This window comes from Macrosteles quadrilineatus, unplaced genomic scaffold, assembly GCF_028750875.1.
Source record: "Macrosteles quadrilineatus isolate MER2022 unplaced genomic scaffold, UCM_ALF_1.0 Scaffold_5__1_contigs__length_97177068, whole genome shotgun sequence".
In the NCBI taxonomy this organism is placed as follows: Eukaryota; Metazoa; Arthropoda; class Insecta; order Hemiptera; family Cicadellidae; genus Macrosteles; species Macrosteles quadrilineatus.
In genome coordinates, this window is record NW_026542598.1 from 55,212,245 (window position 1) to 55,356,423 (window position 144,179).

General features: G+C 34.8%; 3 protein-coding genes across 5 annotated transcripts in view; 1 reads left to right on the forward strand and 2 right to left on the reverse strand.

Annotated features, from left to right (window-relative positions):
• LOC128995326 (uncharacterized) overlaps nt 1-1,263 on the reverse strand; it is a 7,361-nt gene extending 6,098 nt beyond the window's left edge. Inside the window, exons 1-2 of the mRNA XM_054420312.1 lie at nt 1,119-1,263; nt 198-222 (exon numbers count right to left, since the gene is read on the reverse strand). Coding sequence (XP_054276287.1) covers nt 198-222; nt 1,119-1,142 — 49 coding nt within the window. The 5' untranslated portion in view covers nt 1,143-1,263. The remainder of the gene's footprint in view (nt 1-197; nt 223-1,118) is intronic.
• Nucleotides 1,264-3,020: 1,757 nt separating this feature from the next.
• LOC128995618 (uncharacterized) lies at nt 3,021-8,240 on the reverse strand. The gene is made up of 4 exons (XM_054420636.1): nt 7,854-8,240; nt 7,280-7,394; nt 4,147-6,958; nt 3,021-3,996 (listed from the first exon to the last, which is right to left on the reverse strand). The coding sequence occupies exons 1-4, from the start codon at nt 8,238-8,240 to the stop codon at nt 3,021-3,023; spliced, it is 4,290 nt and encodes a 1,429-aa protein (XP_054276611.1).
• A 17,753-nt stretch (nt 8,241-25,993) lies between these two features.
• On the forward strand, nt 25,994-109,068 carry LOC128994371 (inhibitory POU protein). Of its 3 annotated transcripts, XM_054418902.1 has the most exons (8): nt 25,994-26,283; nt 36,886-36,969; nt 83,977-84,033; nt 84,482-84,538; nt 101,891-102,064; nt 106,664-106,974; nt 107,550-107,840; nt 108,698-109,068. In XM_054418902.1, the coding sequence occupies exons 1-8, from the start codon at nt 26,137-26,139 to the stop codon at nt 108,852-108,854; spliced, it is 1,278 nt and encodes a 425-aa protein (XP_054274877.1). In that variant the 5' UTR covers nt 25,994-26,136; the 3' UTR covers nt 108,855-109,068. The 3 variants fall into 3 exon arrangements, with proteins under 3 accessions (XP_054274877.1, XP_054274878.1, XP_054274879.1); XM_054418903.1 differs by lacking the exons at nt 36,886-36,969; nt 83,977-84,033; XM_054418904.1 differs by lacking the exons at nt 36,886-36,969; nt 83,977-84,033; nt 84,482-84,538.
• Nucleotides 109,069-144,179: the final 35,111 nt, after the last annotated feature.

Below are 144,179 nucleotides of genomic sequence, written 5' to 3' on the forward strand. Positions count from 1 at the left end.
TATTCCAAAAAGTATGGTTAATAACTGTCTGACGGTCACATTATAACCATTTTATCAATCTTGGAGGTAAAAATAAGCAAGTTGTTTTTCTAGCTATTTTTCCACTGACTAAAATTACAGAAAACATTTGTTTGTGTTGTAACCAATGTTAGCCCATAAAATTCACAGTCAATGTCTGTACGAGTAGTACTACTCACCATAAGCATCAGCTAGTGCGAACGTCTGTAAAAGAATATAATAACCATTATAGTTACATATTTAAATTGTTATAGTTTTTTGTTATTTAATTGCATAAAGAATTTAACCTTTAAAACATGTAACAATATGAAAATTTTTTAGTTTGGAAATTAATGCTGATATGGAATCTTTTTACATTATTAGGTGGTTTATAATCTTAAATACATTTAATAAATATTCAACTACTTTAAAATCAGCATACAATCAAAATTACTTTGTTAAAAAGTCATATACTGTAATCATGTAATCAATTGAAAAAATTAAATCGTCAAAATAACAACTCTAAACTGAAAACCTATTATTCTGATAACAATTTTAGTTTTGTTTGATCAAATGGGGTTTAATTCATACCAACTTAATCATATATTTTTTTTATTTCCCTGTAAAAACTATTTGTTAACAATAAAATTATTACTTTCCCATAAATAAATAATTTGAACTGTTTCGTATATGGTAAGAAAAATTTTGACCTTTTCCAAAATCCATCTCATTCTATCTCCTATGGTTTAAGAAGACATCCCAAAACACAAAATTGCTTTTTAGAAAATTTTATTTATTTTGCAATGGCATTCTTCTGTTTAATGCACAGCCCTCTACTCAGAAGATGGAAACCAATGTGGACAAATTAGGTAATGAAGTTGACCACTCTTTGTTACAGTGTCGAAGTAGTGATTTACATTATAATAATAAATATTTTTTTTAGATTTTTTCGATAAGAAGATGTTGTTTTGTTCAGTGTTAAGTGACATTTTTGATGACGCTATTATGCAGTTGTTAACTGTCAAAAATAAAGAGATTTGTGTTTGAGTTAAAAAAAATTCAGAGAGCTACATATTGTGCATTATTGATTAGTTAAAAATAAATATGTGATATGAACTTACGGAAAGAACAAGTAGTATAAGCATTTTCAAGCAAATTTCAACCCAAATTTGCGACTTCTACTACTAGGTACTAGGTAGAGAGATAGTAAAACTACTAAACAATTAAGGTAGGCCTGCTTCTAAAAGGCACACTATGTGATAATAACACATGTTACTCAATACCTGTAATTGCCATACTTTTATCTTGCGTAACCTTTTGCCATATGTTTCTCTGCGTCATGCTGAAGCAACAACAGTAGTTTTTTAGCGAATTTCCTTATTGGGAAGTAGCTATTGCCATAGATTATAGCCAAAGTGGGCGCAGGTAAGACCTGGGCCTAGGACCGATTTACTTTTTCATTTTAATGTCCCAAGAGACTAAAATACTATTCGTTCAAATTGTTATATATGTGTATATACATGATATAAAATTAGTAATTCAAGCACAACTGAGCACCCTGAAATAATTATTATACAGGGTGTCTCACTTATAGTGAACCAATAGCCAACTCTTTTATTGGATATGGAGTTACCTTCTTATGGGGCACACCCCTTCTTTGTTTAAGATGTGTCTTGGAATGGTATTGAATTTGTAAAGTATGTCCACCATTGTCCAATATGGCCGACAATTTTCTTATTTCTTTTGGAACACTCTGTATTTTATGATCGTTCTGGAATGTAAATGCAATTTAAAAACGTTTTATCCTGACATTTATTCTCTAAAGTCACTAGTTTATGAGTTACAGCGTGGTAAACCTAAGAAAAAAGGCTTGTGGTGTACATTTTGCATCATGTAGCTCCTAAATGAGTAAGTTTACAGAGGAAATGCCGAAAATAAAGAAGTCTTAAAATTGCATCTACATTTAAAGTAAGTCATAAAATATGTTAAGAATATCGATTCTGTTGTTTCAAAAATGGCCACCATTTTCAAAAATGACAGCTAACTGTAATATTGGACCACTCGGTATGTTAGGGTCTTTTTACAATGTAGATGCGATTTTAAGACTTATTTATTCCTTGCATTTTCTCTGTAAAATTACTCGTTTATTAGTTTTAAATCGCATATCTACATTCAAAAACAATCATTAACAGTGTGTTCTAAAAGAAATAACAAAGTTGTCGGCCATATTGTTAATTGGTGGTTGTTAAATATGGTATTAAGAGGTAAAATTGTGAGAAATACCTTTAGATCCTAAAACTGAAGATCCATTAGGGTTTTGGTAGAACAGGAACAAGATGAGCAGAGAAGCGATGGCTCTGGCCAGAGTGACGAGAATCGAAGGACCACAGATGAAAGATGATGTTGAGAAATGACTATTGTTGTGTAGTATGTAATTCTTCACTGATTTAAATTAAAACTCTTCTTCATTAATAAAAAGAAAGCAATTCACTACTCATGAATATTCTGGACTGTACACGAAAATTTACAACACATCTACTTTAAATAAAAATATCTTCTTGGATCCTAGCTTGACACTTGGTACTATAAATTTTGGAATCCATATTTAACATGAGAAATTATGAAATAATGCACTTGGAGCGGTAAGAGAGAAAGAGAGATTAAAATATTTAATATGAACTAAACCAAAAGGTAAGCACTGTGTACTGTGAGAGAGGTGAGTCTAAACTGCACTGACTAGTACGAAGTGCTGTAGTGAACTTTGGACAGTGATGTCATCATATCAGCTGTTGTATCCTTTCAATAACTGAACTAAAAACTTGACTTGAATGTTAATACTACTTGATTAATTGTTTATATTTGACTGTATATAGTTCATATGTTATTAAATAAATATTTTATTAAATGTCCTTAGTTGAATTACTAAATATTTAACATACCGGCCCCCCCTGAACCCCTGGGTTCTGAAAACAACACAAAAAATGAGAAAATCAATAAAAAAGGGGGGTGGTAACTCCTCTTCACTATTCCATAGGAAGGACAGACACCTTTGTCACAGGACGAGAGAGGTGTCCACTTGCGGTCTTCAGGTGCACGACCCGTACTATTCCATCAGTACCAGGTGAAACGGAGAGAACTCGTCCAAGCTTCCAGGAGAGTGGAGGCAAGTTGTCTTCATGAATGACAACCAAGTCATTGACTTCAATATTCTTCTTGGGGTTGACCCATTTATTTCTCTCTTGAAGAGTGTACAGATACTCTTTCTGCCAGCGAGCCCAGATATGTTGACTGAACTGTTGGACTAACTGCCAGCGTTTTAATCGGTTGATAGGAATGCTACGCAAGTCAGGTTCAAGAGGTGTCATAAGAGGACCACCTACTAAAAAATGACCTGGCGTCAAAGCTTCTAGGTCCGAGGGATCAGAAGAAAGAGGAGTTATAGGCCTAGAGTTCATCATTCCTTCAATACGGGTGATTAAAGTCGAAAACTCTTCCAGTGACAGGGTCTGTTGTCCAATGACTCTTATTAGGTGAAATTTCACACTTTTGACGGCCCTCTCCCAAAGGCCTCCCTGATGAGGTGCATGTGGAGGTAAGAAGTGAAATTTAATATTGAAATTCTCAGCGTAGCATTGTACTGTGGAATCCTTGATTAAATTTTCAAAGTTGCGTCTGAGTTTTTCGGATGCACCTGTGAAATTTGTAGCATTGTCACAGTGAATATCTGAAACGATTCCTCGTCTGGAGACAAATCTGGTAAGAGCGGCTAAATAGGCATCCGCTGTTAGGTCGGTTACTACTTCTATGTGTACCGCCTTAGTAGAGAAGCAAATAAATATACAAATATAAACCTTGATAGGTTGAACTCGTCTTAGTAGATGTTGCTTCACAAAGAAGTGTCCTGCATAATCTACACCAGATATGGAAAATGGCCTTGAAGGTGTAACTCGATTCATAGGTAATTCCCCCATGAGTGGAGAAGAATGAGGAGGTTTACATCTGAAACATTTTATGCATTTAAAGATCCTAGATCTTATTAAGCTTCTAGCACTGAGAATCCAGTACTTGTTTGCCAGCATAGCCTGAGTTAGAGTTGGACCAGAGTGCAAATATAAGACATGATGGTGGTCAATCAAAATATCAACTAACCTATGACCTTTAGGTAGCAAGACGGGGTGTTTGTGATCTTCAGAGATATCAGCCTTGTTTATTCTTCCCCCTACTCGAATGAGGCCATCTTTATCCAGATAAGGAGCTAGGCGTCTAATGCGTACAGAGCAAGGTTTATTGGATTTCAAACATGAGATTTCTTCAGAAAAATATTCTCGTTGAACCAATTTACAAATCAGGTTATGAGCCTCTTTTATCTCCTGAGAAGTTAAATTCCCAATTTGTTTAACTTTATTTCTGGTGTTATGAATGAAGCGCAGCAGGTATGCGGAAACATGAAGTAGTGTTGTCCAAGATGAGAAGCGAGTGAGGAGAGAAAATGGTTCATCCGGAACAGCAGAGAGAGTGTTAACTGTGAGAATCTTAGTTTCAGGGATAGACTCTTCAGGTAAAGATTTACAGACAGACTTTGGCCAATTTTCTTCAGAGTTACACAACCAGACAGGTCCATTCCACCAAAGTGTGTGGTTAATCAAATCTTGTGGGGCGGTACCCCTTGACCCAACATCCGCTGGATTTTCTAGTGATGAAATATGTTGCCAAAATGAAGGTGGGATATTTTCCTGTATTTCTGCAACTCGATTTGACACATAAACCTTGAGTCGATAAGAGGGCATGCCAATCCATGAAAGCACGATTGTGGAATCGCACCAAGCTGTGTATGAACTAATCTTGCAGTGAGGTGAGAGAAGTTGTATACAGTAATTTAGGAGCTTAGACATCAGGTGTGCTCCGCAGAGCTCCAAGCGAGGTATGGAAATACGCTTCAGAGGTGCGACTCTTGACTTCGCTATCAGAAGATAAGTCGATATAATTCCTTGTGAATTTACAACTCTCAGGTAAACACAACTACAATATCCTGCTTCACTTGCATCAGAAAAAGCATGTAGCTGAATATCTTTAGCTGAAGAAAGTCCCACGTAGCGAGGTATCTTGAGCATTTCAATATATGGAAGTTCATTGGCGAACTTGTTCCAAACTGATATAACGCTGTCGTCTAGGGGTTCATCCCAATCGAGACCAAGTGTCCATAAGTATTGCATGAAGGATTTGGACCAGAAGGTTACAGGAGTTAACCATCCTGATGGGTCATAGATCTGTGATATCACACTTAAAACAATTCTTTTTGTAGGAGTTTCCTTAATATTTTGAGTTCCTACAGAATAAGAAAAAACATCTTCATTAGGAATCCATTTGAGTCCTAAAACACTATGAACTGGTTGTTCGGGAGCTCGAAAACCAATAGGTTTTTCTTTGTGATCTTCAGGGATCGACTGTAAGAGTAATGGATTATTCGAAGACCATTTTCTTAACTCGAAACCTCCTTTTTTGAGTAACTGAACCACATCATTTTTCAACAAAAGAGCGTTTTCTACGCAATTACTACCCAATAGGGCGTCATCGACATAAATCTGATCCTTTAGAGCAGTTGCGGCTAGAGGATGATTTTTTCCTTCATCAATAATGAGTTGTTGAATGACACGATTTGCCAAGTAGGGCGATGATGTGAGCCCATAAGTGACAGTCGCTAGCTGATAGATTTGAAGAGGCATTTTATCATTCTCTCTCCAGAAAATAAGTTGAAATATCTGATCAGATTCCTTTACAAGGACTTGTCGAAACATCTGCTTGATGTCGCATGAAAAAACAACCGCATGTCGGCGAAAGTTGAGAATGATGTCACATATGTTGTTGTGGAGTTTTGGTCCTTGATGAAGAATACTGTTGAGAGACAGAGATGTTGATGTAGGTGCTGATGCGTTGAATACTACCCTTAATTTTCCATCTTTAAAAATTCCATGATGTGGAAGGTAGTAATGAGGATTATTTTTAAGACGTGGTGACTGACAGAGTGTCATATGTCCCGAAGACAAGTAATCTCTCATAAAATCAACATAAGTTTCCTTGAAATCAGGATTAGAACGAAATTTATTCTCCAGAGACCAGAATAGGGATTTTGCCATTTTGCTCGAGTTGCCTAATGTTGACGGATCGTCTGAGAAAGGCAAAGAGACAATAAATCTTCCTTCAGGAGTGCGAGAGTGCGTAGATACAAAATGTTTTTCACATTTTTCTTCGGCTAAGGATTGCTTGCTTGTAAGAGGGGGTTCCTCTACAGCCCAAAACTGTTGGATAGAGGTGTGAAGATCCAAACTATTGGTGGTTAAGAGTGTGACTAATCCATGAAATGAATTTTTGCAAGTTGAGGCGACAGGGGTCGATCCTAAGAGCGCATATCCAAAAATGGTGTCAATTGCTACAGGCATATTCTCACCAAGTGACAAAAACTGGCCTTTCACAGAGGAGGCAAAAAGGTCAGCTCCAATTAGAACATCAATAGGAGCGGGTTTATCAAAAGTAGGATCGGCTAACATTAAATGTTGCATCTGTGAGCGAACTTCAGGAGTGATCTTAGCTCGAGGTAAATCTGGAGTGATATTATCCAAAATGAAGACAGGGTGAGAGCTTGCCAATACATATCCACTAAGGGACTGGAGAGTGACATGAGTTAACCCTTTTGTTTTCACCTGAGCAGACGAGATGCCATTAATAAGCGTTTTATTAGCATGAGAGCGCTTAATCCCTAAAGACTGAGCACATCTTTGAGTAATGAAGGTAGACTGAGCAGCAGAATCTAAAACTCCCCTACAAACTAGGGTCTTACCTTCGCTTGATTTTACCACAATTAAAGCAGTGGCAAGAAGAACTGTGTTCTCTGTATTTGTCAAACCAACAAAACCAGATTCATTTTTATTTGAGTCAGAACTTGGAGCTCGTTTGTCTGTGTTACCTTTAGACACATTAGGAGAGAGATTATTTTCAGAATCCATAAAATGCAAAAGAGAGTGATGTTTTCTTTTACACGTAGAACATGTACGCCATGAATTGCATTCCTTTACCTTATGCTTATCGCCAAGACAGTTGGTGCACAAATTTTTGCCTTTAACAAAATTATACATTTCTTGTGAAGTCAATTTAAGAAAACCTTTGCATTGATAGATTTTGTGATCTGCACCTGCGCAAAATGTACAAACAGTGCGAGGAGTTGCAATAAGCGCCGATTTATTTGAGCGCTGAGGGGGTTTTACTTGAGTGTGGTGGCCTAAGGTACCCTTAAGAGATGATCCCACATTAGTAAGATTAGCTGCTTCAAGATTTACACAGTGAGACTCAATGTACTTGGTTAACTCATCTAACTTAGGAGTTACAGAGTTATCACTTCGACTCTGTTCAAAATGATGGCGAAAATCAGAATCAAATTTTCTTAACAAGTGAGAGGTCAAAATTAAATTTTCCTGAGAAATTTCTTCATCTAGAGCTTTAAGTGCTTCAATGTTTTCATTTAAAACAGACAAAAACCTTCTAAGTTGCTTCACTGAGGGATTGTGAAGAACTGGTAAGTCTAACACATTGTTGACATGAAGAGAGATTAGTAATCTTGTATTCTGATACCTTTTAAGTAGAGATTCCCATGCAATAAAATAATTAGCATTAGTCATAGGGATGTTTTTAACAACTGAAAGTGCCTCTCCCTCAAGACAGCTTAACAAATAACTCATTTTTTCAACACCAGAAATACTATCATTTTTATGAATAGTATTTTCAAACAAATTTTTGAACGCCATCCACTTTTCATGTTGACCTGAGAAGGTACCAAGTTGAAGTTTAGGAAGCTGTACACTAACCTTAGTTGTAGCTACTTGGCTGATAGCTGCATTGGAATCATCCAGGTTTGGCTGGCTCGACTGGTTAGAGCTTGGGGAAGGTATCAAGTTCACACACAAAGAGTGAATAGACACATAGAGATCACTTATTTCATCTTGTAATGTTGAAATTGTAGTGATATTTTCACTTTCATCTAATTCCTCAGGTAAAGGCACAGTGCCGAACAACTTATTCACTAATTTGTCAAAATCATTATTTTTGGCTGTAGCGGTGGAATCCAAAAGAGTGAGCTTTGTTATAAGTTGAGGAGTGATAGGTTCCTTTTCGATAGCAAGCACTTTTGCTTCAATTGACTTAAGCCTGGCTAGCACAAGCTCAGATTGCTTCACAAAAGTTGAGAACCTCATTTTGAATAAGTCTTAAATTCAATAAAATTCCAAAATAAAAATAAATGCAGATTAAAATAAGTTTATAATGAGCAAAACTTATTTAAAGACAGCCAGGATTCATTGTATTAAATATTAATATTAGTCAACTTGAAATCAGAGAGAAATATTCAGCCATAGTATAGGCCTATAAAAAGTTTAAGTCCCAGAAAATATCTACCTGCAATTATTTCCAGATAATAAATTTGAAATTCAATAAAACATGTTATTTCAAACACAAACTGTAATTAAATGTTCAATCCGTATTAATAAACATTCTTCTGTCACTTTAATTTAAAAGTGTAAGCAAACAATTGAGGTTATGAAAACATAAACAAAGTCTTGCATAATGACATTTAAGTTTTCATTTCTATCCATCAGCAGCGCTAGTGTTGATCAGCTGTGAAGTTGGTATGACTTCCATGATTTTCTGAATATTCAGCAACAAGAGAGAAACTTGTTTCACATTACAGGGGGGAGAGAGGGGGGCAGACAGGATGCAGCCCGATAATGCACAATAGAGAATAGACAAACTATGCATGAAAATACAGGAGTTGTAGACAGTACAGTCTGAGAACAAAATTTTCTGTCTGGGACAACAAAACTTTATGTGTTATTTCACAAATTACTGCAACAATTTAATAAATTGATAATAATGTGATCAAAAATATTTAATCCTCTTGTTAATGATACTTAATGTTGATGACAGATTTATTCAATTAATTTATTCAGTTCAAATAAATACAAAACTTAATAGTCACAGTAGATTATTTTCCATAGGCTGGGAAACTTCCGGCTCGAAGGACCATGTTAAATATGGTATTAAGAGGTAAAATTGTGAGAAATACCTTTAGATCCTAAAACTGAAGATCCATTAGGGTTTTGGTAGAACAGGAACAAGATGAGCAGAGAAGCGATGGCTCTGGCCAGAGTGACGAGAATCGAAGGACCACAGATGAAAGATGATGTTGAGAAATGACTATTGTTGTGTAGTATGTAATTCTTCACTGATTTAAATTAAAACTCTTCTTCATTAATAAAAAGAAAGCAATTCACTACTCATGAATATTCTGGACTGTACACGAAAATTTACAACACATCTACTTTAAATAAAAATATCTTCTTGGATCCTAGCTTGACACTTGGTACTATAAATTTTGGAATCCATATTTAACATGAGAAATTATGAAATAATGCACTTGGAGCGGTAAGAGAGAAAGAGAGATTAAAATATTTAATATGAACTAAACCAAAAGGTAAGCACTGTGTACTGTGAGAGAGGCGAGTCTAAACTGCACTGACTAGTACGAAGTGCTGTAGTGAACTTTGGACAGTGATGTCATCATATCAGCTGTTGTATCCTTTCAATAACTGAACTAAAAACTTGACTTGAATGTTAATACTACTTGATTAATTGTTTATATTTGACTGTATATAGTTCATATGTTATTAAATAAATATTTTATTAAATGTCCTTAGTTGAATTACTAAATATTTAACAGTGGTCATATTTTAAAACTCTAAACAATAAAAAAAAAACACTTTAAAAATAAAGAAGAGCAACCCATAAGAAGGTCTCTATATTTCATACCACAATAAAAAATTACCTATTGTTTCTCTTTAGGGGCCCTATTTTTTTTTAATTATTGAAAGTTGAGTCAATCTTCAACACTTAACTCAACCAACAACAGGATTTGGTATTTTTGAAATCCAACATATGAGAAGTGATTTGGGAATCACTAGTTGAGTGACTCGTTTTGGAAATGAAGGCATAAGACCGCACAACATTCAGATGACATCATTTTGAACCAATCACAATGCAGAGTTCTTGCGTTGCGATCTTCGATCTAACTCTTACTCTAAAATCTGGATCAGCTAATTTCAATCTGCCATATTTCGAGACACTGAGCACTGAGGTAAACTGTCAACTCCTTTTCGTGAGAGATTGAGGTTATGTCTTGCTTAATGCTTAATCTTAGAGATTGCAAAAGTACCTTGTAGGCCTATAAGTATTCAAAATAAAATTTACTATAGATGCTTGTTTTAGGCTGTAGCTCATTATAAATATACCCGAAATAAATTGATTGCTTTCTTGGTCTCTATTTCAGAACACATCACCTTATTTTAGTTCCCTTCATCGTTTTGTTTCATGTTATTTTTAATTGTGTTTTTATTTAGGTTACAGCTTAAATGGATATTTGCCATTGCACTGAAAGCATATAGTAACTTAAATTAATTTGATCCCTTTATTAGGTGAATTATGGTATTGAAATAAACTATGATATTGTTTCTCTTTACCACAATTTTTGATAAATAAATCATAATTATCTTTCAATAAATTCAATTAGTAGGCCTAGTCTATTTCAAAATATAAACATACCAACAAGGATAAAACCCTTGATTTTAGCGAATTTCCCTATAGGGAAGTAGCTATTACCGTAGGTCTCATGGTAAGACTTAGGCCCGGGACCGATTTACTTTTTCATTTTGATGTCCCCAGAGGCCAAAAACACCACTCGTTCAAATTTTTATATATGTATATATATATATATATATATATATATATGTGTGTGTGTGTGTCCGTGAACACGATAACTTGAGTAATTTTTATCCGATTTTGATGAAATTTGGTTTGAAGGTGTAAGGCGGGATAAACTTGAATGAGTTCGCGATCCAGCATGATCGGACCATGGGAACAGGGTTTTATGGGCGGTTTTATGGGGTAAAAATTGGTTTTTCTCACTTTTGACCCTCACAACACAAAATTTCCCAAATTTTCTCTAAACCTTCTTAAAGAGCTTAAAAAAACAAACAATTCAGTACATCAAAGTGTTTTTGTACGGTTATTGGTTACGGAGAAAACTAAAAAAATGGTAAATCTAAAATTCCCATGTTATTCTTATGGAGAATATTGTAAAATGTTGTAGTTTGCTTGTTTATGGATATCTTTTGATCAAACTTGGCAAATATATTCATTTTATACTAAGCAATAATTATTTTACTTAAAACACACACTTTATTAGTTTCCTTGTAGCAGCAAACCTAGGTACTCGTTAAACCTAATGTTATTTAAATAGATCAATTGAAAATCAATTCAGCCAAATGGAAATTCGCTTAGACGTCAGGTTTGCTGCGGCGGGGGTATTATTGTCTAGTATTGACACAGTAAATAAAATGAAAATACAATTTATTCTACAGAAAGAAAACAATCCCACAATGTATTGGGTTCTAAGACATTGACAACAAATACATAAGTTACAATCTAAATAGCAATTAGTAAATTAAAGCAATAAGAGTATGGCGTCGACTCAAAAAGAGCAATTTTTCCCTAAAGAGAAAGAAGACAGTGCAGTCAACCCGTCCACTCAACAGTTCGATAGGTGGTGAGTAGTTAGGTAGTAGGTGGTTGGTTGGAAAACATTGTAAAAAACATTAGTACCCTTTTAAATTAATTTTAATAAACAAACGACATGTTTCAACACTTAGGTTATAGTCATGTTTACATATTATACAAATACAATAACAAAAATAATGAAAGGAATAAATATAGTCATTAGCTAAGCTAACTTATAATTTAGAGGATCTTGATTTATTCTTTGTTTAATTTTGCGTATGTTATATAATAAATATTTGTGTTTTATTGCGTTTGTAGGATTTTTTTAAATATTGGATTTTTTAGGCTCGTATCTACGCCAGTAGCATTTTTGTAATGAAGTCAAACACTTTTTTAAGGAAAGCGGTCCAAACCCATTAAAGTTAGATTAGAAGGTAGTTTTGTGGATGTGCCGGGGATTGAACCCGTCCCTTCCGCACCGAAGTCCGAGACGCTAACCACTATTTGTTTTGTTGATGTTCATGGTATATTCAGTAATACAGTATATATACAGTATAAATATACATATACATATATATATGTATATATATTTGTGTGTGTGTGTCCGTGAACACAATTTATTGAGTAATTTTGTTCCGATTTTGATAACATTTGGTTTGGATGTGTGGCGAGGGATAAAATTGAACTAGTTCGCGAGATCGGGTCATGGGACCGGGGTTTTAAGGGGTAAAAATTAGGTTTTCTAATGATTGAAAATTAATATATAAAATTTCTCAATTCATCTCTAAACCCTTTTAGTTTAAAAAATATTGTATAGGTATTGAAGTGTTTTTGACATTTATTGGTTACGGTATAGTTCAAGGATGAATTAATTGTATTTAATGCGATGTGCTTATCAGAACGAGAGACGTATCCATGACGTTATTTCTGTCTGGGATGTGAGCAGTATTGGTGTCGTCACTATCGCCTTGCTTGAAAAATAAATAAATAAAATCGTGTAGCACTGATAAAAGGTTTTTTAAGGTGAAGGCTAACATTGATGGAAAACCAAGTATTGTATTGAGACATAAAGATAGTTTAACAAACAATTTTCCTATTTATATCATAAAATGTTCTGAAACAATAAGGGAATCCGGTACAGCCCCAAACTACCACAGGGATGTTTTCCCTCCGTAAAAACAATTCCGGGCCGGCGGTAAAGTTGTAAAACGTATTAAAAAGGAGGAACGTAAAAACAACGAAAAGTTACCAGGGCCGGAGTTAAACGCTGGGCTTGTAATAAAATACAGTTTAGTGGGGAAGAAGAGTAATCAGAAAATTAAACTAATTGGAGGGAGAGGTAGAGAAAGAAAGTCATAAAGTGGAGAGCGAGGAGCCAGGGATCTTTGGGGTGGAAGAGAGGGGGAGGGGAGCGAGGAAATCCTAATTGACTCAGTCCAAGTAGCTTGACTGTGCTATTTATTGGGGAGGTCCGAAGGGAAGTCCTGCGGGAAAATATATCTACATTTGGTAGACAGAGGGACAAACTGCCCCGGCCCGACGTACTGGCCTACATACTAGGAGTGTGAGTTCGACGGAAAAGCCACTATAGAACTATTCTGAGGTATTAATGGTAAGTTTCTGCAATTTGATGGAGATATGAAACTTACCATCATGATTAGTTTTAGTAGTTGGTAATAAGTGTTCACAAAGTTTTGAGTTATGAAATGTCATGTCTTCATGTGAAAGAGTACATAAAAAGTAACCAGAATAGTATACAAGCTCAGTTGAAGTTATAAAACCGCAAAACTAAGAGAACTCAAAACGTTGAAAAGTAACCAAAAGAAAAAAATCAATAATGAAAACAACAATTGGTACGAATACAAGGTAGGTTATATGGTTATTTGCAATAAATATGACATAGGTACATCTGATACTAATTCTTTCTCTAGAGATTAAATTTTTATTTGAAAGTAGTAAACCAATTTACTTTGTTCTGCTGGAATAGAAAATTGGCTGTGGGTAGTCCAATATAGATGGGGTTTACTTATAGTAGAATCTAAAATTCAAAGATATCCCCTTTCTCAATCAGGAGAACCTGAAAACCTACCTCTAACGAACGATATAAAATGTCACCTATTTTCACAAAATACCAGTAGAACCCTGATTTCACCGCTGTCTTTGCTAATTATAAACCAATTATGATGTTTATGGGTCACCGCATTATTCATTATTGCATGTTTACATCAAGTAATAAATCACCCATTATCAACCCATGATTTCATTAGTTTGACAATCAGGGAGTTAATAACCCAAATTAAATTATGCAATACGTTTGCGAATTATAAGTGACTTGCTTGTAACGATGAAGGGTGGCAATTTAGCGTAGTTAAAAGAATTGAATGAAACTAGGGCCAATCGTGCCCAACTAAGGAAAAACAAAAAAAATCCAATATACCTTTACCTTTCAAAAGATTATGTTCATTTCACACAGTTATTAGGAGGAAAAATCACAATATTTTAAATATAATTATTTTAGGAATTTGTCAAGTAGATCAACTAGGTGAAGCCACATACCAAGTTTTATTAAGATACGTAAAAAAACAACAGAAATATAGAGTTTTATTTTTTCATTAGGATAACTTGGGGACAGTGTTCTGTGTTTTTCACGTTCAATATCTTGGTAAACAATGTACATTGAATGATGATTCAAAATACTAAATTGTGCATTTGTTACAGTACAACCTCTGGAGTACTGTAACTCATAAAGCTTATTATAAAGTTATTGATGTGCATAACAATACATTTATTTTATTAGGTTTACAACAGGGTTTCGATTGAGATGGCTGTATTGATTTTTAGGGTCTTTACTGAAAATATTCTGAACGCAATTTCTCTCGCACAAAGAAAATACTTATAAACAAACAACATTCATTCAGAGTTTACCCAGGGACCAATCGAGTATCTTAGTGTTGTAGTGTATTAATAGCATTAACTGCTATAATGTCTGTAAGTATGACAAATTTAGCATAGCAATTCAAATAACTGGAACAGTAAAGAATGTTATTCCCATAGGAGACACATGCTAGAAATACCATTATACTGTTTTGAAATACATTTTACTAGCACTAAACAACGACTGCCCTACTCACATAGGACATTCAAAAACACACCACACACCTCACACTTTGTTGAAAGATTAAACTATGAAACGTCCAGGTACAAAAACTTGCCTTGATTATACCCTGCACAAACAAGCGCATAAACAAACAGTCGACAAAACGTACAAAAGAACACAGAAGAATAGGCGCAGGAACGTTCTGTTTGGGGGTATGTATGGGGGGGGGGTTGGGGGGGGGTACATGCATACACGATATTACCTGGCGACACAAAGAGACGTCAAAAATTTGGAAATCGTCAGATGTCGCAGGGTCACACGGAATGAGCGATGAGCCATCAATGGTGCGGTGTATTTACATATAGAGTTGCCATATGCTTTCCGCTTACCCCTCTACAGCACCCCCACGTCTCTCCCTCACTACAGTGTTTTGATTTGCACCAATTGATACTTGGGCGCGGGGGTGGAGTAGGGGTGGTAAGTGATACAGTGTCTTAGGGGCAAGTTGTTGCCCATTCCGCTAAGCTTATTGCCTTGTGAGTTGCTTCCGGGGCATTATGTGTTAGGAAACTTGGGAAGGGTGCTTCTAACATTGTTGAATGACGTTGAAACTGTAATGTGTTAAAGGGGAATTGCGATTGATTGCCTATGACAGAGAGAGAATACCGAGAGTTGACTATAGTTTAAAAATAAGGGGAGAGGGGGGAAACCTAACTATTGGAATTATTACCGAATGTTAAATTAGATCGTAGCTTTAAAAAGTCGTGCAAGACCCAATGAATTCCTTTAGTTACGTAAGCTACCGGGTGAGCTTTTAAAAAAATGATCGATTACAACAAATGAGTTGGTAAAAAATAATTGTTGGATACAAGGAATTAGGATATTATATTCCAAAAATTGTTAATAAGTGAAAATATTTTGGCAACTGCTGGGTATTTTTTGGGAAAACCCTAGTGTAATAATTATGCGATTATTTTCTTAAAACTCCCGGTTTAATCAATTGTTCGAATCGGGTTCACAGGCGCATTTAAATAGGTGATAGGAAAATTTGCTAAACATTCGATACTCATAAAAGTCTATTTGTTACTGTCCATTCCAGATACAAACTCTAAAGCGTGCTTCGGATAAAGAAAACAACTTATCTCAAACAGTAACCGAACTACACAAGGTATCTTACTAGTTCTCACTCATATTTGTATTTTAAGCACGCCTTAGTTACACTCCACTCCCATTACGGTGATACAGTGATGTTTTTAGTTGTTTTTATTTCGTTCTAATAACTTCGCATCAGTATCCCATTTAAAATAAACACCTACTAAAACCTACTATTTTAGATAATTTACTTGACCCTTAACTCATAACTCATAAATGATGCTTTGACGTCACCTTAGTCTCCTACGTTGATTAACACCTTCCCACACAACTAATTCCACATCTCCTATTCCCTTACACATCTTCTCTGCAGAAGCCTCTTGTCAGTCTTCAGTTGTGGATGCGGCGACTCTGCGGTGAAGCGCCTAAATTAAATCACCGCAGAACTTACGGGTGCACTTTAATGCATTCACCGTTGGCGGTGTTCCTAGTTAAATAAGAATCACACAATCATCCCTGTTATAATTAAGCTGACAATCAGCTGGTTGTATTATGCAGCAGCGGTCGGCCCCGCTCGGTCATTCTTCCCGCGCTAATTGGTGTATTCTATGATTCATCCGTTAATAGCTCGCCTTCCTCGTAATTCATGTCCCATTATTTACCCGACAAAACTCGGTTGTGACTTTTGACGGTGTGAGTTCGTTGGTTTGTGTGTTTTAGGCGATGAATTTTGTAGCTTCTACTACGAGTATCAATGGGGTAAAAGTTGTTTGCTGTGTTACTTACGAAGTTTTCATTTAGTTTTAGTTTCTTCCTATATTTATTATTCTTGTGTTTTTATATAATTCCTCCTTCGTGGTTTCTTTAAAGTATGAAGACTACATCTGCCTTATCGTTAGTAGTTTTTTTAGATACCAACCAAACACGATCACGTAAATAGTTAATCCATTAAATTTACCATTAATACTTTTCAATGAAATGGCGACCATACAAGGTAGGTATTTTAAACCAAATATGAATGGAGATGAGTGTAGGATGAGTAACGCGATCTTGTAGTTTTGTTAGTGACTAAGGCCGACTTATTCCTTAGACACAGCTGTTAATTAATAGCCCATACGGCAACTAAGGGACCTACAGTTTATACTGGAATCCGAACCACATTTTTGCCATGGTATATACGAATTGGTCTAATTTTCAGGATAGTACTGCGGATAGTCGTAGTACTCACTTGAGCGGACGTTAATCCACACCAGGGAGTATCGCATCCACAGTGTATGCTTATAAATATCCACAATTCATAACCTCCTAGAAGCAGGATTACAGGACGACGCCACCCGTCCAATTCAGCAAGGCTCTTCCAATAATCCACTTAGAAAAAGAATTATAATGTTAAGTCATCCTTATGTTTAACACTCAGAGGAAAAATGTGATATGTTTATTTTTCAATGTAAAGACCTGCGATACAAAGTTTGCAAGCGCGTTTCATTGATTGACAGGAGTATGTATAACTATATGACAAACGAATTTGGAAATGGACGTCCAGTATTCAACCCCAAATACGATGGACCCGCATTACTCCAGGCTTTGCTTACTCCAGATAGCAATTTTACGATTTGGAAATTATAAATTCACTACTGTAAAATACGGTAGTTTTGTGGCACCATTTACAGTTAGTATTTTGTTTATTTTCATTTAAAATACACCATCACAGTGTTTATCTATAAAAGTGTATCGTTAGATCCAAGTGGTACCCGGAACATCTATGTATATCTTTAAACAAATTCTATCAACTTAACCCGGATAACTAATATCCCTAATTACTCCGGTTTAGTGAGGATTGACTGTAAAAAAATAGAGTGTTGGGTTAGGCGAGTAGAGAGTCCATAACAATTCGTTTACGAAGTAGACCCCCCCCCCCACCCCCAAAAAATGTATTTAAAATAACAACACGTCATTGAGTTTTAGAATGTTAATTGTTTCCAAAACAAGTATGTGTCAATCATAATTTGTTGATGTGTAATCACAGTTTAAGTATCTAGCGTTATAGATAAACAAAAGTAAACAATATTAACAGTAACTAACGAAATACTAGTCTAGATATGTCGATTATGAAAACGTATAATAAGATCCCAACGACCTTATTGATAGTTGATGGAAACATAATATTGAACTGAACATAGTGATAATAATTTGAGAAAAATTGTTTACAGCAAAGCAAAGAGTGAGCCGGTACAGTACAAAGGTGACCTGTACTGATATAGTAGTTTACGCAACGATTGCGTAAAGATAGTGTTAACGACACGAGTAGAAAATTTAACTTAAAAACTTCTACGAGTGTCGTTAACACTATTTATGCGAGTTGCGTACACTACTTTACCTACGATATTGTTTTAATTACTAAAAATCACTATTCATAATTTCTAAAGGAGGTTATTTTTTCGTTTATAACCTCTCATTGCCACTGACAGTGATGCAACGAAACACACTAATTGCACCAATCAACAATTAAATTGGCCTGAACAGCTGATTACTCATACATATATCACTCATCATATTGCTCATAACAACACGGGTAACTGACCAATGAGATTCAAGGATTGAGAGAGGAGAAGTAAAATTGTAATGATTCAAAATTCAACTAATACTTGATACTTGATACTTGAAGTCTTCATCTTTGACCAGCGTTGCTGGATTGATTGCGTCAATGGTTTGTTCGTCTAGCCAAACAAACAAACCATTGACGCAATCAATCCAGCAACGCTGGTCAAAGATGAAGACTTCAAGTATCAAGTATCAAGTATTAGTTGAATTTTGAATCATTACAATTTTACTTCTCCTCTCTCAATCCTTGAACCTCATTGGTCAGTTACCCGTGTTGTTATGAGTAAAACTATGCTGTTATGAAAGTAAACAATGCTGTTATGAGATACTTTTCAATTCTAAGAACTGTACTGAAACGGCTACTTTAAAAAACAGTCGTAGGTAAAAATGTTTTCGGCAGTGACCAGGATCCGGACCCACGACATCAATGCCTTGGCCTGAAGTCAGCGACGCTGCCGACTGAGCCACCAACTTCCTTTCCTTTTAACATGAGTTGCATTTACCCCAGTATTAAATGTTTACGGCATTCCAATTAATTTGAAATCTCCATGAAGGTTTAAGTGACAAATAAGTATAATGATGTTGTATATATTTTGAATATGTAGAACCCCGGTTAACCGAAATAAAGGGGAGAGAGCCGTTTCGTATAACCAATTTTTCTATTAACCCTTCATATGCTAAAAATAGCCAATGTATAGCCACAGTGTGTAGGAAAAATTAATTTAAGAGAATGTCTATATAATTCAGTGTTTTATTTCAGCTACAAAATGTTACAATGGTATAGAAAATACTTTAAACCAGACAACTGAAGATATTAAAGCATTTTACAGCCCTATTCGGTTAACCCGAATTCAGTTAACAGGGGTTCTACTGTAAGATGTATACGGTATTTTAACTTGTTTGCGGATATGGGTCTTTTCCCAACATCTAAAACAATTCAACAGTTCGCACCTTTTCTGCTGTCGCCTTTGCTAAGATCAGCTGTTTCTATAGCCAGGGCAATTTTCTAATGCCCAATCATTGAGGGCAACTAGTTAATTATTTTATATAGGTTACACTAGTTACACTCGTTCTTCTATTTGTCAACAATCGCAACATTCTCCGGCGTCTTCTAACCCTCCACTGCCCCAGCCCTCGCCACTACACTTCACCCCCTTGTTTGCTCAGCTACCCCCGGTGACAACAAAGGGTAAAAACTCGTTGCTAAGCAGCGGGAAAACAATCAGAACTACTTCCGTCCAGTTCCGGTAGCGTTTCCGGTCAGCTGATGGTCGCAGGTGGGTAGTTTTGTGGTTGTGTCGCGTGCGTTCCCTCCCTCAAGGTAGTTTGCCACAAGTGGGATGGCCCTTGGTGCACGCTAATATCACTTATGTCGTTTCCGATTTCGATCGAGGGGAGACACGAAGAGACTTATGGAAACTTTCGCTAGTTAAGTAGTTTAGTGGACTCGGTTTACAGAACCTGTAGATTTAGCTTACAAACAACAATATAGATAACTATATAATATAGAACTAAATAGAAATATATAAATATGTGAAAAATATAATATGTATATTGTATTTGTGGGAGCATTGTAAATAGGAATGAAAAACTAGAAAGCGAAGCATATTTCAGGTTTGTAAATTTTAAAAACTTTTGGGTGATAAAATGTAATAGAACAGTATAATATGGATTTAAGTACTGTAAGGAAATACTTATTTAAATTATCCATCCGAAGGAAAAGTTATTATTGCTTACCTAATAATGTCCCGGTTTTCTAGGACTTTCAGCAGGTTTACTACAAATGTTTTTAAAGAGAACGTTCGGGACAGTACTGGTAAGACGTTAAAAAATGAAATAGTTTTATGAAATTGAATTAAATGTCGGAAATAAATCTACTATGAATATGATACTATAAATATGCGATGAATCATCAAATAACATTTAAATTATGAGGTTGCTTTGGTGAGAAGACATTACAAGGTATTTCACAATAATAATATGTTTTACAAAAAGTTTGCAATTACACGTGCTGGCTTTTAGTGCACACTGTAGTCACCAAAAACAAACATACATTACCACTTTGTAACTTACAATGGTGTGAGAAGTATACAAACAATTTTTAGCCAATGGATCTACCCAAGCCTTCATGTATTGCCCATCTCACGGGATATTTGTGCCAAATAACCATGGAAAGATAATTAAAAACGTTAAACATTTTAGTTTAATTTGTAGAAACTACGTTTGCTTTACCCAACTGTGGCAAGAAAGCATCCGCAGCCCCCCTGGCTACGGCCCAAGGTGGCCCCTGGGACCAACGGACCAGTAATAAAATAACAGATGATTGGATTTGGTAGAGTATGTACAGAGATTAAGTACTTCATCTATGGTATGTACAAATTTAGTTGTGACAAATAAATGATTCTTACTAAACCTTATACAGTTAATTTGTGAAAAAGTTTAATTACAAATGAAGGTCTCTGTCTAGTAAAAAACGTAATGCGAATAAATTTGCATGCCGTTTTTAGTAGTGTTGCTGTTTATGCCGTGTTATGAATAATGTAAATCTGAGCTACATAGACATTTCATTGTCATTATCAATTTAGATGAGGACGTTGTGAGTACGACTAAGTGAGTATGTTAACCTTATATGTGAGTGAAGGATGCGTGTAGAATGGAGTGAGATGATCTGTGTAGCTATGTTACTGAATAAGATTACCTGCTTCATTATCCAAGATCATTTGATATCCTACCTTTTAGTCAATTATCATACTAATATTATTAATGTGAAAGTATGGATGTTTGTGTATAACTCTGAGGTTCCATCACGTGAAAACTACTGGACCGATTTAGCTGACATATTGTAGAGAGGTACTTGATAGTCTTGAGAAGCACATAGGCATGTTGAAGTTGTGAAAACCCTATAGCCCCATGAGGCTACAAAGTTTCCATGTTCCATGTTCCAAGTATTCAAAAGTCTTACTTTTAGGATCGCACTCAGCTTAACCACTCAGCTACCCAGCCAGTCAAATCATTGCGTCATACATTGTCACATTTATATGACATGTGTCACCCAGTGACCGAGAAGAGATAAAGGGATGAAAGACCCTTTATCATTTATACTAACATAGTTATTTCAGAGACACGAAAGATTTTTGGCTACAGAACCTCCAAATTATTTGCATCACCAGTGGCCCAACCATTTTCTACACCCCAAGTCAAAGTACATTCCATACTCAAAATTCAGACAGCCCCTCGTAGCCCAAGTATCAACATACGGTAGGTACAGACACTAAACAGCGCAGATTGGGCTACATCGCTCACCATCTGGCCTGCCACTAGTGCCACTAGCTAACGAGCTGAGCGAGCGAGCCGCGTGCCCCACACACACACACGCGCGACACGCGTCACACGCGTGCGACACACGCCTTATCACAACTCGCCGATCGCAGCGCCGCCCGCGGCCACTTATACAATTATGACCCACTGAGATACTTGTGGAGGCCCCGGGTGGTCCCATGGCTTGCTTGATTGTGTTGTTTTGACAAATTACAGTATAATGCTAATGTTTGAGGTTGTAATTGGGTTGTCTGACTTCCCTAGTTTGGGTGGTTTTAGAAACTGGGTTGATAGGTTTAATGTTTCAATTACAGACATTATTATTTTTTCAGACACAGAGCGAACTTTCTTCTGAAATCGAAACATCTTTCGTGTTAAAAACTGGTAACAATTTTTTCCCTTACCAGGGAAAGTTAATTGTTATTTGAGTTGTGTCGTATATTCGAGTATTAATTTTTTTGTATATTTTTCTAAAAGCTATGTGCATACCAAGTGTAATATGAATGAAGAATGGGTGTAAAGGACGAAGAAGATCATCTATGTAGCTTTTGTACTGACAAAAATCAGCTGTGTATCTTTAGTCAGAACCCCTAATGATCACGGACGGATAGGACAAATTACACCGAATCAAAAGCTGTCATCATTTCTCCGGGTAAAAAACCGATGATGATGGTGGTAAGTTTGATTGTAAGAATAACTTTATAACACTCATTTACCCACATATTCATACGATTTCGATAAAATTAACTTATTCTAGAGGATTTAAAACTAATAACACTGGACATTTCAGAAAAATCAATACATAATCTACTAACAATAAATTATAGGCTAACATGGCAACACAAAATGGAAATGTTCCAATTCCATCCACGATTTTATCAACTCCAGTCCTCAAATCTTACAAGTTAATATTATTTCATAGTACATATTCCCATAAAAATCAATACCTTTAATATTTAGACTTTATTTTAATGCATAGTATATTTTTATGTTTGAACTAATATAAAGAAAAACAAAAAGCCTTCGCAACAAGAGTGTTGGGAGAGTGTTGGCCCACTACAGTGTCGGCTGCGGCGCGGGCAGTTTCCCGAGCAGGTGCCACGCTGTTGCACTCGGTGCATTATTTACCTACTGTGATGCGTTTACAGAAATCTGGGGCCCCAGGGGCGCTCGGCGGCTTTGCCTGCATTAGTAAAGGGCAGCGCTGGACTCAAAAATGGGAAATGGGGCTAATTGGGCCAGCGACCGATCGCAATAAGCGAAGCGTGGCCTAACTGGTGAAGGATGAAAAAATAGAGTGTGCTTTTAGTTTTTTTGTGATTTTTTCCTGCGGTTGGATTTTATTTATTCTTAAACTTTTATGTGGTTTGCCGAGGTAGAGGGTGAAAACATAGTGTGCTTTTATTTTTTGCGATTTTTACCTGTGGTTGGTTTTTATTCATTTTTTTATTGACGATGGGGGTATAGCCAAACGTAATTCATGTGAGGTGTGACCTAACTGGGGGAGGATAAAATAAAATGAAGTTGGGTTATGGCTTTTGCAATTCTATCTGTGGTTGGAATGTTTATTTATACCTCAATTTTTTGTGTATTGACGTTGGGACTTTAATGGTGTTTTCAGTTTCCATTTCAAAGTTGCAGAATATTTTTATATATTTTGTACTTTTTCTGTAATCTGTATACCAAATAGGTAGGAGATTTACAAATATTATTTTCTTGTATGAAGTTTTAATTACCATAACGATTAATTCAATTAGTTGTTGTTATAGATCGGGGTAACAGCGACCATTAACTGTTTATAACGGTTTATACCATTAACTGTAGCTTGAAAATTTGAGAAAAACATTAACGTTACAGTTTTTAACTTGAAGGGTGCTATTGTAGTCGTTTTCGGAAGAGGGGCAGTTTGAAACCCCAAAAGGTACATAACTGAATACTCAAGCAAAAAACGGCCCGTTAACTTTAATCAATCAGCTGATTTAGTCGACAATCGTTTGTGGCCAGACAACTAAACCTCTTGACAGACCAATTCTAAACCATTACAAAGCTACAGATTTTTTTTAAATTTTTATTTATAACTATAAACTATAAATATTTATAAACCATACAACTACTTACACCGTTAGACTATAAACTAATTAATAGAAAAGGAGTAAAAAATATGCGAAAATATTTCAAATGCAAGAGTATTCATCCCAGTTTTGTTTTATTTCCAACTAAATATAATCAGCAACTATTACTTATGCAACAACGGGAAGCTCCATGTCCCTAGGGTCACAGCGGCGCGGCTCTGCCACAAAACTCAGAGCGCTCACCGGTACACGCCGCGTCTGCAAAACTTGAAAATTATACTTCTCATTTGTATTGTTTATACTTTTATTCATGTTTTGTGTTCTTTACTTCTGCTATTATAAAGTAACTGACACTATCCTTTTATTGGATATCAAGTGAAGAAATAGGTATATTGGCTTCCCCCCGCATTGGACTACAATAAAATAGTGATTACTCATGTTGAACTTTTGTTTGTTTGAGAAGATATAAGAATTCGTTTTGCACAAGGATGTCATGCAGGCCTATTGAAATCCTATTTTATAGAATTGTCATTTTTTCAATTAGCTGAAGAAAATTTTATAGTTAGCTGTGTCCGGTTTTGTCTTGCTTTAGCCAACTGTTTAAATATGTAAAGTGAATTTAACACGTTCGCTACTGCAATAGTACGAAATTTTCCATTCACATGGACCAGCGACGCACATATGCGACGGCCGGTTTCCACCCATAGACTGCCGTCGCATATATGCGTCGGCTAGTCACATTAAAACAGACTGCCGACGCATATTTGCGTCGGGGTTCTAATGTTATTAAAATGCTTATATCTTTGTAGTGGTCTATTTGAAGGCACTGAATTCCCAGCAGTGGTCTACAGAGATGTCTGACGCACAACTGCGTCGCTTGGTCTGTGGATATGATGATTGGTGAAGTCATATAATAGTTGGAAAAACTGGTATTTACTTCTCTGCATCACTGTATGTATTTATGCAGTATGTATGCTGCATTATCCTGTGTAGCTTTTATATTTGTTCAGTTATAAACTGTTCTTGAATAATCTGTTTATTTTTTTACTTACTTTCACTTTAAAACACAAAAAATGAACTGTCGCATATTGCGACGTTTGGTCTATTTTAATAAAACTATGATAATTTTCACTATTGTCTTCGCTGTAGACCGGGCGTCGCAAATATGCGACATTACAAAAGGTTATAAAAAATACAAAAAAAATGAGAATAATTTATTTACAAACACGATTGTAGCGTATTACAATGTAAATTATCACTGTTTTACAGGTTTTCGCCCGTGGTCCGTGTGTACTGTTATCCAAGTGACAGCCGGTCTATGTGTAAGATTCAAATGTATACCTCGGTCTGTGGCAATGACCGCGGCGTCGCATATATGCGACGCTCAGTAGCGAACGTGATAATCTAATCGTGACTATTGGTTCGAGTGTGACTATTTTTTTTGTTTCAACTATCTTTTGGTATTTACCAAAGGAATACTTTGTGTTAAAACAAAAAAAAAACACACTTTTATATCCTTTAGTAAGAAATAAAAAAATCACACTACATCAGTGCACTCAATCGATACCAATACACAACGTCAAAACACACTAAAACTTGATTAAGTTTTACAATAGGAAGAGATTTATACTCAATTTTAAAGTCAATTGCTCAATGTAGTACGAGTACGGTATTTATACTATTTAGGTATTTACGAGTTGTGCATTTTACAAATTCTATGTAGTTTGAAATTGCTGGAAAAGCTTGTATTGGTAATAGGGACTAGCACATTACTACATTTTGCTTTATAGTTTGTCGTTTTAAGTGAATCGTTATATGAATTTCCAACACAGGTTATTAAGCTAAGGATTCGTAGAAGTATATAAATAAGAGGCTAGCATTTAAGTATTCGATGTGAGAGGGACGATTGCAATCCCCCATTTCCATAAATCATTTAATACCCCATAATCTTTTTTAAGAGTGACACACATTTTTGCCTCTTCTATATAAATTTCACTAATGTAGACGCTGGAAAAACTTAATATATAACTCATGCATTAAATAAGTTGCATCTTACAACCCAACAAACAAAACATCTACACACTCCAAAAACCCCTTAAATACACCCCAACGAAAGAACAAGGAACCGATACGCGTGGAAATAAATAGCAATTAAACGCTTGCAACAATAGTCCATATAATGGGCAAATCAAATGTTCAATTAAATTTTCAGGGTGGGGGTAGAGGGTGGTAGCATGGCGGGCGGGAGAGTCGGCACCGCGACGCGCAGACGCGGGGTAGCACCGCCTCCAACCCCGTCCGACGCGGCGACGAGAGGACGCGGCCCTCAGGTGGTATGTGTTGCCCGTGCTCGTCGGATCTACCATGGACCTCATGATGTACACCCCAGACAAGATGATGACGGGGAAGTCACCTCTGCCTATCTCGGCGCCGGGACCCTGCTTCCCAGGGAGGTACAGCCCTACGTACAGGAGTCCGGACCCTATGCGACGCTGTATGCCCAACCCTTCCGTAAGTAGTTGTGCAACGTTCTTGTGTTTACATTAAGTAATGTAGGTAGTTGCGTAGGTAAATTCTTTTCGTGAATTTTCGTTTAGGGGTGAAGCTATCGTTGATTATGGTTTGATAATAAAATTAGTAATAATGGTTTCTCCAGAGTTACTGGTTGTGCAGGGCTAAACAAATTCATTGTTAAAAATACCGAGGTTCAATGATTTTTAGGAGTTAATTATTTCATAATTTTAATCTCCCGGCTTTTGTTTTTTAAAAAATAAAATCATTTTTTACTGGCCGTGTGTTGTACTGAGAAAATAGGTAGTGACGAAAATCAAAATGTCCAAGATTTATGCAAGCTAAAAAATCTTGTTAGGTAAAATAACGAAAGCGATAAAAGCAGTATATTTTTATGGCAAGTCATTTTATTGTTACTTGCATACTTTAATTAATGCACAAAATAATGTAACAATCTGTACTAGAAAGCAAAATTACATTTGTACATTTTTAGTCCCATAAACACTAAATGTTACAAGGGTAATATTTACATTATTTTCATATATGGTTCCAAAATTACTTGTAGTAGGCCTTCAGCATATTTAGAACAATTTATTTTCTAATCTTCAGTTTTTACCTCTACAGTCCAAAGCAAACTATCAACCTTACTATCAAGCTTACAATTATTACAAAATCACAGTAGAGTACATTTGATAAAAATACATATATTTGAATAAACACCGCGAAAAGTGACATTTCCCTCCAAATAGTGGTATCTCCCTCCAAAACAAACGTGCGCCCCACGCTGTATCTCCAAGGCGGTAGACAGCTGTATTTTATTTACATCTGCATTATTGACTGGAAAGAGTAAATCCGTGCCGGGAAAGTCACATGACAGCGAAAAGAGGCAAAAACACGAGCGAGGGAGCATGCGCCGCCCGCCATTGCTGAACGTTCGGTGATCTTAACCGGGAAATATATCACTGAATACTGCAGCTACGGTACGGCATAATGCAGTACAGTAGCTTGGCTTTGGCTTGGCTAATTTGACATACACATAGTTCATTGTTATCGTTTTAAAACCAGTAAGATATTATATTACTCCTATTTTATCATACAGATCCAAGAGAAAATATGAAGAATGTTGTACCAGTGCAAATACAATAAATGTATGAAACAGTTGTAAAGCTTTCTGTAATAAAACCCTCTAAATATTAAGATGGATTACATTCCTCAGTTGAAATACAACCTGTAAAGAAACTAAGCATACTGTACTAAAGAGTTATAAAAATTAATATATGTATAAATAGTAAACATAAATAGTTCAAAATTGACACTTTTGAAAATTACTGTATTATTTTTAGAGTTTTTCATTTTATATAGAAAGGTTGATAATTTATAATTAGTCACTATTCGTAGAACAATAACATAATAGACTTAAGATGTATATCCCTTACTGAAAAACTTATTTTATCATAGACTTCTAGTTGTTGAGTAAAACCTTACAACGAAACCTTGTAAGTTTTTTTATCAAATACATAATAAATATTTAATATTTATTGTGAAAAAAAACTTCATAAGCTGATGATTGTTTGATTGAAATACCTGTAAAAAAACTAGGCATACCAGTAACTTATATAAATAATAGTACCGGCAATTCAAAGATTTGGCGAATGTAACCAATAGAAAATCTTACAAATGATTACTATCGATTAGGACGGTATTATGTATTTTTAGTGTCATTATTTATAATTAGTTGTCATTGATAACGTTATTAGTAAACGGACTTGACTTTCATATAAAGTATTTTGTTTAAAGAGTATTCAATTTAATAATATACTTAACCAATTTATTCATATACATTAATTAAAAAAATTTTATATAATACTAATGCAGATTTAATATTTATGAAATATTTCTAGTCAATGATTTTTGACGAAGTTTATTTAAACAGCATTTTATTATATATAGTCATTTAACAAATTAAATATACTAAATAGTAAACGTAGCAGAGGTCAAGATTGTAAAAATAAATAGTTGGACTTGGTTACATGGACAAACTAATAATTTTTATGCATCACAACTTTTTTGTTTTAACTAGCTTAAGTTCTGATTGCTTTGTTGGATCAAATAAAAAATACCCCCGCCGCAGCAAACCTGCAGACTAAGCGAATTTCCATTTCCCTGAATGGATTTACACTAAAATGTCTCCTTAAAAATATCACATTTATTCTCTATTTAAATAGAATCAGTTTCACACATACTTAGGTTTGCTGCAACAGGGAGGGTAAAAGTGTTTTTTAATGTAAAATGTTAATAGTTAGTAAGAAATAAAAACATTTTCCAAATTTGGGCAAAATATGTTTATAAACAAGCAAACTACAACAGTTTACTTATTCTCCATAAGAATAACATGGGAATTTTAAATTTACAATTTTTTGGAATTTTCTCCGTAACCATTAGGCACATTATAACGCTTCAATATACTAAATAATTTGTTTTTTTTAAGCTCTACAAAAGAGTTTAAAAAGAAATTGCAAAATTTTATTTTTTTTGGGTCAAAAATGGGAAAACCCCATTTTTACCCCATAAAAGCGTCCATAAACCCCCGTTCCCATGGTCCGATCATGCTGGTTCGCGAACTCGTTCGAATAAATGTAGGTTTACACGTTTGTACCAAATTTCATCAAAATCGGATTATTTTTGCTCGAGTTATCGCGCTAAAGGACACACACACACATATATATATATATATATATATATATATATATATATGAATTTGAACGGATGGTGTTTTTGGCCTCTAGGGACCTCAAACCGAAAAAAAATCGGTCCCGGGTCCAGGTCTTACCGTGAGTACTACGGTAATAGATTCCCTATATGGGAAATTCGCTAATAAACATAAAATTAAAAATAATATTTTAATGCAACGAGATTTAGGGATAAACGTTTTTGCTAATTAAATTTTTTACTAGGTCGCTTAAGATGATTGAACAATCAATATATTATTTGGTATGTACTGTAAATACATGTGCACTTTTAATTTTTGTTTTAGTTCCACAAAAATGTTTATCTTGATACATTTAGAACTTTTTCTATATCTAGGATTCTTACAGTCTTGTCAGTTAGGTTTTAATAACTTAACCTACACGTTTATCTTATTTATTAACACCGTACAATAAACCTTAAAATTGCTTCGTACTTTAGCAATTTTAGATATTGTTTTTATTGTTTTTTATATGGTAACGGGAAAAATGCTTGATGAAGTATTTTTTCGAAAAAAAAGCTTAAAAGAAGGATTTGATTCGATACTGATAATTGGTTTAAGCGATTTTAGTTTATAGTAAATGCTTAAGCTTACTACCACATTTAAGTATCGCTTTCGTTTTAGACGTATAGGTGGACAAACACATTTAGGTAACTTCCAAGATCATATTTGTAAGAACGAAACCTGAGTTCTAAGGATTTAAATAGAGAAATAATTTTGAACCCTACTTAAGCTATGTAACCATACCTTATCTAATTACATATGAATTAGGATCACTAAAATTGTATATGCTATTTACAGTTTTGGAGCATTAGATACTTGAAATGAGTATTAAATTTTCTACGTGCAATAGTCTTAACATTATAATATAACGACCGATTTCAAATATGTTTCAGTACATTGTATTGTCAAATTATAGATATTTTGCGAAATCAGTGATTGCAATATTTTTCTTGAGTTATTGTCACTATATTTTTGCAAATTTGAGATGTTGGATGAATATCAAAGCATTGATTTGATTTATTCAATTACTAACATTAGTAAGGGGAAAATGCTTTCAATCATTTAAAAGGTTGTTACGATTTTACGAATTTGCTTGGTAAATAGTTAAACCGAAAAAAATTAAATAATATCAAACGAAAACATTATTAGTCGTGGTTAAAATAAAATTTGTGAATGTTTCATTAACATAGTTATAGTTTCACCATAAAATGTAAACGCTATTATAGGGATAGTATATTGTGCGAAAACAAATAGTTTTCTGCAATGCGTTAATTTTTTTTTAAATACTCACTTATCATAAAATCATTCAATTACCAATCATAAATATTCATGGATTATTGTACAATGTAAAATATCCGTTCATACTATGACATTCAAATACACATTTTAAAGTGGCTTTACCCAAATATAAATGTTAATTTCAGTTCCAAATTCTAATCCAGTTAAAGTATTTTCTTGTAAACTTAGGTAGGCCTATTTTAAACATAAATAAATGTGTACTAGGAACAGTGAACGCCATCAAAGTGGGGTCACCGCTTATCGATTATTGTGGTCACATTGCAGCCTGTTTATGTTAAATTGTTTTGAAATTTGCTTTACAATTCAAAGCTTCACATTAACTTAACCATTTTTATGGTAAATTTGTATTGTTTTAAGTAATTCAGCTAAGTAAGTAACTAAATTTAGCAATACCATTGACAATTTTTGATTTCACTTTAGGATGAGTGAAAATAATTTGTTTTGCATCATATTCTCTTTAGAGCCTACAAGTTATAGTATGTAATTAATGTTTGGAAAAATTAAGCAGTTTACACAAAACCCTTAATTTAACAGAAGTTTGATTCGTTATTTATAGTTTTACATTAATCAAATGATTAAATCAATGAACAGTGAAATGACACATAGAGTAAAGTTATGAGTAATCTTTCTTTCTACCCTTTAGTGTTGTAGGTATAGTTTCAACCTAATACATACGTAATAAACTAATAAACCTTGCATTTTTGTTTGGACTTTAGATTACCTAACCTATAAAGCTCATTTAAAATAAATTACATATAATTGACCTATTTGATAAAATGATAAACTCATAATACATTCTAAAGTACGACCTTTAAAATTGAGGGTTGTCTACTCTATTGAAGTCCATTTTATTTTACTTAACGCGTAATAACCTCAATTAAATAAGCATATATTATCATAGAACTATCTTAGGAACATAGTCTATGCATAATATATCTTAAGATAATTTACGTACTACTTACACGTACATATTACCATGGATAAAACATACTCCACGTACGTATTACGTACGTATACGTAGTACTACTATACCGGAGTCCAGGAGTTTGGTCACTTTAGTCTACTAGTTTGTTGTCTACTTTAACATAATAATTTAAATATGGTTTTATAAATCAAAGATATAAGTATTTTATTTGTTTAAATAAACTGCGCCTAAACGTAATTTGAATAATTCCCACCTTCTCTCGGAAACACATCGTATTCAGTTTAAATATTGTACTATAAACAATATTTTTAGGGTAAGCAGTGAAATCTGAATAGAAAATTAATTAGCAGAATCACAGATATTACAAAGTAGTAACTGCTAGTAGTATGACAAATATTCTCATAGGCTAACATCAAGAAATTACCTAGTGGGCAAGCCAACCGGCAACCACCGCGTTATCATATCTTCAATATTGTTAACTACTTATTTTGTGCTGTTCAATTTAGACAAAATGTGAATGTTCCAAAAAATTCTAAGTGGATATACTTTATCTTATATAGATTACATTATATATAATATTTATCGATATTCTATCTTATTTTTGACCTAAGAACGGAATTAAGAAACAGGTTCATGAGAAATAATATTTTGTCGCACTGGAAAGAGCTTAAAAATTACATCCGTTTTAGACGAACTTCATAAACTATTCTACTGAAATGAAACTGTTATAAAATTATATTCCAAGCTAAGTTACCGGCGATGTAAGAAATTCAAAGCGTTCCGTGATGTCAATCATCAAATCGGCCAGATTGTGTTAGAGGAAAACTAAATAACAAATGTTCCTATATAATATTTGTAAACATGATCAGTTCATTGTTTATCATTGGGGGAGCAGCTTGGGGGAGCGAGCTGGTCTAGTGGTAAGAGCGTAGGACCGGTTCCAGAGGTCCCGGGTTCAAATTCCGCCCAATCACCAATGGATTTTATCTAAGTGATAATGCCGTAACCCTTAGGTCTACCCTGAAGTAATGTGAAAAACAATTCCGGGCTCGTGCCTAGTGTCCTAGGAAAAAAAATTGTTTATCATTGAAAATAAAGTTTCACTATTTATTTATTTCTGTTTTATATCTAAGCTTTATGTGTGAAAGATGATTTCACAGATTGGATTAGGGTAATTAGCAGAAACCCCTAGACTCAACCAATCTACTTCACAAATAATAAAAGTCCATAAGGAAAGATTCTCGACGATAAAAAGTATCGTAAATTTAAACAATAACTGAAACAATACAAAAATGTGTTATCCGTTTAATGCAATACAACGTTTTAAACAGCTTCGGCCAGCCGATAAGCATGATAGTGTTTCCAACTGTTGACAACTAGTTGAAATCAAATCCGGTGATGTTTAGGGAATGACGAATAGAAATCGCACCATCCGGTAATCCCCGGTAACCGGATATTGGCGGATCACATCCGGTTAATCAGCTGATCCTAATCGCGTTATGTTCGCTCTGCTCACTCTTTCATATCACTTTGCCGCCAAGCCGCGCCCCGCCATTTTACATTTGATTTTCATTCCGGAATGATAAGTAGCTTTTGGCTGTTAAGGACTTGAGGCTTGAGCTTATTAAGGGGTGAAATTCTGTTGTAAACTCATATTTGTTTGCTTTTTACTGTTAAAGACATGCAATTTGAACTGAATAGGGAAATACTTAGGTTTCGTAACCTAATGTAAACTCTGATGATATTTTAACATTGTTTTTGGCAGAGTACATTTTTTTGTATTTATTACAAAAGTGTTTTAGTAGAAATACTACATCGAAAAATGATGGCGAATTTTTGTAATCGCAAAATAGAAAAATTGTTATACGGACATTGTATACGTAAAAAAATGTAATACTTGTTGCTGACTTTTCTTTAACTTAACTATTGTAGTTTATCAGATTTAATCACTCTTAATTGTAATTTAAGGAGAAGTTATATTTAAAAGGATATACCTTTAATATATGATAGTTCAAATCACTAAAAAGTATTTCTGAGCTTAATTAATTCTAAATAGTTTTATTTTCAACAGCACCAAATTGTGTATTAGAAAAAAATTGAAATACACAAAATAATAGTCTATTTTGTAGTGATCAATATATTAGTAAACACAAGTATCGTAATAGTGGTATTGGGAATTTATTTTTATACTGTTCAAACATATTCAAGTGTACAGTATACAAGGTTTTGTGGTACCGTAGTAAGATAATGGTTACAGTTCTAAGAAATCTCGTACATTTCAACGTTAGAATGTCAATAGAAAATTGTCACTCAAGATGTATGTGGTGGAACATTCTTTTATTAGGGTTATGTGACATTGGTGTAATTACATTGATTATATGAGATTTAACAGCGCGGTTGCTAGTATACAAACTATTCTCCCTTTATTCCCCTTTATTCCCTTTATTAAGTTTTTAAGCAATCCAAACTTCTTAAATACATTTCATTATCATTACTTTAAGACAGCAACGCACACCTTGGTGCGTATTTTAGTCTAAATACGACAGCATGGTTAGCAGTAGTAGAAAACAATAGATGAATTGCGTAGCTTTGTTACTAATAATTTATTAAAGCCCAAAAAGCTGGTGATTTTTTCAGAATCAAACAGGCAACTTTTTGGTTGCCAGGCAAGCACTAAAACCACTCACCTACAGTTAATTATGGTCATATTTGAACTCGTAATGATTAGAATGGATTATTAAAGGATTACTACACACATTTTCTAAGCAAATGTTTAAGTATTCTTTATTTTCTCACACAAACGATTATGCCACATGACAAGGTCTTGGTAATTCGTATACTGAACGAATTGAGCTTAATGAATGAGTGCTTGGCCTACTGTAGGAATTAATTGCACTAAGATAAGGGGTGGATTGAATATTTTATGAATTAAAATAATTAAATGGTGCGAGTCTACGCGTGTTTCGGCGCCTGTGTTGGATTGTTTCGTGTGACTTGCACGCTATGGTCATTGGTCAACGTTAATTATGTTGGGCGTTATATTATACATCTCTATTGAAAGGTTTTAACACGATCAAAGCTAGCTTTCTTGATTGTGTTAAGAAATGTATTGATAAAATGAATAAAAAGCAATCATACAATTTAAAAAAAATTAAAATTAAACCAAAACTTTAATTAGACTTAAAATTATAGCTGCAATGAAAATTATTTTCTAATTAGAGATAGGCAAGGGGGAGTACAGAGGAGATTTATATAAAGTGTACAAGATGAAGGTCTTTTTCGTTAAAAGCCAATAACAATATTATTAAACCCCCTTTTTAGGGCTACATAGTGAATACAGTAAATAGTAACCACTTATTTTTACTAAAAGATAACTCTCCCATCTTTTGTGGATTCGCTAAAATTGGTAACAGTAAAATTATTGAAAACTACTGGAAATATTGTGAGTTAGTGAGTGGAAGGAACGCTATTTATATATGTTAGGTACTACGAGTTTGTGGTTTTCCTAAAAATAGAAACCTTGTAAAACCTCAAAACTCTACTGACAATTTTTCTGAAGTTAAAATAAACATTTCATTTCCAAATGTGATGTTCTTTTCAATCTAATATGTGGAGGTAATATTGGTATTATTTTCCATAAGCTACAAATTGTATACGGGTGTATGAAAGAGCTGAACATTACATGAACTTGCAATGAGAGTATGTCCAGAATATTTTTTTTTATATATTTTAAAATATTTTATGAATATTATTTGTATTTATTTCACTTAAGCCTACCTGCTTCCAAAAGTATGTTGGTCTGAAATTCTCCATCCTCCATCGGTATTTATAGCTTTACTTTATAGTTTTGTTGTTCTTAATATTAAGAACAAAATTAGTATATAACCACGGAAGAATGAAATAAAGGAAGTGGTACAAAATACATTTAAATTTTAGTTTAATTATCATAAAATGTTATGTGGTTACTGAATCTGTTTGTTTTAAAGCTTATTATAAAAATATCAAGCAAAACCCTTTTATATAAAAGATAAACTTTTTAAAATTTCATGGGTTTAACCCATCAAACCTTCTCAGTGACAAAATAATCACACATTCCATTTTCTAGGCGGTTTTCCAAAAGCCCTACTAATAAAATCTGACTGGCGCACTATAACTGTCTATTTTTGCCAATTACCTCGAGTTTATTTGATATTTAATGCATGGACGCCACAGTTGGCTTTGATAATATGATTGGTAATCGGGCAAACATTTCTAATCAAAGTCAAGCCTACGTGATTCGGTAAAAATTATAATTTTTAATAAAGTTAATTGTCAGTTTAAAAGGGATTTTCTGAATATCCAGTGTTAGTTTTAATTTCCTGGTCATTATGCAGCTTTGAAATAGATTCCATGTTTGTAATTCCACAGAAGAATTAAAGCTTAATCCGTATTTCCACAATTGGTCTGGTTTTACTACAAAAATTATGTTAAAAAGTGCAACACTCATTACTATTATATTTTTTTATCCAATAACTTGATTAGAACTCCTGTGGAGAAATATTAATTTTATTATTGACAAAAGTGTATTGTCAGTTTACTATGTAATATCATATTTTTTGTTATTTTCTGTAGTGGCAAATATTTTTTAAGAATGGTGTCCAACTAAACCTATTAATTAACATTAGGTTTTACAAAAATTTCAAATTCGTCTTCTAAGAATAGGTTTTCTAAAGTACTCAATCTTATGATGTAGAGCATGTAATATTTTACAAAATGATATAATAACTCAACTAAAAAAAGTTTGTTATGTTAAATTGCATTACTTCAAATCTTTTTATATGGTGCCTAACAAAATATAAGCAATTGTGAAGTTTTATTATTGTTAGCTAGGTATTTGAAGTAATAAAAACTCCTCCGAATATCAAAACTTACGGTCACTTTAAATCTTTTTTCAAACTGGGTGATAATTGACATAATAACTATAACATTTCCTACGACAGAACCGGGGAAATTGTGATCTTAGTGTTAACACATTTGCAAACACTGTCGTCATAAAAAATACACACGCTATTGATCTTTGAATGTCTGGATATGAGATAAACAAGATACGCTGAATACTTCCTCCGTCAATAATTTTACTTAACGCTTAGTAACCAAAATAAAAATAAGCACATATTAATAAAAGTGTATGTACTATATACATAATGTTATCTTTTAATGTATATTACTCAAATTAGTTGCATCAAAGACAATAAAACATTTTTAATTTTTTATTGTAAAAATCAACATTTATTAGGTATTGACGGTCTAGTATTAGGTCTAAAGCTTAATCTAGCAATGACACCTAAGGTAAATATGACAATTATTGTGGGTTTAGTTTCTTGCAGTAATTTGCATTGTAAAACAGTAAAGTTAATAAAAAGCCAGATATTATTTTTAGTAATGTAATAAACTATTCGTACTACAAATTACTAAATATTGTAACATTTACCTTTTTTCCGAATCAAACTCAATTATTGTACATTTCACATCCTGTATACGATGTCGGGACAAGCAAATAATTCGGATCTTATAATAAGGAGACACCTAGCATACTAAATTAATGTGTTTGAATCCTAAACAAAGAGTTTATGGACATTTTTGTCCGCAGGTGAAATTCGATTACGAGGCGGAAAGTTACGAGGACAAGGTGGACACAGGGCGCCACTTGCCCGTCTGGGACGGCAAATTTGCGGTAACCGGGCACCTTAGTATGATTAGATAAATATAACTATGACTAACATGTATGACAATCAGTGGGCTTGTGTCCTAGTAACCAGACACCTTAGTATGACTAGATAAATATAACTATGACTAACATATAACAATGCATAAAAGAGTATCATAAGGCTTGTGTCCAAGTATTTGGACTCCTTAGTATGATTAGATAAATATAACTATGAATAATATAAATGACAATCAGTAGGATTGTGTTCAAGTAACCGGTCACCTTAGTATGCTTAGATAAATATAACTATGAATAAAATATACAACAATCAGTAGGCTTGCGTCCAATTGACCGGGCACCTTAGTATGACTAGATAAATATAACTATGACTAACATATATAACAATCAGTTGGCTTGTGTCCAAGTAACCGGGCACCTTAGTATGACTAGATAAATATAACTATGATTAACATATATAACAATCAGTGGGCTTGTGTCCAATTGACCGGGCACCTTAGTATGATTAGATAAATATAACTATGACTAACATATATAACAATCAGTAGGCTTGTGTCCAAGTATCCGGGCACCTTAGTATGATTAGATAAATATAACTATGACTAACATATATAACAATCAGTAGGCTTGTGTCCAAGTATCCGGGCACCCTAGTATGACTAGAAAAATATAACTATGACTAACATATATAACAATCAGTAGGCTTGTGTCCAAGTATCCGGGCACCTTAGTATGACTAGATAAAAATAATATGACTAACATGTATGACAATATGTAGGCTTGTGTCCAAGTAACCGGGCACCTTAGTATGACTAGATAAATATAACTAACTATGACTAACATATATAACAATCAGTAGGCCTGTGTTCAAGTAATCGGGCACCTTAGTATGATTAGATAAATATAACTATGACTAACATGTATGACAATCAGTAGACTTGTGTCCAAGTAACCGGGCACCTTAGTATGATTAGATAAATATAACTATGACTAACATATATGACAATCAGTAGGCTTGTGTCCAAGTAACCGGTCGCCTTATGATTAGATAAATATAACTATGACAAACATATATAACAATCAGTTGGCTTGTGTCCAAGTAACCGGGCACCTTAGTATGATTAGATAAATATAACTATGACTAACATATATGACAATCAGTAGGCTTGTGTCCAAGTAACCGGTCGCCTTAGTATGATTAGATGAATATAACTATGACTAACACATATGACAATCAGTAGGCTTGTGTCCAAGTAACCAGGTACCTTAGTATGATTATTTAAATATAAATATGACTAATATATATGACAATCAGTAGGCTTGTGTTAAAGTAACCAGGCAATGATTAGATAAATATAACTATGAATATAATATGGTGAGGTAGCCTCTGGATCACCAAATTTAAGCTAAATGGTTTATGTTACCTGGCTTCGTGAAGCATGATCACTTGACAAAGCCAGGTAATATTAACCATTTAGAATAAAATATGCAATAATAACTAGGCGTGTGTCCAATTAACCGGGCACTTTAGTATGCTAAATATAATTATTAGCTAAATGTAACAATGGATAAGGAGGCTTGTGCCCAAGTAAGCGGGTATTTAAGTATGCAAAGATTATTATTCCAATTACTAGACTATCACTGAGTTGGGGTTATTTTCAAGTATCCATCTTATGTGTAAATAATTGTAATTTTTCTAACCCGAGCCAAATGACATAAAGAGTTTAATTCAAGATCCCTTTAATCCCTTAATTCAAGATGTAATTTACAAATTCAAGCCTCGTACAATTAAAACTCCCAACAAGCTTTGCAATAAGTTGCGATTTGTTTAAAAGTAAATATTTTGTAAAATGTGAAAGCTTGAGTAGGAGAGTGCTAGAAATAGGGAGGGAGAGCAGAAGGGTTAAAGATGTCAATAGTCAAGAGAGGCGCGCGAATTATGCATGCAGCTCTGTAGTCTTTTACACGCTCCTCGCAGCCATCATAATTATTACATTATTTATCCGTGGCCACTTGTGCTGTTTACTACACCCTCACACTAACATACACACGTACACTCACACACGCATACATGCCATGTCACGCAATCTGAGACTGATGCTTGCTTACAGGATTTGTGCATGTTAAATCAAGGTAAGGCTTAGGAGGATACAAACAACACACGTAATTATGTTTCTTAGCAGAGTTTAAGAACTAGGATAGCATTAAGATAGCACTAAGTTTCCACAGAACTATTTTTTTGTGTTTAATAAAAATAATACCGCCATATTTCGCATGATGATTCTGATATGTATTTTTATTGTTATAAAAATGTCATGCACAATTTATCAAAGTGTTTAATCATTGAATATTTAGTACCATGGGGACATACTATCCATGTTGATAACTTGTAGGGAATTATGTACTAAAAAAGAACATAGCTGAAAAAGCATGCAAAAATAAAAATTTCCCTTCTGTTTTGTTTTTATGCTATAATAGTTTATATTATTTGAATGATGCAATGATATTGAAACATAGATAAGCCTGTGTCAATGTTAGCTCCCGTTTATATCGAGTTTATGCGACCTGAAAGATGCTGTAGTTTACAATAAGTTGTCCTTTCAACGTGTTTTGTTAAAGAAGTTAATATATACAACAAAAAAATAGTTTTATCATCAGTAAACTCTGTCGGAGCCTAAACTTAACTACGATACTTTTAATTCTAAAACTAGTTTTAACTTTAACATAGAATTTTTTAGTTCTTTCCATGACTAAAGGTTTTATTCAAACAGATTGTTTAATCTGGCATCAATGTCAGTTTGTGTAAAAGTTAAACAGAGTTGAAACCCGATCAATCATTTAGTAAACTTGACGTCAATGATATATCGAGCAATCCAAGCACATTTTTCAATATGATATCGTAATTTTAAAGTTATGCCATGATTGTATTTTACATTAAACTTATTTCACATAAATATATTTATTTAGTAGTCATACATTGACTAGTCTGGCCATTAAGTTGTTATTGCAGTAAGGCTGAAAATAGTAGCTAATATACTAGGCCAATAGGATTGCAACTAGTCAAATGGTTACAATACGGGACTTAAGCCCTGGAGATTTCTGTTCGAATCCCGCCAGTCAATATTCTTTTTTACCGTCAAGAGCCCACCTTATACCTATTTATCTACAAAACAAATAAGGAAACCTCGCTTCATCAGGGAACTCCTTGCACTAAAAGTTAGAATAGTGAAAAATGATATATTCATTAATAAAAGTTTGTAATTAGACTAAAATCTCGTAGGCTTATAATAACCACCCTACAAATTATAATTTAAAGTAAACGAGGTATCATCCAAACCTGCAAAAGGAACATCTAGAGGATAAGAGCTTTAAATTGATACCCAATACTGTATGCCTATAAAAATAAATATTCACGGGTCAATTTACTGCAAACAAAAATTCAACAAATTATTGTAATAATATAGATACTATTATACTGCTTAATTCCTTGATGATATAAATTTTAATAATTGTTCTTAAATAAATTGTGTTTCTTACAATAAACTAATTTAATAATTGATTTCAGCTTAAAATACCCTACTGTATAATAAAAGCAACATTGGTATTCAATTTTAAGGATCGTGCCATTTATTGTGATGATAATAAACATGTTTGTTAAATTGTTGTACATCAAACCAGAAAAAAATGCACTCATAATTTTTTTCTCCTGCAACTATCGTATCACACCCCTTAACTCACAACCAAGATAACTGCAAAAGTTAGCATATTATGCCACCATTTATTTATTTATTTCCCAACGGTTTACACCAGTTTACAAGAATGGATACAATGTTGTGGATGGCAAAAATCATGCAGTGAAGTGGTATACAGTACAATGAAGTAGTAATAACCACTAAGATAGGTACTATATAGGGAGCACTCGCTGTGTCACGACAAACTTCTTCATAAATTATTATGCTACTTCACTTATAGAAACCTTAATTTACAATTGACTATCGTATCATTCGCCAAAATTATAGTATGAATATCACAGTCAAGGAAACTTTAGAAGTCTACAGATCATGCAGTTTGGGAGCGCTTTCAGCACTAGAAACACGTGTTTTAAAGTAAAGTAAATCACGTTAGTGGAGTGAAGTACTTATATTACTTACTCTATAACTATCGTATTATTCTCCACAATTATCGTATCCATCCTATTATTATCGTACTACAGTCAAGGTAACTTTTTAAGTATACAGATTATGCAGCTTAGGAGCGCTTTCTGCACTAGAAAAAAAGTAAAGTAAACCACATCAGTGGAGTGAAGTACTAATATTACCTACTCTATAACTATAGTATTATCCTCCACAATTATCGTATCCGCCCTATTATTATCGTAACACAGTCAAGGTAACTTTAGAAGTCTACAGATTATGCAGCTTAGGAGCGCTTTCTGTACTAGAAAAACGTGTTTTAAAGTATAGTAAATCACACCAGGAGAGTGAACAGTGAACTCATTATACTACCCATTCTATAACTATCGTATCATCCTCCACAATTATCGTATCCCTCCTATTATTATCGTACCACAGTCAAGGTAACTGCGGAAGTATGCAGTTGATGTCACTAGGGAGCGCTCACTGCGCCACCGCCGCCTTCCTTTTGTTATTCCTCTTGTTAATTTTACTCACCTGCAGATAATACGTCTCTTCCAAATGACGTATTTCCCTTGACAGACCTTTCTTACTGTCAGGCAAGCGTTCTAGTAATAATTCACAAATATTACAAAATGTCGATCTTTTTTAGTTTTACTGCGTTTATTCTTAAACAGCAACTATTTTAAGTGCCGAGTAAAATAATCGTAAACTTCAAACCAAACAATATTCGAATGTTGTATACAAGAATCTACACTACGTAGGCATACAAATGGTCCTGGCTGGAGAACAATCTTTTCAGTGCCGCTAATAAGATCATATTATACATTACATTGTAAACACTCACTCTACATACATATCCAGCTTAAAACTTCACCTATGTAGCCATAATGTACAAAAATCATAGAAATAGTTCAGTAATAGATAACAGCTAAAAATATAAACAACTAAAACCTATGTTTAGTTAGAAAAAATTCATAAGATCACAATGTTCTGTTAAGAAAAACACCTTTACAAAAAGCTATTATCTTAGTTCACTACCATCGATATTTTGAAATAGCAATATGAGATTTTTTCGGTTTAATAATTTCTTCTAAGAAAGCCAGTATAATCATTATGGACCATCACTACTAGTCTGGTATTGTTCGAAACCAATTTGATTTAACTACATATATATAACTAAAATGATAGCTCAATCTCTAAATTACATTTGAAACCTAACGTGTACAAAATCGGAGCTCAGAGACAGAGAGTGAAATCGTCAGTGAGAACGAACAAAGGTAGTAAGAGCGAGGACAAATACGAGTTAAGCCGGTGCCTGAAGGACTCTCTACACACACTGAGTCTTCTACACACTAATACAAGCACTTCCACTAGCTCACTGTAGCCGTCTATACTGTGTCTTTTACAGACAAATATTTGGCCTATCGTTAAATACCCTTTTACCAGCTCACTCTAGGACTCACTTGCGTTCGTTGAAATATACCTACTTCCCCTAGCTTATAAGTTATTTTAACCTCAATTTTATTATACTGACAATAGAAATGTCTTGTAATCAGTCAGGAATCTACTTAAAATTTAAACTACGGTTACTCTTAATTTTAATATGTTATGTACTCCAAATTCGGAACAGTTATATAAAATATGAGAAACATTAAGCTCAGCTAGCCAAAACAGTTATAAACACATGAGAAATTACTACACACTAATAGAATTTTCCCGAAAATGGCCCGAACGATTTTGATAAAAATTTATAATGTTATAGTCCTTTAAATTCTGAACAAAATTGTACAAATCCCATTTCCGTATATTTGCTCTCACCACTTACACATGATGAAGGTTGTTGACAAACTTATGGGAGAAAGTATGTGTCAGAATGCTGATACCGTTTATTAAAATTTGATATTATAAAGGGATGGTAATGCAGATGGGGATGTTGAAATTCATTTATATAACGGTTAATTTATATACAATAACCAGAAAACCTTTGATATGTAAACGTAACATCCTGACTTCGTTTTGGATTATTTATATCGTGAAAAGTCAAATGGTTTCATTGGACCCTCCACAAGAAAATCAATTTCAACACAGCACACTTTACATTTTTCAACCAGTATTTCATCCCTGTTTAACACACCCCCTGTAAGACACGCCGACGTTAATTTCCCCAAGTCTCGGGGGGATTTTCTGACAACCACAACCTTGGCAGATAAGCGCCTTAGGCCAATCTCCTTAGCAATACTGTGAAAGAGTTTCATTTAAATGGGGTAGGAGGGTAGTTAAGGCATGGTTATTATGTATTTAGAGCTGCAGTAAATAACCACAGACCCAGGTAATGTAGCTATATATCGTCCTTCCCTCGCCAGGTGTTTTATTAGCTCGGTCGGTGAATTGCTGCATAAATAAATTGCTGCGGAGTTACGATTTTCTTTAGGGTGTAAACGATTCGAATGATTTGAGTTTTGTGGAGGGAAGTAATCGTATATTTTCAAATATTAAAAATTTGTGGTCATTTATAGCCTGGAATATGTTTTGAGCATTTTGATCGCAGTTTTAGAAATATAGGTATGATACTGTTCATAACATTACCCATGTTGAACAATCTGGTGGTAATATCAGGATTTGTCATATTTTAAATAGTTTTTTCAGAGCTGTACTAAGTAGTGGTGAACTAGCAAAGATACCCCACTTTAGGCACGTTTTCCCCATAAGAATAACATGGGGATCATTTTTTGGCCACCAATTCCAAAAATCCTGATCTTTGCCTGAATATCCCTATATAATTGTTAAACCTTATTTCTTACTTATTCCCTATATATATATTTGATATTAAGCAAAAAAAAATTATTGACCCATGCATGTGTATATGTATAGTAGTATAGTTTGTCGCCGCCGTTTTTTGCGGCACGAGGTTTTTGGGCCAACTCCCCGCCCATGCCTAATTGCTAGTACATCTAACATTCCCCTTTCTAGTTGATATGTTGATATGTTGTAGTCTATATTTCTGTCTTATCTATATATATTAGTTGTATGAGTTGTTTAATATTTTCATTTCTTTGTCTTTTGGGATATACCTCTTAAACTTACTCTTGGGCCTATACAAGCCTATATAAATGTACAACTCCATATCTATATTGTATAATTTCAAATCCATCTCCAACACCCATTCACATGTATATTCTCAAAATCATCAACTTGACAGTGCGAGGTTTGTACGCGAACTCGGCCGTGCTCCCGGCTCATGGCGCGCCCCTGGCTCACGGGCAAGCTCCTGCTTCTTGCTCCTTGTCTCTAGTGGTAGCTCTTGATTGAGTCCTGGGTGGGAAACCTCCTGTTGAAGTAATTTCTTAATTAAAAAAAAAAAAATTATAAATTTAAAAATGTTTAAAGTTAAATTTTGTAAATTAAAAATGTTAAAGTTAAATTTTATAAATTAAAATGTCTAAAGTTAAATTTTATAAATTAAAATGTCTAAAGTTAAATTTTATAAATTAAAATTTTCTAAATTTATAATTTTATAAATGAAAATTTTCTAAATTTATAATTTTATAAATGAAAATTTTCTAAATTTATAATTTTATAAATTAAAATTTTTAAAATTTATAATTTTATAAAAATTTGGAAATTTCCCAAAAGTCTATATATAGAGGTGGCATCAGCCCGAGACCTCATTCCTAAACATGAAGCCGTCATGTCAACACTGCTCCGTGTCGCTCTCCACCAAAAGCAACCTGATTCGTCACTATAAGGTAATGCATCAAATGAATGTGAAACTGTGCAAGGTTTGTGATTTAATCTGTGATAATAACTTGGCTCTAAAATCGCATATATTACAAAGTCACAAGAGTTGTAATTTTTGTAAGAAAAATGTTGTTGGACATTTTAGAAGACATGTCAATTCTTGTAACAAATGTCCATACACAATGATTAAATTTGTTGGTGAATCAATTAGAGCTGAACTTGAAAATACTCTCAAGTCTTGTCCTCTGCCAATAAAATGGACTTTAGTAAGGAGAATTAAATTTATAAAATATTCAATGGATCAAAATGGAAAATTAGTTAATGAGAAAGAATGTATAGCAGATTTTAGAAGTCTTACTACCTTAACTATTGAGAAGAGAGATTTAAAGCCTCAAATTGAAAATGCACTTTTAAAGATTGATGCTTCCATACACAAATATCAAGCCCAAGGCAGTGGATGGATATATGACCATACTAAATATTGGCAGTTGCATGTTTACAAGTATAAGCCCCTAACTCCAAAGTCATATATCCCCACACCAAAAAGTATTCAATCAAAACATGCTGTTTTAAATATAAAGAATTCTGACAATAAATGCTTTCTTTGGTCAATTTTAGCAGCTTTATACCCAAGGAACTTTAATGAACATGCTGAAAGGGTCTCAAACTATACACCCTATGAAAATCAGTTGAATATGACAAACATAAAGTATCCTGTGAAAATATCTGATATAGATAAATTTGAAATACAAAATAATATAAGTGTTAATGTATTTGGAGTTGAAGGCCAGAAATGTGTATATCCATTAAGAACAACCAAACTGAATAGTAATACCCACATCGATTTATTGTTATTACAAGAAGGTCGTAAATCACATTACTGTTTAATTCGTGATTTTGATAAGTTAATGCTGCGGTCTACAAAATATGACCATAAGAAACATTTTTGCAAGTTGTGTTTGCAACATTTTTACACTAACGATATATTAGAACGCCACACAATATATTGTAAAAACTTTGATGCCCAACGAGTGGAAATGTCTAAACAAGATACATTACAATTTAAAAATTATAAATATCAACTTAAAGCCCCATATGTAATTTATGCAGATTTTGAATGTTTTATAAACTCAAACAACCATATTCCATCGGGATTTGCATTTGTCATAGTAAAAGATTTGAAAATTATTTCTGAAGAGTTATATAGTGGTGCAAATGTTATGGATGTGTTTTTCGAAAGGTTGTTTGAGACTTATGATTATATTAAAAATCAAATGGCAATATATATTCCTCTTCAAATGACTCCTGAGCAAGAGGTATCTTTCCAAAACTCAACACATTGTCATATTTGTGAAAAGCCCCTATATTTTGATAGGGTGAGAGATCATTGTCATTCATCTGGTCGATACCGTGGAGCTGCCCACAATGATTGTAATTTAAACTATAAAGTAACAAAGAAAATCCCAGTATTCTTCCATAACTTGAAAAATTATGATGGTCACATAATAATGCAACATTTGGGAAAGTTTAATAAACGTAAATTAAATTGTATAGCTAAAGATATGGAAAAATATATATCATTCTCTGTTGATGATTTAGTATTTTTAGATTCATACAACTTTCTGTCCCTTCCATTATATAAATTGGCTTCCAATTTGAACACATTTAGATTCATACAAAATCCACTACTACAACGTAAAGGTGTATATCCCTATGAATATATGACGGGACCAGATAAGTTTGCAGAGTCTCTACCCCCAATTAAAACATTTTACAGTTCTATAACTAAAGAACATATCTCTCCCAATGAATATGAACATGCTAAAAATGTATGGACACATTTTAATATAAATAATTTACAAGAATATCATGATTTATATCTTAAAACAGATGTATTGCTACTGGCTGATGTGTTTGAGACATTTAGAGACCTGTGTTTAAAAGATTACAAACTTGACCCTGTACATATGTATTCACTTCCTGGACTTACATGGGAGGCCTGTCTTAGAATGACAGGAATAAAATTACAATTATTCAAAGATATTGACATGCATTTGTTTGTAGAAAGTGCGATTCGAGGAGGAGTCAGTATGATTTCTACACGTTACGCTAAAGCAAATAATAGATATATGGGTGAACACTATGATCCCAATCAAGAGAGTGTCTATTTAATATATTTAGATTGTAACTCGCTATACTCCACAGCTATGTGCGAGCCACTGCCTGTGGATGAATTCCGTTGGACTAATGAGATGGACTACAAATATAATCAAAATGATGAGTTTGGATACATTTTAGAAGTTGATTTAAAATATGATAAAAGCTTACATGATTTACATAATGACTATCCATTAGCACCAGAGAAAATGAATGGCAAATTAATACCAAATTTAAATGACAAAACTAAATATATTTTACATTATAAAGCATTACAAAAATATGAGGAATTGGGTTTGATTGTTACAAAATACCACAGAATTTTAAAATTTAGACAATCTAAATGGCTTGCACCCTATAATTAATTTTAATATTGAAAAACGAAAAAGTGCTAAAACTGATTTCGAAAAAGACTTTTACAAATTGTTAAATAATAGTCTGTTTGGTCGAACAATTATGAATCAACGCAAGTTTCGTGATATATATCTCAAGGATGAGTCACTATTAACAAAATATGTCACTAATCCAAGGTTTGATTGTAGCAAAAAGTTTGATAACAATTTACATGCTATACATTTAAATAAATTAGTTGTAAAGTTTAATAAACCTATATATTTAGGAATGACCATTTTAGATATTAGTAAAGTAATAATGTATGATTTCCACTATAATTATATGTCAAAATTTAAGAATAAAAGATTTCTAATGACAGATACAGATTCATTAATGTATGCTATAGTTACAGAGGATTTTTACAAGGAAATAGAATGTGACTTACAACATTTTGATACCTCTGGATATAGTAAAGACCATTTCTTATACTCTGATAAAAATAAAAAAGTCACTGGAAAGTTTAAAGACGAATTAGATGGTCATATTATGTATGAATATTGTGGCTTAAGACCAAAGTTATATTCTTATATTCCTCTAAAATGGTTATATGAAGAAGACAAGCAAGCTTTAGAGGTGAAGAAAGCTAAAGGAGCTGATGGTGCTACAGTTAAACATCTCCTCAGACATCAACATTATTTGAACTGTCTTGCAACTGGGCAAGATTACTATGAGAATGTGACAAGAATTAAATCTACAAATCATCATCTTCAAACCTTGACCATGAACAAGAAAGTACTATCTTTTGATGACGACAAGAGGTTTATTCTAGAAGATGGCATCAATACTCTTGCGTTTGGTCATTATAAAATTGATGTTCAAAATGTGTAGATATATAATAAATACAAATGTTAAAAAAAATCTTTCATTTATTTACCCTTACCATCCTCTTGATAGAATTGGTCAAACATAAATCTATATTTGCCATTATTCTTTGACCTTTCTTTGTCTATTACGAAAAAGCCATATTTAGTTTTATCCCAACATTGGTGGCAGAGATTTTTAAATTGGTCAAATGAAAAGTCATTTCCAACATGATTGTGATATACATGTTTTAAATTTAAATCATCTTGTTTAAATAATATTAGGAAATTTACATTATCACGTAAATGTTTGTGTACTTTGCTGTAAGATTGACACAAGTAAAAACAGTTAATATTTTTATGTCGACCCATTGAGAAAAATTGTGTAATATTTGGACTATTTATGTCATCAAACACAACAACTGACTGTGATTTTACATCATTTGGTGTGATTTCACAGTCAGTAAACGTGTGTAATTTCACTTCGTCACACAAACTAAATATTTCAATTATTTTTTTATATTTTTCTTGTTCTAAAGATTTAGATATTAAATATAAGTTTGTAAATTTTAATCCTTCCTTTCTTACAATTAAGTTATAAATTACAACCGTCTTCCCACTTCCACTTGGACCGCAAATAACACATCGAATATTGGTAGGAAATAGACCCAACTTCTTTGGTATATACTCCTTAGTATGTGATATTTTAAATTTTTGTTTTTGTTGAATAAAAGACATTTTTTATATAATAAAAATGGTAAAAAATGTTAATAAGAAAACATGTAAAAAGGGCAAAGGTTTATTCCTAAAGCCTTACAGGGGTCGAGGGTTATTGAATACTCTTATAAATAACCTTCCATTCCCACTTCACATACCATCATATCGGTACTGTGGACCTGGAACGAATATACGTGAGAATATAGCTAAAAATGTACCTCCAAAAAATAAACTAGACTCTTATTGTAAAGAGCATGACATATTCTACATGAATAATCCCAATACCGCTGCTCGGAACAAAGCAGACATGAGATTAGCAGACTTAGCTTGGACTAGAGTAACGGCGAATGATGCAAGTCTTGCTGAAAGAGCTGCTGCTTATGCCGTGACAAATTTGATGAAGGCAAAAGCAAAGATGGGAATGGGATTAAAATTTAATAAAAAAGATGGACAACTACCAGCTGTTAGAGGCCGCAAAAGACGTGCCTCACTTCAGAGGGGTGTACCTAAAAAACGAGCTAAAAAATCTAACACCAAGAGTAAAAGAGTGCGGAATAGTTAATTTAGACAGTTCATCTGGCACACATTGGACAGCTTATCGTAAAAATAAAGATATTGTAATTTATTTTGACCCATTTGGAATCCAACCTCCAAAAGAAGTAATTAAATATTTTGAGGGATATAAAATCTACTATACAACTGATCAAATACAAGATTTAAATAGTTCTATTTGTGGAATTTTATGTTTATCATTCATAAAAAATATGTCTTTATAAAAATGGATTCATTTACTATAACATTTTCGGGTACAGAGTCAGAGCTAAAGTCAGTGTTCTTTCCTCCCATAGAATTAAATGATGATTATGTAATTGGATTAGTAGATTTTCAAAGTTATAATTCTATATTTAATGTGAAAAAACCTCTAAATACTTTAACGTATTACAAAGTAGAGAAAATAACATTACCAAAAGGAGAGATCTCTGTCGATGATTTAAACCAGTTATTAAATGGCAAACTTAAAGTTATAATAGATAAAAATGGAGAAGCATTAATTAATACTAAATCCAAACTTTTATTTAAAGGGCTTATTCCAAAATTAAATCAACTTAAAGGCAACAAATTAACCATTAGAGAAGGTGATGATGTTTTCTATTATGACCACAATGTTCCAATTACAATAGAAATTTCTGAAGGAACATATGAGGTGGTTGAGCTTGCAAAGGAAATTCAAAAGCAAATCCCAGACTTTTTCCTTACAGCTAATAATAAAACTATGAAAGCGACACTACTTTCTAGCCACGTGTTTGATTTTACAAAAACATGTTTAGGGTCTGTTTTATTGGGATTTAAAGGTGTATCTACTCCTGGTGTTCAGTTTGAATCTACAAATAAAATAAACATTAATAATGTAAATGTGATTAGAGTAAAATGTAATATTGCAAACGGGTCCTATTTAAACGGAAACAAATCACACACCATACATAGCTTTTATCCAGAAGCTCCTCCTGGCTACAAAATTATCGAAGTTCCAAGAAATATTATATATTTTCCTGTAAATAAGAGAAGTTTAGATGTTGTCAGTATTACATTTGCCGATCAACACGACAAGGCAATTGACTTTAACGGAGAAGAAACTACAATTACTTGTCATATAAAAAAGATATGAGAATTTATAAGAATTTATCTATAAGTGTACAAAATGCTAGGTTCCTAAAATCAATAGGACTAAAGTTAAAATTTTCTATTAATAAAAATGGAAGATTTTCTAGATGTTACAGGGAAATCCCAATTCGACGATAGTGTGGTTAAAATTACAAATCACTCCTATGTTCCCCACAATACTTTAGCAATAAATAATTCTGATGAAATTCGAATATGTATTAATAATCAAGATTTGCTAACTCTACCATGTAGGAGTTATCTGTATATTAAGGGAGAAATTGAAAATCATGATAAAGGTCATTTTATAAATAATGCATTTGCGTTCTTATTTGATGAAATTAGATACGAAGTTGCAGGTAAAGAAATAGACATTGTAAGAAACCCAGGAATTTCTAGTCTTATGAAAATATTGAGCTCTTACAATAAAACTACTAAATTGTCAAATGTAGCATTTGATTCTGACACGAATTTAAAAGAGTTCCATAAAGGTGGCAAGTTTAGTACTTGTTTGCCATTAGAGATGTTAATGGGTGTATTTGAGGATTTTAATAAGGTATTAGTAAATGTCAAACAAGAATTGGTGTTGAAAAGATCCAAAAATGATTTGAATTGTATATTAACAACCACTAGTGCTCCAGCCAGTGGCACTGCTGATACAATTCCCAAAATTACACTTAACTCTATTCAATGGGTAATGCCACACGTGATACCATCAGATGGAGAGAAGTTACAATTACAAAAGATGTTATTGCAAAATAAAAATTTGCAAATTGCATTTAGAAGTTTAGAGCTGCATGAACTTCCATCATATCCCAATACCACAAGACATACATGGTCAGTAAAGACATCTTCAAGTTTAGAGAAGCCTAGGTATATTATATTTGGTTTCCAAACAGCTAGGGATAATAGTGCACGAAAAAGAACTGATGAATTTGATCACTGTAAATTAAAAAATCTCAAAGTATTTCTAAACTCTGAATATTATCCTTATAGTGATTTAAATCTCGACTTTGAAAATGGAGATGTCTCTAAAGCTTATGAGATGTTTATGAGGTTTAGAGAGACTTACTATAATACTATCCCAGATCCTATGATTAGTAGGGCTGAGTTTATGAAGAAATATCCACTAATTGTAATAGACTGTTCTAGACAGAACGAAACAGTGAAGGAAGGAATTGTTGATATTAAATTAGAGATTGAAACTGCAGAAAATGTGCCAGCAAATACATCTGCATATTGTTTGATAATACATGATAAAGTGTTTGAGTACAATCCTTTGTCAAATGAGATAAATAAAATGTAAATAAAAGATGAAAAACATTCAACAAGAATTGGTTGACTCTGCAAATCAAATACGAGAGAAATATAGAGCTTTAAAACGTGGCAAGTTTCTAGAGGCTGAAGAGAGGTTCCAAACATTCCAACCTTTAATAGAGCCATTACAAGAATTAAAAAAAATCACAGCTATTGGCAAAACAGAGAGGCCTCAAATGGAGATACTCCCAATGACTCCATCTAGAATATCAATGATACCAAGATTACAACCATTACAACCATTACAACCATTACAGCAATCCACTCCACAGAAATTAGATTTTGGTCTTTTAGCATCAGACTATTTAGGAAATTACCTCAGTAAAAGTAGTATGACAGACACTACATATGGTATTAGACGAGAAGCAAATAAATTTTTTATTGGAAATAAGGAAGTTGATATTGCCAATGATGATGTCACAGTTGCAAATAAAACCTACAAGGGGACAAAAGGCTTGTGGCAGTTGTTAACTTTAAAAGAACCTGAGGATTATACTCAGGTTGATTTGCAAAATTATAAAGAGATTTTGGAAGCCACAAATGGACATTTAAAGAGTTACAAAGATGGTGCACCAATTTCAAGTAATAGACATACTAAATATCTTAATATAATTAAACCTCTTTTTAAATCTGTTGGTGAAGGTTTGAGACAAGTGACTGGTAATAAAATAGACTATATTTATTGGGATGATCCTAATGAGCTTATAGATAGGTTAAGACTTCTTTGGCTAAGTCGCCAAGCCGGTAACTCAGGAGTGGATAATGAAATAGATTCCATTATTGAGGAATTGAGAGAAAGTGGAATTATTTATTAAATAAAAATATGTTTATAGATAAATTTTATCGTTTATATAATCCATATAATAAGCCTGCAGAACCCAGGGCTAGTAATGAACCTACTTTAAATTTACAAGACGATAGTTGGAATTGTTTAAACCGTAAAATTGGTAATGTTAAAGATGGGGAGTTTGTAGATGATGTATCAACTTTGGGTCAGACATTAACTAGAAAAGGTGATGTATTTTTACAAGGTAAAACTAAATATGAGTTTTTAGAATCTAAGAATAAAAATTGGAATGCTAAAAAACAGAAAATTACTAATGTGGAAAAGGGTGAAAGTTTAGATGATGTGCCCACTTTACAACAGACTTTAATACGCAAAGATGGCAAATTTGTACAAGACAATAATAATTTTGAATTTTTAGAATCAGAAAATGGTGTTTGGAATGCTAAGAAACGGAAAATTACTAATGTGGAAAAGGGTGAAAGTTTAGATGATGTGCCCACTTTACAACAGACTTTAATACGAAAAGAAAATGGTAAATTTGTACAAGACGATAATAATTATGAATTTTTAGAATCAGAGAATGGTGTTTGGAATGCTAAGAAACAGAAACTTAGCAATTTGATAGAAGGTACAGATAGTAAGGATGCTGTGAATGTTTCACAAGTTCCAAAAATGGAAGCAGGCTATTGGGATTTTAATAATAAAAGGTTAGTACGTGTTAAACCTGCCGTTGATGACACTGATTGTGTTACAAAAGAACAGACTATAACTTTTGATAAAAAAGAAAAATGTTGGGATGCCAAAAAACAATATATAAGAAATCTGCCAATGGGGGAATATTTAGATGATATTTGTTTAATGTCACAAGCTATGTATTATGATGGATCAAAATTTGTATATGGAGGAAGAAAATTTAATTTGATGGAATACAATCCTGATTTATTAGTTGCCGACCCTACATCTTTGAGTGGATTTAAGTATATAGATAATAGACCATATATACCAGAAAACTATGTATTTAAAAGAATGGAAGATAATCTATTGATTGGGGCTAATGGTAATATATTTACAGTACAAGGAAAGAGTGATGTTATAAAAAATGAATGAAATTGCATACGAACTTCATAAGCCTGCAAGAAAGAATTTCATTAGAAGGTCTTTTAAAGTATTAGGTATAAACGAAACTGTACAAATAGATTTAATTGATATGCAAAACTATGCTAGAGAGAATTCTGGCAATAAATATATTTTAACTTTAATAGATACATTTTCTAAAAAAGCTTATGCTGCTCCACTAAAGAATAAGACAGGGCTGGTGGTTACAGAAGCCATTAAAACCATTCTACCAAAGGGGGTTAAAAACATTCAATCTGACAATGGAAAAGAATTTTTTAATCAATATTTTAGCAAACTAATGAAACAATTAAATATTAATCACTATCACACATTTTCTACAACTAAGGCTGCAATTGTGGAGAGGTTTCAGAGAACTTTAAAGAATTGGTTATATAGGGAATTTAGTGCTCAGGGGAGTTATAAATGGTTGGATTTACTTCCAAAGTTAATTCGAAAATATAATAATAAGGTGCATAGATCTATAGGAATGAAGCCTAACCAAGTGAATATTAAGAACAGTAAATATGTGCATGAGAGGTTACATGAAAGGACTTCTAAAGTAGTGCAAGTTAAAAAGCCAAGATATAAGGTAGGTGATAGTGTGAGAATTTCTAAGTATAAACATGTTTTTAGTAAAGGATATACCCCGAATTGGACAGGTGAGCTATTTACAATAGCAGAAGTAAAGAATACAAAGCCTGTGACTTATATCTTGAAAGATGAAACTGGCAATATAATCAGGGGAGGCTTCTATACAGAGGAGTTGTTAAAGACCAAATATAAAGACATGTATTTAATAGAAAAGGTAATTAGGAGAAAGGGTGATTTATTGTATGTCAAATGGCTTGGGTTCCCAAGTAGTCAGAATTCATGGATTTCCACTAAGGATGTCCAAGGGAGCACGCCGTGAGCCGGGAGCACGCCCGAGTTCGCGTACAAACCTCACACTGTCAAGTTGATGATTTTGAGAATATACATGTGAATGGGTGTTGGAGATGGATTTGAAATTATACAATATAGATATGGAGTTGTACATTTATATATGCTTGTATAGGCCCAAGAGTAAGTTTAAGAGGTATATCCCAAAAGACAAAGAAATGAAAATATTAAACAACTCATACAACTAATATATATAGATAAGACAGAAATATAGACTACAACATATCAACATATCAACTAGAAAGGGGAATGTTAGATGTACTAGCAATTAGGCATGGGCGGGGAGTTGGCCCAAAAACCTCGTGCCGCAAAAAACGGCGGCGACAAACTATACTACTATACATATACACATGCATGGGTCAATAATTTTTTTTTGCTTAATATCAAATATATATATAGGGAATAAGTAAGAAATAAGGTTTAACAATTATATAGGGATATTCAGGCAAAGATCAGGATTTTTGGAATTGGTGGCCAAAAAATGATCCCCATGTTATTCTTATGGGGAAAACGTGCCTAAAGTGGGGTATCTTTGCTAGTTCACCACTACTGTACTAATATTCTTTAACACTTTTATTACTATTACTAAAATTACTTAAACACAGTTCATAATTCACTTTAAAACTACTCATAATTCAGTTCAATGACAACTTTACGTACCTTACACCCTAAGAAAAATTAAAATGGAAAGATTATTATGCCACTCTCTTTGGTCTAACTTTAATCATTATCATTACATTATGACGTTGTTTTTCCTGTGACTAACCTACGGTTGAGTAGAGTAAATCCCTACATTTCTGTTCGATTTAGTTAAATCCGCACACCAAATTCGGTGCGTGTTTCGAACAAAGGCTGTCCAAAGGAAATCCAGAGGTACAATAAATACTATCCTGAACCATCCAGCAATTTTACACTTCAACAATATTTTACATGCATATCCACCACATTCATTTATTAACATACTTATAACATAGAGCATGCATTTCCTGAATGTTGCACACAAACTATCTTAAGGTTAGATATTAGAAGCGATTACACAAATGAAGAGTTCAAGTATAAAATTCCCAAAGAGATACGTAAAAATACTCTTCAACGTAAAAAATAAACAAAGTACTTTGATTTACGACTGTTCAAATCACAAGAATCAAACCACAACAGAATTTAACTCCCTTCAACAAACATTAAGTGAACGTTACCCTACTTAGAGTTACAGTCGGTTTTCCTTGACAGGGAGGGTAGGTGTAGGTAGTTAAATTGCAGTTATTATGTATTTAGGTAGCGCCATAAACAAGCCATGCTGCGAGAGGCTAATGCCTCAGTATATCTCCCAAGCTCGCATAAATGCTGCTTTATTACCGCGATTGTGGCCATGACTCTTTATTCCCTGTTTAATTGAGCATTTGTAACTCTCCCCTAATGACAGCCATTTGTAAACTGTTGAGGCGAGGGCTGAGCAAGATGTGGATCCCTGCTGGAGTTTACTCCACAGCTGTTCTATGCGGTTTAAAGGACTAAAAACGTCTTTTGAGTGTAGTGTGGAGTGAAAAATATGTGTTGCTTTGTTACTGACTAAGATCAATTAAATTGTTTCCTCAGCTGGGAGCAGAGCCATTTAAAATGGCCTTTTGGTCACGTTTCAAAATTATCAAGCCGCTATTATTTTTTTTCGGGTTTGTACCGGTTACGTTTGAGTTGGAAGAGCACTATAACCAATTATCTATTTTCCTAGCTTTGTTCTCCGGGTATTTCTTAATCAGAAAAGCAAGGTGATCGTAAACCTAAGCTAAAAAACTTTAGTTGGAAAATTATAAATCTTTGATTTTTTCTACCACTATAAATAAAAAATATTACAGTTAAAGGATAATACCTACGGTCTCCGGGAAATATTGAAATGCACAAATATTATATTATATTTCATAATCAACTATATATTTATTTGCATCTTAACGATTACACACTTTTACAACGGACATACCATATAATACCGAGTCATCCGAATGATTAAACATAATCTAACTTATTCTCACAACAAGATAACAGAAAGTTACTAGATTTTCCCCAAATGTGCTATCTCCAGATATATTAACTGTAGCCCTAGTGGCCTACGTATCTCACTGTAACAGTGACTCAATCCTGCCGAACAGCTGTGAGGCAGTCACGGGCCCTGGACAAGCAACAAATGGCTTGTCACTGGACTGCAAAGCTACAAATCACTTGGACACTTCGATCTGTCCACAGCCACACTTCACTAACTCCACTGACCGCGTCCGTGCACTGCCGGATGTATATAAAGTAAATATTATACCGATTTTCTAACAATTATGTCCAGGAAACCTCTTGAACTGCCACGTTTTGGCTTTGACTGCAATCTGTGTAAGGTGAAGGAAATTCGTCCCGGGTTAAAATCCGACATTGTGATTAATAGGCAAGCACTATAACCAATCGTTTACCTAGGTTTTACGGGTTACTACTAGGGGCCACATTCTCTATTTACGCATTTTAATAAGGGTTCAAAACTCGTACCCGAGGCAACAGAAATAAGGCAAAACTCATTTACCTTTTAAAACATAATTCGTAATGGAAAATTTGAAAAAAATCATCATAATAATATATTTGTTATGAATGAAACTACTAATTTTTCAATATTTAAAATATATCAATTTTAGATATACTATACCATGATACAATCAGGGTACAATACATATTTAATCAAAGTAGCCCATTTAAAAACATCTATAAAATGTTTCGTCTTTTTCTTAACAATATAACAAAATAAAAGTTCTTAAAAAACAGTTCACATAGAAAACTGTGATACAGAAAGTTGGTCCACAGGACTGGAAAATAATACTAGGATCATAATAACACCTCAGTCGTAAAAGTCTCGGATGTAGGATAACTTATCGTGAAGAAAATTGGTTGTGTTAAACCCCTTGAAGTATTAAGTTTAGAGGTTAGACTATTAAGATTTAATTTTTTCTTTCGACCATACAATTGTTAAAGGACCTACACCCATGTAAATGGCACAACCTTTACTTTACCTAGGTTAACAGTTAGTGCGTTTTATGATGCTTCACTATGTCAATTCTTCGATTCTTTTATCCAGGACTTTTATTTGTTATCGGCTTGGCAATAAGTTTCCACCCCCAGAGCTGGAGGCAGCACCACTAACCGCCCCCGGGGACCGCTACAACTATCTGTGGTCACGTGATCATTATCTACTTCATTACCCTGAGAGTTATCGTTGTGCAGCTGCAGCGATGTTAAGAGTCAAATATATTTATCCTTGTAAATAGTTATGTCTGAATATTCAGAGATTGGAATATTGGAGATTGGTCATTTTTCCTTTCATAGTCTAGAAAAGCCGGAACGATTCGTATTAAAATACTGTTTGTGTAGTTTTTGGCGATGCACAATATAGCAATATACGCTTCTTATATGAAACATTAGTCTCAGTCAGTACAAAAGCTACGCAGATCACATCCATTTATTATACAATCATCGTAAATTTATGTTAAGTTTAAAATACGCACTCTAGTGTGTGCTGTCTCAAATAATTGATAGTTAATCGAATATATATATTTTACCAATCCATTGTAAAATTAGGGAATGTTAGTGTAAGTTAAGGTTTGCCAGGCATAATAGCTAGAAGGAAACAAATAGTAGTCAGAAAACAATTTAAAATACATGTATTCGTACCCAATCACGTATATTCGGATATAACCCTCAATAAAGCAAAAAATCATAGTTTTATCAGACAATTAGTTTAGGATAAAACACATTTACACGGGAAAAACTCAATTGCATTTACTAACAGTCAGGCAGACGAAGCAACGACGTCAATTCTAAGACGGTGTAGTCTTAAGAGGTCTCCAGTGCCCGGGTTTAATTCATTTACCCAGACTAAGGCCCCGTTGGTGCCCCGGGGGGGGGGGCAGTTTTGGGGCTGCCCACAGATCGTAGACGCCCCGCAATAATACCAAGACTGGGGCAGGGGTTGGGGTTAAACGTACGGTGAGCAGTTCTTCCCTTAGCTTTATTGAAATCTATATTTCCCACTTGGTGCCATTTTGGTTTCAATTTATTCTATTAGGATGTATGATGTAAATACACACCATCAACATCTTTCATCTCATAGAAATAGACAAAAAATATAAGTAAAAAAATGTCCACAGTAAACTCTTACTTGCCCACCAAAATATAACTAAAATTCAAACAAAGAATCTACATCGCTCAAAACTACAGTATAAAGATAAACTGTAGAAAACATTGAATAATGAATAAGCTAATAAGTAGTAATACGTCTTACTTTGGTGGTAATATAAATACAGGGATTTTTCATCGGAAGCCATTTAAACGGTTTACTTTCTTTCAAATGATACTTTATCCAAGTTAAAATCTCGATTCTTCATTAGTAATATTTTTAGTATTGCATAGGTTCAGCTTGCGAAATTTTGCCTGGACCAGTGACAGTTGAAACGTTGATATTGAGTAAAAATGTAAAATATTTTCAAAAATCTGTAAAAATGATTCAGACGAAGAAAGTTTGGTTTAGTATTCATAACATACACTGTAGAATTAGTTTGATAACAACACGATTATTCCTTGTACAATCCTCAATAATTTATAGCCTCTTTGGCAGTAATTAACCCAATTGCACATAACTTAGGGGGTTAGTAAATCATTCTGTAATAAGATTTTCATCAGTTAATTATGATTGCTTTACAACATAGCTGGGTTACTGGGTGGATTCAGTGCAAACCAGAATATCGCATGAAAGTAAGTATAATGGAAACCATCTGTCGTCCATAGTTGTAAATGGAATTGGCTAAAAACTAGCTGATCATTGTTAATACCAACATCTTTCAATCAACGCCCATCCTTCAGACGTCACTTAAAATACGCATCAAATAAAGAAAGCCTAATCTCTTGCTAAAAACTGCGATTGAAAACCCATTCTGGAGGAGTGACAATCGTGTTTCTTGGTCGTTAAAATCAGCCGTGAACCTAGCTTCTGGCGTGACAATGTCTGTGTGTCATTGTGAGCGTGTCAGTGAAGCAGCAATGGCCGGACTCACGCGATCAACCATGCCAATACAGGAGATTTCAGGTCGTATGATAGGCCGTTAAACACTTTTTGTACCCGATAATGTGGTGGTTTGCAAGGGAAAATTATCCCGGTAATATCTGATGGACCTTTTAAAGCACGCTTGCGTTGAAGCTGGAACAAACTTTTGTATATACAGTATACATACCATGGTTTGGATGAAGTTACTGTACTTTAGGTTAAGGCCAGTTATAGGATGAAAATTGGAATTGTTGAACCGAGTCTCCGATAGAGAGTATGCTGCTGTGTTTGAGAGTTGAAAATCGAACACCAGTGTAAGAAAGTTTTGACTGGGCCTTCCAGATAATGCTAGCCTGATGGAGGTACCGTTTCGGAATTATAGGTGCGAGAGGATCGGGTTTGATTACCGGACATTCCTTGAAGATTTTAGAGTTTTTGACCGCGTTCACTTCAAAGCATTTGTGATTCTTTTATTAAACATTCTCTGGCATGGATATGAAACCATCCAATATGTTTCCAAAGTCCAAAGAGTAATTTCAAAGGTTTGGGTCAACCTACACCTCTGGCTCCTCGACCGATCCACTCCTATGGGAATTTAATTTGTGTCATTACCAAGGACTTGACTGTTCAAAAGATTATACCTTATCTATTGATTTCATCATTCGTAACATGAAATTGCCAATAGTATTTTGTTATTTGGCTTATTTGAAATCTTTGTACACTATATCAATTTTTCACTTGAAAACTTAACCGAAACAAACGTCCAAAGGTGAAAATCGAAAAAGCCCACAACAAAACAAACGAATTCTGGATAACAGGATTGTTTTGTAAACTCAACAAGTTGCACACACATACACACAAAACACATTTTCGCTCTCAGTATTTTACATACACACACACTCGCGCACACGCACATACAACCGTGCCTCGTCGACCACCGCAATAAACGCAAATATGATATCGTTTTCATTTGAATTTTCAACCCATTTGCAAATATTGCATTGCACACAATTATTTCGGCCGGGCGGCCGCAATTCCACAGTTCCCTGAACGGTCGTTTCACCAATCCGTCGTTCCAGTTTGTTTTCCACTGTTCCACTCCTGTGTTTTCTTATGCTTGAACAACAAATTTCAGCCGTGCGCTCCAATGAACACAGTGGTTAGAATTATTATACCGGTTAAACCTGTGTTTTAAGTTTCTTTTTTTCACGTGAGGTAAATAATTTAGGTGGAAAATCATTCCTGGGGGAATTTTGGATAACTTATTTAGGAATTATAAGTCTGTGTTAAAGAATATTTTAGTAGCATAAATGAGTATAACCTGAATAATTGTGTTTCTTTACACACAAAGGTTTAGACCATAAAAAAGGGTATTGAAAGTGTTGGGTAATTTACTAAAAGTATTTATTGTTTGATAGAAATCCGTTTATTGTGAATCGCTCTTAAACTTAAACTAATTTTCAACTCACATTAGAATGCTGTGACTGAAAATAAACGTTACAAACAATATTTTTAATGGGACTTTGCTAAACTGAAAAACGCATTTTAAATAGCATGGTTGGTTCAAATAGGTTGGTAGCTATAGGTAATGTCAGTTAAGTTAAGGAATTTTTAAGAAAAAGACTCTTCAAATAGGTTTTAGTGCACAAATGTTATTATAATATATATTTATAATACATTATAATAGAATTTAATATTATCATCAAATAATCATTAACATTTAATTTAATTATTAACATTTATTGGAATCATTAAACATTAATTTCTTAATACCTTGGTGTTTTCTTAGCTTATGGTTCGCGTCTCGAACTTCGGTGTGAGGTTTACGGGTTCGATACCCGACATTGTCACACATTTTAGAAGGGTTTAGACTAATTTCCTTTGAAATCACTTCATTCTTTCATTCAAAATACCGCTGGCATACATACTAACAAAAACCAACATATTTAGAGTTTAATTTTATCATTGCACTCCATATCATATGAAGCTGATTTGTTATATTTTTTCTCAGAAAAAACAATCTATATAAATAAAATTAGAGTTTTGTCTGTAGATTGCTCAGAAATATATATTTTTAGGTTATTTTTACGTCTTATACATTAAATAAGCAGAAACGAGTCTTATCTCAATTTCTGTCTGTCTGTCTGTCTGTCTGTCTTTCTGTCTTTCTGTAACACTCAAGATGGCATTTTACGCTATCTTCTCCTGGAAAACGAGAGTACCTGTCAAGATCCAAGTCATTTTAATGTATTCACTGGATTGGCGAGATTGTCTTTAGCCATTAAAATATGGCCTCACTACTTTGTAAATAATATTACGAACGTTCAAAAATGTAGTTTTATGCGATTTATGTCAAGTTTTCGTCCAATTTTTATTGCATAATCATCTATGAAATAACGAACAGCTGTTCGGATCAAGATTATTTTTCCTAGCTGTCACTGATATGTTTACAAATGTTGTTTACAAATACCGCAACCTTTTTCAATCACGTTTTGAATGCAAATCCCAACCAAGTGAGATTAAAAACGTTTTTCTTACATAACGGATTTAATTAATCGAAAGTGCAATAATATAGTGTAAATAGTGTAACCGTGTAAATGAAATTAAATAACTACCGTAGGCATCATCCAGTTCAGGAACCAGAGATTCTTTGTGTATAAATTGTTCTTGAGTTTTGATAACCAGAAAGAAGACCTTGAATCAGTGTTGTATACGGCTGGGAAACTTAAATTTAATAATGATCGTCGCCAATAGCTTAGAAACATGGTTTCCACTCATTGACACGGCGCTTCAATGGCGGTTGTGTAAAGTGTAAAGTAAAAAATCACAACTGCAGTGGGTGATTGTAACAGAGGTTTACGGATGATGCTAAACTCGCTTTTCTAATGTGTTATTTTCTATTCCTACCATCGACTATATATATATAGTCAATAGTACCTACTCACCGTGTGATGCAATCGCTGGACCATACAGCCAATAGGCCCATAGCCCATCTCTTGGGTACGTACGCCTACCCAATTATTCATAACAACCTTTTCGACGACGATCCTTGATACCGGTACTTTTCCCTAGAATACACGGCCTACCTACTTAAGAAATAAAATTACAAACGTCCAAAAACCCAACGTTGTGTGATTTTTGTCACATTTCCTTCTAATGTTAATAGATAGCCTTTACCAATCATTGTTTAGAGAATAGGTACGTAATCTATTAAATAACAAAAAGTTGTTTGCATGAGGTTGTTTTTTTTTTCAAACTGACACCGATAAGTTTACATTAAAAGTTGTTTACAAATAAAGCAATTAATGGGAAATAACTTTGATTGCCGTTTTAAAACGTTTTACAAGAAAATCCAAAACCAAGAGATCAATAACCTCGGGACTTGATTAACTCATATAATTGGTCGGCTGTACTATAGTTCTCAACTGTGAACGTTGGTTTTTGGTACCGGTTCTATTCTTTAGAACCGTTGGTACTGTTGGTAGCAGCAAGAATCATTTTTAAGTACCAACACATCACTGTACTTTACAAATTAGTTATAGTTGGTGTTGCACCTTATTTATTATTACAGGCGTATTCAATTTAATTGATGTCTTAACTGTACAATTTTTGCTTTTTCTTTCTTGATTCCATAATGTTAGTTTATGCTAAGAAAACTATAACGCATTTTAGTAAAACATTTATTCAGCAAACCATCATGAATTGTTTAAACGCTTTACGTTGTTTATGTATCAATAGTTCGTGGCCTATTTTGGTAATATTTACTATAAATTACCAATCGTCTATAGTACTTCATTTCATATAGTAAGCCGTCATTTCGGGTCATCATCGGTCCAAGCAAATATACATTGTTATGATGAAATTTGATGACGTTAACAAATATTTCAGATATTAATTTTACAAGTACTTTGTTATGCTTAAAGCGTAGCAAATTCCCTAATTAAGTTCTGTATTTTTGTGTGTATGTCTGTTAGTAACGAATTAATGTCCTTATTTCTCAGTGTTTCACGGAAAGGACAAAAGTACCTTTATAATGAAAACGTCAACACGAATAAAGTGTTAATTTGGGAGGTTGAGGTAGTACCTTAAATACTTTTAACCATTGTGGAAGGTAACTTTCAATTATAGGCCTACATTAGGGCTATGCCTCATAGCAAAGCATTTTTTAGTTTAAGCATTGGATTTAACATATAGACCAACACGACCCAGGTTACATTTAATTTCGAAGCATTTGTTTTGGCTTGAAACTGTCAGATACTGTATTTGCGAAGGTTTATATATAATAGTATTACCAGCATATCTGAAAATATGCAAACCAAATTCTGTTCTAAAAAAAGGTTTCAATAACTGACTACAATAAGATCCCCGTGCGTAGAACGGGCACACAGCTAGTAACTACTAATTTTAACATAATACTTTTAAATAATTGGGTTTCAAAAGAAACCCCTTGTAATAAATTAGGATAAAAGATTGAAATAATGAGAGCTGATTGCTTGAATCTGATCCGTCACTTTTGACAAAGCTGCTGTAATGAAAATTGCGAAAGTTGTTTTACAGAGTTAAGTTGATTACGGAAACAACGGGGCAGCTGACACTTATTAATAATTTGTCAATTCATTAAATTTGAGACGAGAAGTAATTCTTCTTATTCTCTCGAGATAAGATTTCCCGCCTTCCCTCTCTCCTCACCCTTTGATTAATGAAACTATCTGAGACGCAGCGTCGTTTCTGGATCAAAGGATTGTCTGTTGTTGTTATATGATGTATTTTGTTTTTTATATTTTTTTAAGGACTATTACTATTTACCGACAGTTGTATATTAGTAGAGTATATTCAATGAGATATTGTATTATTATTATATTCAATGATATTATGTTTCAATCAACATAATATCAAATTAGTCTTTACATCAGTTAAACTGGTTCCTTTTCTGTCAGTACTATAGTCAAAACCTACGCTTTGGCATTCTGTTTACGTGGTTATTATTTTTCAAGCAAAATGTGGTATTTAGTAAACAAAATGTAATTAATGTAAAGGGGCCAATTTATCCAAATCTGAAGTTTGCTGGTTCACCCGAGCGTGATCGATGCTTACCTTTATGCCATTTTTTTATTACGATTATATCTTAAAAAGTAAAAGACCTGGGTTCAGACCATTTTCTAAAAAAAAACTTTAAGAATGCCAATAACGTTAAAACCCATAAAGTGTAAATAAAATTGGTATTCGCTTTGGAGTAGACTATAATATTGCGTAGTGGTTTTACACTGTAGCACATCTTGTGAATGACTCATTCAACTATTTCCTACCTAAATAAAGAATTGACTACATCTGGTGTATACAGATGGGATGTCTACTTTGGTATCTAACCCTCAATGGTTGTACTATATGGTAAATTCAGTTAAGGAGGGTCGAGAATTACATTTTTGTCATTTTAATTACTGTAATCAACGTTTAGCCACATAAAAGGAGATAATATTTTCTTGAATAGTGTTTAATTTTGTATTTCATACAATGAACTTTTCATGTGCACTTTCATTAACTACACGCATGCAATAGTTAATTTGAATCAGACAAAATAGCTTTGTTTCGAATACATTCGTGAATATTCACATATCGCCATACATCATAACTCCCATATCACGTATTTGAAGTCACATTTCCAATTTTTGCCAGGGCCATAAAACAAAGTATAATTTGACGATATATGGCCGAGGGGTAGTGTGAGAGGGGCATCTGGATGACAAATGATCTTCTGGGGGGGGGGGGAGATTGTAGGGGAGGCGTGATGAGGTTGGAAAAGACAATATTATTGTATCAGAGAAATAGAGTTGTATGAGGTGTAGCTTGAGTGTGTGTATATTTGGAGAGTGTCTACAGCGGAAACCTTTCTACGGATTAGAGAGTAAAACTTATACAAAAATGTCTCTTTCTCTACTCAACGTTGTTATTTTTCCTGTTTTTAAAACACGATTGGGTTTGTATGCTTTTTTAATGGGATTTTCTGAAAACTTAGCCTTATTATGTAACGTTAACCATTACATTGGATGTAAGAAATAATTTTTCGCCCAATGAAAAATTATATTTGGTTCTAGATTTGAGCCCAATTCGAATCAAACCAGGGAATTTTAGAGTAGAAAGCCAGCACGAAAACTCTCAACTATCCATAGTAATGTATAACAATTATTAATATTGATACTAGTTAACCAGCTCTTTTGCTTTGGCCAAAACGTTAAATAATCTTCTTTGGAATATTTATTCATTCATTTTCAAATAAATATCCATCAGCAGAAATTCTTAACCAACAATAAGATGATTAAGTGAGTGTAAAGGGAATAACGCTAAATATTACGTTACTGACAGTACCGGGAGTATAATATTTTAATTTTTGATTCAACTAACTCCACACCATAAACTTGTAGTATTTTTAAACTGTGAGCTGTTATTTCTGGGCTTTTTTAAAACTGTGACTAACTAGTTAATAAATTAATGATATCGAAATAATTTTAAAAATCTTGGAACGCATGTCAGTAACTCTGTATTTGATAAGGGTAAGGGATTTCCGTTTACAGCCATTTAATTTGCCTGCGACTTTGTCTCTGTTGTGATTTTTCAAATTTATAATATTATTTATCAAACTCATTTTACTTTCACCTTGCTATAAATTGTAATGTATCATTTTCATTATTACTGTAGTTTCTCAACTTATTTATTTTTGTAGGATTTATCCATCAGTCCAATATAATAAATGTTTGCCAAAATCTTACCCTGCTCTCAGGTGTACGCAGAGTGTAAAGTGTATTTGAAAGCAACGTCGACGATGTGAAACAGTGTGTATGTGTGACAGGAAGAGATACACACACATTCACATGCACACACTCACACATACTCGCACATATCGGGTAGGAAAACTCAACCAGAGAACACGAAAGCTCTCAGGCGCTTTCTGATTTTGTTTTGACATGTTGTCAAACAAAGGAAGTGTCTTTTGCATTTCCTGAGTTGTAGGGTGTTTTCATGTATTCTATTGAAAATAGTTTCCTTTCGTTCTCCAATGTTAAGTTCCTTGTACAGGTTGGTACAGTAGTCCAAGAGATGCAGCAAAGCTATCAACGAAATTATTTGTTTGGCAATTAAAATCCTCATTTAACTTTTAGCTCGTCCACTTGGAATTTAGGCCTGAGAATTAAACCTAATAATTGAGGCTATGGATAAGCCCCTTGAATAGACAATTATCTGTACTGATAAATGAATGTGATGATACGGACGCGAATTCTCGTCATACTGTCTTGGTTTGAAAAAAAAGAAAAAAAATAGTTATCTTGGGTGACATAAACATCAAACTACAAAACCAAGATGATAAAGATGTTAAACAACTTTCAAATACACTAAAATCTCACAACTTACATCAAATTGAAACTTCTTTCACCAGAATAACCCCGACTTCAAAGAACTGCATTGATGCCTGCATTACAAACATAAACCCATCATTAATTAAAGCTACAGCCCAACAAAGTAATATATCAGACCACGAAGCAATTGTATGCAAGATATCTGATTTCTCCGCTCCACTTACAACGCCTTTTAAAAAAATGATCAGGCCTATTACTCCCCAAAATCTAGATTTGCTGAAAACCAAACTAAAAAATGAAAATTGGGAAAATGTCTATCAAAACCCCTCTGTAGACGACCAGTATAGGGCACTAATCCAAACCATAAGACTAAATATGGATGAAACCATGCCCAGGTTCCTTAAAACTATTAAAAACAAAAATCCAAACCGTTTTTGGGATGAAAATCTGCACAAACTCAGAAGTAACCTACAGACCGCACAAAATAAATACAATCTAACCGGAACAGACAAAGATAACGCCACCTACAAAAAGCTGAAGAAAATATATGACCTGGAAATAAAAGACAAAAAACGTAAACACATTTCAAACAAGATCAAGAGCTCCAGCAACCCAATAAAGGAAATATGGAACACCATAAACAAGGAAACAAACTCCAAAGCAGATTATATTGATAGGCCACTCACCCTGAACGTTAATCAAAACCTCACTAACGACCCAGGCTTGATCAGTGACACCTTCAACAGATACTTTGTATCCCAGGGTAACAATACTCAAATAAATGATCCTCACCCTCCTACAGACCAGCATGAAACTACCAACTTAACACAAGCCTTTGAATTATCAAATTTTAAGCCAATAACCATGGACCAACTCAAACAGATCTTCAAAGCACTACCACCAAAAAACTCATGTGGGTATGATGAAATTTCAAATAGAATTATCAAACACTGCCAGAGCGAAATCGCACCACCCCTTCTTCATATCATAAACTCTTCGATTAATCAAGCAAAAGTCCCATCTGGAATGAAAACTGCAACAGTATATCCTAAATATAAAAAAGGAGACAGTACTTTGATGGAAAACTACCTTCCGATATCAATCTTACCGACACTATCTAAATACCTCGAAAGAATAATCTATACACAGATCATGGAACACCTAACCAACCTACAGATACTATCCCCTCATCAACACGGGTTTAGAAAAAACAAATCTATTAACTCAGCACTAAATGAACTCCATGAAGCAATTACCATCCTCTGGGAAAATAAACAACCAGCATCAGGACTCTTCTTAGACATACAGAAAGCCTTTGACAGCCTAGATAGAGATATACTGTTTGACAAACTATACCAAATTAATATAAAAGGAAACGCACTAAATTGGATTAAAGACTATTTCAAAGATAGGCAACAACAGGTTGAAATAACTCACCAGATAAATAAAATACAAACAAAAACTAAATCACCCACTCAACTAACTAAACGAGGAATTCCTCAAGGATCTGTACTCGGACCCCTCTACTTCTTGATATACATCAATAGCTTCCCAAATCATCTAACACCAGAAAAAACTTGCATAATGTTTGCTGACGACACCACCATCATTTATCCAACATCATCTACAAACCATGCTGAAACAGAAAACACCCTAAAACTGGCATCAGAAATATGTTCTTCACTAAACCTCAAAATCAACACATCAAAAACTGTCAACATAAACTTTACAGCATCGAATCAACCTGACCATAACCCACCTGCAAACTGCACCTTGATCACAATGGCAACAGAAACCAAATTCCTCGGTATCACCCTGGACAAAAACTTGTCCTGGCACCTACATATAGAAAACCTGGAAAAGAAATTGTCAACAACACTCTTTGCAATAAGAAGGATTTGGTCAGTGACTGATAAGAGTACAGCCAAAATAGCATACTTTGCCCTATTCGAAAGTCACTTGAGGTATGGCATCATAGCCTGGGGCTCAGCAGCAGACTACCATCTACAAAAGCTACTAATACTTCAAAAAAGAGCTGTGAGATCAATTGAACAACTGCAATATAGGGAACACTGCAAACCTTTTTTCACAACCAATCAAATCCTAACTTTACCCTCCTTGTACATCCTAGAAATAATGAAATTCCTAAAAAATGACCCCCCCAAACCAGAAACAATTGCCATAACTACAACCTCAGAAATTTACAGACAAACTACAATCTACAACCACACAGACTCACTAAAACCAGCAGAAATCCAAAAATAATAGGAACTAAAATATTTAACACACTGCCAAACAACCTGAAATCAATAGATTCAAACACTCTTTTCTTAAAAAAACTGAAACAATACTTAATCAACAAACCTTACTATAGTCTAAATGAATATTTCGAAGACCACACACCCTACAACAATACATAACAACATCCAAAGAAGAAAGAAAAAACAAGAATTTTTGACGATTCCCTGGTCTCAACGACTATGGAGAAGAGGACCTAGGTAAAAGGTAAAAGGTAAAAGGTTTCTCAGTTCGTCATTAGCGACTGATCCACCGCCTCGTCAAGGTATAAAAGTGTTTTTTTTTTCTGTCACGGTAACTAAAAAACGTATAGGCCTATCATCATCATAACCCATGGATAGTATTAAATATAAATACAGAAGAATGCAGGTCTATGACATCTAAAAAAAGGTTTGTTTGTAATACGGCTAATGGACATTTTTGTATTTACGCTATCTCAAATTAATACGACATGTACCACATAAATACTACGATTAAACGATTCTTAGGTGAATTTCATCGTCATAATTAACCCACCCAACAAAATTTGAAAATTTTCTCTATGACTCTTTGAGGATAAAAACATTTGTTCACAAACTATTTTTAACAAACAATACTGAAATTTACGGTTCGCATGCAATATATACTCTCATGCCAATACACAAATGAAACAATACACATCAATGACAGGGAAGAACTTTTGGTGGTTTAATTTAAAATACAATAGACAAAACGACTGGGATGATAAGTTAATATACTTGACTCGCTGTCAGCTACTGGAAGACTGATGTAGTCCTTGACTTAACCGACAACAATTTCTGCTGTCTTGTTACTGTCTTGGTTAATATGTGGTGTTCTATCATAAGATGCTGATAGACGTATTAGCTCCATTTCCAAGTTAATAGACTTGACTTGCTGTCAGCTACTGGAAGACTGATATCATACTTGACTCAACCAACAAAAATTACCGCTGTCTTGTTACTGTCTTGGTTAATAAGTGGTGTTCTATCATAAGATGCTGATAGACATAACAGCTCGGTTCCCAAGATAATAGACTTGACTTGCTGTCAGCTACTGGAAGACTGATGTCGTACTTGACTCAACCAACAACAATTACTGCTGTCTTGTTACTGTCTTGGTTAATCTGTTGGTGTTCTATCATAAGATGCTGATAGACATAACAGCTCGGTTCCCAAGACAATAGACTTGACTTGCTGTCAGCTACTGGAAGACTGATGTCGTACTTGACTCAACCAACAACAATTACTGCTGTCTTGTTACTGTCTTAGTTAATCTGTTGGTGTTCCATCATGAGATGCTGATAGACGTAACAGCTCGGTTCCGAAGTTAATAGACTTGACTTGCTGTCAGCTACTGGAAGACTGATATAGTACTTGACTCAACCAACAACAATTACTGCTGTCTTGTTACTGTCTTAGTTAATCTGTTGGTGTTCTATCATGAGATGCTGATAGACATAACAGCTCGGTTCCCAAGTTAATAGACTTGACTTGCTGTCAGCTACTGGAAGACTGATGTCGTACTTGACTCAACCAACAACAATTACTGCCGTCTTGTTACTGTCTTAGTTAATCTGTTGGTGTTCTATCATAAGATGCTGATAGACATACAGCTCGGTTCCCAAGTTAATAGACTTGACTCGCTGTCAGCCACTGGGAGACTGATGTAGCACTTGACTCAACCAACAACAATTACTGCTGTCTTGTTACTGTCTTAGTTAATCTGTTGGTGTTCTATCATAAGATGCTGATAGACATACAGCTCGGTTCCCAAGTTAATAGACTTGACTCGCTGTCAGCCACTGGAAGACTGATGTAGCACTTGACTCAACCAACAACAATTACTGCTGTCTTGTTACTGTCTTAGTTAATCTGTTGGTGTTCTATCATAAGATGCTGATAGACATACAGCTCGGTTCCCAAGTTAATAGACTTGACTCGCTGTCAGCCACTGGAAGACTGATCTAGTACTTGACTCAACCAACAACAATTACTGCTGTCTTGTTACTGTCTTAGTTAATCTGTTGGTGTTCTATCATAAGATGCTGATAGACATACAGCTCGGTTCCCAAGTTAATAGACTTGACTCGCTGTCAGCCACTGGAAGACTGATCTAGTACTTGACTCAACCAACAACAATTACTGCTGTCTTGTTACTGTCTTAGTTAATCTGTTGGTGTTCTATCATAAGATGCTGATAGACATACAGCTCGGTTCCCAAGATAATAGTCTTGACTCGCTGTCAGCTACTGGAAGACTGATGTAGCACTTGACTCAACCAACAACAATTACTGCTGTCTTATTACTGTCTTTGTTAATCTGTTGGTGTTCTATCATAAGATGCTGATAGACATACAGCTCGGTTCCCAAGTTAATAGACTTGACTCGCTGTCAGCCACTGGAAGACTGATGTAGCACTTGACTCAACCAACAACAATTACTGCTGTCTTGTTACTGTCTTAGTTAATCTGTTGGTGTTCTATCATAAGATGCTGATAGACATACAGCTCGGTTCCCAAGTTAATAGACTTGACTCGCTGTCAGCCACTGGAAGACTGATCTAGTACTTGACTCAACCAACAACAATTACTGCTGTCTTGTTACTGTCTTAGTTAATCTGTTGGTGTTCTATCATAAGATGCTGATAGACATACAGCTCGGTTCCCAAGTTAATAGACTTGACTCGCTGTCAGCCACTGGAAGACTGATCTAGTACTTGACTCAACCAACAACAATTACTGCTGTCTTGTTACTGTCTTAGTTAATCTGTTGGTGTTCTATCATAAGATGCTGATAGACATACAGCTCGGTTCCCAAGATAATAGTCTTGACTCGCTGTCAGCTACTGGAAGACTGATGTAGCACTTGACTCAACCAACAACAATTACTGCTGTCTTATTACTGTCTTTGTTAATCTGTTGGTGTTCTATCATAAGATGCTGATAGACATACAGCTCGGTTCCCAAGTTAATAGACTTGACTCGCTGTCAGCCACTGGAAGACTGATGTAGCACTTGACTCAACCAACAACAATTACTGCTGTCTTGTTACTGTCTTAGTTAATCTGTTGGTGTTCTATCATAAGATGCTGATAGACATACAGCTCGGTTCCCAAGTTAATAGACTTGACTCGCTGTCAGCCACTGGAAGACTGATCTAGTACTTGACTCAACCAACAACAATTACTGCTGTCTTGTTACTGTCTTAGTTAATCTGTTGGTGTTCTATCATAAGATGCTGATAGACATACAGCTCGGTTCCCAAGTTAATAGTCTTGACTCGCTGTCAGCTACTGGAAGACTGATGTAGCACTTGACTCAACCAACAACAATTACTGCTGTCTTATTACTGTCTTTGTTAATCTGTTGGTGTTCTATCATAAGATGCTGATAGACATACAGCTCGGTTCCCAAGTTAATAGACTTGACTCGCTGTCAGCCACTGGAAGACTGATGTAGCACTTGACTCAACCAACAACAATTACTGCTGTCTTATTACTGTCTTTGTTAATCTGTTGGTGTTCTATCATAAGATGCTGATAGACATACAGCTCGGTTCCCAAGTTAAAAGACTTGACTCGCTGTCAGCTACTGGAAGACTGATATCGTACTTGACTAAACCAACAACAATTACTACTGTCTTGTTACTGTCTTGGTTAATCTGTTGGTGTTCTAACATGATATGCTGATAGACGTAACGTCTCGTAAGTTAATGTATATTCGCTTTATAGGTTATACTAATGTATTTAGTCAGGCCTCATCCTTTGCTAATGTTTTTTGTTTGTTTTTACTGTCAGGGTGTATTTTTATGATGTATGTCCAAAGCATTTACACATAATTACATACATACAGCCTTTAAAATTTAATTACATTTATTATAGGCCTACTATTATTTATTTTGTATTTAACTATGGTAGTATGCTCTTTGTAAACTCTCAAAGCTATTGCTTAACTGTCTATTATGTATAATGAGTTATTTTGGACGTTAGTCTCTGTTTTTTTGTCCTAGGACGCTAGGCACAAAGGTTCCGGGGTTGCTTTTCACATTACTTCAGGCTAGACCTAAGGGTTGCGGCATAATCACTTGGATAAATTCCAATGATGATTTGGCGAGATTTGAACCTAGGACCTCAGGGACCGAGGTCCCACGCTCTAACCGCTACACTAGCTCGCTCCCCAGTCTCAATCTAAACATACTTTTCATATAACAGGTGAACTTTAAGACGGGTTATTCTGTACAATTCCCAAGTTATATTAAAAAATTCCAATCATCGTTAATTAATTACCTTCATTATCCATGGACACAGAAATGTTGCTAAATGCACAACATATTGCATTAGCAACTTTTAGATTTATTTAAATGAATACATTTGAATCTGTCTAGGTAATGAAAACGCGTGTGTGTTGTGGATAGTCTAAGAATTATCTCCGTCTATATGTGCCAAGAAAACTATTTACCGATGTTTATAAAGTTTGGCCAAGCACTATACACATTTTACGCTTTCCCTTGGAGACGATATAACTGTGCAGTGGTACTTGTTCTTGTACGTGGTAAAGCGGGGAAATCGTTCGCTACATCGCCACCAATCGATTGTGATTTGTGGAGTGGAGCAACGTAGCATGGAGGATCGATGTAGCTGCCTTCCTATTGGTCGAGCCGCCTAGAGGGGAGGTAAAGGGTGGGGGGTGCTTTGTTTCCCCTCCACCTCCCTCCACTTCTAATCGACCACAATTTCTTCCCTATAAATAGCTTTATAATTATCGGCATCCGCTACTCTCCTGCCTCCACTTGTACTGGATCACTGTTTAAAGGTTAAGTTAATCGACTAAGGTGTTGTAAACTAATACATAATTTTTGACACATGAATGTTTAATAGATTGTTGCAGGCAAGCTACAAATAACGATACAGATGATAAAATATCATAATGATCATTAAAACGATACAGTGTGAATCAAAAATATTTTATCTCATGATTATTTGTTACTCGTTGATTTTTATATTTATTTAATGTTTTATTGTTATCTATATTTTGTTGTTCGTTATATTTCAGTTGCTTTGTTAAGTTTTTTTTTTTTTTATAAATGCTTTGTGATTGGCATGAATGAGTAAATAAATTAATATTAAGATAAAAGATAAATGAATTATAGAACAATTGTATACACAAGATACATAATTATATTTTAAATATCATACGAATAAGCTAAATTACTGCCGGTCCGTTTTCTTATACCTACTATTTGTCTTGTAAAGAAAAACTATTTTTTCCAATTTTCATCTACCATTAATTTAGATTCAGTACAATCTTTCAGTCAGGATGTCTTCAGTAATCCAGTGAATTATTCATCAACTTTAATTGGTTCCTGTTTGATCAGAAGCTAACTAAATTAATACACTCCTGAAAATAATATTGGATAAATTAAATGTTAAATTTATTGACAACTAGCAGAGTACCCGTCCTTCGTACGGGGTTGGAATATAAGTATAAAATGCTTATTGCAGTTATACTCAAGCTTCGCGTTTGCAATAAGGGAGGACATGGTTTGATAAAATTTGCTTCTTTAAATTTACGGTATACTATGGTATTACACATCTACCATAGCCATAATGTTCTACCTCTTCACCTAAACAATAAAGAAAAATAAAGTATTACAAATTAAAAAAAAAACCACAAATTATTCATTACATTAAACACATAAACATTACTGTAAACAATCCTACTTTGACAGTTCTCATTGCGTATCACAATTGTTTGTTGCTGCTTAGTTCAAATTAGCTGCAAAAAATATATAGTGCTGCACCCTGTTGGCAAATCTTATAACTTTTTAATGCTTTCGTATATCATAGAACCAACTTTTTTAGTTGAAACAGCTGACTAAATTCTTTAATTCCCTTTAAATATGAATACAACTCATAAGGTTAACATGGGGATCTACAGAGCCACTGGGGCGGAGCCCGAAGGGATTTTTGAGATAAGAATATGCCTATTATGTTAATCGGGAATATGAGCTATCATCATGCCAAATTTCAGCTTAATCCATCCAGTGGTTTATGCGTGATTGACCTTCAAACACACAAACAAACAAACAAACAAACAAACAAACAAACAAACAAACAAACAAACAAAACAAACAAACAAACAAACACACAAACTTTCACATTTATAATATTAGTAAGATTTGTTAATTTATTGTCTCTTTTACCGTATTTTGAAATTTAATCATGTATCGATAATGCAAGACTTGAATAGTGATTTATATGCATTCAAAAAGAAAAGTTACTCACTTGTATTTTGTTTCAATTAAATATTTTCAGTATATTAGTATTATCAAACAGCTTCTAAGCAAATAAAACATTTAACAACTTTCAAACTTTTCATAACATTATATACAACATAACATTAAATATACAATTATGTTTAATGTTCTAAATAATTATGAATCGAAACTCAAACACTCAAAAGTGACCCGACTTCAATAAAAATCACCAGACACGCGTGCTCCTGCGATCCGAAAACTGCTACATCAACGCAGTAGCTGGATTGCCACATGTCACCTGAAGGCGTCTTCTTTGAGTAGGCGTCCCAGTTGTCATTCTTCTTTACAACTAACATTGCATAGGGTAGCCTGTTCTAAATGGTTTTCAAGTTTGTTTAATGCACTAATGTAAACTAGATGCTCCTTTCCTATTTTTATAGATATTATCATTTGTGGTTTACTTCTACGTTATAATACAACAGGAAAAGCAAAAGTTGAAAAATATATGGTTATATTCAGCTAAACAGCTAATACAAGATGTTTAATTTCAAGAAACATGATACAAACGCCTACACAAAAAGCACTTTACATGAACCACGCACGCGTAGATTTTAAACGTGTTTTGATTGATCTATGTGGCTGATAAATCTGTAAGGAAGTATTTGCGATTCAAACTTACGTTTGACATTGTTTTTAATTATTCACATCTTTAACAAATTTAAGAGGTGAATGGACCCACCTGGACCCACCTGGGTGGATGTTTATAACCCCCCATCTTACCTCCTCTTCGTCAGTGACCTGCTGGGCGAGATGTAAAAGTCAAATAATATCTTCTTATAATCTTGTATAATCTTGTATAATCAATTAATATCTTATATAATTTTAGGTAATTGAATTCTAGGCAGTTATCATTCATTTTTTAAACCATCTACTTTGATGAAATTTAGATGGCCCTAAGCAACATCTAGTTAGGCCTAATTAAGTTTGCAAACAACCCTGTTCCGGCTACAACGAAGACGGGGTTTCATATCTTAAAAATTATAGTTTCTCTCTTTTTGAAATGCCATTGTCATTATTATAGATCAGTCTAAAACATTTTTAAATATGCTCCTATCTGGGAGGTGTACTTATTTATCACCATCCAGCCACAAAATAATTTCAACAAAAATAATGCTTTTTTATTTTGTTAATATTTTCCTTTTCACAAATATTTACTATACGCATCATCCAAAAATCGTAGAAAAAAGTTCGTCATCGGTGTAATCAATCCTAAGCGGTGAATAACGCACAATATAAAATAGATTTTATATCGAATAATAATATGAGGTATCTACTTTTAGAGCACATGTTGTTAACTAAATCCTAAAATATGAGAGAAGATTTTAATTCACAACAGTGCACTCAGACATAATCAGCCATAGACTCACGATCAAATAGGTTTTAACCCTACAAACGGGTGAAACGTCTACTTTTTGTGACCCAAAACAAGAAAGACAATAATTTTAGCCTAAATCCAAACTGATATCAAACAACAAATCAAATCATGTTCAAGAGAATCATGTTTACGATAGGGTAAGAATTCTATTTGCATTATCCATACAAATTTAACAATCACCAAGGCAAATCAAATACAAATCAGTAAACTACAGTATGTTATCTTGATATGTAGTAGACGCGACACACGAGACGCGGCTCGGTGACACGACAGTAGAACCTCCCCCTGAGGGAACGCGCGTCACTTCTCATTTAACTCACCACCTTTGCCGGAAACGAAATCTTACCTTTCCTGGGCATCATCGGAAACTTTTATCAATACAAAAACTGTTTTAAGATTATTTAATTGAAACCAATATGTGGGTTGGATTAGATTATGGTTAATTAATAAGGTCATTTTGTTTCAATTAAATTGAGGGAAGTTTTCCTGGGTTATACCACTTTTTTTGCTAATCTTTATGTCATCTGATAAAATACATCAAAAATTTTCGAAAACAAATCAAATTTATGGTTTTTGGTCGAGTAATACAATAGATAAATATATTCCGATGCTTAGTGTGAAAACTGTGCGTGCATACCTTCAATTTTAGATCTCAAGCAAAAAAAACCGGTCAGGAAGAAGAGCCAATGGAAGTCGGAAAATAAAAACCAAATTTAACTACATACCATAAGAAATACATAAATTTAGTTTACGTATAAGCCGAATGGGGCTGTAGAAAAAATATGCCGATGCTTGATATGAAATTCTTTTGCGTGCATACCTTCAATTTGAGACCTCAATCATGAAAATCGGGCAGGTTAGAAGAGCCAAACGAACTCGGAAAAGAAAAACCTATTTTTTTGAAAATATAAGATTATTTAATTACACAGAACTATTGTGAACTGATTGAGCTGTACACGATCTTTATAAGTTTAGTTAATTGTTTTAGTTTTTTATAACCTGGGTTTTCTCCATGTTACTGTTCCCAACAATCTGCTGGGCACCAATAGACATCTGATTTAGTTTTCAACCATTGAACAGTCACACACTTATCTCACAATCAAAGCAGCAACATTCAGATTCGCGATTTCTGACAAATCATTAAATTGTTGATCGCAATAAAATCAAATCAAAATAATCAGATTTTTTCTATTTACGTGGAATATTACTTTGCATAGCAGTGCATGTCATTCTTTACACAACATTAGGCCGAAAACAATCAGTTAACATAAAATACACATCAGCAAAGAAATAAAATAAAACTTATTTGCAACTGAAATTATTATTGGCCTGAACTATTTAACAGCTTATTAAATTAAAGTATATTTATTTTACCATTTCAGCAATGTTTGACATTATTTAGAACCTAAGATTTCCTTTTCCGGACATTTTAACGACAAGACTCTACTGCATATCTCAGTGGACCCATATCTGCCCCTTTGTCCCATTATTTCGATATATCCACGTTTTACCTTGTTTGAAGTCCCTTTACTCCATTCGAGTCTTCTTTGTCAGATCCCTCGCTCTTAAATTGGTCACCAAACTCTCCAAGGACTGATTTTAACCTTTGTTTCTTTCTACAGTTGTAAAAGGGTTTATTGGATACGCAGACCTTGCATGTTACTAATAAATTACAAATACGTTTTATAATCCATGTATAAATAAGAATAGATGTAATACCTATGAACATTATATTTCTATTGTATTATTATTTATGCATTTAAAACCAAGAGACCGGGTGATCTTGTTTCAAACCATCATAAAGCTACTGACTTTTCTCAGGATGAAACAGGCACCCTATTTTTACCAGGAGAGCAATATAACCACTCAGCTACCTAGCTATTCGTATAAACTACTTCAACCGAAAGGAGATCAAACGAATTTCTCCCACTGAAAATGTAACAGCAATACAACTGGTAGTTGATTTTATATTCAAACAAAATATTATGCTGATTTGAGTGAATGCCACTGTTTCTAATTTTTGTAAGAATACAAATTTCTGAACACTCTTATCGGAATACACTATTTAGGGACGTATCATCAAACTTTTCCTGTTTAACACGATGACGTGCACTCCAGTACTGGCTGGATGACAGGTAGCGGTGTGGCTGTTATCAGTGTATCAGAGATCTGTTATCAGTAGTGGACACTAGGCAGCTCCTGCGTGACACCTCACTATCAGTCCCCCAGGACATGCGTGTCCTTCCCTCCCCCCCCCCCTCTACCATGGTGAGAGTGAAACTCATCAAATCTAGAGAGACCGTTTACGTTACCGTTGATTCCTCGCGGTTTTGAAGTTTTGGAATCTTCACTATTTTTCCCTTTGGGTAATTGCTTAATTAAGGGGATTACTCGGTTAAGTAATGAAGTGCCACATTTTTCTGGAAGGGTGAAGAAACTACAGTTTTTAAATGGATTGTGTTATTAATGTGTTTTTATGTTTCCTCTTGGTCGAATCACCAGGTATATGAATAGTTTATAGTAGTAGGACTGTCGTGTATCAGTATTTTTTTACGAGGAACATGTAAACTTTGATTGTTTTATTGAACATATTGGTCCTTCGAGGCAGATAATGGATCGATAGTCGACAGTAAATTTGGTCTTTTGCTAGCTTATCTACAAACAAAGTCTCACTCACTCTCAGCAATTCTCTCAGGCGTCTCTCTACCGGTAAATTTATCTAAATATTAGTAAATATTTACTAACACTAACCCCGCGACGTCTCACACTCAAAATTACTCCATCGCGACGTCACACACACACACTAGCACTAACCCCGCGACGTCTCACACACACTAACACCAACCCCGTGACGTCTCACACACACTAACAATAGCCCTGCGACGTCTCACACACACACTAAGACTAACCCCGCGACGTCTCACACACACTAACACTAGCCCCGCGACGTCTCACACACACTAACACCAACCCCGTGACGTCTCACACACACTAACAATAGCCCCGCGACGTCTCACACACACACTAAGACTAACCCCGCGACGTCTCACACACACTAACACCAAACCCGTGATGTCTCACACACACTAACACCAACCCCGCGACGTCTCACACACACTAACACCAACCCCGCGACGTCTCACACACACACTAACACCAACACTGTGAAGTCTCACACACACTAACACCAACACTGTGAAGTCTCACACACACTAACACCAACCCCACGACGTCTCACACACACTAACACCAACCCCGCGACGTCTCACACACACTAACACTAACCCCACGACGTCTCACACACACTAACACCAAACCCGCGACGTCTCACACACACTAACACCAACCCCGCGACGTCTCACACACACTAACACCAACCTCGTGACGTCTCACACACACTAACACTAGCCCCGCGACGTCTCACACACACTAAGACTAACCCCGCGACGTCTCACACACACTAACACCAAACCCGCGACGTCTCACACACACTAACACCAACCCCGCGACGTCTTACACACACTAACACCAACACCGTGACGTCTCACACACAATAACACCAACCCCACGACGTCTCACACACACAACTCCATCGCGACGTCAACATCAGGCTAGATGAAGCGCGAACCAATTTCAACACTGTTAATCTTCTAATTTGCAATTCCCTTTGCTTCTAATCACACCTTCGCAGCTTCTCCGGTGAATTATTAAAGTCGCAGTTTGACACAAAGCCTACCTAATTGCTGCGATCTGCATTCCACTTTGATAACCGTTTGTTGTTCTTCTTAAAGGGTTTCTTGTTTTGTCTTAGAAAGATTTTAAGATTTTCCGTAAAATTTGTTTATCTTTTGGAGAGCTTTTATTTTGAAACGTATCTCGTGTTTGAGGGACTTGTATGTTTGATGATGTCTGTATACATTTGAATCGAATGGTTATGTTACCATATTTTCGTATCGGTCTTCAGAGTGTTGTCTTAAAATCGAAATTCTATCTTTTGGATAGCTTGACCTACAGCTTGTGGGGAAAATTCCTGTAAAAATGTATAATGATTTTGAGTTCAATTAATTTTCTGAAGGGTAAGTTTTAGTCCACAATGATGAAACACATCTAAAAGACCACCATCGTCCACTTTAAAATGAGCGTAATAAAGGGACTCGCCTTTCTAACTTAATATTTTGGGATCAAATCGAAAGAAAATGTAGGGAAATTTATTCTTTACTCAACTAAATGATTCTCCAATCACTAACACGATTCATTTGTTAGAAACATTGTTTTTCAAAGACTTAATCTAAATCAATCGTCAACTCAAAATAAAACAATCGATTTCAATTTTTCACAGTACCACATATAATACAACGCTTGCCCAACCCCCTCAGATATCAACTAAACGATTGTTACAATCCGAACTTAAATCGTAACCGGATCGAAAAGTCGGTTCTAGCAACAATAGCTATAAGCCGGCTCCGAGTCATCGCCGTCAAATTATAGATGTCACCGATGACGCTGTCGGATGACGGCCTAATGCAAATGGTATCCCAGGATTAACTACTTTAACCCCCATCGGGGAGGGCTGGGTTGCATCTAATGACTTATAGATCACGTTGCAGTCGTAGGTACTGTTCACTGTTGTCCTCCGTCCCTCTCTATCGATCCTTCGTGTTCGGGTACAATCAATTATCAGTTAGGCTCTCTCCCTCCCCCTCCCTCACTCTCTCTCGCTCTCCATAAGCCCACTTGTAGCGTCATATTGTGTTTTATAGCTCGTAAAACCCCCTGCCTGAGGTGAGGTGATTATAAGGTTTATGGTGATCGGATGATAAGTTTTGGTTAGTTTAATGTGTGTCGTTAACGTGTGCTTTAATTGTTAAATTACAACACGTGTACGGGAGAGGAATGTAGGAGGCATAAGCATATGAAATGTCTTATTAAGGTTTGATATGACGTAGTAGTGTATGAATTACCAGACGAGTTTTGTATCAAAATTCTAGGTTGAAAGGTTGCCAAACGCTCGCACAACAAGGTTTTTATCAAGCCATTATTGTTATTTATTAAAAACTTAGCGATCACATAGCTGGGTCCAATTTTGAACCGTCTAAAAAGATATAGAATGAAAGTCGTGTATTAGAAGTATGTTTTCTTATGTTTGATAATGTTTATTACTAAATCACTAAATGAGTTCAACGAAATAATTAGGTGTTTCATGGATTTTCTTCCAGGTCTTCCAGTACAGTTTTGTGAGAATATTACTTAACTCACAGTAGGCTATTTTGTCATAATAAATCAATCAAATATGTAAGTGGACAGTTAGGTAGGTCAGTCACAGTCAACGATGTAAAGTTCTGTTTATATCGGTAGACACAGTCAGTCCTTCAGTGATAAAGTGTACAATTAAAAGATAATGATTCAATAGTATGAAAACTGAAACTAGCCAAAATTTATTACAGAAACCAAAAAACTAACTATTAGCAAAGGTTGACAGCTCATTTCAAAGTAAACGTTTTGTCTCAAGCAACTAATCAAAGTTGAATTAACCAGTTCAATAGGATTTCCAGATTGGATCTATTTGAAAACCCCGTGAAAATCTTATAACTATTTCTCAAAAATGACGTTCCAAAAATAAATGATCAACTATCAACACACAGTTCACAGCGCAATAACACAGTCTATTTAACAGAAGTATCAACCCTTCCGACCCACATATGGAGGTTCCTAAGGGTTATTGAATGTCACAATCCATTGACAAGTGATGTTTCGAGTGGTCTTACCCTAACACGCGGGGCGGTGGGAACTGAGCGAGGGGGTGCACATGTTGCGCGACACACACGCACACACACACACAGACACACACACGCCACGCGCACTGGTGATCGCCGCCGCGCATAATTGCATCAGGCTCGCACGCACCGCAATAGATATAAACATGTTATTCTGTAATCTTCTAATGCGCGTGCCACCCAATTAGATGATTGCTGCACTTGACATCGTCGCGTGAATGCTGATTGGGGAGGTTTCCCTCACTGGCGAAATTGTCCGAATGCGAAAACCCCTATCGATTATAGAATTTAAATGTGGAACGGCAGATATGAGTAAATAAGTAGAAAATAATATAAGATTAAAGTGAAACCGTAATTCTAGTAGATGAGCACTGATTAAAAATCTAATTCGAGTGATAACATAAAGGCAAACTGTGAAAGAAATCTATATTTAAAGAGGCCAGCAACGAATGATGAATAACATAATGGAGTGAGTCCAGCAACAAGATAAATCAGTATGCAATGACGCTACGAGAGAGATCCAAATGCAAATAGATCCGTTATTAGCTTTAGCTAAATCTGTATATGAAGGAGGGAAAAGCGTTTGCAGAGTGACTTGCGACGTAAGATAACCGTACGCTTATAGACTTGGCTAGCTATTTTAAATCCCCTAATGCAGATAGTCCATCCACAAGACAAATTTGAATGCAGAAGGTCAAGCTAAGACAAATACCCTTATACGTAGAGATCAACAACTAGAGTGCCTAATGCGGAGATGGTATCTACAAGAAATGTGTAAAGAGGCCAGAAATAAAATAGTCAAAGTTAAATAAGCTGGGCAGTAAAGGCCATAATAATTGAGTACTTATTGTAGACTTTATTGTAGAAATTCGTGCCAAAACTGAAAATTTAAAATAATACGTTGTTGTAATTCAAAATTCCGTTAATTTAGGTCAAGATTAGTCGTTAAAGAATCCTAAAATACAAAAAGTTACGTGATTCTAAAAAAAACTTATTGATTTGATTGTATCATTGTCTTTACAACTATCAAACTCTTCTCCTTCCCCTACCGTACTAGAATTTGATATAATGTTTTGTTCCAGAGCCGGATATTGGAGGATGCCTCCATAATGTGCAATACATGGTCTCCCAGACATAATGTAGGTTAAACCATATTCTGAGGTGTCCACTAAGGTTCTATAAGTCCCCTTTATTAACAGAGATTCCTTTTCATGACACTCGTTTGCAATGCCTCAATAGATAAACTAATATCTTATATAAAAATTGTAATGAACCCTCTGTAAATATTCGAGCCCGACAATAAAGCCTTAGTGGACTCCTGGACACCTTTTTTCTAACTAATCTTAAGGCTCACATACATGTGTGCACATCGCGGCAAAATAAATGTTTGAGATTCAATCAATTCTTGACACCTCTGTTGGTCCCTTTCCCCAAGATCTTCTTTCTGTACAAACCCAAACTCTCCGTTTCGAGCTGGACTCGCGTAACTTCATCCTCAACTTTACTACTTCATCAGATTGTAATTGCATTTTCACAGTTTTGTCCACACAAGTAGACATCCTAAGTTGATGGAATCTTTTGTTCCAGACAAGGATACTGGAAGATGCCTCTATAATGTGCAATTCTTGGTCACCCAGACACAACGTATGTTTCTATATTTAATAACAACCCCAACCCATCCCCTTACGTTACAGCCAGCATGGTGCAAGCGACAGCATTGTGATGACGCATGAAATTATTGTTACGAACCGCATGACTCTTCGTTACGCATGATTATTCGATTTTTTACTTACATTTAATATGTCCAACCTATTTTTATTTACTTCATTAGTTTAAGTTGGATATTAGCGTTGAGGCAACAAGGGTTGATTATTGCATGTTTCATATTACTCATATTTTTAGGAAGCAAACAAAACAATATTTTCATGTAAATCATTAATTTACATTCATAAGCACTTGATGGACGAAGTGTACCTTTTACCAATTTTATATCAAAGTGTTTGGTTTCTAAAACTCATCATTACAAAGGAAATGATTTTAATGTTAATAGTTTTTGTATTGCTATTTACTTTTGAATTTTGCCATAGTATTTAGCACTTATTCAAAATTTCGAACTATTTTACGCTATATCTAAATATTTTATATGAGCTATAGGGAAGATTATCCCTATCGTATGGACGTGCTCAATTTAAATTCTTAAATCACAATACTATAAAATTTCATGGAGCTATAAATCTTACCTAATAATTTAATAATTATCTTATCAGATGAAAATTTCATATCGTAGATTTTGGATTTAGTTTCTGCGACTTTAAAACTTAAGCATCTTACAGACAACCCTAAAGTAACTTTTATATCATCCAGTAACTATTAAGTACATATTTCCCACTAATGTATAAATAAATTATGCTATTCCTAATAATAAAATTCTACTCACATCCGTGAATCAAAATAACTATAGGGTATCTTAGCTTAGCTATTTTAAGAAATAAATACATCACCTACAAATGATCTTAATACTATGGTGTTTGGCCTCATCGTGGTACAAATTTTAATAACATTTTTTGTATTTAGGAATAGTTTTGGGAAACGTGTTCTGTAACTCAAATCAATCTGGAAACTTAAATTTTTACCACGTTATCAATCAGATATGTACGCAATAACTTGAATGTTAACATCTAAGTAATTTAACGGATGTGTTTTATTGGTGTGGAAAAGTTATTTTAAATGTACATGAAGCAAATGATCAATAGACGTGATTTATACAACCGTGAATTATTAGTTCGTAGAAGGTTTACAAATCACTGAAGCAATACATTTATTATGAACCGTGCTATATGTCATGTTGCCCTAATCTTTCTGAAACTCATAGTCTTTAACCGTTCTTACCATGTCAAGGCCATTCAACCACAGCTGTCATGGATGTTACAATGAAATAAAGTTTTAATCCATTTATAGGCTAATCATCCATTCATCAGCTGAAACCTGGTACAAAATCGCACATATAAAAAACTCTCTTATAAATTTGTTAACATCAGTACAACTACATACACCATAGTTTTTCCTCCTGTTCGCCACCCCTCTGTAAAAACCAATCGATTTCCGATATTACAGTACAATAATAATTTAAAACCACCACAGTCGGGCGTCCCATTTTTGGGTCGCTGACACCGTCAATGCAATTGTGATCGGTCTCTTCCGCTAGTTTGTTTTTCAATATTTTTTGCCTTTCATAATTTGACACGGCACGGTGGGGAATTCACTGATTAATTGAATAAAATATAGTGTGATGCCCTTTCCCCCTCGCCCCCCTCACCGTGCCACTAGCCGCAGCTTTAGCCCCCCGTGGGGACCGGGTTGCAATCTATCTATCGTTGTTCATTTGAATTAATTGCAACTTATAACCTATTCCATTCGCTTATTCCATAGATTTACCGTTTGAAACTGTTTGCTAATTTTATTATACTGTATGACTATTTAAAAAATGACAATCACTGCTTAATATACTAGATTAAAAATATGTTTACTAAAAAGTTTCAAGATTTATCTATTGCATTTTGGCTGAGTGCCCTTTTGTTGAAAACTCTGGAATTAATCTGTCAAGCAAATATATTAAAACATAAGTTGTTTTTTTTTTGTCAACACGCCTCAATTTTGTATTAGCGTTTGTATTTTGTAATTTTTAAAGAATCCGTAATTGTATTTGCTCCAGTGCAGTTGCGTTGGTGTGGTTGCAAAAACACAGTGAAATATCATATGAAAGCAGGGACTACTTTTTATCTTATCAATTAATTATGTCAGATGTCTCGTGCATTTAATTAATCACAAGAAACTAAGAGTCAGCCATTTAAAAGCCATAATAGTGGAATATGATTCATCTGTGACTATGTGATTTAAACTGTTCCAAGTTATGAAAGTAAATTTTCTTAGAAGTCTTTTATATTAACTAAGTCAGTTTTGTGGATGAAAGTCTTGGGCAAGCCTTATAACGTACTGCAGTATTTAAATAATTCTAAAATGTAGGGTATGTTTGATAAACTGGTAGGGCGATGGACTGTACGTTCGTAGGTTTGGGTCTCGGTGGTGTCATTTAAAATTATTTTATTCTTGTACTGAACCAGCCAACTCCTCCCTAGCTTTGCTTGATAAGTTCTCGAGGTCCACTAGATCAAATTCAAATTTAAAAGAGTCACCAACCTGTAAAATGGAAAATTACTGTTTGGTATCTCAATACAAATATTGTTTGCTTGGACGTTGGTGGTGACCAAATTATTTGTATTGTGTAGACTGAATCATCAGTTAATTTTATAAAGACCAGCCGACCCCTGTCATACCACGTAAAGGTGTTATGACAATATCCCCACAAGGGGTAAACCCTATAACCATCACAATAACCATACCCATCACAGCCACACCTAAGTATCCACAGTTACGTCCCCCATAACCCTTATGGTGTAAAAGGGATGTGAAAGACCGTCTCACTCCCCAAGATATTCCCGGGTTTATAATGATCCCCGAAAGAAAATGATTGTGCGCTACAAAGCCCTTCGTACTTAGGCCAAAGTGGGATCGAAATTCGAATTAAAAGCCTGGGAGGAGGTGGGGGCTTTAAAACCACCCAGGCTTGATGCATAATAGATGGACCTAAGCAGGAGCGCTACCGTCTAAACTGTAAGTAGCTGCCTCCCCTCTTCCACCCCTACCGACACTCGGGGTTGCTCACTGACTCACTAATTATTTCTTTTATTCAGAAAACAGCTGTTCTCGACCTATAGTGACCTGAATCACCTGTAGAACGTTTGTTTATGTGAGAGATCGTCTTGTATAGTGAGGGGGGACTTTGCAGAGAGTCTGTGTTCTCTTTAGAATAGTACAACAGTTCACAGTGAGTGATTTCATCCTGTACTAGAAGGGGTCAAATATTGTGAAGTGGGAGTGTTTTGCAATGTTGTGTGAGTAGGCTGGGAAAGTTGTTAAACATATTGTTGCGCTGACCAGCAGAAGGCTGTGGCTTTAAGTAGGTCGGTAAACTTGATCAGAGGGTCAGTTTTGTGGGTAGTTGTGTGGTGATTTGGATGACAGGGACCTGCTGTGGGAGCTGGAGCCCAAAGACTTTGGCCTTGGGTGCAGTAAGGATAATCAATGGGTTTCAAAATTTTTTATTCGAGTTTCTATTTCATACAACAATTGTTGACACAATTAAAGACTAATCTTTGCCTAACAATTTTTGTATGCGAGTGCTTGGTTAAATTTCCTGAACTACGTCACCCTAAGTAAAAATGTTGTTAGGGCCTCAAAGGAGCCATGAGGATTACCCACCATTACAACCCATTTTCATTCATACGCTGGAAAATAGTTACAGACGAATGTTTAAACATTTACTCACCTCAAACCAGGAGGTACCGAACCAATCCCAAAAAGTCATTGGCTTTTTATTGTTTGAAACTGAACCTAGATGTCATCATTGGGTTTGAATAAATTGTATAAGGAACCAGCTGACCTTACTCAGTATAACAGCTCCTAGGCAACGCTAATATTCCCCACGTGTTTAGGTTAAATGCTCCTTAGTAGTTTCCCTATCTCATAAAAGTGATCTCGAAATAGTAGGAAAGTCGGATGGCTGAAGAATGTTACAAGCGTGCATAAGCTTTTTTCACATTTTTATTGGTTGTGCTATTTTTAAATACGTTAATAATGAGATGATAAATTAAAATATTGATTGATATCTTATTTGCAGCCCTATTATGTTATCTAATTCACTATCCAAAAATCAAGGTTACAGTAATAGTCACAAATAAATTTATTGATATTTGAGATTAAAATATACAATAGTATTGCGAAGAAATGCAGTGCTATTCCGGGACAATTTGGGTACGGTACCTCATGCACAAATACCCACTTGCCTACCAAGAGGCTAGTTGACCTACTTATTAACCAAGAGACTGGTAGAAAAAGCCTACCGTACTAGTATTAATAACACTTGCATACCAAGGAACTCGTTTGTCTACATTACGAGAAAATTACTATAAACCTAATTACCGACCAATACTTGTAACCTACTTACTATAAAAAATAATTTAAATCTACTTACAAACCAAGAGACTTATTAACCTACTTACCAACCCAGAGACTTGTAGACCCCTCTTACAAACTAAGGCATGTATTTTATATATACATACACTACTAAAAGACAACCTTTTAAATGTGCATCTCAATAAAAAAGACTTTCCCTTCATAAACAAAGTCAAAGTACTTTATTTGAACAGTTTTAAACATTGTAAATATCCTCCGTAAAATTACATTCTATAAGAGTACTATTCGTTATAAAAAAGATCGAAAATCCCTTAAACAAATCCGTGATACCTTCGGTTACTAAAATAAGCACACTTCTTATTAACTTTAGTAAATGGAACCCAATGGATTCTGAAACGTACAAAACAAACTGCTGAGGGTAAATAAACGCAGTAATAAGGAAAATGTCGAGAATGAATAAGATGAGAGTGTATTCATTATTAACCCTGCAGCCGTGGTATAGCGGTATCTGTCCGTGGGGACCAGCCTTACTGTACAGTCGGGATATGTGCTGCGCTCACGGAATATCAATTAACTTACTGAATATTTTTATCGAACAAATCTGTTAACATTGTGTAATGAATAATAGTATTCATATTATGTGTCTACCCACTCTTAAGGTTTTCTTAATACACGTTTTCAAAGCTTTACTTAATGAGGTGACAATATGAATTTGTGAACACAGGTCCGTTTAAGTTATAAGATCCTAGTTTAAAATATGAATCACAAAATGATTGACCAATAAATTTACCCAAGTTTTGTTTTCTATTACCCAAATTCGGGAATAATTGTGTAAATGCTTTTTGGTGGCCGTATTTTTTCTGTAATTTACGCCATTGGAATTTTAAAGTTATTTATGGGCCAAATACTTATCTTATTGCTATTAATAACATTATTATATGTTAAAAAGTCGATTAATATTGTAGCTTTAAAGAATGTCTCGTAACCCTTACTGTCGGAAGTCACACATAGCTTGAAGTTATAATTTTTATTTATTAAAGAGATATATTTTTTAACAAACACGTTGTGAAAATAGTCTGTAGTGTCCCCTAGAACATTAAAATACCCCAGCCGAAGCAAACCTACAGACTAAGCAAATTTCCATCTACACGGCTGGATTTCTACTAAAACATTCCCTAAAAATTTTCATATTTATTTCCTATTTAAATATCATTTATTTTAGTGAGCACTTAGGTTTGCAGCTACGGGGAAGATAATGAGGTTCGTTTTTTTATTCAAATGTTGAGAGCTTAGTATGAAATAAACAAAATTGCCAAATTTTATTAAATATTTCCATAAACAAGCAAACTACAACAATTTATTTATTCTCCATAAGAATAACATGGGAATTTTAAATTAAATTTTTTTTATCTTCTTAACCGTTGGGCATACAACAACGCTTCAATATACAAAATTATTTCTTTTTTAAGCTCTACAAAATGGTTTGGAGAGAAATTGTGTAATTTTGTATTTTTAGGGTCAAAATTGGGAAAAATCTATTTTTACCCAATGAAACCCCCATTAACCCCCGTTCCCATAGTTCGGTTATGCTGTTTCGCAATTTCGTTCGAATAAACGTAGGTTAAAAAATAAATCGGTCCCGGGTCTAGGTCTTACCATGAGACCTACGGTAATAGCTTATTCCCTATATGGGAAATTCTCTAAACACACATTTAATAATGTCCATAAATCACTCATATAGAATCAATTTACTTAAGTACGATTATTTTTATGCTGACTATGGTGACAAAACGGCTGATTAGTCCTGTAGTGGTCAAGGATTTATTTTCAAACAAAGTCTGTAAATGGTGATTTAAGGTCACAGTTTTCTTTTCTAATTGATTTCTCCAGATTGTAATTACAGGATTGCTAATCATCCCTATAGTAATTTACCTAATTAATTAGATCACAGCTTTAATATAAATTGAATGGGTACCGTAGCCGACTTACTTTGTCTGCACTGTCCGCATCGTATTTCTAAAGCAATAGTTGTATTAATTTAATTACTAGTCCAAATAAAACAATGTTTATCTAAGACATACACCACACCCTCTCTATAAACAATCGTTGCTCAAGCCTTTTATAATAACAATACAAATTTTGGTTTTAATCTATTGAGATTTCAATAAAATATACAGTTCCTACAAACACAAATTTTCTGAAAATATATGTAAACCCCTTGCATTTGTCTCTGAAATAAAACTGCATGCACACATTCTTTACTAGCAACCCCCGACTGAATACAAAACATATTCCAGAGACAAAAATATATTTATGCAGAAGAAGTCCCGGAGATATACAAAATGCAGTGGGGTTGTACGCCATATTTTTGCACGTGGGAGTCGAGACGCTAGAGTAGTGAGAGGGGGGCAGAGCTTTTTCACGGGGCTGGAACACCTCATAAATATTTCATCGGTCCAGCCACGTCTCGACCGATACACTTATAATTACAATTTTTCCATCCTAAAGTCGAGTCGCCACAAAATAATTGTTTTGCTTCGACGTTTTCACCGTCATTCCATATTCATGAAAAGTCAATTCCGCCTTACACTTAAACTTGGCCATTGAGTGGTTCCCCCCACCCCAGTAATCATCCCCCCCTCGATGCGGGGTCTGCAAACAGTCTGGAGAGCTTTATTGAAAACAGCCATAAAGGATGCAGAGTAGAAAGATGTATTTAGTACTTTTTGAAAACTGGGATTAAACAAACAAGGGTTAATTATTCTCATAATACGCCGCATTAATATATACGCTCAACATTAATTAAACATGGTGTAGTACTTCTTTTACACTAAATACGCTTAAGTATAGCAATATCATGAAAAAACAAAATGTTTTAGGGTTTCCATATTTTAGCCACTAACCGAACGCACAATGAACACATTGAACATTAAATGAAAAATAGTTTTTGGAAAATGAAAAAACGTTTCTGTGACCAAACTGTTTCAAGAATTAATTGTTAACTGAAACTACCAGCGCAAGGTAACTAAAAGTAAAACATCGTTGTAATAAAAATTGTTTGTCATTTCGTTCTGTTTCTAATTACAATGTCTTTCCATACGTCATTCATGCACGCTCACTTCGAAGAAGGAATATTCTACTGGCCCAAAAGACAAATTTAAAAATTGGGCTAACACTTAACTCAGAAGACTTTTGACAAGGTAAAATGCAAACATTGCTTCTCCCCTTGCTGAATCGGCCCCGCGCAACCAACCATCCTCTGTGCGTTTTTGTAATGCATTCTGCAAACAGGTTTGCGTGGCCTATTTACATAATTGGAATAATTAATGCCCTTTTATTCTACTCTGAGTAATTAAATAATTATCAAGATAGATAACAAAACACGACCCTCTTTGCAAAATGACCTACATATACATTAATTTCTTTATGGGCAATTTCATCTGAAAGCATGGCGTGTTTTCCTTGTCCATTTCGAATTAGGAAAAAGGTGTAATTTATGTGTTACTATATTTTATTCTGTGAAACTGAAATTTAACTCTCCTTGGCTCACAATTTCAGTACTAGCTAGCTTTCATGGAACTCAATCAGCAGAAAGAAATTTTGAAACGAGATTATGACATATTGCCTTTGTAGCTATTCTTGCACTTTATATATCTGTATCAATAAATAGTATGCGTTATATCATGGGCATATATAGCATATTAAGTTTCTATTGGCCTCTAAAATGTTTCTCTATCTGGGGAGTTTGCCCAAAAAGAATTCTCGATTGCATAAAGTATATTATCGGAATTTATTAAAATAATTCTACAGCACACACAGTTATCTTCGCCTCAGCGATTCATTTTCTTTCGCTCATTAAATGAGTGACCTGCGGCTTAAGGTCGGGTCCGAACGGCCCGAATCATAGTATGACGTCATAACCTCAAGTTAGATGTTATGGGTTGGAGAAAATCTCAGTGTATTCTTTAAAGACACTCATTAAGGCTTATTTAATAAAGACCTATACTTCACAGAATACAATGTTTCATTTGTGATTGGCAGATTTCCAACCCAGGTACAAAACCAAAAGGCTAGCATACTAACCAGCATCAGCTGTCCACGTTTGTTATCCGTTAGATTAATTTGAACATTTTTTTCTTTTATTTTTCTTTTTTAATTGGAATCATTGCATAGTGTCCAATAAAATGTCCAAAGTAAGCTATTGCTCGAATCTCCAGAAGTAAATTTTGAACTATTTCTTAAATAAAATAATTAGATCATCAACTGATACACAGTACCCGATTATCAATTTTCAATATCCCATTGTTTAAAATAACCAAACACTTCATATTTTAAAATTTTTCAACGTACTTCCCTAAAACATATGAAGCCAAAATCTACTAAAACCAAATTAAGAGCAGCATAAACATTATTTGATACATTATTTGATTTGTTCAACATTATAATGTATACACATTATTTTTGAACCAAACAATCCACACGAAAACTAGAGACTTGGTATAAAATAGTTTAATCTTGGAAGAAAGTATGTTGGCCGGTCAGAAGAGAAACAAGTCCGTCCATAAAGTGGAAACTGCCCTCCTGAGGAACCCTTATCGAATTCGCTTGCTGGCAAGTAAGCAATAGAAAAGATATATTGGTTTGAAAACCCCGCGTAGTTAACCCACCCCCCCACGTGCTTCTGGTTCAACTTCATGCTTTACTCTTTTGTAAGATATGATTTAGGGAAAGTGAAACTGGGCAGTATTGATAAGTGTTAATATTTTCTAATGAAATTCTATGTAGTTGTGAAAAGGGAGCGGGCTGATTAAGTAGTTTCGCGATTTACCAATAACTTGTACGTATGTTCCTTGGAGATTCGGTGCTCCGGAGGACGTCTTAAACTGTAAATATGCCTATTTGGATAAAAGAAAAGTGTATATGATGAGAAGAACCTTATTCATTGTTAATAGAAATACCTTCATTAACAGTCATACGAAATATATTACAGTTATACAAACAATAATAATTTATATGCAATCCATTAATAGGTATACTAGACTCAAGATAATAATAGACTTAAGGCAATGGTTATCTTCGTGTGAAATTGTAACCATACGTCAATTAAATCAACTGACTAAATATTAATCAACTGACTAAATATTCCACCATCCCATTTTATTTAGATATTTTTTTAAACCCATGTTAAACTAGGTTAGTATGATGATCGTTATACGAGTACCGAATACAAATGGACCTTAAAACCCAAATTTACTGGGTAGCCAAGTGGTTATAGTATTCTCCTTTAAATCTGGCCATTTCTGGTTATATTGCAAAGAGGGTCGATTCTAGACTCACATTCTACTTATCATTGAACTATCAATGAGTTCAATTTTGACGTTGAACATTCGTTTGTGTACAAAACTCCCTTACAAATATCTTTAGTAAACTGAAATGACATCCAAAATACAAAACTCGTAATAAGGTACTGACACACAGTTAGATAAATACATAGTGTCTCTAGATAGTCGTCCTAACTGCATATTATTCCGTAGAACGTAATCGAATAAACATATGTTCAACCTATAATCTATATAAATAAAATTAGAGTTTTGTCTGTACATTGCTCAGAATTATATACTTTTAGGTTATTTTTACGTTTTATACATTAAAGAAGCAGAAACGAGTCTTATCTCAATTTCTGTCCGTCTGTCTGTCCCTTTGTCTGTAACACTCAAGATGGCATTTTACGCAATCTTCTCCGTGAAAACCAGAGTACATATCAAGATCCAAGTCATTTTAATGTATTCACTGGATTGGCGAGAGTGTCTTTAGTGATTTAAATATAGCCTCACTACTTTGTAAATAAAATTACGGACGTTCAAAAATGCAGTTTTGTGCGATTTTTGTCAAATTTTCGTTCAATTTTTATCACATAATCGTCTATGAAATAACGAACAGCTGTTCGGATCAAGATTTTTTTTTCTAGCTGTCAATGACATGTTTACAAATGTTGTTTACAAATACCGCAACTATTTCGAATCACGTTTTGAAAGCAAATCCCAACCAAGTGAGATTAAAAACGTTTTTCTTACATAACGGATTTAATTAATCGCAAGTGCAATAATATAGTCTAATAGTGTAACCGTAAATGAAATTAAATAACTAGACATCGTCCAAATCGGAACCAGAAATTCTTTGAGTATAAAATGTTTCTTGAGTTTTGAAAACCAGAAAGAAGAAGACCTTGAATCAGTGTTGTATAGGGCTGTGACACTGAAATGATCGTCGCCAATAGCTTACAAAAAAGGTTTCCACTCATTGACGGCGCTTCAATGGCGGTTGTGTAAAGTGTAAAGTAAAAAATCACAACTGCTTTATAATACAACTTTATAATATAACTAGCTGTGTGCCCGTTCTACGCACGGGGATCTTATAGTAGTCAGTTGAAACCTTCTTATATTAAGATTAAGAACAGCAATTAGTTTGCATATTTGCAGATATGCTGGCAAAACTATTATATTATAAACCTTCGCAAATACAGTATCTGACAGTTCAAGCCAAAATAAATGCTTCGCAATTAAATGTCACCCGGATCGTGTTGGTCCATATGTCCAATGATTAAACTAAAAAATCTTTTATAGATCCATGAAGCGTAGCCCTAAAGTAGGCCTATAATTGAAAGTTACTTTCCACATCGGTTAACTTAAACACATTTAAAGTACTACCTCAACCTCACCATTTAACACTTTATTCCGGTTGACATTTTCAGTATCAAAGGTGCTCTTGTCCATTCCGTGAAACACTGAGAAATAAGGACATTAATGCGTTACCAACATACAACAAAACAACACAATACAACAATCCAACAAAGGCCACGAACTATTGATATATAAACAATATAAAGGCGTAAACAATTCATGATGGTTTGCCCAACAAATGTTTTACTCAAATAGGTTATCATTTTCTTAGCATACCGGGTAAGCTAAGATTTGGAATCCAGACAGAAAAAGCAAAACTTATACAGAGTTAAGACATAACTTAAATTGAATACGGATGGCTCTAATAAATAAGGTGCAACACCAACGATATCAAATTTGTAAACTACCGGTTCTAAGGAAAAGAACCAGTACCTACGTAAGAACCTACCTAAGAACTATAGTAAATCGGACCAATTAAATACATTAATATCTAATCCCGAGGTTATTGATCTCTTGCTTTTGGATTTTCTCGTAAAAAGTTATAGCGTAAACTTATCGGTGTCAGTTTGAAAAAAAAAAGCAACCTTACCCAAACAACTTTTTGTTATTTAATAGATTACGCATTCTCTAAACAATGATTAGTATATCTATTAACATTAGAAGGAAATGTGACGAAAATCACACAATGTTGGGGTTTTGGTCATTTGTAATTTTATTTTTTAAGTAGGTAGGCCATGTATTCTATGGAAAAGTACCGGTATCAAGGATCGTCGTCAAAAAGGTTGTTATGAATAAATATGCAGGCTTACGTACCCAAGATATGAGCTATGGGCCTATTGGCTGTATGGTCCAACGATTGCATCACACGGTGAGTAGAAACAGAAAGTGACACATTGGAAAAGCGAGTTTAGCACTTCCTCTGTTAAACCTCTGTTACAATCACCCACTGCAGTTGTGATTTTTTACTTTACACTTTACACAACCGCCATTGAAGCGCCGTCAATGAGTGGAAACCTTTTTTGTAAGCTATTGGCGACGATCATTTCAGTGTCACAGCCCTATACAACACTGATTCAAGGTCTTCTTCTTTCTGGTTGTCAAAACTCAAGAAACATTTTATACTCAAAGAATTTCTGGTTCCGATTTGGACGATGTCTAGTTATTTAATTTCATTTACGGTTACACTATTAGACTATATTATTGCACTTGCGATTAATTAAATCCGTTATGTAAGAAAAACGTTTTTAATCTCACTTGGTTGGGATTTGCTTTCAAAACGTGATTCGAAATAGTTGCGGTAATTGTAAACAACATTTGTTAACATGTCATTGACAGCTAGAAAAAATAATCTTGATCCGAACAGCTGTTCGTTATTTCATAGACGATTATGTGATAAAAATTGAACGAAAATTTGACAAAAATCGCACAAAACTGCATTTTTGAACGTCCGTAATTTTATTTACAAAGTAGTGAGGCTATATTTAAATCACTAAAGACACTCTCGCCAATTCAGTGAATACATTAAAATGACTTGGATCTTGATATGTACTCTGGTTTTCACGTAGAAGATTGCGTAAAATGCCATCTTGAGTGTTACAGACAAAGGGACAGACAGACAGACAGAAATTGAGATAAGACTCGTTTCTGCTTCTTTAATGTATAAAACGTAAAAATAACCTAAAAGTATATAATTCTGAGCAATGTACAGACAAAACTCTAATTTTATTTATATAGATAGTTTTGCCAGCATATCTGCAAATATGCAAACTAATTTCTGTTCTTAATCTTAATATAAGAAGGTTTCAACTGACTACTATAAGATCCCCGTGCGTAGAACGGGCACACAGCTAGTTTACGTATAAAACAATACAATAATTCACACCACCAGACGGGCCAGGCAGTATGGCGGCTGTCACGTGACCCAGTCCGCCTCGTAATTGGTGCAGCCTCTGTTATTTGCGCCGACTTTAAGACTCCGGTTGCATTATTGAACAGGTTCGACCCCGTTGTTGCTCGCGTGATGTACAACTCGACATTAACTCTCGCACGTTCCTTCACTCGATGGCCGCCACTTTTTCTCCCCAGCACCCTGTAGGGAGTCGATATCGGTCGACTGTTCATTCCTTACCTACGAGTTTTACAGCCCTCCTCTTTTTAGTCTCTGTCTGACTGAAAGGGAAGGTAGCATCCTAGAGAAAAATCAATTGCTGCTAAAACTACGGTTTTTAATACAAGACTTACAAAAAAATATACTGTCGATACAGGTTTGTGATTGTTTATTTCTTACTAGTTTTACAGCTGTCCTCTTAGTTTCTATCCGACTAAAAACATAAGGTCGCCAGTCTAATGGTTTGATGGATTCATCTTCAGAAATTCTTGATCGTGTTATGAATATCCTGGCTAAAGAAATGTCTGATCTTATGCAGTAAAGCTACACCGGCCATCTTACACCATTCTACACACCTCTTACGTTTATATTTGGGTTAATATCACTCTCAGTCTTGTCTCTATCTCATTTAGTAAATAATAATAATAACACACAGTTTATTGGTTATGTATGGTTTCAAATTGAAATATTTTCTATATTCTACATCCCAATCTCTCTCTACTAGGAAATATTTAGTACACATTAGGGAAGGTTTTTCAAGTTTTTCTTAGCGTTATTAACTAACAGGCCGTTGATTATGTTAGGCTACAAATTTAAATATTTCTCTAATTCTAAGCCCCAAACTATAGCTTCTTAATATAATTGGTGGACATTATAGTTGTTTCCCATCAGCGTTGATAGTCAACTCTATAATAAATCGTTCAGTGATTATGATTTATTTCATATATAGGATTTCTTTTATAAGTTCTACACGTTAAATATCAGAATTTAAACACCTACGTTTTTGTACACGTTCAGGAAACAGACACTGATTATCAACCGCTATACAGCACCATGGAAAAATTGTGATATTAGCATGAGGATGTTTTACTTGAGTAGGCTATTCTTCTGCTTCTTTCATATAGAACACTTTTCATTAATTTTAAATATACAATTTATCTGCATATATATATTTCGAATAAATAGATAATTTTTGTCTATTTTTTAAACACCTTCCTCAATAAATATCAAATATGTAAGCTTCTTATGGTGCAATTAAATTTTTTACTAAAATTCAATATCATCTCCAACTATTGTGTATTAACACAATAACACAGAATGATCACGATTGCGCGGCTGGAAGCCTGGGGCGGTGGAGGCAACGTTAATGGTAATGAAGTACAAGTTAGTTGCCAACTTGGGTAATGTCTGATATTAATTTGTGGCCGTAATTGGATGGGGGTAATCCAAACAGGGTATTGGACAAGTGAGACAATCGGGCACCAAGATGGCGGCTACGTTCATTATAACTTGGCGAGTTCATCTTCCCTCACCTCAGCCGTGGAAATTAGCTAGATTGGAGCTACAGAGGGTGCAACGGGGACTTGTTAAGGGTTTGTGTTGCCATAATAGGGGAAATTAGTAGAGTTTGGATTCGCTTGGACTTAAGACTAACTTTGAATTGTATCAATGAGGTTTGTAGTCTAGGGATGTTTAACAGTTGAACTTCATAGAAATGATTGGAATTGTATTCATGAATTCAAACCTCCATTGTGGGGTACTCCGAATTCAAACCCTCTACATTAGAAACTATTATCGGTAGGTATATATACAATGTCGGTCTACTTTTAACTGTAAATTTACACTGTGTGGCGCAGTTTAGGTTTATAAGTATGACGGTTGAAATGGTTTTACAGCTTCTTAAAAGTCGTGGACCTCCTAAAACAAACATTTAATATTCACATTTAAAAGCTAGAATGCATCTATTGTCTTGAATTTTATTTGTCCACTAGTTCTCTACGTGTAGTAGTTGATGATAGTGGCTGGGATGAATTAATCAGCGTGAAAACTTTACAGTAAAAGAATTAACTTGACAGATATATTGTAAGGAGGTGACAAAGGGCCACGAGCGCGAGACGTAACTACCTCTAACCCACGTCAGCTTGACAATCCGTCTCAATACCACCTCACCTCACTTATTATGTTGAACATGAACCAAAGTTTAGGAATTATCTCTCTATGAGCCATCTTTATTATCCGCACTAGTGAGTACTACGACTATCCGCAATGCTATCCTTATAATATGCCAATTTGTAAGTTACAACGCAAACATGTGGTTCGGATTTAATTATAAACTGTAGGTCTCTAGTTGCCATTAGCTGTATGAGTATGGGCTCTTAGTCACTTACAAGACTACAAGATCGCGCCACTCATCCTACAATCATCTCCATTCATAATTTGCTTCAAATACCTACATTCGTACAGTCGCCGTTTCAGAATAAAGGATTGAAGTATTTATCCTTAGTGATCCATTTCACAGAGTCATGTTTCACTGTAAAAACTAACAATTAATCTAGTTGGTATGAAACAAAACGTTTGTTTATTAAGTATTCTCAACTTTTTAAAATTACATTTAATGGAATATGATTGTTCACCTATGCTGGTATATATGTATTTTTACGAGTTTGAGTTTTACCATTGACTTTATACAGAAAAAAAAATTTTCTGTGTATTAAGTCAATGGTTTTACTCGTTTGCCGTTCACCAAAACAAAAAAAACCTTTTTTGCCAAGCCCATTGCGCTACATATTTCTGCTACGTAGTAGGTCTAAGCTAAAATATTTACTTCATTCAGAGACGTTTCTGACCAAATAATCGTGTTCATGACTATTGGTCACATATACAGTAAATGTCGTTACTTTTTAATTGTTCACAAACTCATTCTTGCTTTAGTATAACCTTAAGAAAACCCCTACACATATTGAGTGTAAACCCTGCCTCAATCACTTACAAAACATCTCCCCCCCTTAAAACTCTTTTTCATCATCGCCGCGCGCTCAAGGATCTCAAAACTGTTTGTCTCAAGATGAGTTCACTCCCACGAGTGTCAACACAAGGGGTTTGGACCGTTCCTTAAACTTAGCATCAATGGCTTTCATAATCATGATAACCGCTTTTCACCCCGAGACACGTGATGACTCCTTATAACCACCGCGGAGGTTAGGGTTTCTTATCATCCGATCATCCGAATTAAACACCTCGGCCTCCCCCGTGCTTCTCGGTCGCTTTAATATTTTAAAACTTTCCCTGATAGTTTGGCTCGGAGTTTTAAAGTGTCCCGCACCAAATTCGTCTGCCATTTCGCTGTCCACTTAAAGAGCACCAACTTCGGCCAACTCTGTAAACTTTTCACTTTGTTATGTTTAGTGAAATTGTTTTATATCTTGTCTTGTGACGAGCCGGTCCCGCATTATTTATGTGGAAATACTTCGCCTTCCGGTTCAGAGCTTGTTAATCTTGCTGGAAACGTCTTTTTTATGAATAATTTAATTGGGCGGATGAGTTAGTTTGTAAAGGTTGAAAACTAAGATGGTTACATTTCTTAGTTGATTTCTTGGTATTTGTAGCTTTTAACTGTTTTGAATATTGATTGGGAGAATAACTAATTAAGCGTAGTCAGGAATGCTTTTAAAACGCATGTTTTATAAAAAAAAAAAAATGGGTTAATTTATGCTAAAACTTTTACAACGAAAATTTCAAAGACATTTAATGTGTACGAGGCCTTTATTAAAAATAACGTGCTACCCTGAAAATATTCATCTTCTACATTGTTTGTACTCCGATTTAGTTGCTAATGAGTGCAGATTTTGTTTCAAATCACAGCATTCCGATTTTAATTTTGTTGATACAAGTCTTACGTGACAGAAATTTTGCCAAAAATAATAAAAAATACACACTTTTGTTAGCAACACAAACCGTAAATCCCAATATAAAACCTTAAAACAATAAAGTATGTTTGTTTATTTTTATTTAATGAGAATATTATCGTAAGTGTGCAAACATTAGATAGCCTACATGAATTAAATAGTTAATCATTTCGTGGTCAATTTCAAAATGGATTTTGCCCGTCTCCATGCGTTTCACAGGCCTGTGTAGAACGTATCGAGTAAAGCAAGGGATGATCCAGTTCAGTACAAGCATGGATTAAAGGAGTAGACACTTTAACCTAGTGGTAGTTTTAAATCTATATAATCTATCGCTTGTCTACTCCTTTAACCAATAGTACAAGCATGAAGTGAACTGATAAGTGGCAGCGCTGAGACGCCATCGGAGCAAAATATACCTTCTAAGCCAATGTTGATGCATGTATGTATTAAGGTATATTTGAAACTCGTTGATCATAAACATACGTTGCAGGGAGACCTATTCAGTGGACTGAACGATGGATTGCTGAGTCGAGCTGAGGCGTTAGCAGCGGTAGACATCGGCAAACACCAGCCCAACCCTGGCCCTGGCCTGCCACAGCTCAAACATGACATGATGTACCACCACGGCATGGCTCCGGGGCCTCCGAACACCAGGCCGCACCAGGTAATATTACCATGGTTACTATATATTATATACGAGCTCCTATACATATACATATAGTTACTATATGTATACGAGCTGCTAAAACCAAGACTCGCAACGGAAAGGGAACGCGAAAGAGAGCAATGTTTTCCCTTAGGTCTGCAGTATGAAATAGTTACACATCAGTTATTCATTTTAGAAACTACACTTAATTTTTAACTTAGTGTATTGTAACTCTCTCTAAATTTAGATGACGGGTTTAAATTCTCTGGTCAACCAATAATGTATACAAGTCACCGATGTGTTTATAAAAATCCTGTATTTTCTTTATGAATTAATATGAAAAGATAAACTTACTTACTGTCTAACCCCTACACATATTTAAAGTAAATCGGTCCATAATAATTTTAGACCTATTTCATTATTCAGATCAATTTATTATAAGCCCCAAAACAGTAGGTGGGTCCAGTTTTGAGCCATCAAAAAGCTAATTTAGATTTCTCGAGACTGATCTCATGTGCATTGATCTAAGATGTCAAATGAGACTAAGGTTGTTTTGTAAGAGAAGAGCATAGATGTGGGTAAATTTTAAAAACAAAATCAATTGTCTCACCAGCTGACCTAAGGGTTTAGATACATTTTAAAAAGTCCTACTAGATTCCCTAAAAAGCATGCAATGCATATTGTTTATCTCAATTACTCTTGTTCTCAACTACTCATAATATAAATAACTTTTAAATTCTAATATGTGTATTGTATTTTACTGGGCCACGTAGATTATTTAAGAAAAAAACGTTTCAACCCCTTATCTTGTTACTTACTAACGTAGATATTTAGATAGATATTGTAAATACTTGTATTGTGCTATCTAAACCAGTAACATATAGTTCTCCGTAATGTTTACCTTTGGACCTACGCAAACCGGGACTCCTAAAACGCGGGAAACTCCTTAAACGCGGGAAATTAAGACACATGGCCGAGGAGTTGAGAGGTAATGTGTCCAGCGGAGTTGATCACAAGTTGGCCAGTATATCACCACCAGGGGTAGGCGATCTGGTGAGGGGTTGCGGAATTATACGGCTTTTTAAACTCCTATAAATCTCCATTCCATTACTCTTCCTCCCTCCCCACCAATCATCTGCTGGTTATCGTATTCAAATGAGCCTCATAATGGATCTTTTCAGTTGTAATGCGGCTTTGCCTAAGTGAGGGGAAAGTTGAGATGTGGTTTTAAAAAGTTTGGTTTACACTGTTTAATATTTGTCTGTAGTTCTGTATTGCAATTAGATTTTGACGTGATATAGGTTTGAGAGAGTGTTTTGTAATGGTTTTAGTTTAATATACAACTATCGTGTAACGCAGTAAGCGATTTTATTTTATGAATATGTTTTAAAGTTGAATTATTTCCCAGAACAGAAGTGGTGGGTTATATCGTATTTAAAATAAATAAATACAAATATAAATCAGCAAAGTAGGTTTCACATTATTATGAATAAACGTTTTATCTATACAGCAGGTGTGTGAGAACAATTACTGTAATTGGCTCGTTGCAATGAATTTTTCGTGACATTTTTGTTTTTTATCAATTCTGTGGCAGTTTTAGGTTCCATTTACAATAGTAAAAGTAACACAATTCTGTGACATACTTTAAACTCATAATATAATTTTATTTCCCTTTAATTGCGATAAATATCACCAAACGATCGTTTATAGTTGTACAGTGCCGTAATATCGTAACACTAATCAGATAGTAATTCCAATTATGTAAAGCAAAACATTAAATAAGATTAATGTACTATGAACTACATTCTCTTCTAAACTGGCCATAACGGGTGCATCGTGTAAAAAAAAAGGTTGAGAAAAACTCATAAATAATTCATGATGAAAAAACTATCGAAAGTAAGGGTCATGTAATGGTATTAAAAATTGATCAGTGGTCACATTACTTATGCACCGGCTTGCGAGCTCGGAGGAGACCTCCACTTCTTGTACAGTATCCTACTCGGTGACTTGGCCGTCTTGGCACACATTTACTCTCCTTGTCAATCACTAACTTGAATGCGATTAAGCCGCTTAATTGCTTTGCATTAAAGTGTGAATAATCCTGATAAGATGGCATTTTACACTTCTAGGAATGTTGGTTGTATGGTAAGTTTATCTCGTAGTTTGTTGATATCAATGAAGATCAAGTTAAAAATTATCAGAGTATATTTTCCCTATCTTTAACTTTATGACAAATACTGTAACAAGGTTTGCAATCGTTCCTTTTAGGGAGTAGTTGTTGCCGTAGCCATAGAAATATTGAGGTACATGACCACTCAGTTTCTTCGTCTTATATTTCCCTAAAGAAAAAAAATGCTGTTTTTATTTATACCTGTATACATCTGCGTATGTATACAAAAAAATTATGGAACCAACCACGAATAAGACTTCAAAACAATCGAGTTCGAAAACGGGAGAGGAAATTAGGTTTATTTAAACACTTTAGTAATACAAAACTAAATACTAAGCTAACCTGAAATTGATAAATAATGTTTACAATAAAGATCAGATTAAAAAAAAAATTTAGTTTTACAATTTTAATACAATTAGCATGTACATTTTTCATATCTAGGCCTACTGTTTGTGGAGTTATAACAATTACAAAACTCTGTACGTTATCTAGCTCGAGATTTTTTCACATTAAAAATCAGGCTAGGCCTGGAGGCTGCAGCATTATTACTTATACTCCATTGGTAATTTGGCAGGATTTGAACCTGGGAACTCGCTCTGAAGGTTTATTGGGCCGAATTTATGCATTACTAATTTACTGCATTGTTTGTGGTTCACATTGTTCTTCCTTTATCTCTTTTGTCTCTAGGAGTGTTAGGATATCTCTCCCTTACACACCCAGTACAAACGGAATGAAAGAAGCGACTGCATCTTGAACACTGACGATATTCATGAACTCCTATTTCTCCGTCTCTCTCATGGGCTCACTTGCGGCGCATTAAATCCAACAAGGAGCGAGGCACGATGTTTTGCCATGAATATTGAATGTGATCGTCATTCTATGATGTTATTAGAGCGGAGCGACTGACGGCGACTCCCGGGGGGGTCGTGTCGCGGAGGGGGGGGGGGGTGCAACCCTTGTAACTGGTAATCGACAGCCCTGCTCTCTGCTCACACATGATTCACCCCTGGGGTCCCCCACGGGCGAATATTTCATCGTTACCGACGGCATACCGACAGTCACCCTTCAATTAGTCACTTGGCCTGAGGCGTGTACATTGTACATGTACGACGCATGTTTGTGCTCGTGATTGTCAGTGTTTGCAAATCAAGGCGTGCCACTTTGTTCAAGTATATTGGTTCAAGAACTAATAGAATAGTGGTATGGGTTTTTTTTTTGTTAGGGATGACGATTCTAAATTAAATTATCATGATATGTTTAGGTACACTTATGATTCTTAGCTTGTTTGCCAATCAATGAAGGTTTGCCACATTTGTGTATAATATTAGTTCAAGATCTAATGGATGACGTATCATCGATGCGGACTACGTTAGATGTTCTTGTTGATGAAAGCGTGCATCCATAGGTGATTTTAAAATGAAATTAATGTATTATTTCGTACAGTTACCTGACAAACCCCCAGAAAAAATACAAACCGTCTACTTTTCAATTGCAATTAGTGTATTATATAAGAAGCTATATTTTAGCTATGGTACATATGCCTAATATCGTTCTTATAATCTACTACATTGTAATTATCATGTATTAAGATTCCCCACCTCAATCGAAAGGTTCGATATAATTTTCTTTCTTCTTTGGGGGCAAAAAATGTGTAAACATTCTTGCAACATATTTGATATGTTATATCGCAAATAGTCCTAAGTAACATAAAAGCAAACATTAGGTATATAAAATGCTTCTATTACATTAAAATTTATACAGGTTAACAAATTGTCTGGACACATTTTGTGGACTTGCAACTTAGACTAAGACAAACATAAAGTACCATATAAGTACGGGTCTAAAATACCTAGATTTGTGTGGGGTTTCTCTGTTTGTGGTTTTTTAGGATTATTTTATATCTTGGGCGTTTTTCAAAATAGAAATTGGTATAAATGTGTAGTTTAGAAGGTACAAAAAGCATAACAAATTCCATTCCAAAATTTCCAGCCATTTCAATATGACGGCCATTTAAAATCTGTAATACCAAAAATTGTGAAGACCGTAAATATTAAGAAAACAGTTTTCACAATGAAACAAAAATTAAATCCTTATCAAATGAGACCTTGTTTGTTAAAATCAGATGACAAACAACCGAGTTATCAGTTGTTTCTACACTCGGTTACGCAATTTAATAGGACTACCATTATACTGCTCTTAAGTTTGGTTTATTATTTGCTATTTTACAGATCGACAATATTTATATTTAAATAACATGCTACCTTGATACGTAGTGCCATTCGTATCTTCTTTCGATAAATATTAGTAATTAAACTACATCTACGAAACACATATCATTTTTACTGGCCATTTGACCCCTTCTCCTCAATAAGAGTGAGCAATCCTATACTCTATGACATACATTAATCTTCAAGGATATTTTTGTCTAAAAAAACTTTCTATTTCAGATGAGCCACCACCACGGCATGGAAGGCCTGGAGATGCTCGATCCCATCTCCTCCTCCGCCATGACCACCCTCACACCCATGTCCGAGGGAGGGGTCGGGGCAGGAGGCCATCCTCAGCTGCACCCTCCCTCCGTATACCCCACCATGAACAGTATGATGGGAGGCCACCACCACCACCATCACCACCACCATGGGAGCCCCCTAGGAGCCCATGGACCTCCCGGACACCACCACCATGGTCATCATCCGGGCATGGTCCAACACCCCGACGCCGACACCGACCCGAGAGAACTGGAGGCGTTCGCTGAAAGGTCCGTTTATTTCTATGAGTACAGGACTTTCTGATTTTCTTGTACCCATGCTTTGTTCAATAACCTTGGTTTCTTTAAGTGTTTAGGGTTGGATTTATAAACGATCCTCTGGTCATTCAAAGAATCGTTTGGTTTGAAACACCATGGAGCTATAATGATTAATGATTATTGGACTTGATCTGGAAAAAATAACTCATGTCCGAGTAACCAGTGTTTTGAAATTTTAAATCAACTTTGTCAACAATATGAGATAGCTTGGGTCAATATGACTTTACAAATAACCAAATTTACACTAAAAATAGGGTTGAAAAATTAAACTATTGAACTATACAATTCATGAACCTATTTATATTCTATATATTCTTATTAATACAACTACTGCCTTTAAAAAAATTAAGTACTCTTTTGTCCAATTTTCACCCATCGGTGAGGTTCAAACTAATCCCAATAACCAAAAAATTAGAAATTATATTACAAGAAATATTAACATTTTGCTTTCGAATTAGGATGAATCAAATAAATGTTGAAGTCACAACTACTCTTGACTACTCTTGACGTTATTTATTTGAACACAGATTCAAACAGAGAAGAATCAAGCTCGGGGTGACACAAGCAGACGTAGGCAAAGCTCTCGCCAACCTCAAGCTGCCAGGAGTAGGGGCGCTCTCACAATCTACCATCTGCCGCTTCGAGTCTCTCACCCTCTCACACAATAACATGATCGCCCTTAAGCCCATACTGCAGGCGTGGCTAGAGGAGGCAGAGGCACAGGCGAAGAACAAGAGAAGAGATCCGGACGCTCCCAGTGTGCTGCCAGCGGGAGAGAAGAAGAGAAAGAGGACGTCGATAGCAGCGCCGGAAAAAAGGTGGGTACTTAGGAAGGGACTAGGTTCTGAAACGACAGGATTTATATCTAGGAGCTTACTTTGCCTAGTCTTCACAGAAAGTGTGCTGCCACAAATCGATAATTTGAAAGATATTCTAACTGTTTATAATATAAAACAGATTGGCTTGCTGATAGATTTTGCTGGATTTGTTGGGTCGTGGTAAGGAAATTTTTGTTGAAATTAATGAAGGTTCAGTAGCTCATATCTCTGTTGGTCTAACCAAGTCAAAAATACTAAACCTGTTGAAGAGCCTAAAACTTTGTCCTCATTCATGTTTATCACTTGCTTCACATACAAACACAACTACCTAGCTTAGATTCCCTTATCACTTCATTAACTGTTAGAGCTGTTTAATTAATAGTAGTTAATGATATTGAATGTCAATTTGAAAAATTCAATCATCAATAGTTTTGGTCCACGTAGGCCGATACTTATTTCGGCTTTTATAGATACGAATTTGTTTTAGTTTGGAAATAAAACACACATACTATATTGATAAAAATAAAAATCCTTTTTGACATTGTATTTTTATTAAACATAGTCTCTAGATATCTCACTCAATAGCTAGTATCGCTAAAATAGTTATTAGGTTCTCCTGACTCTATGCTAATGGGGTTTCAAACTCATTATTAAAGGCTATTGCTTATTGATAGAATAGTCAAACTGAGATATTGAAACTCGTACAATATAATGAAGGTTGACACGCTCGAATTCATCATTATACGTTAAACGCAGGAATGTATTCATTCCGTAATAAACAAGCTGAATATAAAAGTGCTGCATATTTCTAGCATATTTTATTTGGAAACCTATTTAAACATATTTCTCCCTTTTAGATCGCTGGAAGCCTACTTCGCCGTACAGCCAAGACCTTCGGGAGAGAAGATTGCGGCGATAGCAGAGAAGCTGGACCTGAAGAAAAATGTCGTGAGAGTTTGGTTCTGCAACCAGAGGCAAAAACAGAAGCGTATGAAGTTCGCTGCTCAGCACTGACAGCTGGGGTACTCGGGGTGACCCTCTCGCAACGACACGGACACTTCCACAAGTGACGAGAAAAACTTTACATATCAGCCAGTGCACGGCTACCCTGTGCCGTTCATATAGACTAGAGACCCCAGCGATCTCGGCCGGTGGTGTTTTTGATTTGTTTGTATGTCATATAACGCGGAAAACTGCTAATTTGAATTTCACGAAAATTTTCTCAAGTATAGAGTATTTATAAAATGTTACTAAGCCTACTTATTCAACTCATTACTAGCATACCTATGGCGTAGCGTTTAACCAACCTCATTGAAGGTCCTTTGGTTTCTTTCATTCACCCCCAATAATATCAACTCAATAGTTACTTATGTATGAAAACTGTCCTAACGTAATTCCAAACTAAATCTCTTACCACACTTTTTTATTAAGTTCTGTAAGTTTAACTTCAGTTAAAATGTTCCACTTATGTATACAATGTATAACTAAGGTTTAAGTATTACCTGAATAGTCAAACTTTTAAAGGAAATTTTCAATTATTCTATTAGTGTACAGTATTAATGTGATATATTTCCTATGGTTTTTCATTCAGAGTATCCTTATCTTAAAAATGTACTGCAACACACATGTTTACTACTGTTTAAGATAATTTTAAGCTTAATATTTTGAAAAACTCTAATTGGCAAGCAAACAATCACTTTTACTCCATAAATTCAATATGATTGCCAACAAATCCCGTAAATAGCATAAACAGCTGATCAAAAACATCACCAATCGAGATGAAAGTTGACCGCGGTTGTAAATAGACGTGACGTTTTGTAACCTATGACGCTGTACATCCAGCTAATCTAGTCAATAATATCATAGCAATCTTGGTGTCCCCAACTTATGTTACCTTTGGTTCCTTAGCTCTAGTCAGTTGTATGTACAAACGTTTGTATCTATAGTTTTGTAAATACGTCATCCATGTATTAATTGGCATTAAACCAAAGATTTTAAATATCACAACTGTTGGCTTTTGAGTTACCCAATCTATTTTATGTTATAAAGGTTCGTAGTTTAAGCAAATAAAATTATAAAAAATATAATTTGAATGGCAATTTATGTTGCATTTATAGCAACAATAAATTAATAAATAAATATATTTAAAACCCCTAAACATCCAGCACTAATTAAAGAATACTTTTTGTATAGTTCAAGGCTGTTGAAAAAATATTTTTTTTGTATTCTTGGTAATGGTTGCTACTATCAAATACAAATAATAACTACACTATTTCGATTGTCTGATATACATGAATTCAAAATAGGAAATTAACAAAATAACACAAGATAGTGAACATAAAAATAGTCATGAGGGACCTAAAGTCAGACTGATTAATAGTAAAGGGGTTAAGTAATAAATATTTTTATTTTTTACCACTATCTATAAATGTGATAACCACTATCTATAAATGTGATAAATCCATCCATTTTTTTTTTCTTAGGGCCCTTTCACACGAGGCCACTGGTGGCGGACACCGGTGTCCGCCACCAGTTACCGGCCGGGAAACTGCAGTGGATGGTACAGGCAACTTACAAGCCACTCTACTACAGCCACTGTACTGGTAGAAATGCTGTACATGCTGTCGAACAATGAACATCTCCTTCTTCTCGCGTTGATAATAAAGAAAATAAGGCAAAGACACAGGCGTACTATACCGAATAGCCGGTTACTTTTCAATTTCGCAAATTAGATCATCAGTATCCACTTTGTTTTCTATTATTTTGTTTATTCTCTTCTTCTGTTGTTTTCCTTTGTCTTTTTCTTTTTCAGCAACGTCCTCTTTATTTTTCTTCTGATCACTCATTTTCAGAAACAAACAATTCAACACGAAAACACTCAACAACTACAACCATAGTGCGTTTGTCTTTGCAGTCTGCACGTGAACTGATTCAAAATAGCTGCGTGCTCATCCACTGGTGGCGGCCACTGGTTGCTACGTGTGAAAGCTCCCATATAATTCAATGCCCCGCGACGAGTTGCCGCCACTGCAGTTGCCGGCGGTGGCCGACTAGCAGTTGCGCGAGAAGACACTGCTCGGCCACTGTGTAGTGGCGGGCAACTACAGTGGCTGTGTGTGAAAGGTCCCATTTAAAATAATGTTAAAGCTGTGGCGGGCAACCAGTGGCGGCCACCGGTGGCCTCGTGTGAAAGGGCCCTTAGTTTCTAAAGTTGACCAGATTATATTCACTAACAAAACCACTAGATAGTTCAGAATAAATTTTTAATCTTCACACAAGCATGGGTTTAGTCTAAAACAATACATCAGTAAATGAGATAAATGGTATCTATTTATGAATTCAATGAAATTTTTTAGTTTATAAAATGTAGTATGGTTTGAACATGGTTATGAGCATGGTTTCGTCAAAATATAAAAACATTAAACTCTGAAATTTCGTAAGTCTAGAAAGTTTTTTTTATGCTGCCACTTCAATTGTTTCTCAGTATGACCGTTACCAAATTTATTGTATTCGATTCGTGGATGCAGTTTTGTGGGTTCAAATTATAAAAAAAGGGTATTTATTCCGGATAGGTGCCTCCAAACGAATTGTTAATTTTGATATTATCTTACTTTATAGTTTTTTACCTCCTGAATCCAAATATACCATTATTTTTCACCGCTGATAAATATTTCTCAAGATATCGCCGTAAAAACATGCTTAACATTACAATAAACAAGATAGGATGGATAAAATTTCAAGTGATTCTGTAGTCAAATAACTTAATGTTCTCTATAATAGGAATTTCGTCACATTATGGAGATGTAGATGGACTGGTGGACTAATTACTTGTAGTTCTTATTTAGGCATGTCAGGGTGGTAGGTCGTGCTGTATGTGAATTGGTAACTGCATTAAGTGTTTTGAAGTTAGGTTAGATTAGGAAGGTAAAGTTTAGGTTATAATGTATCGAGTTGTTAGTTTATGTTGCCTGCAGACTGTTTTTGTAAAATTAAAATCCTGAGAAAAACACTTCAAATTACTTTTTCAAAAATGCTTGCATTTTTGAAATAGTAATTTGAAGTGTTTTTTCTGGATTTTAATTTTACAAAAATAGTCTGCAGGTAGCATAAACTAACAACTTGATACATTATAACCTAAACTTTAACTTACCTAATCTAACCTACCTTCAAAGGACTTAATGCAGTCACCAATTCACATAAAGCACGACCTATCACCCTGACATACCTTTTCTGACATCAAAAGGAGTTTGCTTACACATTCTAGAGGTTTGGTTAGGTTAGGTTATGTGAGAATAGCACCATTTTAGTATGTAATTTCTAAACGGCGAAATATAAATCAATAAATCATTAATAAGGATAAAATACCCATAGTACATTCCACTTTTAAATGGCATCCATCCTACCTTGTTTATTGTAATGTTGTATATTATTACGGCGATATCTTGAAAAATATTCATCAGCTGTGAAAAATAATGGTATATTTGGATTCAGGAGGTAAAAAACTATAAAGTAAGATATCAAAATTAAAAATTCGTTTGGAGGCACCTATACGGAATAATTACCAACACCGAACTCTCTCTCAAGTACTTACTAAAACACTTCAGTTTCCAAAAATTATGTGAAATAAACATAAACACCGTGTCAATTATTATTTAAGAGTTGTGTGTATTGCCGTGCATTGTAGAATAGCCATGTGATGAAATGTCCAGCGATTGTCTACAACGACGTCGCTGTAATCAACGTTACAGTCTGCAGACTGATCGCAGGCCGTGTAATTGTAACGTAATGATCGATTCCGTGGCAGCATGTAACAGTAATATACGTATCAACGCGAGCGTATCCTGGCAACCGTATTTGTACGTTGTGTTGATTCTCACATACTCCCTTCCCTGTCACTCTCTCTCTATCACACTCCCGTCCCACCCCACCAATACTGATCCATCTGACTATTGGTAACGGATAATTGTGGATACTGTATATACTTACCTCGGCATTATAAAAGTATTGTCAATCGCTGAGACAAAAAATAAAAGAGTAAAATAAAAATATTGGGTAGCTGAGTGGTTATTGTAAGCCTAAAGAGGCGAATTCCTCGTGCAGCCCCAATGGGCTTCTCACCTGCTCAAATAAATGCTTTATCGTCTATAAATTTATTGTCAAATTTCTCGATTATGTAATCTAGCTCCCCTAGTAGTAAAAATTTCACCGGTACAATTACAAAAAAAGCTGTTAGATAGGTCAAAACTGAGCTTAGTTGTCCATGATAATTCGGCTTTTATTACACAAACTGATTATCGGGTTGTTGATTAAGAAACAGCGGCTTTTCGATAAGCAAAACAAGGCATTTTAATCCATTCTAAACTCATTTTTCATTAATATCTGGGATGAAATAGCTCCAGTCAATCCCTATTAAGTATTAGTAATAATTAGTTATTACGATTGAATATTGTGTTTTCTGTACCTATTGAAAAGTTTTAACAAACAAACAATATTTTCTAAATCAAATAACTACCCCAAGCTAACTTTAACTGAACCATTTTAGACAGGGTTAAACCGAATACCGTATTAAAAAATTGTAAAGTTATTGTATAGTTACAAAATTTTCATAAAACCAACTTTGCTTCTGAAACATAAAAGTGCAGTTTATTTAGTATTGTTTGACGCCATAACTGAACTCAATAAGAAATTGGTGTCCTCGATAGTTGCCCCAATAATAATTACTTACTTACTTACTTGTAAGTAAGTAAGCAAGTATTATTGGGGCAACTATCGAGGAAACTATCAATAAGAAATTGGTGTCCTCGATAGTTGCCCCAATAATCTTTACGTGGATCAAGACGTTTTGACTAAGCTATAAAATCTTTGAAAAACGTTAAGCAAAATAATTACATGGAAAACGGCAAACTACATTTTATATAAACTTATATGGAATACTGGAATATAAATCGAAACTAAATTATTAACTGCAACCACTGTAAATGTTCATTTATTATTCCATGTTTTAATTTCACGGGTCCTATTCTTTCGATTTGTCACAAAACGTGAATACTCTATCCTTATAGCGTTGTTGTACAAATCTATGTAATAAAACGGTATCAAAATCTAGTTCATACATTCTCCCAATAGCTTGTCAACAACCCTTATCGTGTAAGCGCTTGGAGTCACTATGATATTTTATGAAGCAAATCACAAAAGTAGCAATACGTTTTGAACCGTAATTTTTACAGCATTGATGGTTGTAAAATGGTTTGACTATTGCATTTAAAGTTAAAAGGATTATATCATAAAACTAGTAAATATTTATTAAAAATAGTTACAGCAGTTTTTGTGAGGATGCGATTTTCCTTAATTTCGTTAATTTAATGTCTAATATATCTGCAGGTGATAAAAGTCCAAAAGATCTAAAAGTCATTCATGAACAAATAAATTATAACATATAGATTAGCTGCAGACCAATAATATACGAAATCGTTACTGTGCAAATATATTGTCACAAATTTAATTTTAACTCAACATAAATGCAATAACCCTAAAAAATCTTGCAGTACTTTCTGTTTTATTCCGTATGACCTTTATATTTTTCTGTGTTATTAGTGAACTTTACAATAGTTCTAGTCTACGATACAATTTTACAATGTCATATTAAAGTACAACCTCAGATGGTTAAAAATCTTCTTGATAGGCATTTATGTCGGTGACAAAAATATATACGGAAATAATTAAAACGTCTACCAACTATGCAATATATTCACTCTCACGCTGTACACCTTTATGTGACTGTGGATGTAAATTAAAGATCGCCATTTTAAATGGTTTATAAAAAAATTTACTGTTCCATCAGAGTTGCCTATGAATGTGAATGTATCGTATATTGTAAAGCAACATTTAATTATTTCAGTGTCAAAATATTTTCTATGATCATCAAATACACATCTGCACTAATGTACATAAATCAAACCAAGTTTGATATCACGTGAAGCACCGCAAGGTAGAAATCCACTCACGGGGCGCATCGCCGGGAAATTCACTGATTGATCAACATTACCTCTGTTTTGAGTGGGAATGATTAATCAGTTTGTGATTATTGGCCAGCTGATGTCCAATCAGTCGACCAATCAGTACGCGCGTCGCGGTGTTACTTATGACTCCCGATAATTAAATGTTCTTCATGAATGCATTTTAATACGAGTACTGATTGCACCCCGTGTTGCAATGGTGGCTCCCTGCAGTTGGCCGATTGCCCGCGGCGACCACACGCTCAAATTAGGGGTCGATTTAAGGTTATTAGAAATTGCGTTGCGTGTAATAAAGTGTTTTTGATACTGGTTGGTCGGTAGAATAAAAACAAAAATATGACTTATTTGTTATTTCATTATTTAGAATCGATTAGCTTACAATGGAAGGTTCAAAATACGATCTTAAATCAACTGCATCAGCAATGTGCCACATACTTTATTCCACTAGCTTGTCAACAACCCTTATGAACTAATGGGAGTAACTATGATGTTTTATGGATAAAATCACAAAACTTTCAATAAATTTTGAACAACAATTTTTATAGCATTTGGGTTTTACCACTGTTTAGATTTTTAGGTTGTAAATTTGCTAAATTTTAAACATAATCCTTAAAGCCGTCTTTGTAAAACTCTTATTTTCCTGTTATTTTATGGATTTATGTAAAAAATCACAAAAACAAATCAAAATTTAAAAAAAGTAAATATGTCTAGGCTAAGTAAACTGGGTGTACATGCCAAATTTCATCAACATTGTTGCCACTCTGTACACAAACACTCACTTATATAAACAGACACACTACACGCACACACATAAATCACTTTGAATACCACTTTTTGTGTTCAGGGGGCCCAAAACTGTGTTTCCACACAAAAGTCGAACTCGAAATATCTGTAGGAAACTATACGTTCTTCATAAACCATGTATTGTGGGAGAATCTCAAAAGCAAGTCTTCCAACCTTTTGATGATACAAAAGCCTAGTTCTCCCTTATTTTTGGTTTTATTTTAATATGCAATCCTGGCTAAAGGAATAACTTCCAGATCATATAGTTCTATTCTTTCTTTACATATCCTTCACTTATATCAGCTTCCTACCTAAGAAGTGGTCTCAAAATTAAATAACAATATAACACAGATTCTATTAGTATGACGCTTACACGCAAGTAAAGCGAATGACGTTCGTCTCAGACGAGTGTGAGTGAATGATATTATATCTTTGCCAAGTACTAAGTTCGGTAGTTTCTTTAGCCAATGGTCAAGAGAAGCTGGGTTAGGTTTCGAATCATTACATTGCATCTGATTTTAATCTGGATTTAAACTTATTGACAAGCAATATATCCATATATTCATGACTGTTTTTGTCCGGTTAAATAAATGAATACGAACCTTCATTAAGGCAAGCTATTTTATCTTCAGTTGCGTTTGTCTTCTTGTAAAATTAAATTGATAAAAACGGGAATCCCCTTTTCCGCCAATAGAGTCGTAACCATCAAGTGTCTGGACTTATAATATCCGGACTTATAATTCATCCGGACATATAGTATCCCTAAAGTAGTCTAGATGGATAAGGTTTGATGTTTTACTTCTTGAAGTTATAAGTTTAATATTTTACTTTCTCGTACTAATCTACTAAAACTGTTCTACTTGCATATTTCGAGTTGACATATTAGATTGGGGTCTACACAATCAATTTGACCATTTACGAAACTAAAACCTACAATGCTTACTCGTAGAAACCCCAATGGAACACCTGGAACCTAACAGCCCAGCTGGAACAATCAATCAATATGAAAGGGCAAACCGCGACCAGCGGGGGTGGTGCTGGCGGAAGTGGCTACAAGTGTACCGGAAGTATGACAAGTGCGTGAAGTGTCCGGTGCGTGACTCAGTCCACTTAGTTTCAACCGCGGCCGACAGGTGGCGCTAATATCAATATGTCCAGGGTCTATTATCACGACCCACTAATGAAGTGGTTCCCCCTTCCAGAGCACACGAACTGGCTAGGCCCTCAGAGTGGTGTCTTTGCGTGAATATACTCTTATATAGCATACATATACACACGCGCGCGCGCGCGCTCACACACACACATTCACGCAAGCATGCCAGTTTGGGTTTAATTGGATGAAAACTCATTTCAAGGCCTATCTAATCGCGGCTTATAATTGCCACTAACGACATCACGTCGCTTCATGCGATGTGCTCGTTCCGAGACGTGTTGGTTAATGTGGATTTCCCACGTTTTGAGAAATTACGCCTCCCAAGGGCCCGGCCTGTTCGGGCGGGAAGACGATTTAATTTGTAAATGATGGGCGTTATTCTGGAAAGTAATTTTCTGAGTTGTTCTTTAATTTTGTTTTTCAAAAATAATGTTTGGGTAGGAAACTGTACCATAAAAACCATTATTATCAAACGGGAAAGTGTACCCTTGAAGAAATTTTTTTAGTAAACTATAGATTTTTTGTCAGTATGTGATTAATAATTTTACACGCTACACCAAACAAATAATCATACGTAGTTTCGTAATAGTTACGTAAAAATTAAATGCTTGGAAAACAGGTCCTTCCATAGATCTCAGGATTTTCAATATTTTCAGTTTTCCCAATAAGTGCTTAAACTACAATTGAATATGTTAGAAGCGTTATACGCCTATTATGGGTCTCAAACTACGGTGCAGAGGCCAAAAACTGGAAGAATGATATGGACTAGCCTACTAGATCAGTAGTCAGATAGCACAGTGGTGTACAGGACTATGATTGTTTAGTGTACTCCTACTCCTATGTGTATTCGATAATACTGTAGAGCTTTCTCCGAAAAGGCCGTAGTGCTGATCATTGATAAAGCCAGTGCATTCAATTGTATTTTCTGAAATCATCCACTCTAAGTAAGTAGTCTACGATAATTGACTACCAGCATTTCCTGGTTTAATAGAGTGGACCAATCACATCAAATGGTTAATCACATCTACATAGACCAAATTGTTTAAATAAGCCTCTCATAGAGTGTGCACCTGCTAAATATTTACAAACTCTAATCGTTTTTTCTACTGGTGTGACGGGAAAAGGTGGGTGGTACAGTTTACAGGAAGTTTTCCCTTTAGTTTGGCTTCGTTTAAAGATGGAGAATCCAACAGATACAGTACAAGTAATAATCAGCGTCAGTGCACTATACCGGTGGCTTCATTGAGCTGCATTTATCTTCATTTTAACACAACTACAACGCCTAAGATGGTAATCAGATCTCTAAAAGATATTACATCAATATCCTAAGCTAACTTACACGTTTTCACGCCTTAAAAATTATAACTAACTAAAAGAGTAGTTATAACATGGACAATTTCCACCCCCTATTGTCACCTAATTTGTAAAGAGCGATCTTACAACAAATCCCTCTCGATAAAACAGCCCCCGCTGAGCCCAAAAAGAATAACTAACCTCCGTCAATAGACGAGTGAATTATTTTCCATTCAATTGATTTATAGGTGGTGTACTCGAGTTAGTGTTAGGGGAGGGGATGTTTACAGTCCGGGGGGAGGGGGGAGGGGGCCTCACAGTACCTGACAATGCACTGTTTCAGCTACTGTAAACAATTAATTAGCGATTCGTTTGCTCTGCTGCCCGGCCGGGCTATGGTAAATACACATTCATACATGGAACAAGGTTGACTTTACATCCCTGTAGCGAATCATCCCTGAGCTGTAGGGTGAAATTTTCGTTGGATAAAATACGGAGGAAATGGAAAGGTTTGTTGTGAGATCTATAAAGTGAGATAGGAATATTGAAGGTTGGTAAATGTCGAAGAACGTTTATTATTTTATTTTTTCCTATTAACTTTTAATGAGAAGATAGACAGACATCTCATGTATCTGGACAAACTGAAGCTAGTTTTTTGTTCGAACAATATTTAGTTGAAAGAGCCACTTTAGTCCGTTCAGAATATTTAGGTGGTTTGATTGGAAGTTCTACTTGTTTTGCTTGATGTATATGGTGCAACTGATAGTCGTGTTGTCAAATCTTAACTAATGAGCTATTGTTTTCAAGGTAGGAACAAGTGGAGGGGATGGATTTCTTCTCCTGAAACTATCTAAATAGTGTGATCGGAAAATAGATTAAAACTACTCTTAATGATTCAGTTTATAACTATATGTATTTTGCAGGATGGTCCAAACCTTTGTGTATACAACAGAAATCAGTATTTTACTGTATTATACCTCAGATTATAGAAAAAGCATGCATTCCATTCCCATCTTAAAGTTGTTGCTAGATTTATTATACAAATTTCAGTTAAAATGAGTCACTGACCCTTGTTTATTTGTTGTAAACAAGTTTACGTCACAATCAGTTATAAGGTTGTTGTTTAAGACAGGATTGAACAATCGACCAAACCATACTCTGTTTGAGGCCTAATTCAATTACGCTATTTTTTTGTATACCAAACACAGCTTTAACTTGGGAATAGTATGTCTAAGATTTCAGTATATAATGGTTATACTTTGGTATCAATAAAACAAATTGGTGACGGGACTAATGTTTTAGTAACTTGACTACTACAGTTAATTACCTTGACGGACTAACTAAACTATACTAACACAATCGTAGTAAGTGCATCAGAAGAAAACCTCAATTGAATTTGCTTTCGTATCGTAACAACATTGGTGGATAGATTTATGATCTAGATCTCATCAGAGAGAATGACTCAACATAACTGGCTTGAATGAGCGGCCTGTGAAATGGCAGTTGTGTCATTTTGTGAATCTCCTAATAAGCTTTCGTACCGCAGCTTGTAATGTAATATTAAAAAAATCTATGATTTCTGTCAGTGTGTAGGTGTTTTGAAATTTGAATTAAACCCCATATATGTAGTTTAAACACACATTTAGCTTATATTATCTATTGTCAAGTTTTTAACCGGTTTAAAAAAATGGGCACGTCAAATACGAAATTTTGTCTGATACCCCGATGTTTTTAGGTCAAACTAAAATAACAACTAACAATAAACAATAGGATCTTTTATGTCACAACACTATTCAAAGTGTGGGGAAAGTCATAGAAAAATATTGTATAAAGTAAGCATATTTGAAAACCCCAAATGATACATCAATACGTACAAAAAGTCAAAATGAAAGATTGATTTGTGTTTCAGCGAAGATAATAATACATAACAAACAAACATTTAAAGCACATATCGAGTTTCGTTGTTACTGTGGTTGATCACTTTTCCTACTTGGGGACACAGCTGATCTAATGATTAGAGCATGTAGCAATGTCGAGTGTAGTTCACTCAAACAATAGTTGAGTGTAGCCTCACCAATCAACAATAATTATTTTAATCTTGAACCGGTGGCTCGGATTCTACATTATGTTGTAAATCCTCCTACCTAGGAAAATGAGTTTTTCAATCTATGAGAACATAGTAACTGTTTCTACTAAAATCCCTACGGTACAGTAAAGAATTGTATGATACTGTGTGAATTAATTGTGGTTATGGAGCTCTGACATCGATTGTTTGATACAAGCTTACCTTTTACGTAAAAACATCAATTGTTCAATGTTTGTTGAACTTTCGCCTTTGAACGCCATAATGACAGCAAGTACTCCTGTAATATAACCCACCCCTTCAGATGAGAGATTACAATATAAAGCAACCCCTTTGGTCTTTGTTTTGCCTAACCCTCTGTATTTCCATACGGGATTATGTTTCAACTCATTCATGTTTTCATTTACACAGCACACATGTTTTAAATGAACGTTTTCCTAGTTTTAGAACTAAAAAGATTGAGAACAAATACATTTTAAAACAGAACGAAACAGATATTTATCATTGCCCAACGGAAAATGTTAGGTATAGAAATCATGTTTCTCCATTGTGAGGAAACAGATTTTTTTTTTAATTACATATTTTATAATCCAAAAACAAAATCGACATGTCAATTACTGATTTTAGTTGGTTACAGGTAATGTCAAAAACGTCGCTGGTTCGATTCCAAGATCATTTCCAGACCCAGATGTCATTTAGAAATAGGCTATGAATTAAAGGTGCTATCTAACATTAGGTAATAAATAACAATACCAGGGTTTGGACCGTTCCCTCTCAAAAAGTTAAAAAAAATTAAACGGCGTGGAAAACATATAAAATATAATAAATGGCATTGCCTTATTTTATTCAGTTCCAATCAAAGTTCTAACAAAAGTGACTCATAAAATATAGTTAATCAGATGAAGTAACAAAATAAGCGTGCTCCTTCGATATTTTACCATGGATTAAACAACCTCATAGCAGTTTTAAACAGTGCTTATTGCATGTATTGTTATGAAAAGGCAGTCAACATTAACAGGACCCAGCTGTCCTTGGTCATTTAGATTGTGAAAGTATTCCTGGCTATAAGCCAGCTAATTAGTGAAATCACCTGCTTGACGAGAGGGTGGAAGTGGAAATTTCTTCTCTCCTTCAAAATTCTGATACAACCGCTGAGTGGTAAAGGTCAGCTAAGGTGTTGAGCTCAAGCATCTTAGTAACCGCCAACGCCTTGACCCTTATGGGATTCAATATTGCGGAGAGTTGCTTACTTATTAAACTTCGAGGTGTATATTAAACATTATATTCCCATTTTAAGGATGTTGATTGTAGAAGTAGACTTTTCATCCCATTGTAAAAATGCGTAACTGTTCATAAGCTAAATATAAAAGCATAAAACTAACGCGCTCCTTCAGACCAAATAACTGCAACATCGATGCAGTATCTGAATTGCCACATTCAACCTGAAGGCGCTTTGAGTAGACGCTTTATTCGCTCCTACCTACGCTTGAATTTAAAAAGTGAAAGTAGACTTCAAAACTTCCTGTATGAAGCAAGTTTAGTGGGAATTTGAAGGTTTTTGTGTTGTAAACAAGCAAACAATCCCTTTAATTCATAATATTTGTTTTAAAATCTGTCAAATAACAAGAAACAAATTGTGAACAGCAAAATACTTCATAATAAACCGGATAGAACACTTTATTCGGATAATTCACTAGGAATAAATTTATAAAGGGATTTTATATATTATAATAATTTCAAGTCTGTTGTAGTTTTGGGTTTGAGTGTAGTTAAATTGAGCCTTTAATAGAATGTACTGCTGTCAGTTACTAGTGTCCTGTCTTGTCGAAGAATGCACCAATTTTCTAATTTAAAAAAAGAAGTGGTCAACATATTATACTATGGAATATTTTAATTCATAAAAAGCAAAAATCTCCAAAACTATGAAGAAAATAGAATCCCACAACAGTTCAATCTGTGAGTTGCTAGTTCATTTTTTTTTATTTGAATAAGACATAAGCTGCATCTAGTCTAGATAAGGTGGGATATCAACCCTTTCATTTAAAATTCATTGTTTATATATCAAAGATAATATATACTATTATAAAAATGAAATGTCTGTCTATCATTTTACACTGGCAAACCAAAAGAGGAATGCCATGAGCATATTTTTTAGACCAAAATTTCACGCAATCTCATTTTCAACAGAAGTTTTTGATTCAAGACAGAATACGAAGTAAGAGTCAGTGATAACACTATTTATAGGATCAAATTAATGTTTGCTCAGTTTGAATACCAGTATGGTAATTGTTGGTTTGTAACTAATATTTAGCACATGAAAAACATTTTTTTTATCAAAACCCACAAAAGAGTCTCCAGATCAAACAATTCTCTCAAGGAATCTGAACTTAACTCCCCCCTAGCAAATTTCAATTCCCCTTGCCTTTACAGTGCTTAATGACTGGTCTGAACAGGTGGGGAGAGAAGAGCAGAGATAAGGGATGCACGCAAGCACTTCCCGCGGTTGCGGCGGTACTTCGAGAGGCGTTATCACTTCTATCAGCTGACTGATAAACATCGCATCAGCTGTTATCGGGACATCAGCTGGAGAGCCCTCGGTTCCAAAGGCCAACCTAATATTGCTCTTTACAGCTTTGCAAACATTGTATGACATCCCGGGTCCACCCCATCTGTTCGCCCTTATCAGATCTGAATGGTTTTCAAAGTTTTTATCACATGTTTGGAAGAATATGTATACGGTTTCATGTTTTATTTCATATTATTTGTTTACCATGTTTATAGATTGAAAAACATTTCTTTGTCAATGTTAACTATATTACTATATTACCATATTGCCAACTTAGACGGGGCACCGCATAGGTACTATTACAACCCAAATATGAGTGAAGGATGAGTGTAGAACTGAGTGAGATGATTTTGCCTAAGATTGCTTACACATGATAAGATGCTTAAGATGCTTTGAGTGATTGCTTTGGGGCTAAGACCAACTATTTCATTAGTCAGGATCAATCATTAAAAACTAAATTACCAAAGGTAGCTGGGTCCAGTTTCCAAGCAGGTAAATGTAAAGTCAACTTAAAAATGAGAGATTATTTGTAGAAACAACTTTGAATCTAATATAATAATAATAATAATAGGCAGCATTGATTCACAATCAATAAACTTAGCCCTTATCTCCTCAAATATCCCTGTTGCATCAAAGCCGGAAGCTAGGTGAATTTCAAGCTGCTCTAATAATATGGTACATTACAAAATTAAATGCATTTACTAAAATGCCAACATATCTCAGATTACTTGGATTTTAGTTTTGACAAATAAAATTTGTTATTTTAAATATGTTTGTAAAGTCTACAACTAAATAATTAAATCGTCACATTTTAAGGATATGTATCCGCCAGCAAGCAAGAACAATAATGTTTTCCCTAACAAAATAACATGGAATGTTTCATGATGTCATTAGCATTTACACTAAAGTAACCAATAGACGTAGATATAAGATTTTATATTTATATATTTATCATTGATTAAAAATAAACTAAATCGAATGGAAAAACTTATTTTAATGTGGTACTCCATATCCACAAAGTCCCTCGTTTCATAGTCCGGTTCACCAACTCATTTAAAAACTAATTCAATCTAATAAGATATTTAATATCTCCCGCTCATCAAAACTATAGTAGGAGCCCAACAGAACTTCTAGATTTAACTTGGCAGTGGAATTCAAAACAGTAAAAAAAGGAAAATTATAAAAAGTTGGAGAGCGTGTAATATTATGTGTGAGTGTTAGTTTCATTGATATGTTTAAAAGCTGGAACCTTTTTACGGAGCAAATTCTACGCACAGTACTCAAAATGATGACGGTTCAATAACCCATAAGATAATATATAAGGGAAAGCTACTAGTTTAATAATATAACCCCTAGTTTTAAGCTAGCTAAAAACGCACTCTTACTTGGGACAAATAAATATTTGTATTCGTTACAACTATTATAATAGACTGGGACGGGTGGCGTCGTCCTGTAATCCAGCTACTTGGAGGTCACGAATTGTGGATATTTATAGGCATGCACTGTGGATGGAATACTCCCTGGTGTGGATTAACGTCCGCACTAGTGAGTACTACGACTATCCGCAGTACTATCCTGATAATCAGACCAATTCGTATATACCAAGGAAAAAATGTGGTTCGGATTCCACTATAAACTGTAGGTCCCTTAGTTGCCATTAGCTGTTTGGGCTATTAATTAACAGCTGTGTCTAAGGAATGTCGGCCTTAGTCACTAACAAGACTACAAGATCGCGCCACTCATCCTACACTCATCTCCATTCATACTTGGCTTAAAATACCTACATAGTATGGTCGCCATTTCATAAGAAAGTATAAAGTATAACTATTTAACGATTTTAACCTAGAAACGGTTTCAGTTTTAAGAGCCTATAAAGAACAAATATATATGTGTATGAATCCTATTTGCTAATTCATTAGTTCTAAGCTTAAGTTCATCACGAATTAACAGAGAATTAGTTCAAGTTTTTCAGCCGTAAACTTTTTATCCGTTGAATACAGAATCTGTTTAACCTTTAATACCCCGGCTCGGCGCACGCTAATGTTACGTAAACGTTCTTCTTCTCTTCACCAACCTGTTAATTCGTTTTACGTTTAGTCACATGAATTTTTAAAGCTTTGGCGGACTTGTGTATCTCTTAAAATGAACTTAGTTCGACTGCATGATGAATTATTTGTTTCATACTTGCAAGAAATTATATTCTAAGGAATTGAAAACAAATAATAAAAAGGTCTAAACATAATGCCAGCTACTGCGGATTGAGTAAATGTACTACTATTGAGGACACCTTGTATGAGAATACAATGCTGCGTATTTTACCATGGGAGTGTGAGTATGTGGAGTGAAGGTAAATGACTATAGGCCTAAGAATTGATATTTTTTGTGTCAGGACCATTTATTAAACGATCCCAATCAAAAACGGTATTATAATCACTCTTTATTAGTTAAACGGTCAGCGAGTTAGTTGCAGAACGAGAGGCTTCGTCCTCTGGGTTCCGGGTTGAAATCCCACCAATCACCAATGGTTTATATCAGTGTGATGATGTAACAACCCCTGAAGTAATGTGTAAAATTGTTCCGGGCTAGTATAGAGACCAGCGTCATAGGATGTCAAGGTAGAAAGAACTTCCTCACAATTCTTTTAAACCAAACAATCACATCTTAAATTCTATTGGAAACTATACACGTTTATTAGTACCCAATATTCAGTACAGTAAATTTAAATCATCCACGCTTACCTAAGAAGTAACTTTGCACGACGTAGCGGGGGCGGGAGAAAAGGCGGGAAAGGTAAGCTACTTGCCCCGCCATTAAATCCCAGATTAACTACCAGGCGGTTGATTCGACCTGCGTTATTGTTATTATTATTCACCCTACAACGAGATTACACAGGATTAAATGGAATATTTGCAAAGGCATTAATCTTTAAGAATGTGGAGCGAAGGTTAGATTAGCGCTTCGCAAATTAATTTCACCGTTTCGCCCGCTCTGATCGTTCTGGCTGATTGTAATTACCAACTTAATTAGAACCTTTGATCGCAATTGTTAGCAAATCAGTTTGATAAGTCTGCTCAGCACGTATTGGATCCCGTGGGGGTTATGGAATGTTTTATGCAGTTTGACTTGCATTTTGTATGACTTGCACTTAATTACTGCACTGAAAATTGCATTTTGGATTTACGAAATTTTCTTATAGTTTCAAAGCGCAAAATTTCTTTTCGTTTATAAATACTGCAAATGTAGCGGGTTTTGTGTTTTTGTCCTTAGCATTATTTTCTTTTTCCGTATGTGAACGTTCCAAAAGTCTTGGTGCTACCCACGAATACTAGAAAAATACCGGTATGGATCATAAACATAAACAAATGACGTTGTTGGCCCGAATCCTATACTAATAGCATTGAACATATGTTTTGGCAGTCCCATTTAAGCAATGTTAAAAAATGTTTATTTTCGGGCCAAAAACGTCATTTGTTTATGTTTATGATCCATGGTGCTACCTCTAACGTTGACCTTTTGACAAAAGCAGCAGGTAGCCTAGTGTCAAATTGGCATATATGTCCATCATCAATCTCGTTTAGGATTGAACCGACAACATTCATACTTGAAGGTGTTTGCCATAACAAATTTTGAGCATTTTTATATTTTTACTTTTTGAAAAACAATTTGAGTACTGTAGGAAATACACGACTATTATGACTTACAGGTTTTTCTATCCTTTATGCCAATACAATAGGATACGAAACTATTATACACCTATTATGAATAACGACATCATTTGGTTGCACCATAGGTTTTAAGGAGATTAATCTATGATTGTATGCACTTACTGCGAAACACAAACCTAAGTTCACTTCCAAATTATCCAATTCTAAAATCATGTTCCTTACATACATTCGTGGATATGCATGAAACAATAAGAGACAAATATTAGTATACAATATTAAATAACTAAACTATTTTATTATCAATTAAAAATTATCAACTCAATGAGATAGGAACGCCACCCAGGAGCGTATTTAAACCCAAATATGAGTGAAGGATAAGTGTAGAATGGTGTGACATGATCTGTGTAGCTTTTTTAGTGACTAAGGTAAACTTTTTATCAGTCAGGATTATTTATTCAAAGCCCAATATTCAGGAAATGTTTTGACAATTAGTGTTGTCCTAAATTTTTATTTCTGTAAATATTGGGTTGATATTATATTTTAGGATATAGTTTTGTTCCTGTTGAAATAAAATGCAGTTAATAGTACATATATAGGCTGTTGAAATTGTTAATATTCTTCGACAATCCCATAATTTTGACATTCCTGTAGGGAAAAATGTTCTTCCTTACAAGATTTTATTCATAGAATGATGTAAGTGGCTTTAAACCTAAATTCCAAGAACCCAAGCACACAAAGCCAAACACATTACGGTAAAAACAGCGCGATTGTCTGTCTGGAGAAGCATGCATCCGCACATCCATCTCTGGCGTGGCTGTTTTATAATTCAAAACTGAAATCAGGCGTCAATCACGCAGTGGCAAATTGAATCCCAACACAACCCACGTGACTTTGGGCAATCAAAAAACACCCCCTCCCCTCGCTAAGGGCACTCCCCCCCCCTCCGACGGCTGACCGACTACTATAACGATGACTGACGGACGGCATGGATCTCCACTTTAAACTGCTGCGATATTTAACTGAGAAGAGGATCCGGTGAAATATTCACGGCTGTTGTGAAACCTATTACCCTCTGCGATCATGGAAAACACGTCACGATTAGAACTATTGTTTTATTATTGCATTTATGAGTACAGAAATAGGCCTAGCATTTTTTAAGGAAAGATCCAGCTCCAGACCTTGCAACTGTCTGGTCTGGTTTGACTAACGTGTAGTTGATATAGAATACGAGCTGGGTTCAAAATCGAGTCCTCTCGTTTTGATTCTAACCGTTATCTACTTATGTTTGTATGTTAAAAGGTTAGATATTAATAGGTTTGAGTGTGTGTTATCTCTAATTATTGATGGATGCTATCATTTACAGTTGATTGTTAATAATCTGACAAAAAAACGGAAAAGAGTGGTTATTACAGAAAATGAAACTAATTAATAAAACTAAATTTTAAATATGAGGGGGAAAAGCCAACTTACGAGGCCTTTCTTATACTGTATTCTCTTTCACTTTTGGTGTTTAAACTTGATTAATCAGCTAACGTATTATTTTACTAAAAAAACAATGCTTGCAAATTCGTATTTTATTTAGCTTTTTATTGAGTATGACCTGGATTCTGAATTCGATTAGATACATTTTATCTACAACACAAGTTTAGTGCTAACATAGCAAGGCACTTATTACACCTACTATCACTTACTACCATTCACAGTAAGACCCGCAGAATCGGACTACTACTACTACCACTACTGGGAAGACGCGAAACTTCTTCCACAGCTCGAATCAAGTGCCAGTATTTTACAGATACTCATTAGTTGCAGTGTGAAATTTCCAGGTGTCGTACTATCAAGGATCGGATTAATGAGATTCAACTGTAATCATTCAGATAAACTGTTAAAGTAATTTGTAATACTCTATTTTAAGGAAATGTTACCCTGGCATGTTTTAACTCCCAATAAACTAGTTGATTTCATTGTTTTATTTATTCACCTGTGCTTTTTCACGTTCAAAGTGCGTGTAGTTTAAGTTAAAGCTCGAAAGAATAAAGAAAATAGTCTATAATTGTACGTACTTGAGGCCTCACAAACACAATATTTGAAAATTCGAATAATTTTCAGTATCCAGGTTTACACGACAGCTAACTACTACTAAATAAAAACTAAAAGCCTACTGACAGTTTTTGATCGACAAAGAACATAAAAACAAACCAATTGATGTAAGCAAAAAACACTTTACACAAAAATGTGATTTTAAAAACAAAATATACAAGGTTGAAATGCAGCCAGTCGCTGAATTTGACGGTCACAAGGAATTATTTATTATTGTTGCGCATTTTTCATAAATACAAAAAGATTTTAATCCACGCATCCAGGCTTAACACCTTGTCACGGCGTTTCTTTGACCACTGACGCACTGATTTCGGGGCTCAATGTCAAAAAGGTGGCTTTTGGAAATCAATGCGCCAAACACCAAACCTTATAAAGAGAGAAAAATCCATTAATTGGTCAGTAAATTCTAAATTTTAAAGCCAAACTGACAAACTGTGTGATGTGGTTATCTATATATATAAAAGGCAAAGCCCTCACTGACTGACTCACTCACTCACTCACTCATCACTAATTCTCCCACTTCCTCTTTACCTAGGAGGCTGAAATTCGGTACACCGATTCTTTGGGCATTAAATAGGGAAACTAAGTAGTTTTTATTTTGATCGGGCTTTCGGGCTCCACCCCAGTGGCTCTGGAGTTTCCCATGTTAACCTTATGATTTTTCATATTTAAAAGGAAATAATGAATCTTAACAGCTGTTTCAAATAAACAAGTTGGTTCTGTTCTATGATGTTCAATAGCATTAAAGTTACAAGGATTACCAACAGGGTGCAGCACTATTATTTTTTTTTAAATTTATGACAACAGCCAATTTGCAACCAAAAGGTGAGTGAGCGTAGCGAACGAATTTCAACCTGGAGGCGAGTTAGCGTAGCGAACGAGCTAACCTGAAGGCAAGTGAGCGCAGCGAACGACCTCCAACCTAAAGGTGAGTGAGCGTAGCGAACGAACTTCAACCAGAACGTGATTGAGCCATGAGAACGAGCTCACTTATGAAGTTAAATGGGGCAAAGCCCGCGGGTACAGCTAGTTATCTATACTTATAAAAGGCAAAGCCCTCACTGACTCACTGACTCACTGACACACTCATCACTAATTCTCCCACTTCCCATTTACCTAGGAGGCTGAAATTTGGTACACCGATTCTTTAGGCATTAAATAGGAAAACTAAGTTGTTTTTATTCTGATCGGACTCTCGGACTCCGCCCCAGTGGCTTTGGATTTTCCCATGTTAACCTTATGATTTTTCATATTTAAAAGGAATTAATGAATCTTATCAGCTGTTTCAATCAAACAAGATGGTTCTGTTCTATGATGTTCAATAGCATTAAAGTTACAAGGATTACCAACAGGGTGCAGCACTATTATTTTTTTTTAATTTATGACAACAGCTAATTTGCAACCAAAAGGTGAGTGAGCGTAGCGAACGAACTTCAACCTGAAGGCGAGTTAGCGTAGCGAACGAGCTTACCTGAAGGCAAGTGAGCGCAGCGAACGAGCTCCAACCTAAAGGTGAGTGAGCGTAGCGAACGAACTTCAACCAGGACGTGATTGAGCCATGCAAACGAGCTCATCTTGAAAATTAAGAAGTTAAACGGGGCAAGGCCCGCGGGTACAGCTAGTGTAACATATTTTGAACTCTGTTAAATGTATTCTTGATTATTATTAATGATGTGGTGGTGCAATTTTTAGGTAATTTATTTTTAGCCCTTGCAGTCACAACTTAAAAAGCTCTAAAATAACTAGTATATTCTTTTAGAATTAATATTTCTTCAACTATTGTTTGTTTTTACTGAAGTAAAAATTATTTATTATAAACAATTGCTATGAAGTTAGTAATAGACTTGTCCCTATCAAAATATTTAAATTGGAACTTCAAAGTTTAAAAGTAGAAAACGATATTCGTACTGATTACATATATCAAGCGTAATATAACTATAACACTGATAATTTCAACACTCTGAGATAATGGGACTCTGGGTAATTTTTGCACATGGATGAAACAATATTGTATTTCAATTTTCTTCACAATTTAAGAGTCGAGTAAAGTATGTGGTTAAAATGTGCTAATCCAAAGAGGCAGATTATAAAAGTATGAATACAGTTTTTATTATACTTAAAAACAATGTTCAAAAATACATATAGTATTCATTGAATCTTTGCTTCGTAAGTTTTCCTAGCTATTGCTTATAGCACTAAATTCAATTTTCTAACGTTAAATTAACTTTGAACACAAGATAAGTCTTTTTAATTTCAACATCCGACCCTTTTTGGACTGTTAATCAGTTTTAGACGTGGATTTTTTCTAATTAAGATCCATCTAGCTCGTTTAATCAATGTTAATTTGCTGATTTCTTATTCAGCACGGTACGTCAGTTGAACAGTCTTCGTAACCTTGCGTCCCCTAATCCCCCTGATTATTCCCTCCCCCCTAATTATGACCCTTGTTTTTGTAAATTACTTCGACCCTAAGCCACTTTTATTGTTTTAATCGTAAAAATGTTCTGTCTTCCAGTTCTCCCCTAGGAGAGCAATCTCTTCTGGACGACAGTTTAATTGATATTCAAGGAGGAAAGTTTACCATCGCCGTTTTCTTTTAAATTACACCTCTGGTAAGTGGCTGCAGGTCTGAGTGAAAAACAAATAGGTTTCTTCTGAACAAGTTTTTTATCCTTGCCGTCATTTTAGAGTGTTCGAATTAATAGTGGTTTTTATCACTAAGAGCAAAAGTGGCTCTTTTTGGCACGCAACAGCGCCTCGCTCCGTGTGATGAACAACTATTTTTATCATACTGTGGAAATGACAAACCTTCTATTCTTAAAAAATGTTCACCACATAATTTGAGGTTATACAAAGTCATCATCGATGTTTATATTTATTTTGTTGATTAAAATATTGTGTGATTAGCAGCGTTTTCATAAAGACTTTGAAGTTAGAAAACCGAAAAGTTTGCCATATTTTTTCTGTTCCCTATTTGCAGTTATCCAAAACGACGATTTTACGGACGATTTTAGAGAAGTAAAAACCGCTGTTTCCTGGACAGTTATGGCCTAAAGTGACTATTTTCAACGCGAGCTTAATCGAGGCGAATCCGAGGTCGGAAAATGAGCATGGGTTGACATTTTGACTGATGAGTGTGGTGTAATTTTTATATTTGCTCTCAATCTTCTCTCGGTGAAAAAAGAACCTTTTAATTTCATTTAAGAACTATACCTATTCAAATATCCTCTATACAACACTGGGTCCGGACACAGCAAAATTAATCTAAACCCAACGAGTTCCCCAAACATTAGTAATACTATCCCTGTAGGGACTCGCCGCCGCAGAGCGGATCCCCTTGATCCCCGGTACCCAAGTATAGCCGGTGATCTATGTCAATTTTCTACTCAATTTGCAGCGAGTGGCCAGGGGGGGTATTAGCGGGGGGAGGGGTAATCCGCGGATGGAGTGTTGTCGTAATACTGCAGATGGTCGTGGCAATACCACACAGATATAGAGGCTCCCCTATAGAGGACCGGCGATGATGGGATATGTCATACATGTACACTGTGCAGGGTGAGGGGGAGGGGGGAGCACATTGTCACAACACGGCAGATAAGGGTTGATTGTTTGAAATTATAGTTGGTTTAGGCGGTATAAATTACAGCATAGATGAAACATACTCCCTAAGTAGATTTGTCATCCTTATAATCAGCTGAAGACAATTATTGTTATTTCCGTCCGCTGCACTGTAGAGGTCGTTTTTATTTACCATTTGTGTCTTGTTATTTCACATTTTAAACCTTGTTCAACCAAATAACATATCTAATCATAAACAAAATCTCGTCCCTTGGTTATATAACCAAATTGTAAAGCACAAACCATGAAACTAACCGTAAAATAATAGAAACAAAATTTCGTTGACACTAGCAATTAGTGTCACCGGACATAAACTAGATACGAAAAATAAGCTTTAAAATTTACAATGGGATGAGAAGTCTACTTGTGTTGGTTAGTCTCACAGCCTCAAGGGTTTCAGCTCACTGGATTGGAACGTCACGAAGATCGAAGATCAGATCAGATATCACTAGTTACGTTTGGTTATACAATATTTAAAAGCAAAATTGAAAACAAAACTTTAGTTCCAAACCATATTGACTGACTTATACAATAAAATATTCTAAGCCGATATATACATCATCATTGCTATTAATTACTTCACCTCATTTTTTTACATTTTGTTGAAAAAATCATTTGTTACTAACTTTATGTGTGGCAGGTTCTTTGTATGCAGGCATAATCATAAGTCTATAAAACCTTAGATGTATATAGTTTATTCTGCATTGAAAACAACGTCTTAAAACAACGGGGTTTGCACTGATTACTAACACGCCAAATTGCTAATTCGCACAATCTAAAAGCATATATTAAAACTAAAAAACTCAACTAAAACTATTACTCTTCATGTTTCAATTTGTTTATTTTCCCCACGTTTTTGCTTAAAACATTGATTCAATTATTTTTAAATGTTATTCCATTTCGCTGCATCATTCCTGCTGTCTTTACAAAGGCAAGCAGCACTAAACAATTCATAATTTTGTTTCACAAATTTAATTTGTAGTATACATTAAATATTCTTAAACAAATATAAAGAAGAAAAGTACATGTTTACGGGGTAATTTAAAAGGCACTTGGAAACCCCACATAACTCCAGAAGTAGCGCCATGAAACAACAAATTGAACAATACGACTCTTGCATTTTAGTACCAAAATTTAGAAGCTGCTCGTAAATTCTAAGTCGTCTTCCACTGTAAAACCCACAAAGATATAAAAATTCTGCTCTTTGCATGCCTCGGCCATTGCTGAAAGTGAAAATAAAAATATTTACACCGTTATGTTTATTTCATGAAAGGGTTTGATTAAATCTAATCTCTATACGAATTGCATCCGATGCACAATACTTGGGGTATTTTTATAAGGTTCTTTGATATATTTGTATTATCTAATTATTTATTTCAAAATAAAGGAGTCAACCACAGGCAAAAATTGAGTAAGGGAGGCTGGTCGTTAAAGATATATTAAGTTGTTCCCTTGTTAATGCATCATGGTTATGAATCTGCCATAAATTGTACGATCTGATTTCAGGTACAGTATAAGATACAACGAACAAATCTAGAACTATTTTCACTATGTACAACAGTTCACCTCCTAACTATTAACAGTGCATTAACAGTGCAATGGTACCATGACTGAAGGTAGGTAAAGTAGGACCTGTTAAATCTGCCCTAAAATAAGAAAGAAACGTCAAGTCTATATGATTAGAAAGTAACAAAATACAGACGATAGATCCATGGAGAATCTGTACGCTACACTGAAGCAAAAACACTTTATTGGTTTGACCATTGAAAACCTCCAATGGAATGAATACTTGAAAAATACTAGAACCTAAAACCAAATAAAAGGTTGGCGTATAAAAGGTAATCAAAACACGAACCGAAGATGAAAACTTTGAAAGGAAGTCTATAGACCTGCAGACTATTTAATAAATCAACCATCTCTGGACTTTGAAAAGAGTAAGCCGGGACAGTACCTACAAGAGTAAACTGTACATATCAATCTTAAGTGACGGCACTGGGACAGAGATCCACGATTTATGGACCTTTTTCAAAAAGAGGGCTCTTCACAGTGCGCTGCGGTGGTTAGCTCAGGTAAGGTTGGTGTCATTTCGTATTGTTTTCATTAGTTTAGTTTATAATACTGACAAAAAAGGTTAAGTTTTCGAAAACAAAACCAATATTTTTTTGTTTTAATAAGATAAACAAACCTAAACTAAACTAACCAAAGTCTCCGACTTCTTTAAAATCAGTTTACGAACGACTTAACGAAAGCTCTTACGAAAGTTCCATAGGCGTTTTGATTTAGATGAAAAGGGAAATACCTTTCGCACAACCCATGTATTTACAGGTGAGTTTATCGTTTCAAACACACATTTTCCTAAGAGTTCTTTACACCAAACAATTCTCCTTTAACCCTTTCTATGCCCTGAAATTCATAAAATGAATAAAACAAAAATCTCTGTTTCCACTGGGTTTAAACCCGTGAGCAGCAACTTGAATGTTAGGGGAGGCACCTTGATTATAGTGACCACCCCTCCTCTGAACCCTTCACTCGATGACGGGGATTTGGCGCACATCATGTGGAGAAAAAGCATCAAATAGCGGAGCATCGTGCCATTAGTACATTGGTCAACTCACACACACGCGCGGGCGCCCGTAGAAGGGTGAATTACACCTCTGACGTTTTAACAGTTAATACCACCTGAGTGACGTGACACGTGATGTAGTGGCCGAGTGGAGCCGGGGACAAAATGACATTGCTCTAGTGTACCGAGATCACAGAATGTACTGTTTTTTAACAAATATATTTTATCTGCACCTAGCATTTTTTTAATCTTTTGTAAGATAAAAGTCAAAATTTTGGTTTCGTTTCTGTCTGATAACAATCTGCTCTTGAAAAGCATTACTATTGAATAACAGTTATTTGTATATACAGTACATGGAAGATTCGTCACCACACATTAAAACGATAAACGTTGTTCATGTAGTAAACATAGGAAAGATCAGGGTAAGTTGGGGAACGCCACATGACACTGGATTCGGGTGCTATGGCTACTACAGTATAACCAACTTTGCGGATTTCAATCCTGCAAAAGAAGAAGAAAAAATTTAATTTCCATACCATGTATTTTTTTAAGTAACATTACTTTGTAGTTTTGCAAACAATGGACTCAAACACACCGATAGAAGTGTTTAGTGTGCAATCATCCTCCCCGTAGAAATAAATCACCCATCAACTTTTTTAGGTGGGAAAATTAAATGCTAAAAACACAATAAACTAGTAGAATATAAGTTACGATGTGTGTGGAGGAAATCAAGAATCTTAATCATGAATAGATCTGCTGACCTACTGTACCTCTAACAAGAAATATCTCAATGTATAATGTTTAAATTAGATCTCGGCCTTTAAAAGGAGCTATTGGTGGTTCAAAACTAGTCCCAGCTAACATTGTCAATAGGCTTTTAATTAATATCTCACGAAATACGCACGTGCCTGAATCCCACTCGACTAAAGTGTGTTCGTCACCATCTGAAAAGTTCACCTAACTGAAATCCTACAAAATAATATGTGTGTTATTGAAGAGTTGTCTAGACACAAACCTTCCTATTCCATTCCATGGACAAGTTAAAGGTCGTTTGCTCAGGTATTTTTAGAGTAGGCACTAAAGTTGAAATAGCCAATGTCAACTTTGAGCTTTTGTGAGTTAAATACTTCGTGAATACACGAAGACTGTATACATGAATGAACCTGCTGTATCCCGGGTGTCCGATTAACTATGAACAGCACGGTTATAAATGGAGTGTATTTCATTACATACAGTACATAATGCAAAGCTCATTTCAGTTAAGTAGGCTTAGCGCTGTGCAAGTTATCAAATGTTTATGAATGGTAATTAGTTGGATTTACCACCGTTGTAAATAGCCAAGTTAAAGACCGGTGGAAATACGGACGCCATGTTTGATGGACATTCGAGATGAAACAATCAACAGATAAATAAGTAAATTAATCAATTTATTATTAACAAACTAAATATTTTCCGTTAGTCAATTATTGTAAAAAGTTGCTTATTATCGATTATAGTTGATTTCAACAACAACAATTGTTGCTTGATTTAGATTAAGAGACATATTGTTAGATTTATCTTTCCCCCAATCAGTTTAATAATTGTTCACTGGTGTTTCATTACAACAGATTTTCGTGAACTAAATTGCCTATCACCGAAAATGCGAACTTCTGATTTGTATTTTATTTAATTCTTTACGCCTAATGATCTGTAATGTGCTACCACTAGTATTCTTTAGCTGGGTCCAGTTTCAAACCACCAAAAAGCTACTGGATTTTCTCAGGCAAACCCGATACCATCTGCTTACCAGACTAGCATTACAACTCCTCAGCAACCCTGCACCTTAGACAACGTAATGTTATCCACGCGGTTACTATCTTAAGTCACGAATTTACCAAATAATTTTAAATTATAGTTTCGCACAATTAAAATAACGCCGAGCTAAAGTATTAGTTCCCCTGATTCACTATCAGCAATTTAAACAAGAATCAAGAAGTTTTTTTCTCAATTGCACCAATAGCAAAGTACTCATGACTTTTATTCAGATTCGACTGTCTCAACCAATAACCTGTCAACACGTAAATCACGTGTATGTCGCGAAACTGAATGACACGCTTGGCGGTTCAAAGAGAGCGCTGCGCCGTAAGATGACAAAAGGCCGTGGACATCTGAGGGTTTTAAGGGGGGTTTATGCTCCGAGGGGGAGGGGATGTTAATTTAGTGGCTAATGGAAGGGAGCAACTGACGAGTCCTAACTGTTATCTCTCTCCCTCTCTCGCTCTCTCTCCCTGATCTGGAGGTGAGAAGTCGAAGTTGTCCGGACTTCCGGTTTGCGTTGTCCTTATTTCCGCCGGAAAGTAAAGCCCTCTCAAGTTACCCCGTAACGGAACTCGTCGTCCACGGCCTTTTGGATCTCATTAGCCCTTGGATTACTCCAACCCCTCTGTTTAAATCTCTGTCTTTTTTTTTAATTTTTTGTAGGTACTGTTTATGAAAATAACGTTTCCAAACTGTTGAGGTTTTAAGTGTGGATGCGTCGTTCATTATTAGCGACTATGATTTCTACGAGTTTGGCAAGTACGATATCTGTTTTCTTTGAGATACGTTACGGCTAACACTGTTTGTAGATTTTTCTATGCTTCTGTATATTTCCCACAGTTCTTCTTCTATAAGCACAACAATTATTGGTAACAATTAGTTCTCAGATTTCATGAAATTCAGAATAAACCTGTAAACTTACTTCTATTTGAATGGATTTGTAAATCAGTCAAGACTTGGAAAGGATTGCATTATATCTGTTAGAACCCTAGTTAGAAGATTGTATATAAGTGTTAAACAAAGCACATTGTCACTAAAGTCCTCGTCTAGATTAGAGGAAACAATTCCTCTAATCTAGCTTGTTTGATTGCTTGATTGAATATTAATCTACTGCATAAATATTTATTGTACGAATATCAATCTATAAAATATGGGCAGTTGTATAATGTGGTTGTAAATAATGGTTGAATCAACAATACTTGTATTTTAATCATAGCAGCAAATTTAAGATATCATTGAGCAACTTTTATCAATACCAAGCCGGGATCCTAGTATGAACATTTTCATTTTATTAACCGGTTTGAATTTAATTCCAACGAAGTAACTATAAATCAACTCAATTGCAGCAACGGGCATTATAGTTTGAATGTAGACAAGGACCTTTATTTACATATTTTAAACATTTCCCAATGTTAAAGCACCCATCTCTTTCCAAACCAACAACCTCGAAGGTGAATTTGGATTTAATTTTCCGCCAATAAAAAGATATAACCGACCGAGAGTCTTAAAACTTTTAACCGAATCAAAAGTTTCCGTGATATTTACCAACGGAAGTACTTTTAGAGGAAGGGAGGGGATCGACTCGGCTGATCGGTAAATAGGATCAACTAAAATAATCTGGGGATGAATGAAGTAAGTGCAGGGGGAAATAGAGCGGGGAGGGGGCAAAAAGGAATTACTAAATAATGCACGACATAACAGATTCGCGGCGGTGCGGCGCAGACGGCAAAAATCTGGCTGTAAAAGTTGTAACTGTAATAATAGATATGAGGATTTGACTTAGAAGAGACCGGAAATACGAGGTATGGTAGAGTTATATTTTTTGTAAAATACCATAAAACTACTAATTGCCTAACTCTAACTTAAATCATAAAACATATTTTAAACTGCTGTTGTAAGGGACAAAAAGAAAGTGGAATATTTAATTAAATCTGCTAATTGAAAAAAACTTAACATCACATTCACTTGTATCTTTCTACACAAATGCAATGTTTTTCCACACAAAAGTATGAAGTAATATACAAAGCAGAGAGACTATGGAAGGAATCGCTTGGCAAACAAATTATTTATTTCAGAGTGTGTTTGAATGACAAGCAATTTTTAACAATCATGTTGAAAAGTGTTTTTCTCTCCGCAATCATCACTCATTGAACAATATGTTTGGCTGCCCACTCCCAGACCCAGATAAGATACTTCTGAGGATTTGTTGAATTAAATATGTAGACATTTATCTGACACTTTAAACATTCTTTTATTGTTATAACAGGTTGGTGACATTTTTAAACCTTCAGTTTGCTCGTTTATAGGCCACAGACCTGTACTGTGCATGGAACTTATTAAGCAAAACTAATCGTGAACTGTTACAGCAACAATATTAAACTGAACTGCAGATAAAATCTTAAATGAGGACAAAGAGACACGAATACTCGACATCCTTCATTTGGTTTCTTAGTCTGTGTTACCGTCTCGCCAATCACTAAAGTGGCTTTGTTCTAAAAGGATCATTTTTTTTTCTTGCAGTATTTGTAACTACAACTACATAAACTGAGCTGAAAATGGAAATGTCCTATACAACTTAAAAAGTATGTATCAAACGTTACAATTAACTGGAAAATATCTAATTAAAATCGCACAAGGTCATATTCTACCAACTGCGGAGGTTTCTACAACCAAAACTACAAAAATACAAAACTCGCCACTCCTCAACCTATCACTTGATTTTTAAGAAGCACTTTAGATTCTCCTTAGTTTCAGAGAAATATCGTAGTCCAGTTCCAAGCAAGACAAAATGTATGTCCAGACGTGATAACAATTACTTCCAAAATAAATTTCCCATTCATTAAACAAATTACCCGCAACTCATGTCTACGCCGTGTGCTCCCGCTATCTCCGCGTTCCGCCACCTCCGAACCCAAATCTGTCCCGCCACCTCCGAATTCCTGAGTGACCCTTATAATCCCGTCACTGCCTGCGTTGGTAGCTGTCATTGCATCCACGGCTGCGAAGCCCCGTGGATGGGAGATTTAATGAAAATTTAACCCGTGGGTTAGGTTAGGTTAGGTTGGGTTGGGTTAGGTTAGGTTAGGTTAGGTTAGGACGTAAAGTCTTAACGCAGGTAGTAACCAAGGATTATAGGGGTCACTCTGAATTCGGAGATGGCGGGACACGGAGGTGGCGGGACGCGGAGATAGCGGGAGGTAACCGTCTACGCACAGGCCCTGCCTATGTAGACCTTTTCCATATAAGTTGATAAGGTTTTTTTTTCTTTGTGCCATTTAGTTATGATATATTTTTGTAAGTTATTTTTAAGTCATGGATTGTGTAATTTATCATGTGAAATACCACGAACTGTATTTTTCAGTTGAGAAATAAATATTATTTCATTTCATTTTGTTTTTAATTTCTTCAGTGCACCTGCTACGAAAATGTCACACTGCTTGCATCCAAAAGACGTGTTTTAGACGCCCCCAGATGGTAATGGAGATCACTATAAATACAAACGGTCGAATTCATTATTTCAAGTAATTTTGGTTTGGAGAAATTACTAAATTATAGAATGAAATTAGTCCTGGAAAATATACAAGAAAATGAAAAGAAATGATTATATCAAAATCTTCTAAAATCGTGTTTTGGTATAATGTAATATGAGTTGTTTACACAATATTCTTCTTTCAATTAAATACATTACTTCTGACTCTTCTACTCCTTTACCGTACCACGTGCATATAGTCTGCCTATTATATAAGTAAAACTCATCATTATATCCAAACAAATCTAAGAATTAGTATTTTAATTTTCCTCCAAATATTTTAGCATGCCAATTTTCTTCCACCATTGCGAAATAAAATGTGTTTGCTTTAGAAACCGTTACACACTGTCTCTGTTGAGGGGTTAAAGTGTGTTTATTGGCTCAAAAAGCATTCCTGAGTCAACGCGACTCGCGACTCATGAGTCGACAGGTCCTCAGATTGAGTCGCGCCAGTCAATGGAGTGAGAACTTGTGAATAATAGACTCCTTCGCTCCACAATCACTAGAAGCACTTCCACGCCACATCCAACCTCCCTCTGCCGATACACTGGGTAAACTGGCTGGCTAATGACTTTCATCAACTCCCTGTATCTTGGTAGCAAGGAGTGCAGTGTGTTATTCAGAGATTTCTTGATTGATAATGTAAATTAGTTTTTCTTTTATTTATATAATTTTAACTCATAGTTGTGCACGTTATTAGGAATGTTTTAGTGACTATTCATGGATTGATTTAATTCCTTGAGATCTTTAGTTCTCTTATCATTTTATAAACATGTAGTTCATGTATTTTTTTTAAAATCTAGACCAGTTCTCAATGCCACCTCCTCAAATCTTAGTATTTTGGTTGATAATTCTCAAAATAATTTGTTCGCGTGTGTTCGTACGTGTTCATGTGTGTATTTTCGTGTGTTACTAGTCTACAGCGAATTTACGTGTTATAAATTAATGAAATCGACACCTTGTAAGCTGATGAAGACTCCGACTGAACGTTGAATCCTGTAGCCTGGACAGAACTACAAAGTAACCACTCTGACACTAAAAGGCTTTTAAATCACTTTATTTAAATTACCGCAAGTGACTCTGAGGCTATCATCGTGATAATTCATCTATATATAAATAGGCAAGCATGTTTCTTTAACCTTTTTTTCTCAGCTTGACGATAAAACCAAGGCATCGATGACCTAGGTTCGTTACCGGTGCCGACACTTAAAATGAATCAGTATTCAATCTTGTATAGTATCGGTTCACATCTTACTTGGCCAATTACTTTCCACGTAAAGCCTGCCCATATAAAAACCTACCTATATGGACGGTCAAATCAATCATTTAAAAAGTTGATAATATACAACTACACGTTACAATATATTATCAACCAGTTTCTGAAAGAGACTAATTAGAGGCCAAGTCATTGATGAGGAGGAAAGCTGCTTATTGAGTGTGTTATTGTACAAGGTCAGATGATCTTCTAGCATGTCGTGCGACAGAGTTCAGAGGGTGAGTGACCAGACCAAACTTTTGTATTTAGTTAATACAGAAAGATAGATTCGTAATCACTTAATAAAAACAACTAGTGTACCTGTTGCTCGAAATCGAGCAATTGTCAAGTACCGGTATTATAAAGAAGTTATTTTAAAACTACACTAATAACAGGCATAATTTTCGATGAGTTTAAAAGACCCGACTAAATTCTTATGTAACTAATTGAATTAATACTCACCACGATACTTAATAGCACTTTGAAATAGTAAAAGCTTCTTGTAAAAATATTTTAGCATTTTTTGGACCCGGCCTCTTTTTTTAGTGTTTTCTACAAATGTTTCCCGACTTAAAGCTGTTACCAGTAAAAATTTCTTGCATGTATTTATTTGATCTGACTTTTTAGGTAGGTTTACTTTGCCACTGTGACAACATGATGTGTATATTCTTCATGGATTTTTTTTCCTTCCAAAATAAGTTCTTCCAACAAAACTGATTGACTGTTTAGATTTGTCTATAACCTCCTAAATATTACAAAAATCAATATTTACTCCCAAAAAGCTGGTGAGTTTCTTTTTATATACAGCTGTTTTTGTTTTTAAATTTGTTTTCAGTGTAATTCTTATGGGGAAAATGCGACCTTTGAGAGCGTACTCGTGCCCTCAAGGGTAAGAGTTTTTTCGAATCTGGTGGGCGGGTGTTTAATGTATGTGACGTTTTAGTACACTGATGTTGATTTTTTTATGTTTCTCTTTTATTTAATTTATGGTGGTTTTATGTGTTCTGGCTGTTTCGTAAAATACCATAGATTTAGGAAAATTGTTATGATTGTATTGGTTTAAATATAAAGAGGATACAAGATAGTAAACAACATAACGACATGATTCAAACGGAATTAACCTTTTCCTACAGTTACCTAACAATGTACATGTTCTCTCACTGATTTGAGAAAGCAAAGTGGCCAATTCGCTCATCAGTGAGACAATGTTAACATTGTCTCACTCTAATTACTTTGTCTCACTCTAATTACTTTGTCTCACTCCAGATTTGCAACGTGAAGGCACGAAATAGTGAGCGCGTAACATGCAGGCAACGTCGTATGCGCGCGAAATACGTTGGCAACACTGGCTGTAAATCAGCTGGTCAGCTGTTGTACTGTTGTATTTGTCACTTCACGTTAAATGTTATATTAAAAGTTCACTTCTGTGTAAAAATAGGTTATGTTTATTCACAAATTTATTTGTTTTATGGTAACTGTAGGAAAAATATAATGTGCAACTCGAGTTCAAAGTACAATTGCCTCACTCGAGTAACCATTCCTCACTCGCCTACGGCTCGTGAGTAAGGATTTCTCTCGAGTGAGTCAATTGCTCACTTTTCTCACTAGTTGCACAAATAACTATTGAATTTACTAGCTCAATCATAAAGAATATGAATCAACAATGGAGCATGTTTAATAGGTACGCCATTATTGGATGAGTAATCTTTCATAGGTGGACTAGTGGTTAGCCTATAGTCCTCGCATTCAAATCTGAATGATGCTGATACTAATGGGTTTTTTTTTACCTAAAAGCCATTTGATATTGAGTTATCAACTGATCCTATTCAACAACAAATTGAGTTAGATTGTAAGGAAACCAGGGTTTGGAACGCCCCCTGATAAAACGTATGAAAACTCCACTGGCGTTAAAACACATTAAATAATAAATTAATAAATCATTGCAAAAGTAAACAATCCTCTACCAACATTTTTGTTCCGAGTGAGCACTGAGCAGGTTTCCCCTAAGTCCAGGTCCGTGTGCCGTGTATGGAGTGCAGTGTGGACACGAATATTGCGACTCTGGGAAATTGAGTTTGTGTCTTGTCCTCGCAGCTGAATATTTGATGTCGTGTGGCCGGAACGGTTATCGGGCCTGTCCCTAGACCCTCCGACCTCAGTTTATATGTAATAAAAAGTATATAAAATATATGTAGAAATGAACGATATATCTAGCAGGCAGAGCTCACGGTGGACGTTTCGAAATAGGCATGGTAGAAGTTTGGATTCTAGGATCATAAAAAATTATCGGCTAAAGGTATTTAAAATTGTAAAACTTAATCTGTAGGAGTATATGAAGAACTACAAACCATTTGAAATATATTGTAAAATGTTTTAGCTAAACAAGGAAACAGAGCAAAACAATCTATATGTGAGTATGAGTTAATAGGCGAGCAGTTACTTCATTGCTATAGATAAGTTATAATAGCTTTTGAGGTCAAGGCGACAAGGTTATTTAAGCTACTAGGATTGCTTTCATAGCAGTAAAAAGCCAGTTGAGCGGAGAGATCACGTTTCATGGTTTTTAATAAAGCAATAAATAAATAAATGGTTTATAGATATACCTAATACAAAATACAACTATTTCATCAATTTCATTTATCATTTTAGCTCAGAAATATCAACACCTATTACAAGTTCCATAAGTAAAGATGGGGACCTTACATACGTAGCCTTTGTATCGTGTTTTCCCTGTGTTTGCTTGCTAATCTCATCTGGTGAACCCACAGTTCTGGTTAAACCCGACCATGGAACCTAAACCAATCGACGTTTTCTTAATCTTGGCCAGATTTTGCAGTTTAGGTAGAAATAATCCTCGTATCAGTTCGTTAAATGCATGAAATTTGATAAAATCTTATAAACTGACTTCCTTTTATTTT

Excerpts from the sequence above, each read along its gene's own strand:
- LOC128995618 (XM_054420636.1), bottom strand. The coding sequence starts at position 8,240 with ATGAGGTTCTCAACTTTTGTGAAGCAATCTGAGCTTGTGCTAGCCAGG. Across the intron at positions 6,959-7,279 it reads TGTGGGATCATCTCTTAAGG|GTAACACAGACAAACGAGCT; the intron begins GTACCTTAGGCC and ends ATGTGTCTAAAG. Across the intron at positions 3,997-4,146 it reads TTGCTACCTAAAGGTCATAG|ATGTAAACCTCCTCATTCTT; the intron begins GTTAGTTGATAT and ends AAAATGTTTCAG.
- LOC128994371 (XM_054418902.1), top strand. The coding sequence starts at position 26,137 with ATGGACCTCATGATGTACACCCCAGACAAGATGATGACGGGGAAGTCA. Across the intron at positions 102,065-106,663 it reads CGAACACCAGGCCGCACCAG|ATGAGCCACCACCACGGCAT; the intron begins GTAATATTACCA and ends TTTCTATTTCAG. Across the intron at positions 107,841-108,697 it reads ATAGCAGCGCCGGAAAAAAG|ATCGCTGGAAGCCTACTTCG; the intron begins GTGGGTACTTAG and ends TCTCCCTTTTAG.